This window comes from Myotis yumanensis, unplaced genomic scaffold, assembly GCF_028538775.1.
Source record: "Myotis yumanensis isolate MYYU_CA2020_CCGP unplaced genomic scaffold, mMyoYum1.0.hap1 SCAF_4, whole genome shotgun sequence".
NCBI classification, from domain to species: Eukaryota; Metazoa; Chordata; class Mammalia; order Chiroptera; family Vespertilionidae; genus Myotis; species Myotis yumanensis.
This window is the reverse complement of record NW_027223755.1, coordinates 110,503,020-110,646,257: the sequence shown is the minus strand read 5'-3', so window position 1 is coordinate 110,646,257 and position 143,238 is coordinate 110,503,020. Positions and strand designations below refer to the sequence as shown.

The 143,238-nt window shown below is 51.4% G+C and overlaps 1 protein-coding gene across 1 annotated transcript; it reads left to right on the top strand.

Moving 5' to 3' along the window:
• Window positions 1-51,047: 51,047 nt before the first annotated feature.
• Window positions 51,048-133,405, top strand: HS3ST2 (heparan sulfate-glucosamine 3-sulfotransferase 2). Its single transcript, XM_070411673.1, has 2 exons — window positions 51,048-51,800; window positions 132,038-133,405. Exons 1-2 carry the CDS (start codon window positions 51,340-51,342, stop codon window positions 132,654-132,656), a joined length of 1,080 nt encoding a protein of 359 aa, XP_070267774.1. The 5' UTR covers window positions 51,048-51,339; the 3' UTR covers window positions 132,657-133,405.
• The last annotated feature ends 9,833 nt before the right edge of the window (window positions 133,406-143,238 follow it).

Sequence of the window (143,238 nt, the reverse complement as noted above, 5' to 3'; positions counted from 1 at the left end):
CGGAGTTTTACTTCATTTGAGGTCGTGAAAATAGGTTACGAGTCCCTTCATCAGTGTGATGAAGGGACTCATACAAACTGAGCACTTGGGAAGCTCGTTAAGGCCTGGGGGCTGGGAAGGGGACGGGGGGGGGGGGGGGGGAGGACGGGGGGGGGGGCGGCTTGTATTAGTTTACTCTCATAGCAGGGAGAAAGCCATGAGGTGTTAAGTATGAACCAACATGTACTTGTCCCTAAGCTAGAGAGTGCGTATCCAAGGTTGGTGTGAACTCTGTTAATTATAACAGCAAGAGGAATGGCTGTGAGTTGATGCATTGGTGTTACCACCCCCTGGAGGAGGGGCTCTTGAAGCTAGAACCCGTTCCTTCAGCTGTCAGCCTGGAATGAGGGCGCAGGAGTAGCCACGCTCATGTCTGCGCACAGCTCCCCGGGCGTGCATAGAGCTGGGAGGTGAGAAGCAGACACTCACACTGCCCGGGCTCCTTCAGCAGCTCGTTTCTCTGCAGGTGAACGTGACAGATCAAAGTCTGTTCGTCAGCCCTAACTGGTTTGGCTCAGTGGATAGAGCGTCGGCCTGCGGACTCAAGGGTCCCAGGTTCAATTCCAGTCAAGGGCATGTACCTTGGCTGAGGGCACATCCCCAGTAGGGGGCGTGCAGGAAGCAGCTGATCGATGTTTCTCGCTCATCGATGTTTCTAACTCTCTATCCCTCTCCCTTCCTCTCTGTAAAAAATCAATAAAACATATTTTAAAAAAAAAGTCTGCTCGTCAAACCTGTCACAACTTCCACCTGAGGAGAGAGGCATCGGGCCATGGGAGGAGCAGCTAGGAAGCTGCCGTGTGTACTCGGAGGTTTGGTCATGGCGCCCCACCGGTGGGGCGGCTCATTCTTCTGAACGAAGCTGATTCTGCATGGCCCGCAAGCACTGGGCGGGAGTCTGCAGGGCTTGGGGGCCTGGCTCCCTGCGTTAAGGGAAAGCCCACGGAGAAGCCAAGGAAAAGGATGTGCAGTGTGCTGAGGCGGAAGAATAGAAGGAAGCAGCAGCCTGGGCCCAAGCCTCTGGCAGAGGCGCCATCGGGAAGGCATCCTCACCAGAGAAGTGGGAGTGTGATCGGCCGGGGGAACAGCGGGGGCTCCCACAGCGCAGGGAGGCGCTGAGCAGCTCGCATGTCAGGAAGGAGGGGGGCTGGCAGAAAGGCCTACTCCTCTTAGGCACTATTTACCTGTAAGGTCAGGACTCACGCTTGTCTCCAATGATGGTCCCTTCTCCCTCAGGGAGCACAGCCAAGGATGTGGGAGGAGCCAGCCCTCCCAGAGGCAGCACAGGGCCCGCCCGCTCCTGCCCCGGAGATGGAGCTGCAGCCTGTCTGGTCTCCATCCTTCAGGCTTCTCCACCTGGCAGGACGGTGCCTGTGTGCAGTCTGTGGGGGTGTTCAGTGGAGGAGGTGGAGAGCATCAGCTGAGGCCATGGGACTGGGCCTGCTGGGTGCTTACTTAGCACAGAGAGAGCGGTTCTGTGTGAGGCAAAGCAGACAACACAAGGAGGGGCCATGCGAAGGCAGGCAGTGGCTCCCGACCGGAACTCTGCCCGGCCCTGGCTGTGCCCACCAGCCCTGCACACGGCCCACCTCCACCAGCTCCCGGATTCTGGGAACAGAGTTCCATTTAGAAAAGCAAATGCCCCAGGGGAGTGAGCCACACGAGAATAAGGTTACACTTGTGCTGGGCACTCTCCTTAGCTGGTGTTCGTCTCTCCTAACTGCCCCTCGCATGCCCACTCTGTCCAAGTCCATTCACACCCACAGCAGCTGTGTTACACATGGAGGAGGTGACGGGAGTGGGAGCAGAGGGGAGAGAGCAGAGAAAGAAAGAGGTCAAAGGGAACAGACGTTTCCCGATCACAGTCAGGGCTGGGGTTTGAGAAGTGAGCGGTAAGAACGACGGTTTATGAAACTCGAGCATAATGTTTTCCAGGTCCTCGGGGCAAAGGCGTCGCAGAATTGGGAAGAGCGCCCTTCTCCCTGTGCCTGCCAGAGCCCAGTGCTCCCTGGGGTCTTGCGTTTCAGGCACTTTAGGGGGAGCCCGGGCAAGCAGAGCAGGCCTGGCAGCACGTTGCCAGAACCTTTATGAACTAGAGAGACCAGGGTGGAGAATGTAGCTGGACACCATGGTGACTCTGGAAGAATTCGTGTGGCCATGGCTGAGCCCAGGTCTGTGTAAAAGGAGACGGAGGCCCGATCAGGTACAGGGCTGAAGCCCATGGCCGTGAGTACAGGCTGAGCTGTTCCTTAGGAGTTCGGGGGTTGTTTTTTGTGGGCGTCCAGTCATTGAATCCTGCTGGCAGGGCTGGGGCACTTCCAGCCAGATGCCTCCCGCTCTCGATGGAGGGTTTCGTAGGCTATCCTTCCTGGGTTTACCTGGGTCACTGATTCTGCCATTCAAGGGACTATGAGCCTGTGATGTGATCCTGACCCCTCCTAGCAACAGCTGACAGTCCAGGGGCAGACACTTAACCCAAGCTAGACCAATCAGCTTCTCCTCTGGGAGTCTGGAGTTTTGTAAGGACAGAGATCAAAGTTCACACTGTGTCATGGTCCTGTTCTGAAGCAACAGGTCTCCCATGTGCACACAGTCAGCAAGGGCTTCTTAAAATGCAGACTCGGTCAGGGGAGTGCAGGGCCCGAGGCTCTGGTTCCAGCACGTGGCCTGTAAGGCCCTTGCTGTGGTTCCTGGACCGCATTCTGAGTAGCGAGGGCCTCCTTTTTCTGATAGAAAATTTTGATCATATACCCCAATAATTATACATTTATTTATTTCCAAACTATACAAATATGATAGTTACTATTATGTATATTCTAGAACATACAAAAATAGAAAAAATTAACGTGAGATAAAACTAAGTAGAAATAGAAATTTGAATATCTTTTCCTGTATCTCAGTGGATGGTTGGGTCCTCCCCCTCCCCCAAAGGCTTGTGCACACCGCTCTGGGGCCACCGCTCCGGAGGGAGGGTGCACAAACCCCCTCTGAGAGCCTTCGCGCTTTCCTGGCTGCTTCTTCCAGGGCTTTCCCTAGTGTGTTTCTGTTACTTGCAGCCAAAGGAACCTCAATGGACCTAATATTTGTGCCCCGCCCTAAATTCCTATGTTGAACTCTAATCCCAATGTGATGGCATTTGGAGGTCAAGGTCAGGCCTAAGAGGAGTGGGGAGGCTGCACTTGGGAAGGTGAGTTAAGAGGACTATGGAGCATGGAGTGGATCAGAGCGAGGGGCTTGGTGCTCAGGCCTGGACAGTAGGAGGGTGTCCAGGACTCTTTTCATGCTTCGTGCAACCCACAGGAACGGGCAGCAGCCACTAGCAAAGGCATCCGTCTCTTCTATAGCTAAACGATTAGAGCGGATCCCAGGCCAGCCCACCTCACGGTCAGGGAAGAGACGGGAAGACCCACGCTCTAATAGGATCCTCCAAAATAATGCCTGGGAGGAAGGTGAGTCAGTGTGGTACTGATTCCACAGGAGGTCGACTGCTCCAAAAATTTTTTTGAAATATAAAAAGCAAACAAGCATGCGAAGAGATGCTCAAATTCATTAGTAATGGGAGAAATTCAAATTAAAACAACAACAAGATATCACTTTACAACTACAGACTGGCGAGATGAGAAAGCTCCATTTTGCTGTTCTGGGTGGGGAGGGGCGGTGTTAGGAGCCTTCCCTCCTGGCGTGCAGACCAGCGCACGTGCTGTGAGCACCCGGGCGCCCCCAGGCAGCGGAGCATCTCCGCCCTCTCAGTGCAGCCTCACTATCAACGAGGCTGTAGGGTGTCGCGAAGACTGTGACAAACTGGGAACTGTGTTCGGCTCTACGTTCTGTGTTTAGAAGGCAGCTACCACTTAGCTCTGGACCATTAATACCATTAACCTAGGCCTAATGTTGCCAAAAATTCTAACTTTGCAAGAAAAGCTAAAAATGTTGGTTCTTATATGAAATGCCTTGATTTGTACTTTAATTTTATGTTTTTAATGATGGCGACTATTCTTCCAAATATAAAAGCATACGAGGACCAACATGTGCAGGGCCAAGAAGACACGTCGGTGAGGCAGGTGTGCCCTGCGGGACTCTTTGCACCCTTGATGTTTGTGCCTTCGCAGAGAGCATGCGCCCTGTGAGTGAGGAGAGGGAGGGCATGAGTCAGGCTCTACCTGGGACACAGATGCATTAAATCAGTACAACTTGGGAAGGATTTATTGAGAAAAACCGATTGCAAAGCTGTGGGTAAGAAGACGGGGAGCCTCAGGATAAGGTGGAACTTGGGGCTGGTGACAGTGGAGTTGTCACCACCTCTACCCCAGAAGGGGAGGGAGAGTTGTACAGGACAAACCTCTTTGAGAGTCACCTTCTGTTGAGGGACATGGCCAGCCCGGGATTACCTCTCTGAGAGACAACCAGAGAAATAAGTGTCCTGACCTCCTTCCCTCCTATCCCGGGGCCTCCCATTGAGCAAACCCAGCTGGCAGTGAGAGGACACACGCAGCCATGGACATGGTGCATTCCGCCCAGCCTCTGGGGCAGAGAGCAGGTGGAGGGCCGGGAGGAGGTCTGCAGGGACAGATGGACACATCTGGCACAGGCAATGGAAACAACAGATGTTTGAGGCTTTCTTTAAAACATTTTATTTTTATTGATTTCAGAGAGAAGAAGGGAGAGGGCTAGAGAGAGAGAAATATCAGTGATGAGAAAGAATCATTGATCAGCTGCTTCTTATGCGCCCCCTACTGGAGATTGAGCCTACAACCCGGGCATGTGCCCTGACCCGGAACTGAACCATGACCTCCTGATTCATAGGTTGATGTTCATAATTGGGGGGGAGGGGAGAGGAGGGGCTGCTTGAGGATTTCTAAGGCTTCTTGTGGTCAGGTCCAAACTCTCACAGTTGCTTTCCACACAGTCAAGTCACCATCCCACCCACGTTTCACCTGGGAGGAGAGGGTCTGGGAAAGAGGACTGCCGCCAGGGAGCTGGCCGCTGGGCAGCTCCGGCCCCGGGAGAGGACCCATCCTCTGCTAAGGGACAGAGAACTGCGAGTGCAGGAGGCTTGTCGGCAGCTCCACAAAGACGGATCTGAATCTACTTTGTTCCTTGATGTACCCAAAGCAACTCAAACAGTGCCTGGCATGCAGCCGATGCTCAGCAGATAACCTGCTGAATGAATGAGATGTTTGGGCAAAGGGACCCTCTGAGTATAGTCTCCATGGAGAGCCAGCCTGCAGCGTTTCTCAGCACGCTGGCCTCCCAGGACTGTTGAGGTGTCTGATCTTTTTAGGAACTGCTCTTGGAGGAACCCCAGCATCAGAAGGGCCTGAAGGGATAAACCACACCCCAGTATCACTCTGGGTTCCCTGGCTCAGAGAAAAGCCCCTTGCCCAGCTGCCTCCTTCTCCCCAGATGGAGATAACTCTGGGCATGAGTGGTTTGTGTCTTGGCAAGTCAACCAGCAGTTGGATTAGAGGACTAGGCACCAAGTGACTGGCTTGTGAGAGATGCTGCACGGAGGATTGGAGCAGGTGGCAGGGAAGGGGCTGAGCTGACTGAGGCAGGTCTCAGGCCTTGGTCCTGGAGAAGCCCTGAGCGAGGGAAAGAGATAGATCTTCTTCCTGAAGGTCCAGCTTGTCTGAGAGCTTAATCTTGTCTTGAGGATTGCCAAATCAAAACAAAGAAGTAGACGCTTGATCTCGTTCAGTGACCTAATATTCATTAAACCGTCCCATGCGCCGGGCACTGAGGACAGGGCAATGGGTAACACTGGCTTTCTTCCCCCTCGCCTGAGCGCACAGCTGAGAGTGTGCGCCAGAAGCACATGGAGTCGCCATCATGCAGATTGCGGGCCACGTGCCTGGGTATTGTGAATAGTAAGTCCAGAGCAGGGACTCGGAATCCGCATGTTTAAAAGCGAGCACTCGATGGCTTTGATGTGGTAGGGCCCAGCCACCTCTTCACAACCAACTGGTCTACCGGGAATCTTGCAGGTCGAGAAAGAGTTCCCAGTTCGGGAAACTAGCACCCTGCTTGCTCCCCCAGACTGGAATTCTGCCTCATCTTCAGGACACGAGGCTCTCAAATAGGCAGAACAAGGAGAAAAATCTCACATTGGCAAATGACCCTTGAAATTGCTTAGCACGGCGCCATGCTGGCGGCTGTTATGTGATCTTTTAGAAAGACCGGCCCGGCCAGTTTTCCTCCACTCCGGGTGGAAATCTCTGCTTCTTCAGTGGACAGCCAACGAGTGGCCGGCCTGGGGGTCCTGCTGTTTAAAAAGGCGCCAACCTTTAAATCCTCTCCACGGTGCCGCAATCTCTCTACGAGGCACACAGGGAACAGCAGACTCGAGGCCACATTTCAAGCTCACTCTGGGGTGAACACGTATCGAACGAAGTGGCAGAAAGAATTGCCTGTGCTACTTAAGTTATTTCTTTGTCTTACTTTTTTTTAAACCAAGGAGTTAGATATGCAGAAATTAAATGTGCATGTGATGTAACTGAACAGACATAACAGATGCCTGCCACGCATTTCCCCGTTTGGAGAAAGCTCAGCGTCCACGCCCACCACTCCCTCTGAAGACCCACAGGCTCTCACACCCAGCTCGTGCGCTGCACAACCTTCAGGTTCCTATTCACAAGGACTGCAGTGTGAATGGCACCCCCCACTTGGGCCGTAATTGCACCCAAAGGCATGCAGGCAACTCCAAGGATCTCCTCCCGGCCCTTGACTGGGTAGGCGGGGAGTGCACTTGTGTCAGTGCTTTCAAACAGTACAATAGTGAAAACGCAGGAAAATGAAACACCCAAGAGAATGTGAGTATTTGTATTTCCAATTACATGGAACATGCATTCCTCACCCGCAAGAGTGCCGATTTTATTATTCTGAGTTCCACTGAAATTGGCCCAAGCGCCTCCGGCACGTCTTGCCTAGTTCCACTTGTTACCACGGGATAATTGGTCTAAAACTGATTACTGGGTCACTAATTATGCCTCCTATTGACATGTATTTCAGCTTAGGGAAGCAATTAAAAAGTTCGCCCTAATTAATCAGGGGTAATTAACAGATCTTAAATTTTGTCAAGAGATTAATTATTAAGAAATCCAGAACAAATCAATGTGTACTCCAGGGCTCAGTCATTGGAGCGGGAGATTATGGGGGCTATTCATTCATTCAACAAATGTTTACTGAGCACCTACATGGTGCCAGGGACGCCCGTGTCTTTGCTGATGGGGCCTCCCACTGGACAGGGAGTGTCAGGCACATGACCAAGCACTTTTTCAGATGGCTGCAGAGAGCCTCTCTGAAGGCGAAGAATAGTGATCTTCCTGACCAGTCGTTTTGAGCACGTCTGATCTTCTGCATGTGGTGCTGAGAGCTCCCATGTTTATTTCATTAAGTCTGTGCAGTGACTATTGGACATAAAGGAATGCAGGCTTATACTTGTCTCCTGCAGATGCCGGTGCCACTGACTCCCCAGGGAGTGGCTCCACTCTCCTCCTCTGTGCAATGAGCTCGTAACGGCACCAGCCTCACAGCACTGTTTTAAGACGATGCCTGGAAGATATTTTAAATAGTTCTTGACACATGGTACGTGCTCAGTAGGTGTGAGCTGTTGATATCATTTCCTACCGTCTTCTTACAGACGCAGAGCCCCTCGCCCGCAGCAGGCCACGCTGTGCGGTGCAGGCAGGACTCCCTGTGGCCAGAATCAGCAGCAGTGGAATCCAGGATGGTGCCCAAGAAGGCAGGGGAGGTGGGCAAACTGTGAAAGTCCTGTGTCTCACCCAACATAGTTCGGTTTCCAGTAGGAAATGGATTTTGCGAAATAGAAAAAGTATCCTGGGTCCTTGGGGAAACGTGTGACATCTGTGATCAGATACTCCACAGGCAGCGGCTGGGCGGCCGGGTGATCTCCTCGCCAAACCTGCCTACGTCCTGATCAAACACATCGGGCACACACTGCTCACCGCCGGAGGCACCCTCTTCTTTGATGGATGTAGGAAATGATGTGATGACATATCATTCAAAAGTCTACAACTGCCTTTACAGCTTGGGAAGAGCCTTTGCCGCCCGGGGAAGAGCCCACCTGAGCATGAAGCCAACACAGGGGACGGAGAGAGTAAGTCCTGATGACATCACTGGGTCCCTGGACCTACCTGAGCCAGACGCACCGGCCCCTGGATCACCAGCTTTGTGAGCTAATCGTTTTTCCAAAAACATAGGTCATTTTGATGTGGGACTTTTTTTTACATGTAACCTGAGAATCCTGATTAGCATGGTGCTCACTGAGTATTCATCAAACGGATGAAAACATCAGAACTTTGCTAGAAGGAACTTTAAGAAATCTGGGTTTGTTCACGTTTTGTCACATCAAGAAGTTCAATGTGACACTCAGGGTAACATCTATTGGGCCTTGTATTTCCCTTTGCGGCTTTAGAAAGGAATTTTATGTTTGTTCAGAGTTGGGAAGCATAGGAAGTAAGACATGCCTGCAAAATATGTTTAGATATTGATTTTAGTGTGTTTCAGAGGTGATGCATGTTCACTCTAGAGAATACAGAAAAGCACAAAGAAGAAAATAAAATTATGGAACTAGTCATAAATAAATAGCATGGCATACCAGCTTTTCCTTTGCACTCATGTTTTTGAAATAAAATTGGGATTATACTCAAATACTCTTGCCGTCTGAGTTTATTTTCATTAAAATATATTTCGATGATTTCCCAAGCCAACAATTATTCTCCTATAGCAACACATTTGACCACAATCTGGGAAGAATTAAAAGTTACAGAAATGTGCAAAGCACAACCTACTAAATACCTACGCACCCACCATGTACAATGAACAACTGTTAATATTTTGTTATATTTGCTCTCAGTCATTTTTTTCTAAAGAAAAAGTATGTAACCAAATTCTCCCGACGGGAGCCCTTATTTATTTTTCACCGTGTGAAAGGCCTTCTGGAGAGTGTCCGTATGAACTATAGCGTGGGTGCCCCCACCCTCTCTCAGGGGGAAGCCTCAGAGCAGTGGAGCTGCTGGGTCGCTGGCCCTGCCCTTCCCGTGGGGTGAACGACAGTGCCCTGGCCTCCATCCCGCCAGCCCTGGACTGTGATAATCCCACCCTTTCCAACGATTCATTGGAGGAAGGTGACATTGGTTATTGTCTTAGTTTGGATGTCTTTGACTCCTGCTGAAGTGGAATATGCTTTTTATGTGTTCTGTCAATTTGCGATTTTTCTGTGTGAATGGCATGCTCGGGTCCTGTGTTCTTACTCTGTTTGAGTATTTATTTTTTCTGTTTCACTAAGGATACTTTCAGATACAGCAAATATATTCTGCTGTGCACCATTTGCCTTTCAACTGAATTTATGGTGGTTTTGGACATATGTAAGTTTTTACTTATTTTTTTATAATAAAATTAATCAGCCTTTTCCTTTATATTTTCTGCTTAGAAAATCCTTCCCCATCCAAAATTCTAAAATTATTTACCCAAAATATTTTCAAGTGCCTTTATGATTTTATTTTACATAAAACTTTTAAAACCACCTATAATTAATTTTTGTATATGATGTGAGGTAGAGATATTATGATTTTTATCTAAATGATCATCATGCCTCCTATGATCATTTATTGAACAAATCCCTCTAATGAAAAATGCCAATTTTGGTACATACTACATTGCCTTTTATATATTTACTAGAGGCCCAGTGCATGAAATTTGTGCACTCGGTGTGGGGTCCCTCAGCCTGGCCTGCATCCTCTCGCAGTTCAGGAGCCCTTGGAGGATGTCCGACTGCTGGTAGTCAGACATCCTTAGCATTGCTGTGGAGGCAGGAGAGGCTCCCACCACCACCTCTGTGCTGGCCATCTGTGAGCTCGGCTCAGGGCTTCTGGCTGAGTGGTGCTCCCCCTGTGGGAGTGCACTGACCACCAGGGGGCAGCTACTGGGTTGAGCGTCTGCCCTCTGGTGATCAGCACACGTCATAGTGACCAGTTGTTCTGCCGTTTGGTCGATTTGCATATTACCCTTTGATTATATAGGATATTAATTTCTAGAAAGTTTATTCTGTCTTTAAAATATAGTTTCCTATCTACTCTAATGTGTCCCCACTTGGTAAAAATGCTGGTTATTCTTATACTTTTGTTTCTCTAAATGAAGGATTGATTCCTCACCAGGTGAACGTGAAGCCAAACTGAGGTTTCTCAGTGTAATCCTACCCAGGGCTGCCCACAGGAGATTCTGACGTCAGTGAGCCTGGCGTGGGGTCTGGGCACCCTTAAAACATAGAGAGTGAAATCACACATGTACATACACATGTCAATATGTATTGTCTGTAAAGGGCTCTCTAGCGACAATGAGCCCCCTTTGCCCTCAGAGTGAGAACCACTGCTCCCGCTCCAAAGGAGCAGAAAGCATTGTGTACAGATATAGTAAAACCTTTTTACAGAATGCGTTTGGCAATTTCATCGCTAAGCAGCGCTCTCCCCTTCTCTCCCTCCAGCCTGCCTCCAGGTGCAGGTGCTCCCTTGGGGCCAGCGGGGTGTTCTGTGCAGTTGTCTGGGGGATTCAGTTCAGACTTGGGCTTTAAAGGCTCCTCGGGTCATGCTAACGCACCCTCGGAATTAGTAACCCCTGGTTAGCCTTGGCCACTAAGTCCCGCCTCCTTTCTCTCGGGCCTTTGTGTGGACTCTGCTCAGCCTCCAATGTTCTCTCTGCATTCCTGGCCTCTCTTCCGACCTCGCCCGGCACTAAATTCATTTCCAGGCCCCTGCTCAGGTGCTTTCTCGGGACGCTCGGACCCTTCTCCTGGGTCAGGCCGCCTGGTCTATACTCTGACCACTCAGGCTCCACCAGGAAGCGAGGAGCTCACTGCCTCTTTCCTGGGGTTCCCTGTGGAGAGAGAGGGTCTGACAGCCGCGTGCGCTGGCTGAATGGGCCGAGCCAGAGTCTTTCTAGGTGGAGTCCTGATTTCCCTCTCAGTCTAGCCCAGACTTTTGAAAATTGTGCCGTTTCCATTATGCAAAAAGGAGCAGCAACAAGAGCCGGAAGCAGAGTGAAGGGCCTCGGATGAGAGAGAAATTTAGGAGATACAGTCAAGGGCCCTTGATCAGACCTCCCTCCCGGGGATCCTCCTTGTGATAAATCACAGACCCAGAGGGCGACGCCCTGGCGTAACCAGGCCAGGCTGTCTGCTGGGTAGTGCTCTGCTCTGCTCTGCTCTGCTCTGTGCTGCTGGCTAATCCTCAGACCAGCTCCGCGGGCACCAGCTACCACTCTCTGTTGAGAGGAGGCACACGGAGGGGCAGCAGTTTGCCAGGATCATACTTGTCATTGGGGCAGAACCAGACTGTTCGATGGGAGAACTACAGGCCAAAGCAGCAGGCCAGGGCCTCTGGCACTGGAGCCCACGAGTCCTCCTGGGGCGGAACCCCTGCTGCAGCCCAGCCTCTGCTGCTGGTCCTGGTCCCAGCCCATCCCCCACCTGGGCTTCCCCGGCCGCTCCACTCCCAGCCTCCGCTCCACTCCCAGCATGCCCCAGTGCAACCCGCCTGAGTGGTGACATAACTCCCTTGAAAACTCCCCAGCAAAGGGAAAGGGGCCAATCAGATGTGAGTAATTCCTATCGTAAGCCCCTCAAAGCCAGGAGCCTTGCATGATGTGTCTCAGTGTAATGCACAGGCCTGGCACACAGCACATCATAAAGGCTAAAGGGGCCACTGGCTTTTCAGAACTAGGGGGGCCAAACACACACACATGTCCACACACAGGTGTCCACACTCTGGTTACACATCCTCCACGCACACATACCCACCCTCCACCCACAGAGACACTGCGCACACCCCCACTCCCCCACGCGTGTGCATGCACACACTCGGACTTTTCCTGTGGTGTGAGTTTGCATCTTCGATCTTTGTCTTCCTGTGACACGTTAGGTGTATAACTCCGTCACTCATTTTAATTACATCGCTGTGGGCTCTATTTGGCCTTTGGCTATTTTTAAGACCAAATTAGGAAATTTAAAAGCAGCCATTTTGCTTACTCATGAAACTTATCCCAGCGATTGCCTGGCGCTGGGAAAGGGACACAGACGTTGGGCTGGGGGACTGACTTTTCATGGGAGTGAGTCCCTTTGGCTCTGTTTGGATGTTTTAAACCCATGTATCTGTATTGTCTTTTCAAGGCCTAAAAATAGAGACATTTAGAAAAAGAAAAGAAAATGGCCACTTGCTTCCAAACAACACCGGCCTGGCTGAAAGCTCTCCACCTGGGTAGTTAGCGATGAAGGTTGAGGCCTGTCCTGGAGGGTCCACAGACCCCAGGGACACGGTGCTGCTGCCCCAAGTGGGAGGGCAGCCAGCACCGGCCACAGTCCTCGCTGGGCTCAGGCTGACCCTGGAGGAGCCCAGAGGGAGGTTTTCTCCGATGGCTGCCCTCCCAGGAGCCCCTCCGTGGGGGCTGTTCTCTTTGCTAAGTCCCTGACCCAGATCTGTACAGCTTAGGCCGGTACGCTCTGCAATCTACTCAGTAAGATGAAAATCTGTCCCTTCTTTTTCAGGCTTAAGTGGAATGATTAATTTGGAGGGTCTGGCGCGGCAGGGGGCTGGCTGCAGCCTTTGAGCTCAAAGTTCCTTTGCATCATGTCCTGTGATTTGAGAACCCTGGTCTCCAGTCCCCAGCCACGATGGCAGCTGTTTGGCGCAGGGGCGTCGGACCCAGGGAGGACGGGGCCTCCAAGGTGGATGAGGACTTCCAACCAGCTAATGAGAAAGCTGGGGCTTTCTTCTGAGTCCAAGGTAATCCTGGAGGGATTAACTCTTATCCAAGAACTTCTTAATGAGAGTTCACTTACCTCCAATTTTGGAGACTTTAAAGCTCCTGAAATTTAAAACTAATCAGCAAGCTGGTCTGCTCGGAATGCGAGGACTTCACACAATCAGTTCAAAGGAAAAGGGAGCAGCTCAGTAGCAGCCTGTGCCCGCAGAGAGGAAAGTATGAGCTGAAATTCAGCAAACGGCCTTGCTCTGTGTCCCTGCAAGAGGCACAGGGGTGCCAGGTCGAGTCTGAACTTGGGGTTGGGGGTTTGGCTCTGACTTGCAGATGTGTTTTGTTTAGTTCACAAAATAATTCTAAATTTTCAGAAATTTCTTGTGTAAATGTCGTTTGGGGCTTCTTTGTAAACTAAGAAGCTCTAGCAGGAACAGGCCTGTATTCCTGCATCAGTGACAGTCTCCTTGAGCTGCCTGGTGGCTGTGCCTTTGTGAGGGGCTGTGTGTGCGCATTTGCCACAGTCTCTACCTTTCCCTATCATCCTTCCAGCCGACAGCCAGCAGGAAACGGAGGGCCTCAGCCTGACAGCCCACGAGGACCTGGATCCCGCTGACACCCACCTGAGTTGGGAAGGTGACTCTGCCCCCAGTTGAGCCTTCTGATGAAACCAAGACCTGGCCAATGCCTTGATTGCAGTCTTGAAAGACCCTGAAGCATAAGACTCAGCTAAGCTGTGCCCAGACTCCTGAGCCACAGTAACTCTGAGATAGTAAACATGAGTTGTTTTAAACTGCTAAGTTTCTGGTAATGATATGTATCAACTAATGTACACTCCTCTTGGCTTGGAGTTCCAACATCTACATCCCTTCTCAATTTGATCTGATCTCTGCCTCTAGTAATATTACTCATGGAGTAAAACTGCCCAATGGTATAGATTCTCCCACATCTGGGTCATTTGCCAGCACTGATGTGGAGGAGGGGGAGAGTGTGACTACACTCAGTTCACACCTCTTTTGTGTCACTCACCAAATACATTGCACAGTGAAAGGTGTGTTTCTTGATGGTAGGGACTCTGTCTTGTTCGTCTTGACACCAGTGGTGCTAGATGTACTGAAATGTGTTCAGTAAATGGCTATTGAATGAGCGGGCATAGCTGAGTGGCTGAATTATCCATCAGGCACTTTTTCCCTCCAGGTTTATTCTTCCTGACTAGATCATCTTCTGTCCTTCAAAGGCGCCAGAGTTTAGAGAATTAGATTCCTTTTGGAATTCATCTCATTCCCCAATTTTTTGTTAATCTAACCAATGCAGCAATTAAGCATTTTAATAGCCAAATAAATGTGCCCATTTATGATTATTGCTGGGTCAAATTATATGCACAGTATTGTGATTTTTAATAGTTACTAGGAATATATTCACCTTCCTAAGATATTCACTTTCCTGAGCACCTGCTAAAGCTAGATAGTATTTTTCCTTGCCAATTTAATAGCTGGGAATGGTATCTTGTTTTTATTTGCATTTATTTGCTTATGAATGAGGTAGAGTATTTTTATTAACTGTTTCTATTTCTTTTATAAATCTACATTTCATGTCCATTAACCATGTTTCTATTGGAACAGTTGATTTTTATCTTACTGATTTGTAAGAGCTCTTTACATATTTGGTGTAAATGATTTACACCAGTTTTAAAATTTTGTTTGGAACACATTACAAAGTTTCTGTTTGGTGAAATTTACCAGTTCTTCATTTTATACTTTCTGTCTCTTACACATAAAAAATTATTTTTGAGCTTCAATATTTTATAATCATATTCCAATCTTTTCTGTGGGGAAGTGGTTGCTCTACATCAGACTTGTCACTAAGCTCCGCAGCTGCCGTACGGACTTTCTCTGTGTTAGTAATGTCTTGGTTAAGCATCAAGTGAGTAGATGCATCTAACATGTCAGACGACCCAACCTGAGAAAGAACTTGCCCTCAAAGAGCTGATGTCCTAGCAGGGCAGTGGGGGGAGGGGGGAGGAAGAGCAGGTGCGGTCACAAAGGTAATGGGGTGGGAAGAGCGTGCAGGACCATCTGGCCTTTCCTTTGAATGACAAGAGAGCCATTGTAGGGCTTGCGCAGCGGACATGCCCTGGCACATTTCAGTGGGATCTGATGGCTGCTGTGTTGAGAACAGATTGTAGGTAAACAAAAGTCGAGGCAGTGAGGTTAGTGGGAATCTGGTGGAAAGCTGTGAGATGATGGTGGTGTAGGCCAGGGAGACAGGAATGAAAGTCGGGCTGGGAGTGTATTCTGAAGCAGAGCTGATGGGATTTCCTGACGTAGCAGATGTGGGATATAAAAGGAGAGCAGTCCAAGTTGACATGGGCTGCCTTTAACTAGGAGAGGAAGGCTGTGGGGGGTGCGGAGGGGGAAGGTAAAGAGGTCAGTTTCAGACACTTGAAGGCTTATTATGCCTCTTGTAATACTCGACACTCAGTCACGGAGTGTGGCTTGAGGTGACGGGAGCTCAGGCATCTCAGAGGGAGCCAGGGAAATGCACAGAGCATGCGGCGGGCTGCACCCACAGGCCTCTTTTCTGAAAGTCCCCAGGAGGAAGCTGCGAAGGGTCCACGGCACCCCGCACTGACGTTGCGGGGTCTCAAGAGTCCGCCAGGTCTCCCGAGAGTCTTAAAGCCACACGATGTCTGTCCTCTCTGCATGGAGCCGGAGGGACGCCTTGCTACCAAGCCAGGATGTCACTGGCAGAGCAAGTGTAGACTGAGTGAGATTTGGGACAAATGACAAAGACAGAGTCGCAGGCCCAGGAACGAAGACTCAGATCCCAGTATGGAAATGGTGGTCTTCTCTTGGGGGCACTTCCAGTGCTCGCCCTCCTCTGGCCCTCAGCATGCCAGAGGTGACACAGCCCTGTCCCCATGAGGTTGGGCAGGGCCATGTGATTCGTTCTGAACAATGAGCTGGAATGAAAGTGACCACTTCTGGGCCAAAGCCTTTAATTGTCCCTGCCCCTCCGGCTCCCCCTGCGCGGTGACGAAGGAGGCCTGTGTTCCAGATGGTGCAGCCACAAGGTGTCAGGCCCTCCGTCACCAGGCCCCAACGTGACTCCGCAGAGCGGAGCCCCCGCTTGCCTTGCACACGTACAAGGAACTCGAGCTTGTGCAGAGCCACTGGCATTCCAGAGCGAATATGTCACCACAGCAGAAGCTCCACTCTCTCGACTCAAACAGCTCATAAAGACAGAAGCAAATTTCACCTTACTCTGTTTCCTCCCTCATCTCTTATCCTTTTAAGAAACATACGCCAAAACCGGTTTGGCTCAGTGGATAGAGCGTCGGCCTGCGGACTGAAAGGTCCCAGGTTTGATTCCGGTCAAGGGCATGTACCTGGGTTGCGGGCACATCCCTGGTAGGAGATGTGCAGGAGGCAGCTGATTGATGTCTCTCTCATCGATGTTTCTAACTCTCTATCTCTCTCCCTTCCTCTCTGTAAAAAATCAATAAAATATATTTAAAAAAAAAAAGAAACATAAAAACTGTCAACCCTCTTCTAATGCTCCTGATGATACAACAGTGTGTCAGGACCCCCTCCATCCCGAGACGCCCCCCGCCCCCATGACACTCAGCGCCGGTACCTCTGTTACAGCACTAACCACTCCTATGCAAATAAGCTGTGTGCCTCTGAGGCTCCCACTACTGTCAGTGCCAGAAGCCTCTTTCTCTCTAAGAATTGGAGGGGACGGAGGAAGGGTACAGACAGACGAAAGGCGGCTGCACTGGTCTCTCCCACCTACATCACAGTGTTTTTAGTTGACCGTAGGCACTAGAAACCTACTCTTGCTAGTTTAAGTGAAAAAGGAAATCTAGTGGAGGGATAGAGTAGTTCTTGGAATCCCAGGGAAAGAATTCAAGGGCCTGTGTGACCCAGGACGGCCCTGGGGTTCTCCCTCAGTGACAGGACTTTATCAACGTTCCCTCCACGGCTCTCCAGGGCTCCACACAGCTTCCCACTCCCCGACTGCAGCTGTCAGTTGGACTTGCCAGGAGAGAGAGTCCAATGGCCTGGCCTGGGTTAGTGTCTACCCCTGACCCCAACACCAATGACCAGGAGAAGTGCCAGGGAGTGGAAACACAAAGCTGTGGCCTTGCAATGTGAGTGACTCTCAGCGACAAGCGGCTAGAAAATGATCTCGCAGAAGCTCATGTCACATGGAATCTGGTCTGACCTCCTGGAAGAGCATGTAGCGCCTCACAGCTCTGCAGACTCTCTCAACGTGACGCTCCTGATAAACGCCAGCCACGCACATCCCCGGAGCCCGCCATCCAGGTCCCAACTCACCCTGAGCTTCTGCAGAAATACCTGGACACACATCTCTTTTTAGAGACCAGAATATGCCCAGAAGTTTGGGTCATCTTATTTGAACTTAGCAGGCTCTTCTGTGGCCCCCAACAACTTTCCTCCTTAATGTTTCTCATATGTTCATAGCAGCACAATTCACCATAGCTAAGGTTTGAAAACAGCCTAAGTGCCCACCAGCAGATGAGTGGATTAGAAAACTGTGGTACAACTACACAATGGAATACTACACTGCTGTAAAAAGGAAGGAACTCTTACCATTTGCGGCGGCATGGATGGACCTGGAGGGCATTAAGTGAATGTGGTTTTTATGTTCTCCACAAATTCCCTTCGCCTTATCCCATCTCCCTCCCTGTATTGGAGCAGGGAGCAGTCTCTACCCCCTTCGTCACAGGACTCTGCAGTGAAATGGAAATCAGAGAAGAGGGTGTCCTTTGGGGGTTTCTCCCCTCCCCCCCAACCAAAGTGCAAGTTTTAGGGAAAGGGGATCTAAGAACACAGAGTGCCATGGCTGGAAGAAATGGGAGGATTTATTCTAGTAGAATGAGGGTCTGCTGGACTGCGGAAGAAGGGGGTAGGGAGAGGAACAGAGAGGGGGCGAGAGAGAGGGAGTGGGGTGGGGGGAGCATCCTTTGGATCCCTGAGCAGCGGGGAGGGACCCACTTCTCAGCAGCACAGAGGAGAAAGCTGTGTGGTGTTTCTCAGGAGATGGACCACAGGACGCCTCACTAAGCCTCTCACCCTGCGAGCGTTACAAAGACCACAGAGGGAGCAGGCGAGAAGAAGCCACGCAGACAGCGTCTACGACAGGGAATGCACCCAGGGATGTGTAGACGATCACTGAGACTCAAACACAGCCACTCTCTGATGCAAAGACATGGATGTGGTGACCCTAGGAAGGACCAAGCTAACTTTCTGGAGATCAGAGGGACAGAGAGCATGCATGGTCAGATAATCAAGCTGAGCTGGAAAACAAAAGGAACAGTTATTGCACACCTGTCTGAAGTTTGAAATGTGTACCTATGACCAATGGGGAAAAACTGGCCTTAGGAGACGTGGAGGCAGTGGCCTGTGTTACGGTGAGTGGAGAGAACTTTCCGGCACTGAAGTCAGCATCGCTGGTCATTGAAAGGCAAGCGCTTACCTCTCTGTTTGGGTTACTCTACCCACTGTCCCTATTATGATAGTGGGAGGGGTTGAATATTGAAGTCTAAGTAAACTAAGCTAGAACCCTGGTAAGAGTATTGCCTTAGTGGAAGGGGATTGAGAAAATTGTGCTCATGATCCGCCCAGGGAAGTAAATTGAGGAATTTGTCGGTAACCAAGGCTCTGGGTTAGAAAATTACAAAGCAGACTCACTCATGGAAAACAGAAGTGCCAAATGTGCAACTCATGTTGATGTTGAAAATCAAATTACAGCCCAGTCATTGTGGCTCAATGGTTGAGCGTCGACCTACAAACCAGGAGGTCACAGTTCGATTCCTAGTCAGGGTACATGCTCAGATTGTAGGCTCCTACCCCATTGTGGGACATGCAAGAAGCAGCTGATCAATGATTCTCTCTCATTGATGATTCTCTCTTCCTCTCCCTCTCCCTTCCTTTCTCTGAAATAAATATAATAATAACTAGAGCCCCAGTGTGTGACATTTGTGCACTGGGGGAGGGGAGTCCCTCAGCCAGGCCTGCGCCCTCTCGCAGACTGGGACCCTTTGGGAGATGTCCGCCTGCTGACTTAGGCCTGCTCCCCAGTCCTTAGCACTGTCAATGAGGTGGAGGTGGAAGAGGCTCTAGCCACCACCTCTGCACTCAACAGCTGTGAGCCTGGCTTCTGGCTGAGCAGTGCTCTCCCTGTGGGAGCGCACTGACCACCAGGGGGCAGGTCCTGCATTGAGCATCTGACCCCTGGTGGTCAGTGTGTGTCATAGCGACTGATCGTTCCGCCATTTGGTTGATTTGCATATTAGCCTTTTATTATATAGAATAATAATAATAATAATATACGTGAAAATCACATTATACCACTGGTAAGTGCTGGATTTCTAAAGTGATAAAGTCACATTAAAATTTATTCTAGAGTGATAAGAGCCCCAGGGCTCTCTGAAGACATAAATATAAAACCACTCTGTAATACCATTACCATATCTCTAGGTTCCATGGGACTCCCCTGATATAAATAGCACCCACCAGGATTTATCATTAAAGAACTATAAACCATAGCAAGAATTGTCAGCCATGTGGAAGAGTCAGCAGACAACACACACAGTAAAATTAACTACCTCAAGGACTTTAAGTAGCAGGATGGCAATCTAAAAGACACTGTAAGTCCATTTAAAATTTTTATTAAGATAAAAGAAAAAAATAGCAATCATCCTAAAAGAACAAGTTACCATGAAAATGGTAACAAGCAGATTTGAAAAAGAATCAAACAGAATGTCTGCCAAAAAGCTATGTGGGCACAGAAAATAAAACCTCAATAAACGTGTTAGAGGATTAGACACTGCTAAAAAGAGAATTACTGAAGTATAAGATAAAGCTGAGAATATACCCAAAATAAAGGTCACAGAGAAGAGGATATGGGCAAGATGAATAAATGATATGGAGGACAGAATGTGCAGAGAGTTCTAGAAGGAAAGAATAGAGGTAATGGGAAACAGGCAATATTCAATGAGAATTTTCAGAATTTAGGAAGCATAGTGAGTTCTGAACATAAACATATATCTACATAGAAATCCAACATGTTAAAACTGAAAAAGAACAAAGAAAATATTAAAAACAATAAAATTATCTGCAAAGAAAAAGCAGATTGATAACCACAACAGAAACCCAGAACCATGGAATAGTCCCTTCAAACTCCTGAAGAGAACCCTGCCAATCTGTAGTTCTATACTTAATGCAAATATCAACAGTGAAAGACATCTCCAGACAGAAAAGATGGAGTGAATGTAATGCCCCAGGAATGTGTTTCAGTAAAAGGATAGTGACATGGAATGAAGAAGTAGGATGCCAGAGCATCAGTGAGCAAACAAACTGGTGACATCTGGGAGTAACTAAGAAAGCATCTCTCTTTAAAAAGTAGTAATTAGTATTGGTGAAGAGGGTAAAAGCCAGGTGGAAATAGAATAACCAGGTAACAAAATGAATCAAATGAAAGGGGGATGATGAGAATTAAAGCTTCCCAAGGCCTTTGTGTTGCTCTGCGGCAGAATAGAAACGGCGATCAACTGCAGAATCCAGGACGCATATTAAAATCTTAAGGGAAATGGCTAAGAGAATAGAAATAAAATGTGTAACCTCTGAAACAGCAGAAAGGAAAGAATGCCTGATTAAATCAGTATGAAAGTAGGACATATGAACTATAAAACATTTATAATATAAAATAAACTCACTAATATTGTCAACTGTAATTGAAAAATTAAAATTAAAAATATCTCAAAATAAGATGGTCAAAATAAATCCAAATGTACAATCGCAATCAGTGTAAATGGATTATTGTTACCAATGAACACACAGGGATTTTTGGACTGGGTAAAAAAAAAATGCATCTATATGCTATTTATTAGAGATATACCTAAAAGGCAATTTTTGAAAGTAATGGGATCAAAGAAGATATCCCAGGTAAATGCTAACCAAAAGGAGGCTGGTGCATCAATAATACCAGATAAAATATTGTTTAAAACATCAAAGCATAATTAGGGATAAAAATAACCATCCTATAGTTATTAAAGGAAAAATTCACTGGTAAAATATAAACACCAGAACCTATGTCCATCTAGCAAAACAGCTTTGAAACACATAAAGCAAACATGACAGAATTCCCAGAAGGACTGGACAAGTCCACAGTCATGGAGCGAGATCTTAATAAACATTTTTCAGAGAGTGATGCACAAAAGAATGAAAAATCAGCAAGGGGATTGAGGTTTTGAATGTCACATGAATGAGCGTGGCCTAAGGAACATGTCTAGGACATAGAACCTAAATACTAGAATATGTTCTTGTTAAGCCCTGCACTCGTGGAGTATTTATTAAAGATTTCCAAGGCTGTAAAGCAAGTCTCAAAAGGTACCAAAGAATCAATTCATGGAGACCACTTCCTTGACAACACAGTAAAATTGGAAAAGAAGGGCGAAGAGGCAGTCTTACCCTCTCTCCGCTCAAAAACTATCACACTTTGAACAATTCGTGTGTCAAAGAAGAAATCTGACGGCTACTAGAAACTATGAGACAATGAGCAATAATGAAAAACACTCCCTATTAAAATACGTGGGTGCTAGTATTAAAAACTCACACGGAAGCGTAAAGGTCCAGCTGAGCAGAAGCGGGAAACGCACACGGAAGCAGCAGTGAGCTCTTCCCGGCCAGCGGCGGGGCCACACTGTGCAGTCTCCCGGCACAAGCACCGGCCGGGCTGGAGGGGCCCACGCTGCTGCCCCGCAGTCCCCGGGGCTCCTGGGCATCTGGACAAGCGCAGTGCGCCCTCGGCCACCTCCCGGGTGGGGCCCCAGCAGTAGAGCCGTGAGGTCACCAAGGGTCCAAACAGCCTCCGAATGAAGGAAGGAAAGGAAAACATCAGCGTGAACTACACACAGCGAGTTAGGTGTCGGTATTTGTGAACATTGCGAACGTGTTGGTGGCCGGGGTCCTGGTATAAAATAAGAATGTAACAGACACCACCCTGGAGCAACCCCCATGATTGTCCCCAAAGAGACCGAGGTGAGCGAGTTCACTGTGGCGCTGGGTGTGACAGTGGAAACTGGAGCTGCCAGCTGTGGGGTGTCCGCGAGGCGCACCCTCCCGTGGTTCACAGCCTCCGCGGGGTCCCACGGGAATCGCCCCCCCCCCCGCCCTCCACACCCGCCTCCCCCCCCCCCCCCCCCCCCCCCCGGGAGGAAGGCCCGGAGGCAGCGGGTGTGTGCCCCGGGATGGTGCCTCTAGCCCTGCGGCATCTGTGCACACAAACCCGGCGCGAGGGGGAGAGGGAGCACCTGGACACTGGGTGCGGGGCGCACAGCCGCGGGGTCCACTGTCTGGCTGACAAGGCTCATGAGCAATTTCCCAATGGAAGTGTCCTCAACGCGAGGCGCGCCTTCAAGCAGCGCTCCCCGGCGGAGGCCCCAGCCAGCAGCTCGGCTGTCTGTCTGTCTGCAGGGAGCTTGCTGGCGGTTAGCGGGCCGGGGACAGAACGTGAGTGTGTGTCACACATTCCCACAAATCCACAGAGGTAAGTTCCCGCTTCAGTCCACGGGTGTGCACACGAGCACCCAGGCCTATAGAGGTAACGCACAGAGCAGGGGCTCTGGGGCCAGAATTGCTCCCGTCTGCTTGTCCCTCGGGCTCCTGGAGGGGGAGATGCACAGGCCTGGGGTGGGGCTCTGGCAGCCAGGCCCCCAGGAATGACCATTTCGCTTCCTGACGCCTGTGTATGAAACCGGACCCTGGATTGGGATCACAGGTTCTGGAAGCTTTACGTGTCTAATGAGTTTTCACTGATCTTAAGGGCTCGGCGGTCCTGTCTCAGCCACGACTCTGCCTGCATGCGGGACACGGTGGAATGAACTCTGATTCAGAAACACTGAAATGTCGCTTCTCCTACCCCACTTCCTTGTTTTATTTAGAAAAAGGTGGGAAAGCAGGCATTTGGAAAAAGGCTTCAGTGATGGCTGTTTCTCTCCTCGGCTTACAGGGCAGTGGCGCCAAACCTGGTGACTGGGTGGCCCGGAGGACAGAGGAGAGGGCCTCATGGGCGCCTCTCTAGGCCGGAGAGCTGCCCACGAGGTTCCGTCTAAACGGATTAAAGCAGGCAGCATGGTGGATGGCTGCAAATCCAGAAGGTGCGAGCGACTCACACATCACAACGAAATTGAATTAGCAGTGATATTTTTTGGCCCGAGGCTTTTTTTCTGGCTGTGGAAATAAAGGCGAACTTTGATCTATTCCACTCAGCACCTGAGGAAGACACCAGGCCAGAATATTGCCTCTAATCTTATAGGCTATTTCCAGACGGCTCCATGGCTCCTTGAGGCAGGCGCCGTGTGCATTCTGAATGGACATACCCTGCTTCTGGTACAGCAACCCCGGGAGAGGGGTCGGTGGGCTCAGAAGGGGCCCCTGGACTGTGGGAGGCAGCGCTGCCCCCCAGGCACGGCTTTTACTTGCTGTTCCTCCATGTGCGCACACCATGCCTAGCAGAAGTGAAACATGGAAGAGGTGGGGGAATGACAGGACAATACATTTAGAATTATACAAGACAGAACAAGCAAAAGTTGTCCTGTTCTTAAATAAAAAACAATTATTTTCCCAGGAAAAAAAATTAATGAAAGGAGACCTGACACTAGACACACTCTAAAAATGTATTTTACCTTTTGAAGATGAAGAAATTATGCAGCAAGCATCCAAGCAGGAAAATAATTATCTTCAAACACAAGCACAAAAGGAAAGGAATATATATTTTTAAAAGATCGGGTGGCCCAGAGCCGGCCCCTTCGGTAATTAGTGTCAGACAGACTCGGTGGGGCCTCTCTGACTTTGAGAAAAGAAGACGGGACCTTGATAGATCCGCACCGTGGTGGTGCTGAGGCGTGAGGACAACAGGAAAGCCTGTCAGGAGCCCAGCAGAGGGCACCGTGCTGCAAAGATCCCCACGCGAAAAGACCCTGGCGTGTGGACCTGTGAACCCTGCCCCGAGGGTCAGGGCTTTCTCCTCAGGCTTGTAAGCAAAGAGCTGTTGTGATTTGATGGATGTTAACACACACACTGATCTAGGGGATGTGAATGAGGAGGCTTGGCATGCACTGAGCAGGAAGTGGTGAAGGCGTGGACCGGCACGTGACGGTGGGGATTCGAGATCATTCTAGAACAGGGGTGGGCAAACTTTTTGACTCGCGGGCCACAATGGGTTCTTAAACTGGACCGGAGGGCCGGAACAAAAGCATGGATGGAGTGTTTGTGTGAACTAATATAAATTCAAAGTGAACATCATTACATAAAAGGGTACGGTCTTTTTTTTTTTTTTTAGTTTTATTCATTTCAAACGGGCCGGATCCGGCCCTCGGGCCATAGTTTGCCCACGGCTGTTCTAGGGCGATGCTGAAGAGAACTTGCTGAGAGATTTCATTAGGGGTGGGGTGGAGAAGGTGAGGGTTCAGAGAATTCCAGGTTTCCACTGGAAACCAGGAAGATGGCTGTAATTTGCCGAAATGAGAAACACTGGTGAGGCACCAATTTGGATTGAAGATCAATGCACTGACTTTGAACCTGTTACATTTGAAGGACTGAGACTTCCAAATAGCGTCACCAAGGAAGCACTTGGCTATGCATGTCCGGACCCATGTTCGCAGCCCCATTCCTCTCTATCCACTACACCATTCTCTCCGAGCTTTCCATTGACCCCCTGGAACTCCTATATTGTGATCAATGAACCCCCAACATCCTCAGCCGCCTCTGCCCCACCCCACCTGCTCCTCCCTTGGTCTTCTCATTCCAGCAACTGGCCTGTCCACACTGAATTCGTGACCCCCACACCCCTCACACCTGCTTCCTCCGAAGCACCTCCGACCTGCCAGCGGCTGAAGTCCAAACCTTGCTTGACGTTATCATCGACTCCTCTTTTTGTCAACATCCCACATCCTACGCTCTGGGAAATCCAGTGGCTTTCCATATGACTCAGAATAGAAACCAGAGCTCTTACAACATCCCATCAAGTCCTACAGGATCTGGACCCTCTGATACTATCTCTTGCTCTTCTCTCTTTCACTCACTTTGTTGCAACCACATTGGCCTCCTTGCTGTTGCCTGGGACTGAACACATCACCACAGGGCCTTTGCACTGGCTCTTCCTTCTGTCTGCAACACCCTTCCTCCCTTCCCCACTTAGCCACGCGGTCCCCTCATTCCCTTCTCGTCCTTCAAATGTCCCCTCATAGGTGAGGCATGCCCTGGTTTGATATAAAGCAGCATCCTTTCCCTTCTTATCACCACTTGGCATACTCTCTATATTTATTTGTTTACTTATTTATTGGTGTTTTTCTCCACTAGAATACAAGTCCCATGAGACCATTATCTTTGTTTTGTTTACTACTGTACCTCCACAGTGCCCAGCCCATGGGAGATGCCCAATCAATATTGTTGCTATATATTGTTGCTAGTGACTAGGAATTGAGTAATCTGAGATTTAGTCTCAATTATAACCTCAAGCAACTTCCCTGAGATTAATATTTCTTAGCTGGGAGGTGCAGATAGTAATATCTGCCCTGCCTAGGGCATGAGGCTGTTGTGAAGATGGCTTAGATGTTAGACAGAAAGATCTAGACATTTTTACAGGCCATAGCCCCATGGCCAAGAATGCATAGCAGAATGTATGGAACTCAACAAAGGGAAGGTTGGTCATTTCTTATGTAATCACTCGGGAAGAAAAGAGAGTGAGGACCCTAAAGAAACTAGTGTGTTCTCACAGGGAATTCTATGATGAGTTCTGATCTTAAAGTGATTGGTCCATAACAGATGCAAAGACAAGCACAAACCCAAAGATGAATGCAAAAGAGTGGAGAACAGGGACAAGAGTGGTTTTATGGCTGCTGAGACTGAAAAAAAAAAAAAAAGAGCTAAGGTTCGCAAAAAAGCTAAGGACGAGCAAAATTGATTTGGGGACACATTCGAAGCAAGAAGATAAATGACAGGATTGTGCCAACAGATGACAGATTAAAAGCAGAACTCAGATCTTAGTTTGCTTGCAACACCCAAAATGGTCTTCAGATTTGAAATAATAAATCCTTAAAAATGAAATCTAAAGAGCCCCTGAGGTAGGGAAAGAGGCCAAGAATATTGTTTCATTAATTGACATTGAGCCCCCAGACCCAATGTAATAGTCAATCTAATCCCCCACTTCATTTCAGGGGTCTTTTTATACTCTCCCCAAGTTTGGCAACTGGGTTACCCATCTGGTTCTGGGCGTATTCCCACCTAGTTCACAGCTCGGTCTGATAACAGAGATGACTAAGGAGCCATTTCATGTGTGTTGAAGAGTCTCTTCTTATCCATGACCAGACCCGAAGGGCCCTGAGCAGGTCAGCACCCATGTGCCTGGTTGTGTGTGTATTTGTGCACAAGTGTATTTCCTTACCAGGGGGTCGAGGAGTGTGACTCCCATGACAGTGAACTAGGCTTTATTGTTACCGGCATCTTGTCCACCAGAGGCAGGGGAGTTTGCGGAGCATAAGGGCTATTGCTCCCCTGCTACTCATAAGTACAAGCTAGACATACTTTTGGTTTTCTAGCTTCCTATTAATACTCCAAGAACTTTACCTATTTTCTCCCTGATCGGCTGACCTTGACTGTTGTACTCTGCTGGCCACTGAGTTTCCATGTGGTCATCTGACCATTGGGATCCAACTCTGTTCCAATGTGTACCCCGTTTCCCAGTTCATAGGAATGGGCTCCCATTTTGACTTCCCTTCTTTGCTCTTATTCTCACTCCAACGGGGGGCGGGGGAGGGTGCGGGACCTGCCACCCATGAGGACACTTCCCAGACACTGCTCTCTGTCCCCCTGGGCTTCTGAGCACGGCTCCTCTGGGGCCTTCACTCTTCACAGCAGCCACCGTGCCAACCACGACCATGGAGGGTCATCACCCTTGGGCACTGGGCCCTGCGACTGAACCTGGCAGCCAGCCCCTCCCCTTTCCCTTCCATTCTGTTTCTACAAGGAGACTCTACTGTAGGTCCTGGTCTGTTTGACTGTCTCCTCCATTTCGCTGTGAATTCTGTCCTTCATGTAACAGTTTTAAAATGTATGGAAAAGGGATTCCCAAACAACTGCCAATGAGAAGTAATTGACTCCTTGAGGGGCAGAAACTGAGCCTCATCCATCTTTGTAACCTGGGACAACAAGCAGCCATAAATGTTATGGGAGAAAATCCAGAGATTAGAAAGACTCTAGTCTCTATTTCCAAAAAAGGCAAATTCCAAGATGCCAAAGAGAGTTAAATGCAAACCCTAAACGAATCCTTACAGTTCTGCTCTGTGAGGACTTGGAAAAGAAAGACATGGTCACCAAGCTTGTATGAAGCTGACCTGGTTTCCCGTTCTGAGGGGGTTCGTGTCAGGGGTGCCACACAGAATTTGTGAATCTGAAATCTTTTAAAACTACATAATGTATTAAAAGTGTTTTTGAATTGTGGTAAGATATATATAATAGAACATTTACAATTTTAACCATCTAAGTGTGTATCTTAGTGGCATTAAGTATACTCTTATTGCTATGCAATCAACATTTCCATCCCTCCATCTCTAGAACTTTTCACCTTTTCACATGGAAACTCTCCCCAGTAGGCAGTAGCTCCCGCAGCCCCTGGCGACCGCCTTTCCACTCGCTATGATGTGTGACTACTCCAGCACCTCGTATGGAAGGGACCGTTCAGCATATCTCTGTTTGTGTCTTGCTTATTTTGCTAATGTTCTCAAGGTTCATCCATGTTGTAGCCTGTGCCAGGATTCCTTCCTTATTAAGGCTGAATAATAGTGTACTTGAATTTTAACAAGACCAACTTTCTCCCAATGTCTTGTGGGTAAGTGGCAGGAACGTGGATAGGAAGGAGGGGATGCTGAAGCATCACTGAGTCCCTGCCGCCTGCGGGGGAGCTGTCCGGGGAAGTCCCACACTCGCCTCGCCAGACTGCCCTGGACAGCATTTCTAACAATGACTTCAGTGAGGACACGGGAGGGCTGCCAAGCTGTGTGAATGACACAAAAGTGGGCACAGCAGCTCTTCTGTTGAATGATGAATATGGAATCAAACCCTCTAGTCTACTAGGAAGATATATGGAAACCGAGGAGATGAGAGTTAAGAGCAGTAAGTGTAGTGGGCTAAAATTAGGTTAAAGTGCACGCGTGCGTGTATAGCATGCCCCCCTTCCCCCCTCCTCCCCCCTGCAGCAGAAGAGGATGGAATAAAACCGGTCTAAGAGCAACATGGCCAAGAGTTGTGGGTTTTAATTGACCACAAGCTCAGTCTGAGTCAACAGTGGGATGTGGTTGCCAAAGAAGCAACTAATGGGATCGGAGCTGCACTAATAGAAGCAGTGCCCGCACGAGGCAGGAAGTGGCCGCCCTGCTGGGCAGCCGCACCTGGAACGCTGAGCTCAGCTGGTGCCCAGTGTACGAGGGAGTCAGAACCGGGCGTTGGCAGAGGACAAACAGCCTGGGAAACACGTCGTGTGAGGAGCAGGAAACAACCAGGGGACGGAGCAGGCAGGAGAGAAGACTTTGCAGGGGACACAGGAGGCGACTTGAAAGTCTGGCAGGCGGGCTCTGAGTGGCATTAGGAAAGGGGACGGTCAGTCATGGGTGGAAGTCAAGGGAGGGTGCGTTCTACCTGGAAAAAGAAACCACCAGCAAATGGGAGGGGCGGTCTCTGGAGTGACTGCCTCACCACTGGAGACCATTAATCGGGCTGTTTCAGAAAAGCGGTTCTTAGGGGCATAGAGACCTTGGTCGTGGCCACCACTGGGAGGCACCAGGTTGCTGGCTTCTAGGGGGTGAGACCAGGGATGCTTCTAAGGGTCCTACAGCGAAGGCACAGGACGGCGCCCAGAACAAAGATCTGTCCTGCCCACGTGTTCATCGTGCTGAGTCTGAGGAACCTGCTTTAGAAGAAATCGCCACCACCGTGTTTTGGCGCAGAGGCCCACGCCCCCAGCTGGATCGGCCGCAGCGTTTGTCTTTCTAGGTCACGTGCCACATTTAAGAACCCTGCGATTCCACACACAGACCTGGCGTACTGGCCTTCCTGCCTCCAAACCCTGCGTTCCACAAGCCACCTTCCCGCACACAGCAATGTCTGCAACTGAGCAGCTGGTGTGGGTTTGGGATCAACCAGAGCTCCTCACAGTCCCCCCTCATTCCCTGTGAGGCCCCCACAGGCTTGTGAATTTGCGACTCCCTGTGCCCTCAGTCCAGGGGTTCTCAACTGTCTTTGCATTCAGGTTACCTGGGGAGCTTCACGCAAGCCCCGGCCAATAGCCCAGAGCCTCTGGGCGGCCCGGCTCGCAGACGATTCCAAGGTGAGGGAAGGTCAAGAACCGCAGCCTCCTCCTGGAACGGCAGTGGGGGGAAGTTCTGAGACAAAGAAACTCATGGCCAGTAGACAGAGCTTTTGTTTGTTGTTTTTTGTTTTATAATTTTTAATGAAACATTTTAGCAAACTGTTTCCTAAATTGGAATTAAATTTAGTATAAAAATACAATCACCTCATTTTCTTTATTCTTCAGTTTGCTTTTTTTTGCTTTTTTTATTATTGTTGACTGTCTTACAGATGTCTTTCATTCCCCCCTTTACCCCCCTCCACCCAGCCCCTACCTATCCCCCTAGGTCAGTAGAGAGAACTTTTAAAAATATTTTATTGATTGATTTGAGGGAGAGAGAGAAGGGGGGAGAGAGAGAGAGAAAGAGAGAGAGAGAGAGAGAGAGAGAGAGAGAACGTAACTTGCTGTCCCACTCACTTACTAATGCAGTCACTGGTTGATTCCTGTATGTGCCCTGACCAGGGATTGAACCCGCAACCTTGACATATAGGGGTGATTCTCTAACCAACTGAGCTGTTCTCTTGGCACCTGAACTTCTTTTTTTAAAAATTTTTTTAAAATATATTTTTTACAGAAAGGAAGGGAGAGGGATAGAGAGCCAGAAACATCGATGAGAGAGAAACATTGATCAGCTGCCTCCTGCACACCCCCCACTGGGGATGTGCCCGCAACCCAGGTACATGCCCTTGACCGGAATCAAACCTGGGACCTTTCAGTCCGCAGGCCGACGCTCCATCCACTGAGCCAAACCGGTTACGGCGGCACCTGAACTTCTAATAGTCAAAGAATTTGAACAACCGACTGGGCTGCTTCAGAAGTGAGCTCCATGTTTCTGGAGGTAACAGGGCAAGAGCATTTTCAAGAAGAAATCCCTACTTTGAAATACGGGAAGGGGGAGATGAAGACCTCCGGGGTCTCCCTGAGCACACGGCCCGGGTTCTGTTCTGGGCCATTAGAACCCGGACAAGTCAGGTGAGGGTTGCACAGGTGCCGAGAGAGAGCTCCGCAGACAGCGCGGCCCGCTCCTGGGGAAGCCACGACTCAGCCTCAGGTCCTTCACACACCTGTGTGCGCCTCTGACACACACCGAACTAGAGACACAAGCAGCATGGCAACGGGGGTGGGATGTGTTAGCACACACGAGGATGAGGTTGGACTGAAAGTGCAAGGTTCTCTGAGTCAGCCTAACGCAGAGGCCTACAGCATTCAAGGAAAGAACTGTTTTCTAGGTCCTAGCACTTTGTCTGACACACTTGACATGTGATGTTTGCTTAAATAACCTCTCGGAAAGCAGCTGAGATGCTTGTGTGCGAGTTCTTAGCTTTGCAGCAGACACTGGTGCTGCCTGCTGTGAGCGAACCAGCAGGGTAAGAAGGTTTTGAAACAGGCCTGCTTAATAAAGTACGATACGTTGATGCAATGACTTATTATTAGAAACTATTATACGGGTTAAAATGTATTGGCATGTGAAAATATCCACAATGTAGAGCTCTGAGAACATTAGGCTATAGAACAGGATTGCAAGGTCTGATTCAACTTATTTTTTACTAGCATATATTTATATTAATACTTACAAAATCTGGGGGAAATAGAACCTCAATTAACTTAAGAAGGATCATGAACTTAAATATAGAATGTAAAACTATAAAACTTTTAGAAAGAAACGTAAGAGAAAACCTTTAGGGTCTTGGACTTCAGGCCTGTGTGCTGGGGCCGTGGGCCGTGTGCACAGGCTGTAGAAGGGAACACTGAGGAATGTGACTTGCTCAAATGAAAACATCTGTTTTGCAAAAGAACTGTTAAAGGAATGAAAGGCAAGCTGCAGACTGGGGGAAGATATCTGCAAACCACGCGTCCAACAAAGGACTAGTATCTAGAAGACATAAAGACTCTCAAGACTCAACAGTGGGAAAAAAAGACATGAAGAGACTGTCCCCCAGAAGAACATGTAGATGGAAAACAAGCACATTAAAAGATGGTCAGCATTATTAGCTACCAGGGACACACGTCAAAAACACAAGAAGGAATCAGCACACTCCTCTCGGAATGGCTAAAATAAACAACAGTGCCAACACCAAATACTGGGGAGCACGCAGAGAAACCGGGTCCCTCGCACACTGGAACATGATACAGCTACTCTGGAAAACGGTTTGGCAATTTCTTATAAACTAAACATGCAATTTCATTTGATCCAGCTATTCAGCTCTTGGCCATTTATCCCAGAGAAATAAAACTTATGTCCACATAAAACCTGCACGAATCTTCACAGCAGATATGTTTGTAACAGGCAAAAATGCCCTTCAATGGGCGAATGACTAAAGAAACTATGGTACACACACACTATGAAATACTACTTAGAAATAAAAGGCATGAACGGTACAGCAACAAGTGGGTGCATCTCTAGGGAATTGTGCTGAGTAAAAAAGTCAATCTCAGAAGATTGCCTGCTGTCTGAATCCATTTGTATAACATTTGAGAAAAGACACAGTTTTAGAAGTGAGGGGCTGAGGAAGCGGGGGTGCACTTTTGAAAGGGCAACATGAAGAACCCTGTAGGGATGGGTTTGCTGTACATGTTGACTGTGCTGGTGGATACACAAACATGAGATAATGTTGTGTGGCACTAAACACATACACACACACACACACACACACACCAGTACAAGTAAAACTGGGCAAATCGGAACCAGGTCAGTGGGTTGTATCAACGTCAACCCCTCACTGTGATGTTGTGCTACAGTTTTTTGAGAGGCTACCATTGGGGGAACTGGGTATTTGGATCTCTCGTTAGTTCTTACACCTGCATGTGAATCCACAATTATCTCAAAATTGAAAGTTTAATTTAAAAAAGAGAAATATGCATTGGCATGTAAAGATGTCCACAACATAGAATTTCATAGGAAAATTAGGTTACAAAACAAAATACAGATACAATTTATGTTGATCCTTTTGTGTATTTATATTAATAGATATAACATCTGGAATATATGTTGAAGTGATCACGAGTTCTTTGGGGGTAAGGACTATGAGTAACTTTATTTCTCTTTTATTTCTGTGTGTGTTCCACCTTTTTCTAACTGAACACATGAATTAGTGGGGTGAACATAAGCAAACATATTTAAAAAGAGAATACAAGCTGATGCGTCATTCAGAAAAGTGCTGAGGTGTCTGGAGAAGGAGGAGGTGGGGCACAGCCAGTGGCAGCAGCAAGGCTGCCAGGTCCCTCCGGCTGGGGGGCCCCTGCTGCTGCCCAGAGCCCATCAGCATCATGGGTAATGGACTCTGGGTGTCCCCACTCCCCCTGCTACCACTTGCTTCCAGAAGTTCAAGGTGGCTGCAACCATTACCGCAAGAGAGAGCAAAGGGGGGGGGGGGGGGTGTAGAGGGGAGGGGGGAGGGGGGAGGGGAGAGAGAGTGTGTTCCTGTGTCCTTTGCTCCTGACTCAGCACCTAGGCCAGGTGCACAGGCACATGCTGTCATTTTAAGGACCTGGAGCAAGGACACAAATGGAGGCCCACATACTATGCATAGGCAAGCTATCAACCAGACCTACAAACTATTAAACAGAATAGATTCTATTATCCAACCCTGACATACAGCTTCAGAGCATCCTGGAAGGCTGAGTTCAGATTTAGACTCTGACTCTGGAGTCCTTCACTTGAAGATGATGGTTTTGTTGTCGGAGAAAAGCGTGGGCGGTCTTCCCCGCTGTGAGTGGGAGTGGCGTTCCTGGGGTGCTGCTGGAATAAGCATCCCCGGAGGCCTCCATGGGAGGGTGAGGTATGGTAGGAAGCTTTGTTTCTATGAACTTACACCCCCGTGTTTCCAAGTCCCATTTTCCTCGGTCCAGTCACAGGAGACGGGCAGCTGGGGTCTCAGTGGAGCTAGAAGCAAAGCCCGAGTCCAGAGTTTTCTCCCGGTGTTGGAGCCGGTCCAGGTCAGCATCAGGATGGCTGCAGCCCCTTAGTGCCTTGTGTGCGGGGCCCATGCAAGGGGAGTGTGTCCCCAACAATAAAGTCCCCAGAACAACGGAGGAATCAAGAGAGCGAACTCCTTTGTTTAGGGGCTTAAGTAATTCCAAATGTCCCGTCCTTGCAGTGGCCACACCCATTCTGGCCAATGACTTGTTCCCAGGTGTGATTGACAGCAAGCACCTTCGCTACTCCCACCAACTTTACTGGGCATGCACCTTTCTTCCCTTTGCTCCTTGCCGGCTATTAATAACTAAGTGAATCACAATGGTGTCATTATGGGGCAGCCAGCCCTGGTCTATAGCTCGCCCCCCTTCTCTCTCCACTCCTGGCTCACCTCCACTTCAAGCTGCCTCACACACAAGCATGGGAACATCCAGGCTCCACCCCCATGCTGGAACCATCCATTTCTGGCCACCCCTTGGGCCTCAGGGTGTGTGCGCTGGTGGCACAGTCCAGTCTCAGGAGACAGGCCTGGGGAGAGCTGGGTGGCCTGGAAAGGATGTGAGGCTCTTTGCCAGGTGTTTCAGGACCAGGATGCCTGGAATGTGATGTTCTGCAGGGCTCACAGGTAGGCACATATCTTTGGTCCCGTGGACTCCTCACTCCACGAGAAGGGACACAGCCAGAGCATGGGTCTCCCTGGCTGCACGGGAATGCAGGAAAGTGAGATCTGACACTGTCATCCTCTGAGTGGAGGACGGGTTTTGCCTGCCACCAAGCTCACAGCATGACCACAGGGAAGGTGCTCAGAGCTGGGGAGCCTCAGAGAAGAAAAAGTGCCCACCAAGATGCTTTAGCTCCTGGATGCTCTCCATGGTCAACCTGGTGGTCACAGAGGATGCTGCCACTGATGGTGGAGATGGCGAGGAGGTGATGACGGAGGCTGGTATTCACTGAGCATTCACTCCTGTCAGGCACTAAGCCATCTTCATGTACATTATTTGGTTTGAGCCTCACAACTCTAGGCTGTAGCCACCTCCAACAGAGATAGGAAAACTGAAGTGCTAAGATAGCCTGGTCAGTCACTGGGCAGCAAGTAAGCGTGCTGGGCTGCAGGGCCCACAAGCCTTCCCACTGCCCTGACGTCCTCTGGAGAGTCCACCGCAGGGGTGATTTTGAGCCTAAAAATCAAAACGTGTGTGAGCAAACATTGGCCTTGATTACAGAAACCCCGAATAACGCCCTCTATGGACGTCTGATCCTGAATGAGGGTACCGACTAGGAGGGGGTTACTGCACGAGTGTCCCCTGGGCCAGCTCTCAGGCTGAGTTCAAGTGCATTCTGGCTCAGATGCCCTTTCCTCTGGCCAGCCTTCTTTGGGACCGAGGATTCCCAGCGGTCAAAGTTCTGGAGACAGGACTATGAACCCTCAGGAAGAGCGAGCAGACTGGAGGGGCACGTGCTGTCCTGGTGGTGGAGCCGAGGCGGCTGACTTTTGTCTCTCCTGTCTGTCCCCGCCCAGGTGAAAGGCTGGGGTGGCGTGGTTTGGGGACCATGTGAAGAAGAGGCTGTCAGTTCTGCAGGTGGCTGTAAGAGAAGACGGGACTCTGCTTATCGTGTTTGGGGCAGATGAGATTCCGGGCTGAGTGGTGCAGAGCGGTAAGATCTGGGCTCTGGGTGCTGGGGGGAGCTTGCTGTTTCAGGAGCGCTCCTGGGCAAGTCTCCGCACGCTTTGGAACTACAGCTTTCCAGTCGGAACCCAGTCCTACCGAATCAAGTCTCTCAGGGGGGTTACTGGTCAACAGAAGGTTGGCCTGGTTCAAAGGGAGAAAGATCCAAAGCCATGTCTGGGCTCACTTTTGGAGAGGAGGCAGGTGTGGGTCACTGAGCTAAAAGCAAGCACGGGGCTCGCTCAGTGTCACCCGGGCAGGGGTTGGGAGGGAGGCACCAAGGCCCTGTCAGGTGTCACAGCACAACTCACGGAGGACGCTGTGCTTCGACCACATGGCCCCATCCTCCCGGTGGCCCCGGACTCCCAGCCTTGCTCCGCGTCCTGTGCACCCCCTCCCCCACTCAGCTCCAGGCAGGGAGCAGGTCCCACACCCGCTCCAGCAGGCAGCCCGGCTGAAGAATGCCATCGAAGCCTGTTCTTTATTTGTGTGTGCTGTGAAGGTTATCTTTAATTTTGGGAAATGATACTGGTTTTTTACTTTTAGTAAAGATCAAGATCACCTTAAAATATCGATTTAAAAATATCTATTTAAGAATAAAAGGTGAGATCATATAAAGACATTATATAGAAATAATTATCTTGTTGGTATCTGGGTGTGCAGAAATTATGCAGGTGCCACGTAAATGAAGGAAATTTTGTAGAAACTGCCCTAGAATATTCTTCTCATAGGAATCCGAGCATGGTAGAAAGGGTGCAGAAAAGTGAGGAGTACTATCCCCAGCTTTTCCCTTCCCCTTTTATTCTTTCACCTTATACTTAGAAGGGGGTGGGTGTTACACATCACCTCCTTCACTGCGTTAACTGCTGGGAGTGAGCTGTGGTCCTTGCATTAGGCAGGAGTTGGGTGGGTGGGAGGCTGAGAGGGCAGAGGGAGGGGTTAGGGCAGAGGCAATCGCTGATGAAGGCGAAGAAGCCCTTCCCAGGTCTGCGGTGAAGCATCACTGTGGGAGCGAGGAGGTGCTAGGAAGCTGCGCAAATTGCAACCCTGTTACTGGGATGGAGGAGACGGGAGCAGAGGCTGAGGTGGAGAGGAACAGCGGGAAGGAGGAGAGACCCGCCAGGGGTGCGAGCGCCACTGCAAGTGGGAGACTGTGCGGAGTCTGGCCGTCCTTGGTTTGCAGGCCCAGAGAACGCAGCAGCCCGCCCGCCTCATGTGCCTGCTGCCGCATCTCCATCCACAGATGGAGTAATAAAAAGGCTAAAAATGGAAACCAGAGCTGGTGTGAAGCTTTGTCCTGGCAGTTTGTCACAGAACAGTCAAGAATCCCTCACCAGTAAGTGTGATTGTCAAGGTCAGCTGTGACCTCCCTCCTAGTCAGTCTAACAGACACTCGGCTGGCTGGGTTGCAGCTCGGCCAGCCGGAGGCCAGTCACTTGGGATATGAAGTTGGCCACCGCCACTTGCGATCAGCGGGCGGCAGCAATGGTTTGGCGTCCCGTGGGCTGCGGGAGGCTGTTCATTCCAGCTTGGGTCATTAACCTACGTAAGTAATCAGCTTAAATGCAGTGCTGGTGAGCAACAGTTCTTGACCCTGGCTGCACACGACAACCACCAGGGAGCTTTAAAAAAATAATACCGGGCCTAGAGCTCACCCAGGACCCACTGGTGAGGCTCGGATAGCAACAGTTCTGTAAAAGCACCCAGGTGATTCCAACGCACAGCCGGGGCTGGAACCACTGGGCGAGATCAATAGGGGCCGAGTTCGGACACACGTGAGTGCCGATTTGTTCCTTCTCTAACCTGTGACCCCCTCTTAGCACGCTCTGATTTGGGGTGGGGGTTGGAATTAAGAGAGCAAGAGGCTATAATCTATTCAAACAAAACCCATTTGGTACAGTTTTAAGATTGCTTCCAATTTCATATTTTAAAAAAATGCTGTAACACGCCAGTCACCACATGCACACACCTGGGTGCACACCCAAAATCTGTCTTCTCAGGTAAGTTTTTACCCAGAGTAAAAAGGTACCAGTACTTTCTAAAGTCTGTAATACACTCTATTGTCTTTTGCCGAATTGTCTTTTAGAATATTATTTCCAATTGACATTATTCAACAGTATTCTACTTTGCACTTCTTTAGCGATCAATTTTCCCATTTTTATCCTAGTCATTTGTACTTCCTCTTTTCTGAAACAGCTCTGCACATGCTTTCACCACTTTTCCATTTGGAGTTCATTTTTTCTTACTGATTTTTAAAGACCCTTTTTATATGAAGGGTATTAAATGCTGTGTGTCATGTACATTCATTGCCAATATTTTTCTTCCTGTCATTTGCTTTTAATTTTTTTGAGATGTTTTTGATTTACAAGTGTAAGCTGTTTATGTAGCCAAAATGTACCAGGTTTATCCTTTATGCATCTTCCACTGCTTTTATGTTTAAAAGTTCTTTTTCATCTCAAAATGTCCTTATAATTATCTTACACCTAATTTCTAACATTAAATGCTTTCATTCATCTGGAATTCATGTTGGCAAACCAACTGCCTCAACTCTAACACCCAAATGCCAGCTCCATCACGCACTGAACACGAGTGTGTGAGCTTTCTTGTGTGCCCTATTGATCAATGCGTGTTTTGTCTTGAGCTGATACTACACTGTTTCAAGTTCTTTAACTTACTTATTGTTTATTTCAAGATCTCACAAAAGTACATCATTCTCATTTTTATTTTTAAAGGCATTTTGTTTATTCTTTCTGAAACTTACTTGAATATTTTGGAAAAGTCTTATAAAGTTATTCCAAAATTAATGCATGTTATGACAATATTGTTTGCAAATATTAACAAATAGATCTATGGAACCAAAGAGAGTACAAAGATGAGAAAAGTAGTATTTTAACCTGTGAGAAAGGAGAGGACAATTTCTTATTCAATGGAAAAACATTAGAATGCTGCCTCCGACTATATAACAAAGTAAATTCCTGGAAAACTGGCAAAGTCCAGTTTGAACAGTTGATTTACAGAGAAAGGCCCCTAAATGGCCAAGAAACATGAAAAGATTCTTACTCTCGGTGATGATCAGGACAATGCAAATACAAACAATCAGGTAACATTTTTTCCTGCCATGTGATGGGCAAATTATTTTTTAAATATAATTCCTTAATATGTAGGGTTACAAGATTGGGGCAATTGCTGGGAAGCCTGGGTTAACATAGCCATGTGGGAGGAAATTGGGGAAGGTCTGTTAAAATGTGAAACACCACACCTGTGGCCTGTGAACCACCCAGAGAAACCCCAGGACTCACACCCAGCAAGATAAGTGTCAGCAGGGCTCTATCCACCACCAACAGACGGACATGCGCCTCTTCTGGTTGGCAGATAACCCCAACCTCGATCCTGCAAATGATCCCGGACCCCATCTGCCAGTCCCTTTAACCTTTTCCCTTTTAACCCCATACTGTCCCGGGACCCAGCAATAAAGAGCTAATGAGTTAAGGACTGGCACAGAGTAAGTTCTAGGGTTCCCCTGCCCCTTCAGCCCCGAGCCCACAGCCCGTTCTAGCTGGTTGTGGACATCTGACTGTGATCCCTGTGTTAGATGTTCATCAAAGTATTGTTGTAAGAACAACAGACTGGGGACAACTTGAGGCAGAGACTGCTCACTGCCTGCCAATGTCCACTTTCTCCTTCACCAACAGAACCTATCAGCATCACTGTCCCCCTGCAGCCAGGTGTGGCTGTGTGAGTGTGTATCCCAGCTTCCCTTGTGGCCAGGTGTGGCTGTGTGAGTGCATGTCCCAGCTTCCCTTGCAGCCAGGTGTGGCGTGTGAGTGCATGTCCCAGCTTCCCCTGCGGCCAGGTGTGGCTGTGTGAGTGCGTGTCCCAGCTTCCCCTGCGGCCAGGTGTGACTGTGTGAGTGCGTGTCCCAGCTTCCCCTGCGGCCAGGTGTGACTGTGTGAGTGCGTGTCCCAGCTTCCCCTGCAGCCAGGTGTGGCTGTGTGAGTGCGTGTCCCAGCTTCCCTTGCGGCCAGGTATGGCTGTGTGAGTATATACTAGCCAGTGAAAGCTGAGCAGAGCTTAGTGGGACTTCTGGGAAATCATCTTAAGAGGGTCCTCAAGCAGTCTCCCAGACTGAGGATGTGATTGTGGGGACTGCAGCACACCTTCAACAGAAGGGGGAACACATCCAAGTTCCCCGAGGGCTGGAAGCCTGGGTGCCTGAAAGCTTCCTGGAGGCTTCATGCAGACCCAGGCCTCCTGTTCTGGACTTCTCTTAAATGGGAAGCAGATTGATATCCTATTCAAACTGCTGTAGCTTTGTGTCTCTCGGTGAGATGCAGCCAAGTTTAATCCTAACGATGCGAAGCTAACTGCCTATTAACGGGGAAATGGCTAATTCAACCATGATACATAAAACATATATGAATTGGAAACAAATGGAGATGTTATACATATGTGATGAAATACTCTGCAGACTGAGTTAAATATACAGGCATTACAAGATATAGAGCAACCTAAGTGCCCATCAATAGATGATTGGATAAAGAAGATATGGCACATGCGCACCATGGAATATTACTCACCATAAACAGAGTGAAATCTTGCCATTTGTGACAACATCGATAGACCTGGAGGGTATTATGAAGTAAAACAAATCAGACAAAGAAAGACAAATACCATCTGATTTCACTTACATGTTGAATCTAAAGAACAAAATAAACAAAACAGATACAGACCCAAAAAGAGAGAACAGACTGATGGTTGTCAGAAGGGAGGGAGCCTGGGTGCTGAATGAAAAAGGTTAAGGAACTGAGAGGTGCACATTGGTGGTTACAAAATATTCATGGGGATGTAGAGTACAGCATCGGAATATAGTCAATAATATTGTAATGACTATGTATAGTGCCAAATGGGTACTAGAGTTACCGGTGGGATCCTTTCATAAGTTATATAAATGTCTAGCCTCTATGATGTACACCTGAAACTAATATAACATTTAATTACAATTGTAATGAAAAAGAAAAAAGAGAAAAAATCTATAGGCCTTAACATGCTGAATGAAAAAACGAGTACTAGAACATTACTATTTATGTGCATTGCTCCCCAGAGCAATAAAGTGTGCTGGTTTTCTTTACATTTCTATACACAAAGGTATAGAAACAAGACTGGAAGCATGCTCCTCTGACTGTGGTAATGTTAGTAGCTTTGGGGGATCAGACAATAATTGTGGATGGTTGGTCAAAGGGCACCTTATCTTTGGCTGCACTATGCCACACTTTTATAAAAGGAATGATTCATGAGACTTGGATGGTACAAATTCCCACCTACCCACCAGCTGACTTTCTTTTGTTGCTAATCCTCACCTGAGAATATTTTTCCATTGATTTTTAGAGAGAGTGGAAGGGAGGAGGAGAAACACACAGAGAGAACCATCAATGTGAGAGAGACACATTGATTGGTTGCCCTCGACCGGAATCGAACCCCGGACCTTTCAGTCCTTGGGCTGACGCTCTATACACTGAGCCAACCAGCTAGGGCCCAGCTACCTGCCCACTGCTGCAGCCCACAGGGTCCGCCTGGGAGAACTGTCAGGGCTAAAGATGTGGACCTGGAGGGGCAGCCACCGAGCACTTTGTCAGAAAAGTTTGAGGTTCTTTCAGAGCCCCTCTGTCACGGACTGTTTCCTATGACACCACTGTGTCTGAGGGAAGGAGCAATGGTATTAATCTACGAGGACAAATAAAGTGAGAGGACACAGCAGCAAAGAGAGATTACCATAAGAAGTGGAAGCAGGATGTGGCCCAGCAGTGGCCGAACCCCTGAAATAGGAAATGCCGCCTGCCCCCCAAGAATCTTAAAATGGCTCAGGACTTGGAGCGTCAGGTGCTGGGATGAGGTTCAGGAGGGAAGAGGTACAAGGCTGAGCAGCTGGACTCCTAGGCATTCCTTGCCAAACACACAAGGAAATTGTGCTTCACACTCTCCAGAGGTTCTCAACCTGTGGGTCGCGACCCCTTTGGCGGTCGAACGACCCTTTCACAGGGGTCGCCTAAGACCATCCTGCATATCTGACATTTACATTACGATTCATAACAGTAGCAACATTACAGTTATGAAGTAGCAACGAAAATAATTTTATGGTTGGGTCACAACATGAGGAACTGTATTTAAAGGGCCAGAAGGTTGAGAACCACTGCTTTAGAGACTGATTCTACAGACAAATGGACTAAGACACGCTCCCGACAAGGAAGGGAAGGCGTATTGGTGTGAACCAAGGGGAACAAGCTTAAAATCACCCTCTTATAAAGGGTGGGGCAAAAGTAGGCTTATAAATGTGGGTACACAAAACACAGTTTATTCTATTATTTATTAATTATTATATTACTTTCCACACGAGCAACTGTAAACCAACTTTTGCCCACCCCTGTATAGTAAGGATGTGCTCATGGGCCCCATTCCAGAGTCTTCTCATTCTTTTTCATGTTTGAATGAGGCCAGTTCCAAGACTGCTAGTTGCTTAGCATAGTTTGGGGACAGGGTGGAGAGCAAAGATTTGGACAGTTGGCAGTTTTATTTTGGGTTTATTGTCTCAAAAGAATTTTTACGAGGTTGACAAGTCTTTAGCCCCAGGGGTGGATCATCTCTCTAAGTGAGATTAGAAGCCACAGAAGGCTTTAAACAGAAGGACCCCTTTAAGGGTTGACTTTAGCTCACAGCGGTTCTCAACCTGTGGGTCGAGACCCCTTTGGTGGTTGAACGACCCTTTCACAGGGGTCGCCTAAGACCATCCTGCATATCAGATATTTACATTACGATTCATAACAGTAACAACATTACAGGTATGAAGTAGCAACGAAAATAATTTTATGGTTGGGTCACAACATGAAGAACTGTATTTAAAGGGCCAGAAGGTTGAGAACCACTGCTTTAGGAAGACCTGTTGGGACTGTATCAATCAGTGTCTACTCAGGAAATCAGATCCACTCTAGGTATTTCAAACAGAAATACTTTAATACAGGGGATTAGTTCCAAAAGTGATGGAAGAGTGGGAGGAGCCAAAAGGGAAGGATGCAGCTGCTTAGCAAGTAGTACTGTGGGAACTACCCCTTAGGCTGCAGACACCGAAGGGGAGACGATGATACCAGAGCCCATGACTGTTATATCACTGTGACTGCTGGAGCATCTGCTACTGCTACTGCTGCCTTAGGAACCACAGCCACATCCACCTTGCAGGAAGCCCAAGGTCCCACTCCCACTAACACTGCAGGATCCTGTCTGACCCTGTGCATGTTGTGCTACTGAGGCTACAGAAATGCCCACTTCAACTCCATGCTACACGAACAAGTAATTTGAAATCTACACTTAGCCAACACTGCAGGTGCTGCTAATGCCATGTGAGCTAATTCTAGGGGCAGAACATGGTCTCTCCCTTCCATTGTTTGCCAATGTCCTGCCAGGGCCTCCCATTGGCAAAACTAATTAAAAAGCAGCTGGCAAAACCAAAATGGCTAGCCAGGGGTGCTGGGAATGTCATTTTCAGGTTCCCAGCACCTTACAATCCATAGAGGAGCATGGAAGAGAGGGAAGAGAAATGAGAAGGGGGAAAAGACTGGGAGTGGCTATTGGAAGAATTAGGTGAGAAAGGAGGGCGGCTGGGACTAGGATGATAGCAATGGAGGTGGTGAGAGGCAGTCAAATTGTGTATATATTTTGAGGTGAGAATCAACAGGACTTGCTCACAGATCAGACATGGAGAGAGAGAGAGAGAGAGAGAGAAAGAGAGAGAGAGAGAAAGGGAGGGGAGGGGAGGGAAGGCCAACTCTGGACTGTTCTTGGCCTGAGCAAATAAAAGATTAAGTTCCTATGTACTTAGATGACTAAGACCATGATAAAATCAGGTCTTAAGGAAGCAGCAAGTTCAGTTGTGGACATGTTTAGTTTGAGATGCCTATGAGACATCAGGTGGAGATGCTGAGTAGACAGTTCAGGGAAAGAGAGATATAAATTTGAGATGTAGTCATATGTAAGTGGTATATAAAGCCATGGGACTTATGATGTCACTATGGTAGACAAATAAGAGATGATGTCCAAGGACAATCCCCATGATACTCCAAGATAAAGGTCATGGAGGCAAAAAGAAACCATCAAAGGAGGTTTAGAGGAAGCAGAGGGGTGAGAACAATAGAAGAACGTGGCATCTTGAAACCCCAGTGAACAAAACCTTTTAAGAAGAGTGTCAATTGTGTCAAATGCTGCTTATAGGTCAAGTTCAATGAGGACCATGAATTGACTTGAGTTTAGCATTATGGACTAATTGGTGACCTTGAGAAGAATGGTTTTAGAGGCGAGGTGGGAGCATAAGTGTGATTGGAATGGGCTCCAAGATGAGTGGAGAGGAGAATTTGGAGACCCTGATGAGTAGAGATCCAATGCCTACTCCCATGCTGCTGAACTGTATATTTATCCCTATATATTTATCCAGTAAGCAAATGTCGGACACCCAAGCTGTTGAGGAGTTGAACTTTGTATGCTGATGGGAAGGACCCAGTGCAGAGGGGTAAAACTGGATGCAGCAGAAAAAGGGAAGGACTGCTGGAGTCATGTCCTTGAGAAGACAAGAGAGGACTGGATCTAGTGCACAAGTGAAGGGGTTGGCCTTATCTAAAATCAAGTCATTAACAGGAGAGAAAATCAAGCATGTGAACATAGCTATAGGCAGGTGGGTGGAGGTGGTGGTAAAAGTTCTCTTCCATTTGCTTCTATTTACCAGTGAAGTAGGAAGCAGGGTCATCAGCTGATGAGAATAGGAGAGGAGATGTTAGAGTCTGAGAAGAGGAGAGAAGGAACTAAATACTTACATAGGAGAATGGGACCATGACGGGCGAGGATGGTGATTGCAAGGACGTGTCAAGGGTCCACTTGAGATGAGAAATGATGAGTTTTGAGTGATTCTGGTCATCATGCTTGTGCATTTGCTGTGTTCAGCAGTGTGGGTGTCGGCATTGGGCACTGGCTGGGCAGAAAATTGATTTTAAGCAAGAAATACAGCACAGTGAGAGTGTTAAGGGAGTTGATGATATAAACAACAAAAAATGAGTATCAAGTTTCTCCATGGAGTTTAGACCGAGTGAAGAAGGGAGAGGGGACAGGAAGGCAGTGCTCAATAAACAGAGATTCGCCCCTTTAAGATAAGTTGCACTAGATCCTCATGACTAAAACTCTCGTCCTCTGGGTAAATGGGGCATTTGAGGGTCTTCCCTATGTATTTATCCAATAAGCAAGTGTTGGACACTTGTCGTGAGCTACGTCCAGAAGGGACACTTGGTTACTTCCCTAGAATCATTTAAAATATCAGGGAGACAAGCTGGGAACAAAGCCGGAGCGGTCCTAGGTGATTATGGAGAACAGAGAGTGATTTTATTTTATTGTCAATAAAATTTTCAAGTAGGATGAAAGATGCCTATCTAGTTGAAAAGTATGTATCTGTATCAATCAAAATGGCTTAAATCCAAAAGATAATTTATTGATGGATGTCATTTAAAAGTTTGCAGCATAACAATGGCTAATGCTTATTGAGGGCATACTGTTAGCCAGGCTCTGGTGACGTGCACTGCATTTGTTATCTTGTTTAATCCCAGGAGCAGAGCCAGAATTGGAGGCATCTGCTTCCAGAAAATGCACTTCTAACCACTGTGGTCTTGAAGAGGTAGCTTCAGGCAAAGCTGGGTCCAGGGACTCGAACGTTATTCCCAAGACTCAGTCTCCCACTCTCACTCTGCTCACCCTGTGTTGCATGAATTTCCATGCCTGCAGGTCCCCTCCATTCATGACAGCTCCGGCTTAAACGATCCTTATATTTAGCATTTCCAGAGAAAGTCGTTTTCCTCTTCTGAAAGTACCAGATCCACATCAGTCTGTTTATAATGTTAGAAAATAAGATTCACAATATTGTTAAGTAAAAAAACCTCACACTTTACAAAACAGGTATGGGCTGACCCATAAATAAACAAATACATTTATAATTGGAAGGATATAAATAAAACACTAATAATAGTTATTTCTGAGTGTTATGATTTGGGGGACTATATTTTATTTTTGCTTCTCAGTATTTTCATTTGTTTTTACATTAAGAATATATTATCTGTATAATAGAACTATTGAAGGTAAACAAAAACTCAATAGAAGCAAACAAATGTGTCTCTATATTGTTCTCTGCAGCCAGGCCCTTTCCCACTCATCCCATCCTATGCCGCTAAGTTCTGTGTCTCAGGAAATTGATAAATTGGGGTGGCAGCACCACCAGTGACAGTCTTATCTGCTTCCATTTGGTTAAGGACGAGAAGAGGAGGAGGAGTGTCCCAGGCCAGCTCTGCCATATATATATATATTAATCCTCACTTGAGGATTTTTTAAAAATATATTTTATTGATTTTTTACAAAGAGGAAGGGAGAGAGATAGAGAGTTAGAAATATCGATGAGAGAGAAACATCGATTAGCTGCCTCCTGCACATCTCCTACTGGGGATGTGCCCGCAACCCAGGTACATGCCCTTGACCGTAATCGAACCCGGGACCTTTCAGTCCGCAGGCCGACGCTCTATCCACTGAGCCAAACTGGTTTCAGCAGCTGAGAATATTTTTCCATTGATTTTTAAGAGAGAGTGGAAGGGAGAGGGAAAGACAGAGAGAAACACCAATGTGAGAGAGACACATCGGTTGATTGCCTCCCGCATGACCCGGACCAGGGCCGGGAACCTGCATCCTAGGTACATGCCCTTGACCGGAATTGAGTCCGCAAACTGATGCTCTATCCACTGAGCCAAACTGGCTAGGGCTCTGCCATATTATTGAACATGGAAACAGGCTCAGTATCTTCCCTGACATTACAAACACTTTGGATCCATTTTGAAATGGAATATTAGTTCTTCCTGGGAAGTCCTTACGAGGTAGCATTTAGTGGTGCGTCAGGAAGGAGAGAAGACAAATAAACCAAGGGGGTCCCAACTGAATATGCAGCCCAAACCCCAAGTACCAGGCTGCTTTGGAAGTAGCTGTTAGTCCCTGCCTCTAAGGAGTTTCCGTCTCATTAGGAAAGCAGGGCGTAAGGCAGGGCGGGCAGAAGATAGTGTGGATTAAATGATGCAGGAGGGAGGCGGGCTCCACAGGGCTGGCCCCAGGGGAGACCATGGCGAGAGCTGGTTGTCAGCCGCCCCATTCTCCAGGCTGCAGCGCATATGAGAACATGGAAAACCCACCCTGCTTTGGACTGCTTCCTAACTTCTCTAGTATAGATCGGGATGACCCCCATCCCACTGGCATGTGGAGAGGATTAAACTGGGTGATGTATCTAAACCCTTAGCCTAGTACCTGCAGCTGAGAAAATGCCCAATAAATGGTGCCTATAATTATTATGAGTATGTTCACGAATAGCAGAAGTAACCCAACATGAAGATGACAAAAGATTTGGAATCTTACAAAGTACTTAAAATCAACCATGGCTTCTAATCTTGTAGATCCGGTTCCCTTCTGCAGCAGTATCTGGTTTCTTGAACCTTTGCCCTGTGATTCTATCCAGGGTACGGAGTGTGCTGGTATGTAAAATCTCACCCTCACTCCCAACCTCCTTCCTAAATGTAGAATATGCATTCGCATCCTCCTGGCTCGATGGGAACTTGGCACCTCACACAACCTGCAGACCGCATGGCTCCAATTCACAGTCCTTCGCTTCAGAAGAACCACCCTCTTTGGAACATTTTCTCACATTTTACGAAACTCAGCTCGAGAGAGGAAAACGTGAAACTTATATTGGACTGAAACTGAATAATAAGGCTTGATTGGTCCAAAGACTTTAGGAAAAGAAAATGTCCTTGTTTTATAATTTTCAAATTCGAGGTCTGAAATGCAGGGATCGGCGTGAGAAGGGAGATGCCTGAGTGATAACGCTGATGTGAAGGAGGCCAAGGCGTCTCAGCGAGGGAGGAGGAGAGCTTTCTGTGCTGCCTCTGCGACACCCAGCTCCCCAGCTCCCCGACCTGTGAGCTCTCCCCCTTGTGCTTTTTCGGCGTGAGCTATTCTCAACTCTTCCTTTTGCTTACAGTAGCCAGAGTCCGTTTCTGTTGCTTGCAGCTCAGTAACCCTTACTGATTCCTAAATACAGGGGTTGGGGGTGGGGAGGCAGTTATGAGTGAGAAGAAAATGAATAAGGAACAAAGAGCAGCAGAGAAGATGCAGAAAGCAGCTAGAGCCTAGGGCTGCTTCACATTTTGAAGGGTTCCAGTCCTCCAAACGCACCCTTCAAAACAAGGCTCCACCCCCCGCCTCCAGCATCTTCCATGAAAATGGTCCCTGTGCCTTGTTGCTGATGTGGCTGCTGTGCTGGTGTTGGTCAGGACTCTTTCAATTGCAAGTAACAGAAAGATAACTAATCAGTTGAAGCAAAAAAGCCCAGGGACCACGCTGCTGGCGTGGCTAGACAGAGTTCACAGGAGCTGTCCGAGCCACCACCGTTCAGGCCCGTTTCCCCTCCTGATGGCGGAGGTGGCCCTGGAAGCTCCAGGCTCGTATTGTCCTAGCTCATCATCTCAGAAGAAAAGGAGTTTCTCTCTTCCAACAAAAGTCCTGTGGTTGGTGCTCACTGGAGATCTGAGTTGCTTTCAATAAAGTACGATTAGAAAATTATAGTTGTTCGGGCTCGGTCATATGCCTGCCCTTGAACTAGGATCAACCCACACAAACCACACAGGAAAAGCATGAGAGAAAACCTTTTCTCCAAGGACATGAGGGCTACTGGTTGCTCTCCGTAACTTTTCTTCAGTTCTTTCTGGATGACCAGACACCCAAAGGCTAGCCAGGCACCGAGCACGCAGTGAAGACTACATTCCAAAGGGCCTCTTGAGGCTACAAAGCCTTGGGACAGTGCTCTCACCAACGGAATGTAAGTGGCAGTAATGGGTGCAACGTCCAGGAAATGTCCTCAGAGGGATCTGTCATGTCCTTCTTTGTCTTTTCATCCTTGCCTTTGTCCGGAATGTGGTCATGATGGATAAGGAATGTGGAGGTGAGTAAGGTGCCCTGGACCAGCCGGCCATGTCAGATGGAGGAGACACGTGGTGGAGCCTAGGTCCCCACCACTGTGGAACCACCAGCCCTGACTCACCTGCACCCTCTTCCAGGTGACAGGAACAGGAACAGGAGTGTCTCTGACAAACCATAACCCAACATAATCCTCCTCAATCCCTCCAAAGGCAACTCACGGTGCTGCTATGAAAGGGGGAGAAGTGCTGAGCAGGCATGTCCCCTGTCTCACTCCCTGAAACACTACCTAAGTCATGGTCGGTCCTCTGGGTGGACTTTGAAGCGGCAAAGCTGCCTGGCTCCGGTGTATCTGAATAACCAAGAACTTCAGAACGTGTGCATTCAAAGGTAAAACTAAGCTTAAAGTGGAGCCAAGCACAGTTATGAGAAGGAACTACACCCATGTTTTCCCCACTAAGAATAAAACGCTTGTCAGAGTGGGTTAACCTACATTTAACCGTGTCACTTTAAGAATGGAGGTTCACAATGTGAAAGCGCATATTAGAACCCCTTTCAACATATTTGTGTTGACATTTTTTTTAACAACTTTAGTGAGGAATTAAATTGTAATCAAACACAGATATGACATGATGCCAATAGAAGGGTTGTCTTGAATAACAGAACCATAGAATTACACATCAGAACCCAAAGAGGTTTTTGAAGTTAATCTTGACTCCCCATTTTACAGGTGAGAAAACTGAGGCTCGGAGAGGTCAACCAACTTGCTCCAGGTGCACCTGGAATCAAGGGTGAAGCTGTCTGGATTCAATCTTCCTACTTCCTCTTTTTGAATAAATGAAAGCTATATCATGATTCAAGATTCAAGTAGACATTTTTTTTTTAAATGGAAGCAGTGAGCTGATGAGACCAGATACAATGCAATCAGGTCAAATGTGTAAGGACCTACATGTTCGGTCCACAAAAGCCCACTGTACAAGCACAGTGTGCAGCCGATGTGCCTTAATCAGCAGCACTTGTAAGAAACACTTAGAGATGTGAGTCAACTGCAAGCTTGAGGTGTCAGCAGTGTGATGGGGTGACAAGAAGAGATAAAGCAGCCATAGGCGGCATCGCTAGGAACAGTTTACAGAAGACGGGTCTGAGTCCTGTTGAACCTTTCAATGTACACCCGATTCCTCCTTCAGTCCCAGGTGTCAAGAGTTTAGAATGATCTAGACCTGTGGTCGGCAAACTGCGGCTCTCGAGCCACATGCGGTTCTTTGGCCCCTTGAGTGTGGCTCTTCCTAAGCCTTAGGAGTACCCTAATTAAGTTAATAACAATGTACCTACCTATATAGTTTAAGTTTAAGAAATTTGGCCCTCAAAAGAAATTTCAATTGTTGTACTGTTGATATTTGGCTCTGTTGACCAATGAGTTTGCCGACCACTGATCTAGACAAATTAGTTCAGCTCTAGGATGGAATTACATGAGGAATGGTCAAAGGAAGTTAGGGAACTGCAAAGCACTGTAACATAGAACTTGAATCTTGGAGTCAGACTGCCTGGGCTTAATCCCCGCTCTGTCAGTTACTGAGGATGTGTTCATTAAGCCTTGATCTCACTGTCTGTAAGTGAGGAATGGCACCCTCTCCCTTTGGAGAGAAAGGAGGTAATGCATGTCATGTGGTTTGCACATTGCTGGCACACAGCAAGCACTCCACAAACGTTGGCCACTGTGGGGATGCAGGAAGCACAGTGATGTGGGTAACGACCTAATAGGCTGTGGTGAATATTAAATGAGTTAACACATGCCGAGGGCTCGAAACAAACCTGGCAGCAATTATTATCTGCAATAGAGGGACTGACCTAAGGCTTCCATGGATGGGCCTGGTTTAGGGGCAAAATATACCCTGACAGGCTATGGTCCAGAGAGCCTGATGAGAAGGATGCTCAGGAGTGTGTGTGTGTGTGTGTGTGTGTGTGTGTGTGTGTGGAGGGGGAGGGAGTTAGGGTGGTCACTCAGACATTCTATGGGGTACTCACTTGACCACCTGGGAAGGGTGGCTTGGCCTTGTCATGCACTGACATCTTAGCTGCTTTCTGGGCCATGGTCTTGCACTCAAGTTCGCTCTGGTCATGGCCACTGAGGATTGCCTGGGGGCAGTCACAGGAATCATTCCAAGTGGAGCTGCTCCTAAGTCCTCCCCCCGCTCTTCTCCCCCTCTCCTCCTCCCTGGGTCCCTGAGCGAGGAAGCCCATAGTGCCCTGGACCTTAGGGACCCTCTGGGAGCCCGGACAGCGCCCCGGAGCAGTCCGCCGCTAGGGGGCGGCCGCTAAGAGCCAACCCGCCCGCGCGGAGTCCGCTCCTTTGGGGTTCGCGCACCCCCACGCCCAGCGAGAGGTGGAGTGACAGTGGGGTGGGGGCGCACGCTCCATGGGTGTGAGACAGCCAGTCGCCGGGTGTGAGTCAGCGCGTGGGGGGAGGGGGCGAAGGCGCTCCCTGAATAGTCGCGGAATCACACTCCCGCGCCGCGCCTCCACGCATCCCGTCTAGAGCCTGTGTCCCCGTCTCGCGCGTGTCCCCATCCTGCGTGTGTTCCCGCGAACGGCACGGTGTCTGAGTGCAAGCTCTGAGTCTGTCTGGTGAGGTGGGGGGAGGGAGGGAGCGCAGTGTCCCTGTGGGTGTGTCTATGCCCAGGTGAGGGGGTTTCTCCCTGCCCACTCCACGTGGGTGTGGGGGTGTGTCCCGGTGTGTCCCTGTACGTGCGCGCGGGTCCCCGCGGTGGGACCGCTCAGCGGGGCAGAGCGCCTGCGTCCGTGCCCGGCGTGTCTGGGTCCGGATGCTGGCGCCATCTCGACCCAGGCTCCCACCCGGCGTCGGGAGGCCAGCGCGTGGGGTGTCCAGCTCCTGACCGAGCGAAGGCCTCCACCCCCTCCCGCCACCCCTCACGCCAGCCAGGGCGCCCTAGGGCGCGGCCTGCGTGGGCCGGGCCGGGTGTGTGTCCGGGGCGGGATGCAGGATGGGGCGGGCCAGGTCCCCGGGCGGGGCGCGGGCTCGGGGGACCGCGCGGCTGACGTCAGGCGGCTCCTTAAATAGAGCCGGCAGCGCCGCGCTCGCCTTTCCCGAGGAGCCGGAGCGCGGCCGCGCGAGCGCCCCCGAGCGGCCGCCGCCACCGCACAGCCGCGCCGCCGCCGGGTCGGGGATGGGGCTGCGGGAGCCCGGTGCGCTCCCCACCCTTCGCGTCGAAGGGCCGAGCAGCGCCCGGAGCCCCGCCGCCTAGGACGGGGCGATGTGGGAGGCGCTGCCGCCGGCGCCCCCAGGAGCGACCACCCCCGGGCCCCCGGGCACGGGGCGCGCCCCGCCGGCAGCGCCGGGAAAGGACGGCCGCCCCGCGTCTGACCCGCGTGGCCCCGGCGGCGCCGCCCGTGCCCTCTAGGCGGCCGCGGGGCCCCGGGAGCTCGCCGCCAGCGCCCCCTCGGAAGCCATGCCCCCCGGCGCGCGCCCAGGGAGCCATGGCCTTTAGGGTCCCGGGCCGCGCGGGGCCACCTCAGCCGCGGAGGGCGCGCCGGCTGCTCTTCGCCTTCACGCTCTCGCTCTCCTGCACTTACCTGTGCTACAGCCTCCTGTGCTGCTGCGACGACCTGGGCCGGAGTCGCCTCCTCCGCGCGCCACGCTGCCCCCGCGGCCCCCGCGCGGACGTCCCGAAAGTTGTCCCGGAGCCCCGCCCCTGCGACCCCCCGGGGCCGCCGCCCGGCGCGCCCGCCGCGCTCGCCCCGCGCCCCGCGGCCGCCAACCTCTCGGGCTCCCCGAAGCCGGGCACCAAGCGGCTGCCCCAGGCCCTGATTGTGGGCGTGAAGAAGGGCGGCACGCGCGCCGTGCTGGAGTTCATCCGCGTGCACCCGGACGTGCGGGCCTTGGGCACCGAGCCCCACTTCTTCGACAGGAACTACGGGCGCGGGCTGGACTGGTACAGGTAAGGGGGCCGCCCCGCGCGCGCTGCTCCCCACCCGGCTTCATGCTCGGAGCCACCCTGCGTTTTCTCTCCCCGTCACCGGCTGGTCGTGTGGGCTCAGGCTGACACGCGGGGTGTTACCCAGGACTTCGGATTCTTTGGACACGCGGTTTCTTGAATGGCAAAGGCTGTTGTCACTGCAGAGAAGGGAGGGCTCTAGCCGATTCAGGGCGGGCATCGGGCCAACTCCCTGCCCAGCCTTTGGGATGGAGCCTGGTGCCCAGGGAAGGGCAGGGAGGACGCCTCCACAGCCCTCCCCCGGCCTCCGCAGGTCTTTCCCAGCTCTGAAGGGCCCGGAGAAGGATGGAAAGTAGAACAGGAGGACCTTGGCGACAGGGCTCTGTGCTTGGGGAGGTCCCCACAGTTCCAGCCAGATGAGCGAGGGCACCCAGAGGTGCCGGAGGAGGGTTCCCTTCTGCAGGCTCACATCCAGCCCCAGGTTAGCTGGGCTGAGACCCCGTCCCTCTGACCCCGAGTTCCCGGTCGTAGACAGGGAAAGGATGCCTGGATTTGAGGCTTGGCTCTCGCTTAGCTTGAGCAAATTCCTAAAACACTTTGAGCCTCGGTGTCCTCATCCATCACACAGCACAGAAGCAGCCTGTGCCCTGGCTGGCTCCAGGCCTTCCTACTGCTTTATCGTGCCAACTGGGCGACGCTTCTGGACCAGCCGCCAAGATGGGGAGTTTGGGATACTGTGAGCACTCAGATGAAGATTGGCCAGGGTTGTAGGAGCAGCCAGTCCACTCCTCCACTGGCTGCAGTGCTGAGGGTGAGAGTCACCCAGGTTGGTGGGTCTGGGGGCAGCCTGAAGCTTCTAGAAGGTGGCAGCTGCCACTGTTCAATGTCCATTTACCTCCCAAGCCCTGTATGGTGCTGAGGTGTAGGCCTGGCCCATGTGTTGGCTGATCGGGGTGTCCTGGGGAAGACATAATGTATAGGTTCCCCATAACACATGGCTCCCAGACTTCTCCACATTCCCCTGACCCCCTGTAGACTTTCTAGAAAAGTCTTCCTAGGATTGGAACTGGGGAGGGTAACTGCACAGTAGCTGAGGCTAATTTTTAAAATTTGTATAAAAATAAACCCATTAGGAATTAGAAAGTCCTAAGTATATTGGGCAAAGGACAACTTTATTAGAAGGACCCCACTAGGCTCATAATAGGGGCCCTGGATTTGCAAGAAGCGGGGCAAGGGGCTGACATCCATCTTTGCTGGTTAGCCTTCAATGGGCATGGTTGTGGGAGCAAGGGTGGCACACGTGCCATGCTCGGGAGACAGGCAGGCATGTAGTCTGTCTTTCTCCGGGAGAGCCCAGTGGGATCGCTGGCCTGGGGTGGCCCAACGCTGTTATGTTGGCTCAGTGGAATAGGGTGGCCCAGAAAGGCTGGTCCGGTGCTTTCCAAGCCGTGACCCACAGGTACCCATCTGGGCATCTGAGGTGAGCAGGGACAGAGCCGGAGCCCGGCCCCAGGCAGGGGATGCCAGTGCTTGCACCCGCAGAGCCCTGTGTGGGTCAGTCATGGCCACACTCTGCTGCACAGCAGGGTTTCCTCGGGGGGAAAGGCTGGAGATCATTATGAAGCCCTTTGCCGATGTGAAGTGCTTTGTATGTGCAAAAATCACAACATTCTGGGCATCTGGCCTTTAGATATTGTGTCCTCCAACAAACACCCGTGCCCTGCACAGTCTCTGGCCTCTTCCCGCTCCCCCCAACGCTGCGCCTCAGGCTTCCTTCCCAGGCCCGTGTCTTTCAGGGATGGCTGCTTTTTATTTTTAACCTTGGCATGTGTGATTCTAAGCCAGCTTAGCTGTGAACCTTCGAGATGGGAGCCGTGCCTTTTTTTTTTTTTTCATATAGCACATTTGGATTCTGCTAAAATTCTCAGCTGAGTCTTGGTAGGTTTTATTTAACATCAAGCACGCTGACAGCTCCACATCTCAGGGTCTGACTTACCCTCCCTTCTCCCTTCATATTTCTAAAAGAACAATTAGCCTGGGGGGTCTGCTTGTGAATTGCCATCTATGCTCAGGTAATAACATTTGGATGCTGTTTCCGTTTGGATGCTGTTTCCATAATTTCCAGAGCATTTCTGTCTGTGTGTTTTACCCTTTATTATCACTCAAGTAATAACCATTAATTGAGGAAATGAAGGGGATTTCTGAAGTCCCTGAAAGCCCACGGTCCCACTTGATTCCTGAATTCCACAAGTTGAACGGCAGGGGACATGATGCTCCTGCCGGCCGGCTGCCCCGACTGCTTCACAGATGTGAGAACTGGAACCGCGGGAGGAGCATGTGGAACAGGGTCCCAGGCAAACGGATGCAAGTTAGGACCAGCACGTGTGCATTCCAGCAGGTGCTCTAACCACGCTCCACATGGCTGGCCACCAGGAAGCCAGGGGCCACTGGCAGACTTGCCCCGTGTGCCTTTGTGCCCTCTGTGGTGGACTGTTTCCCAAAAGTGGAGTTGCAGAGCTCCTGGCAGTGGGTCTCATGTGACTTGTCCCTGCTAAGTCCCTGGGGATAAGTTCCTGGGGCCGGAGCCCAGATTGGATGGACAACGGGAAAATTAATAGCTTTACCCTCAACCCAAAGGAGAGACTTTTTGCTGTGGGCAGACAAAGGTAAACCAGGAGGTGACACGAAGTGCCTGAAGGTGGGTGACAGTTAGAGGGGACACCATTGGCAGAGACCAGAAGACAATGTGCACCTTCCTTGATCCCAGCCCGAGCTCTCCCTTGGGAACCAGCCCAGGTCAGGCCACCCAAGCAGAGCCCCACCCTCCACAGTGGTACCTCCCTTTAGGTATTTCCTGAGGTCCCCTCAGGGAAGCTCTCACCTCCTCTATCCTTCTTGCCTGGTTCCCTTCTTTCAGTTTCCTTCCCAGGGAGGCAGCTGGGCCTGCAGGGTCGGGTCGGCTAGCTGCCTGCCTGATGGGCACAGTGAAACCACCCTGAGGAGGGACCGGGCCAGCACCTGCCAGAGGCTAGAGGTAGTCACCTGGATGCTGGGATTGGAGGCAGAGTGCACTGGGCGGAGGAGGGCACCTGGTAACTCTCACAGGGGCTGTTTTGAAGAGTGAATGAAATACGATGTGACAGTGCCTGGAACTCTGTGGTCCATGGAGATAAGGCAGAAGGTTACCACTGCTGGCACGATTACCTGACCCTTGCACTCCCCACACTGGGATCACCTCAGTACTATTAGCATCAAAAGGGTGGATTTCTGCTGAGCTGCTGTCACCAGATGGGGCTGAGGAGTTACCTAATGGCTGGGAAAGTAGTTCCATGAGACAAGCAAGGGTCCTGGCCTTAAATTTTCCTTTCAGTTCTGCTTCAATTTTATTTTCATTTTTGCTCCCTCCCTTCGATAAAAAGTCACCTCACATTTCTAGTTGCCAGTTTGCTCCCCTTTAAAATGGGAATGCTGCCTGCCCTGCCTCACGGTCTTGTAAGAATCCGTAAGACAGCCCATGTGATAACGCTCCCCCGGTCTAAGGTCATGCTCCGGGTGCTCATTCGCCAGGGCTGGGAGTGAGGCTACAGTCAGGCTCTTCATCTTTTTTTTTTTTTTTCAATTGATTTCAGAGAGAGAAAGGGAGCGACAGAGAAAGATAGAAACATCAATGATGAGAGAGAATCATTGATTGGCTGCCTCCTGCACACCCCCTGCTGGGGATCGAGCCATGACCAGGAATCAAACCATGACCTTCTGGTTCATGGGTTGATGCTCAACCACTGAGCCACACCAGCCAGGCCAGGGTCTTCATCTTTTATAAAGAGATACGAGCTGTGCCTCATCCAGTAGGTTTTGGCGTCTTGGGGAGGCTGAGTTTTGTTGGCTTTCGGCGATGGGTGGGGAGCATTGTGAAGAGGAGGTGGGCCTTCTCTAACACACTGAAGTGCCGGCAAGAGCAGGGTGATCTGTGATCATTGACTCTGTGCTCCGGTGTCTGCATCTTGATAGATGAGCCCGTTCTGTAAATTTTAGACTCCAATCCACTGCGTATTTATTTGTTCATTGTGGATGGTGGTCTGGGACCGTGTGAGACAAGGAAGACACAGTATTTGCCCCAGAGGCAACGTTTACATAAGAAAGAGAGTAAAAACACAGAATAAGGTCTATTGCTTTATCCAGCTCACTGCAGTCAAGAAATTAATCTTTAGGGACAAAATTTAGGAAGGAATAAAACCAAAGGCAGAGGCCAGGGAAACAGTTAATACAGAAGAATCTTTAACAAAGTGATCAAGACACAGTACACACTTATCCACGCTTGTTGAGTGTGCACAGATGCCTGGGAGGGCACACTCACACACACACGACACACACTTATCCACGCTAGTTGAGTGTGCACAGATGCCTGGGAGGGCACACCCACACACACATGACACACACTCATCCATTCTGTTGAGTGTGCACAGATGCTTGGGAGGGCACACTCACACACACACGACACACACTCATCCATTCTGTTGAGTGTGCACAGATGCCTGGGAGGGCACACCTGCACACACCATTACATGTCTGTGTAGACTCATCTCCGTAAGGAGTTGCACAGCCTCGGTCCAGGAGGAGGTCGCACACACTGATTAAATGAAACCGCCGAGTCCATAAATCCCCACTCGCCTGGCAGCTCCTGTCGCGGGAGGACGCTGGCGATACTACAGTCCCTCCACCGCCCAGCTCTGGCCGGGCCCTGGAGGGTGTTGAGAGGGGCGAGCAGGACTGGCTTTTTTTAAAATATATTTTATTGATTTTTTACAGAGAGGAAGGGAGAGGGATAGAGAGTTAGAAACATCGATGAGAGAGAAACATCGATCAGTGCCCCCTGCACACTCCCCACTGGGTGTGTGCCCGCAACAAAGGTACATGCCCTTGACCGGAATCGAACCTGGGACCCTTGAGTCTGCAGGCCAATGCTCTATCCACTGAGCCAAACCGGTTGGGGCAGGACTGGCCTTTTGAAGAGCTGGCTTTGCTCCCCGGAGCACAGAGGGACAGTGGAAGAAGTTGCAATGAAAAATTTTAAAAAGCACGGCTTTCCCCAAAGCCCTCGGTGAAGGCTGTTAGCTTAAAATGCGAAAATACCACTTACCATGGATTCTAAAAAGCATGTCCCTTCAGATTTAACGTCTGGCATTAGGATCTACCTACGATGGGCGGGGTCTCAGCCTTGGTGAGGTACCAGCTTCCGGAGGGTGGGAACCGCTCCCCAGAGCCCAGCTGGCCTGGAGACCGGTGATGCCTGGTGGAGCAGGGACCCCCTCCTTGCTGGTCTCTGAAACCAGCAGGGCCGCTTCTGGCCAAGGAGTGGGCCCTTTTTGGTGCTGATTGTCACCATGCCATCTCCCCGAAGGCGTCCATCTTGAAGTGAGGGAGCGGGCAGGCTGATACCCACCAGCAGGTGAGACGCGTGCAGGCATGTTCCTCACGGCTGCTGGCCGTCCAGCTGCCTGCAGGCCCCTCCGGGTCCTCCCGGTGTGCGGTCACTGTGTGCTCGCTGGTGCTCCCTGCACAGCATGCGGGCGGCAGGATCATCCCTCCCGGTGAGACCCCACATATCATTCCCGAGTGGCCGAGTGGGGGGGCGGGGAGCACAGGGCTCTCTGTTGGGGGTCCCCTGAGGACCTGAGGGGCAGGGGGGTAAGCGTGGGCTGAGTGGGGCTGGAAGGGTCTGAAAGTTCGCCCAGCCGGCCTACCACTGGGACTCACTGTCCTCCAGGGCTCACTCCCCTGGGCGGGCTATGCATTGAGTTGTCAAACGCCCACCATGGCAGGCTCAGCGCCAGGCGGCTGCCACGGCTCTGCCGCTGTGTTCTCCTCAGGGCGGCGGCAGTGATGGGCTGAGTGCTTTGTAGTCCCAGGCAGCTTGGCGAGGTGGGAAAAAGCCACCAGCGAGTGGAAATAACAGCATTTCAGAGGTCATTGCTGCCTGTCAGCTCACAGCTGGGCGGCAGGGGGAGGCTGGATGCTCCTCCGGGGAACAGGCGCGAGGGGCGGTGGGTGTCCTGGCGCTGTCCCCTGTCCTTCTGGGGTTTCTTCTCCTCTGAAGTCAGAGGCGCTAACCGTGGCTCCGCCTCCGCGGCTCCCGGAGTAAGAGAACTGGGGTCTGTTCCGGGAGAGGCCAGCTCTGGGCTCTGGGCGTGGCATCGCTCCCCTGCCCCTGACAGTGGGTTTTCCAGGCTTCAGATGTCCTGGTACTGCCTTCCTGATCCCTGCCCACCTGACACGTCCTCTGTTATTATTCTCTAACTATTGTTGGGTAAGTTAACACATTGAAAAATTATAATTTTTCCATAAAGGACTGGATCATTTTCCCTTCAGTGTATATACTTTAGAATAGAAACTATGTTCTCATAGTGCAAGCTTCAAAAGTGACCGAGGAGAAGCTGATGACACTGCCCTCGTTCCCGCCTGTGTCCGCCACGCGCTCCCTTTCCCGGGCTCTTCGGGGTCCGTTTTTGTGTTCCCTCCAGGGGTGCGCTGTGCCTTCGTAAGCCCAACACACATCATACAAATATAGTTAAAATGCATATTTTTAAAAGCAACTTCATTTGAAAACCACCCTAAATGGAAAGCCAGCGTTACTTGCCATGATTAGAAAGTAATCGTAAAAATAAATAGATTGAAAACAAACAGTGCTCTTGGATTTTGCTGCCTGAGGGGCTGAGAGGCCTCAGGCCTGCCCGTCTTTGTTTAAAAGAGGATATTTCGGAAGGACCAGTTAGAGCGCTTAAAGAAACACTAATATTAATGCCAGGCGGTCCCCCGTGGAATCAGAAGGCTTGAAAGTGAAGGGGAAAAGATGAGGCATTTTCCCCCAGGAGATTCGGCGATGGGAAGCAGGTCTTCGTTGAACCTAAAATTCCCGGGATGGGGCGCAGGCCAGCCCCCGGGGAGCCTGCTGGAGTCTGCAGAAGCCCAGCTCAGTGAACCCACCGCTGCTCCTAGCTGGCAGTTGCTTTGATGTGTTACTGATGGGAAGAGACCAGCCTAACGGAAACGCCGCACAGATATGAGCGTTAAGAAGAGCACCTGGGCCCTGGCCGGAGAGGCTCGGTTGGTTGAGCATGGACCCCGGCACCGAAGGGTTGCCGGCTCAGTTCCCAGCCAGGGCACGTGCCCAGGTTGAGGGTTCAGGCCCCGCCGTGCTTACCATGGATGGAGGCAACCCATCCATGTTTCTCTTTGACATTGATGTTCCTCTCTCTCTCTTTTATTTTTTCAAAAAAAAAATCAAGAAACATTTTTAGAAATGTACTTTGACTTGCAGCATTGCGAGAGAGTCGGCCTTTGGGAGAGCGGGGCTCCCTGCAGAAGCAGCATGGCCGGTGCAGGCGGGCTCTTCGCTGCTCTCCGGTGGAAAAGCAGCAGGGTCCCCGGCCTGTACCTCCCCAGGTCAGAGGTCGGCAAACTCATTAGTCAGCAGAGCCAAATATCAACAGTACAACGATTGGAATTTCTTTTGAGAGCCAAATTTTTTAAACTTAAACTATATAGGTAGGTACATTGTTATTAACTTAATTAGGGTACTCCTAAGCTGGCCTTTGCTAAAAATGTCCTCAATCTGATTGAGGCACGTTCGCTGAGGTCGACCCCTTCCAACTCTCTCATCCACACTCGTCTTGTATACTCGTTTCGTCTATCTCCTTTCGTTCATCCTCTCTGTATGTCCAAACCATCTCAACATACCTTTCTCAATCCTCGACACTACATCTTCTTTCACTCCACAACGTTCCCTAAAACTAACTTAATAAACTTTACTTAAAGTTTTAAGTCAACTTCACACTGTACGTGCACGCCTGCATGTGGTATTTTGTGGAAGAGCCACACCCAAGGGGCCAAAGAGCCGCATGTGGCTCACGAGTCACGGTTTGCCAACCACTGCCCTAGGTTGTCACGTGCCCACAGGCGTCAGTGTTGCAAAAGTCAGACAGCAAGTCAAGGGAAAGGGGCTCATGCCTTTTTAAAAAAATTATGAGGCTCATAAAAAAGAATGGCATCTCACCATTTGAGACAACATGGGTGGGCCTAGAGGATATGATGCTGAGTGAAGTAAGTCAGACAGAGAAAGACAGATACCATGTGATTTCACGTATATGTGGAATCTAATGAACAAAATAAACTGACGAACAAAATAGAAGCAGAGGCCTGGAAGCATGAACAGACTGATGGTTGCCAGAGGGGAAGGGGGTGGGGGGTGAAAAACAGAGAGAGATTAAGAAGTACAACTGGCAGTTACAGAATGGTCACAGGGATGTAAAGTACAGCATAGGGAATATAGTCCATGGTGTTGTAATAACTATGTGTGTGCCATTTGACTACTGGAAATAGATAAATAACTAACCACTGTGCTACATGCCTGAAGCTAATATAAAATAATATTGAATGTCAACTGTAATTGAAAGATACAGTAGTTGAATCAGGATTTAGAGTTACAGAACATAACAAAAGCGTGAGGCCCACGCGGGACAGGGCGTCTTTAAAAGCCAGGCTGCCACGCTCCGCTCCGCACACCTGGCACGAGGCTGAGAGCGGGGTCACTTGGCTCTCTCCACAGTGTCATCTCAGCGAAGGAAGAGGGGAGGCAGTGCTGTTTCTCTGGACACAGAAAGGAGCTCCACTTGAGAAAGTTGCCCAGACTCCCCATGTGTTCAACGGGAGCAACTCAGGGCGTCTGAGCACAGCTCCCCAAGCTTGCCTCTCGCCGGGCAGGTGGCCATCTGCGCAGAAGGGAAGGCCCTGCAAGCTCGGGGTGCCCTGGCCTCGGCTCGCTGCTGGGTGCGGGAGCCCCAGGCCCCCCTCGGCTCCCGCCTGTGGAGGGAGGGAGAGCAGAGGCATGGATGAGATGCACTCTGATTCAAGCTTGGGCTCTTGAATCAGATGAAGAGTGGAGACCTCAGTTCCACCTCCTGCCCAGTGTGTCCACCAGCCCATGGCTTCTCTGTGCCTCAGTCCCCGTGCACACGGGACGGTCATACTCCCTGCCCTGTGGGGCTGCTGTGGGGAGGACAGGGCTCAGAAATGTCTGGCATGTGGAAGGTGTCCAGTGCACGTCAGCTGTCGTCATTGGTCATTGATGTTTGCCAGCGGACTTTTACTGAGCTCAGTGCCGAGGACCTAGAGATGAATAGGACGCAGACCCTCCACTGGGCTCTTCGTTGTTTGATGGGGTCATCACATGTTCATGGAAGTTTTTACGTAAGTCAGATGGTGGCAGGTATCATCATAGAGATACAAGCAGAGCTATCGCATGAAGAGGAGACAGAATCCACCTGCAGGGTCTTGGGAACACATCCTGGAGGAGGTGGCGCGTTACGGGTCCCCGTGGGCATAGCGGAGGACTTCTGCAGGGGGCGGGTGGTCTTGTAAGGATGTTTTTCCTAAATATATTCATCCCATGATTTCACCTTTGCTTACAATCAAATCATAAAATAAAGTTGGTTCAGATTACTTGAGTTCTGCATGCATTTATTGACCCCCTGCTGTGTGCCAGGCACCGAGCCAAACCCTGGAAAAATAAAGATGAGAAAGAAGAGATCTTCTTTAAAGAGCTGAAGGGGCAGAGAAGTCCAATGGCAAGACTTTCTGAGAGAACACTCCTGGCATGTGGGGTCACCCGCCCGGGGCAGGTCGGAGAGGCTGTGGGGGAGCTGAGGCCTCAGCTCTAGGGGGGTGCATTGCTGCCGCCTGGATCTAGGGCTTCTCATCTTGTGGCTCCAGCTCACATGTTACCTCAGACCCTTCCTGAGCCGCCCTGCGCTGCTCCCCTGCCAGCAGCACCTTGTTTTATTTACTTCGTCCTTCTTGTTGCAATCTCAGACGATCCTGTGTGTGTGTTTTTTTCTGACTCTCTCCCACTGGACTCAAAAGTCCCTGAGAGCAGGGATCTTGTCTGCCGTGTTCATGCCTGTATCCCCAGAGCCAGAACTGTGCCTGGCAAACAGCAGGTGCTCAATCTACAGCTGTTGAATGTATACAGTTAGGTTTAGGGGTAAGTAGGAATCGGTGAGTCTGCTCCAGGCCGCACGCTGGCCCCAGCGCTTTTGTAGGCTTTCACACGTGGGTCTCGAGAGACTGGGGGAGAGAAGGCAGGATTCAGATGCTGTGACCCAGCCCTCGTCTCCACAGGTATTTATTGAGCACCTACTCTGCGCTGGGTACTGTCATGGTCCCTGGGGAGAGAGCAGTGAGGAACAAACCCCTGCCCCACGGTGCTCACCACGGTGGGAGCAGAGGTCAGGAGATGGACAAGTACGTCACATCCATGGCACACGGGGCCGGCGGTGCTGTGGGGAGCCTGAGGGGAGCGGAGGCAGGAGGGTGCAGATCTAGACGGGATGGTCGGAAAGGACTCACTGAGAAGGGGCTACGCAGCCAAGACCTTACATGTCCCAAGGCTCTCGGGCTGCACTGGAGCGGGTGGAGGCAGGGCATCTGGTCAGGAGGCTTTTGCGGTGGCCACGGTGGGGGCGAGGTGGGCAGCCGCAGGACTGCCGATGGGTGCCTGGGACAAAGGCGGCGGTGAGGACGACCTCTACCAAGGGCTTGATATCTTTCCAGCCCTTACAGGTGACAGGCCGGCGTTTGAATCCTACATACTTGCCCATTCGGCCCCTGGCATGACTGGCAGGCATCTGTCTGAAGGTGCCCTTGAGCGAACAGGAGGGAGGAGGCCCGGCCTGCAATGACTAAGAGGCGGCAGGGCCACCGCAGACAGGTGGCAGGTGGCACAGTCCCTCTTCCCAGGGCTCGCCGAGGCCTTTTGTCAGGCACTGCCCTCAGGTCACCTCTTGAGGTCCTTGGAAGGTTGAGTTAGCTTTGTCGCCAACCAGAGAAAGGGGTGTGTCACTCAGCGTCTTGTTCTTGTTCTTGTTCTTGTCACTCAGCTCCTCGACACGCACGGCAAGGTGCTGCCGTGATGACGTTGCTCGATGTCGGGGATTTGTGTGTGTGGTTTCCTTCAAACAGAATTGAGCGCCGTCATGGTCTCCTGCGAGCTGACTGGGACCGGAGCCTCGCGATTTCCCCAGAGCTGCCGAGCGTGGGGGAGCGCACTCCGCTTCGGCAGCCTCCGTGCACCGTGCACCGTGCTGCTGCTTTGGTGGTTGTGATGAAGATAGGGAACCATCTCCCAGCGCTCATTCTGCTCGAGCGGGACGGCGGGATGGCGTAAAGTGGAGGTCGCCTTTCCCAGGATCAATTGCATTTCAGAAGTGGTTGGTAAGCCCTCCCCAGCTTATGGCCACTTCTGGCTGAAATACTGTGGAACCTGAATTATTAATTCCGTGAAAAATGGGTGAAGTCATTGCAGAGCTCTGTGGTGGCAAACTTGTACCTTAAGCTCCTTTCTTGTATTCTTTCCAGCGTAAATGTCTCTGCGAGCCAGACGCTCTTGGGCCTCGTGGCCACTCTCTCTCTGCCAGTCATTTCTCCGGGAGGGAAAGGACCCGACTTCATTCCATTGTTCTCCCTGCCAAGGACGAAGAGGAGGAAATGGGCATAAGTGACTGCGGGAGGTACTTATGTCAGAGCCGTTTTTATAGGTACTCGGATCTGGGCCCGATTCAGATGACAGCTGTGCAAACAAGGCTGTCCCTACACCACGAGGCTCTGAGCCCGCGCGCCCGTTCAGGTGGCAGATGCCCGGGGGAGCGTGCAGGAGGACGGGCAGCCCTGAGCTGCTCTGGGCACGGCACTGCGAGCTGGGCACAGTGACCAGCTGCAGAGCTGGCCCAGGGAGAGGCAGCTTGGAACAGTGATGGCATCGCAGATGCCACATCCCCAGGGACTCTGGCTGCGGGATGATAATGGGGGCGGGGGTGTCCCATTCAGAGAGAGCGCTGGTCCCACTGGAGGGGAAGACAGCCAGTCAATCCCAGCAGACTTTTTGCCATCCCTGTGTTGCCAGGTCTTCTAGGCGTTATTGTGGGTGTTTTATTTAAGAAAAAAGCTCGAAATATGGCAATTTAAAAAGTGTGAATTGTCAGTTTATAATTGTATCTGACTGATTCACGACTTTTATAGAACACGGGGACCCAACAGGACATGTTTGTGGGCCGATGTTACCTGTCGGCTGTTCTTTATGACCCTGCGAGGCTGGGCCTTGGAAACAGCCCTTACTGCGTTCTCACCAGCCTCCGGCGCTTAGAGCTGCGCGGTGAGCATGTCGCCTTTCTAAGCTCGGCTTTCTTAAAATCCTTGTGAGACGAGGATTTTAAGCGCTCTCACCTCCTAAGGTTGTGGTGACTCAGCGTCATAAGTACATGTTGGGTCTTATTCCTGGGCTGTGCGTGGAGGGGGTATGACCCTCACTACGCTGATAGTATGCCTGGAACGAGAGGCCTGACATGGACCTTGGTCAAGGTGAGGAGAGTGGGGTCTTCTCAGGCCATAGGGAGGGGAAGAACCTGGAGCCAGGATGACCCGTGGTTGGAGAAACACATTTGGTTATAGAACTGGCCCCCAGGGCGGGAGCCCAAAATCCCTGCTGCTCCTCATTGTCACTCATGTTCGTGCCCACAGAGTCCCTGGGGATGTGGTGTCTGTGATGCCATCACTGCTCCAAGCTGCCCTCCCCCGGCCGCTCTGCAGCTGGTCACTGTGCCCAGCTCGCAGTGCCGGCCCAGAGCAGCGCACGGCGCCCACCCTCCAGCAGGCTGCTTTTGGCGTCGGTCGTTGATAAGGTCATTGATAGGGCAGAGGTGCTCAGAGGTGTGCGGCTTAGAGACGAACTTGCCTGCATGGACGTGAGCACCTCTTTGAGTCGGTGGTTTGGTGTGGACAGAAGTCCAGCCTGGACAGTGGCGTCTTGCTAACAAGGAGAGGCTAAGGGCTGGGCCGGGAAGATCAGCCTGGAGGAGCTTCTGTTCCACCTTGACCAGCAGTTGGCACCTGCAGGGTGACCGGAGAACCTTGGGATGGCGGGGCCAAGGAGGCTAGAGGGAGAGAAGAAGGCAGCCGCCCCTCAGGAGGACGAATTGTGTCAGAGGTGACAGAGTTCCCTTAGCGCCAGCCACGCGTGGGTGTGACGGTGGCTCCCTGGGACCGGGGCCCCTGACGCGTGGAGCTTTGGTGGGAGAGCTGGGTGATCACGTGGCCTTGGTCTTGCCTCACGCGGTCTGTCTAAGACTCCTCCCCCGTCACCGTGTCATCACAGTTCCACCTACAATCTGACACGTCGTTCCTCAACCTTCAGCCGTTCCGGTGCCATCCTCACGGTTTAGTTTTGGCTGCATCTGGAAATACTTCATATCCTTTACGTGGTACTGATGACCACCCATACCTTTTGACTTAACTTATTTACTTAAATGTGAAACTTGGTATCCCCATCCTAAATGAGAACCCCCCATTGTTGGAAATAGAATAGTCATAGGAACCAAACAGCACAATGAAGTCCCAGCCTCAGCTGCTGCCTGTGGCATGTTCTGCCTGAGGCAGCCCCGTTTTTCCCGTTAAAGACAGAGAATCAAAGCTGTGAGAGGGTGTTAACAGCATCTCAGCACCTAAGACTGTCTCCGTGATGTAATCACAGCTTCGGATGGAATGAGGAAGGAAAGGCAGTTATTTCCCAATGACGTGGCCCTGTGGCAGTTAGAGTCATGTCTGTGTGCCGCCTCAATGTGTTTCTAACCACTAGTGCTTCACGCCCCGCGCTTTGGGAAATGCCGACCCAACCATGTAGAGCAGTGGTTCTCAACCTTCTGGCCCTTTAAATACAGTTCCTCATGTTGTGACCCAACCATAAAATTATTTTCGTTGCTACTTCATAACTGTAATGTTGCTACTGTTATGAATAGTAATGTAAATATCTGATATGCAGGATGGTCTTAGGCGACCCCTATGAAAGAGTCGTTTGGCCGCCAAAGGGGTCGCGACCCACAGGTTGAGAACCGCTGATCTAGATCCTTCTCGCTTTGATGTCACTGGGTTATTTTTTTTTTAATTTTTTTTTTTATTGATTTTTTACAGAGAGGAAGGGAGAGGGATAGAGAGTTAGAAACATCGATGAGAGAGAACCATCGACCAGCTGCCTCCTGCACACCTCCTACTGGGGATGTGCCTGCAACCAAGGTACATGCCCTTGACCAAAATCGAACCTGGGACCTTTCAGTCCGCAGGCCAATGCTCTATCCACTGAGCCAAACTGGTTTGGGTCACTGGGTTATTTTGTCATACTGGGGTGTCATGGTCCAGCAGCAACGTGGGGGACCGGCTGACACTCCAAAGTCCGGGTGGTTTGCAGAGCTGTGGTTGCAATTTAATTGCAAATCAGCGGGGCATCCTGGGGGAAGCGAATGCCTCGGGAGGAGCTGCAGGCGCAGACCCAGCAGGGTGGTATTTTCAGGTCTTTTTCCAGGATCAGTTTCATGTAACTTTGGACTCTGGGTTTGATAAGCTGCAGTATGTGCTCTTGAAGATATTACCTGAGGCCTAACCCAAAGTTTCCTTACAATTCCAACTTAAGTGACCCAGGCAAACCTTTACTTACTGTTTCTTTAAAAAACTGTGAAGGTTGGATAGCAAAAGCATTGTGCTGAGTGAAACAAGGGTTGCGCTGTAGGCTGCCATTTATATGACACTCGAGAACAGAGAAGGCTAAAGGATAGAGAACAACCCATGAGTCCCTGTTTTTTTTGGGGGGGGTGGTGGTGCTGTGACCATCAAGAGGCAGGTGAGGGAATTGGAGGCCATGGAATATTCTGTACCCTGACTGTGTGGTAGTCACATGACTCTACACATGTTACAATTCATAGAGCTGAGCACCAGTAAAAAGTCTGTCTTACTGTAAGATACTTTATAAAATGAAAAGTAAAATTTTATATTAAAAACATCCATGTGCCCTGGCCAGTGTGGCTCAGTTGGTTGGAGAGTCCTCCTGTGCACTGAAAGGTCATGGGTTTGATTCCCAGTCAGGGCATAAATCTAGGTTGCAGGTTTGATCCCCAGTTGGGGTACATAGGGGAGGCAAAGGATCCATCTCTCTCTCTCTCTCTCTCTCTCTCTTTCTCTCTCTCTCCTCCTCCTCCTCCTCCTTTCCCCTCTCTCTAAAATCACTTAACATGTTCTTGTGTGAGGATTACAAAATAGTAATAAAAATGAAAACATCCATGATTATACAACTCACCTACTGAAAGGCATCATACACCCCTCAATAGTGATTCCTAATCGTCAAAGAAACCCAGCTCCCCAGTTTTTCTAGTTCACCAACCTCCCTACCTTCCATCCCAGTGATGAGTTAGAATCAAGGATAGTAGTGGCCTTTAAATCTTCCCTGTCACACGCCCACACTCGGGACTGACACTGTGGTCTGAAGCGAAGGTCCAGAAGATTCCATTTAGGTCTGGGCCACCGTGGCCAGCAGACACCCGGCAGGTACTTCACAGAATCCTGACAGCATGTCTGTTCTGGTTACAACCAGCCCAAAGATTGAGCTCGAGGCATCACCCTGTCCACCCACCCTCCACCCTGAGCCAACTCAGCAGGGACAAAAAGCTCCTGGAATGTACCCTGTCCAGCCAGAGCCGGGAGGAGCCACCCCAGACGGGAGGCCCACACTCTCCTCTTCCCAGCCCTTGGTAAGGACCCCGTGGTCCCACCTCCCCCATGCCACAGACTCCACTGCAGCCACTGCTAAGGGTGGCCTCCCACATGTCCCCCCTTCCCGTGGCATCTGACATCGGGCACAGAGACCACGTGAACGGCACAGCAGTCATTGCAGCCTGGCCTGGTGCTGGCACTTGATGCCACGGCGCCCTGCGACCTCCCACAGACCCCGGGTTTTACCGAGTTAGGCTGAGTGGGTTTCTTTTCCTTGGGTGACTATATCACTACTTGGTCGGTTGGGCGGACGTCACCTGGGCTGGAGGCAAAAATATGAGTGTTACCCACCCGTGGGTGATAATGGAACTCACAGAAGCGGCTGCAGTAACTCAGGAGCCTGTGTAGCTGAAGAGGGAGGTCACAGGTAGGGCGTGACCAGGAAGTAATTTGACACAGTGATGGGGACGCAGTGATGGGAAGGTGGAGGGGGCAGTGCGGGTCGTAAAGCTCAGTAGAGCAGGAGTGTGTGCACAGGCGGTTCAAGGGCCACCCTCCGACGCCCCTTCCTCTGTGCCAGCTTCGGGAGAGCTGGATTATGTTGTCTGGTGCTACCACTTCCCGGCGACTGGTCTGCTTGGTTATTCATAGTAACCGATTTCAAAAGTGATGATCATGCCACTTATCAAGACGTCTGGCACTTGTTATGGTCACCATTGTCCCCAACATATAAATACTTGTACTTTTTCTGATTATAATTTATCTATAAGTAAATAAGTAAGCAAATAAGTAAATAAAGGTATATCCACATGGTGCCAGCAGCTTGGCAGCTAAAGCAATATACATATATACTGAATTGAAAAGTTCTGAAGGCTATCGCTCAGTTAAAAATAACAAGGTGAAGAACGCATACTATCTTATGTGAAGAAGGTGGAAAGGAACAATATACACTGAGTGGCCAGATTATTATGACCACCTGACGTTTGTAGACAAAGTAGCTATAATTTCGCGCTGAAGTTGCTAGAGGGTCAGACCATTATAAATAGGGAAGCAGGTTGTTTACCACGACAGTAGAAGTGGTTTTTTTCTGAAGATATGGGTAAACAACATGATTTAACAGCCTTTGAACGTGGGATGATTGTTGGCTCTCGGAGCCATGGAGCGAGTATCAGCAAAACAGCCGAAGGCCTGTTCGAACACCTTTGCTGTCTGCAGTTACCAAGATAAAACGTCTCCAATTCGCACAGGAAAACAAGGATTGGACAGTCAAGCATTGGAAAAAAGTCATGTGGTCCGATGAATGTTTCCAGTTGCATCATGCAGATGGCAGAGTGAGAATTTGGCGGAAACAACATGAAAGCATGCACCCCACATGCATGAGTACAACCCTTCAAGCTGGTGGGGGCAGTGTTATGGTTTGGGGCATGTTTTCCTGGCATGATTTGGGCCCTTTAATTCGTGTGGAACAATGTCTGAATAGCACAACATACCTAAGTATCGTTGCTGATCAAGTTCATCCTATCATGTTGATGGCGTATCCCAATGGAGATGGCTTCTTCCAACAAGACAATGCACCATGCCACGGTGCTCGTATTGTGCAGGAGTGGTTTCAAGAACATGAGGTGTTGCTTAGGTGGCCCCCAGCATCACCAGATCTCAATCCAATGAAGCATTTGTGGGATGAAGTTAAAAGAGCCATCAGGCAGCTGGTTCCACAACCATCAGATCTCACAGAACTGGACAGTGCTATTCATCAAGCATGGTGTCCGATTCCTGGCATCACCTTTCAACATCTCGTGGAGTCAATGCCAAGAAGAATCACCGCAGTATTGAAGGCAAAAGGTGGCCCAACGAAGTACTGATGGGGTGGTCATAAGAATCTGGCCACTCAGTGTATATCCCAACATTGACATTTATGCATAAGTTAGTTCTGAGAGGACACAGAGGCGACTAACAGCAGCAGTTCCTGGGGAGCCGGGTGCACAGCACGGGAAGGGGGGCTCCTCCCGCCTGCTGGGTATTGGAGAATGTCAGTATCTTCTTTGAAAACTAAAATGAGAATTGTACATTGTGGGAAAGTAGGAAATTGCTAAAAGAATTAGAAAGTTACCCAAAATTGTACTTCTGGTTGTAACTGCTGTTAGAATTTTCTTTGCACCATTTGAGACAAATCATGTGTATATTTTATATACCACTTTACATATAGACACATGCATATATATATATATTATGTTTTAGTCATTGTCTTATAACTTGCAATACATTTAACAGCATGGCATGGCTGTCTTGCTGTGACAGTAAGTGTGGATCTACGGAATCATTTTAAGCGCTTACATAGCACTTAGCTCTATAGCCATACCAGTATCTATTTAACCAAATCTCCTAGCGATGGAAGTTAGGATTGTCCCCACATTTTATGATTAAACAATAAAAATGACAGCAGCAAGCATTCTGTCTGTTTCCAGGCTCAGGAGAAATCTCTTGCAGAAGAATTGTGGGTTTGAGAAGAAGCCCGCTTACACACAGACACACCCCCACCCACCCACCCAACAGACACCGCCTTTCAATGCGGTGGCCAGCTAGTCGGTCCTCACAGTCTGACGCATGAAAATGGCCTCCTTTTAATCGGGAAACTTTGGCTGCTTTTAAACATGTTTATTGCCCATTAGCGTTTATTTTCTGAAATGTTGGTTACTGTTTTTCCTGCTGGAGATTTTCATTTTTCTTTTGAAAAGGGGATGCTTAATGCTTGAGGCTCTTAGTTGGGTTGCCTCTTACTGTCATCATCTCAGACATGTTGCTGGTAGGCGAACAGACTTTGGCTGGCTTTTAGCTTCTCATCTAGTCTGATAAGCACCTCTCCGTAAAGGAGTTCACATTTTTTGTGTGTTCTGATTATCAAGATATTTGGATATTTTTCTTTCATTTATTTTGTTCATTCCCTCCTCTCCTGACTCTGTTATTGAATTAGCGGGGAATTCTTCTTTCTTTTTCTTTATTGAAGGAACATTTATAAAACTTTCAGGTGTGCCACAGAACCTGTCGTCGGTACCTCCACGCCGTGCCACCGCCGAGGCCCAGCTTCCGTGGCGCTATGCGGCTGACCACTGCTAGCTGTCTGCCCTCCCCTTCCCTCTGCCAACCGCCCATCTGTTGGCAGCCTCTGTGAGCTCTTCTGTTCATTGTTGAAAATATTCCACATATAAGTGACATCATACAGTATTTGTCCTTATTTTACTTAGCATAATACCTCGAGGCCCGTCCGTGTTGTCGCAAATGGCAGGATTTCTCATGATTTGAGCCATTATTCTCAGGGCCGAATAATATTCCATTGTACACACCATGTCATGGCTATTGTGGTCTCACGGTTATTACCTCTTGTAAAAAGTCTTGGAATTGCTGGCGTGAGTTAAACGCATCTGCAGTTCCCAGTGCCAGCACAAACCTCTCCTATTTTTGTCATTAACAGGACCAGGGAGGTGGGTAGGGAAGCTGAAGCCGGCATTATAACCGTCTTTTACGTCCTGGAACTGCTGGGTTTATTTGCGGCGTTTCTCACCAGGAGCTGGATCTAAATTCTTGGTCTCCTGCTTATGGACAGCCTCTTTCTCCTCTTTCCGCCCTCACACCATTGAGCCTTCAGTGCCCCTCTGTCTCGCCGAGGGGGACAGGGTGGCCTCACCTGCCCAGAGTTCTGGAGGGCCCCTCTCCCCTGCACAACACACACGGCTCCTTATCCTCCTTATCGGGAAGAGCGGGGAGTGGACGCTCTTCACCTGCCATGGGTCTGAGTTTGGATCTTCCTGAAACCGGAGACGGAGCTCAAGGAGTTTGTTCAGGAGGTGATCCCTGAAGGCAGGGGAGCTGGAGTGGCAGAGGGCCACAGGGGAGGGAGGTCGAGTCTGAGAGCTGCCTGGCCCTGTGGGGGCCGGGGCCCAGTCCCCGGGGAGTCTCGCTAGGGAATACTAGGGAACCCTTAGAAGTGCCTCAGCGTTGTCCCTGCAGCAGGCTCGCCGGCTGGGAGTTTTTCCAAAGGTGCTTTCGTCCTGGGGCCTCTGGCTGGCCTGTGTGGGAGAAAGGCCGCACCTCGGCCAGGGGAAAAGCCCTGGACAGCCTCAGAGAGGGTGCTGCGGGTTCACAGGACCCACCACCAGGGAGCGGCGGGCACAAGCGTATCTGACAGAACGCAGCAGCGCCTCTTGCTCAGGAGCTCGAAAAGAAGCCCGGCTCTCAGACTAGAAGGGCTCCCCGGCCCAGGACCTCAGCACCCCAAGGACCTACTTTGCTGCTCAGTACTGACCGCTCAGCAATGACCTTTAAGCCCAGTGTTCAGGCTGGACTTGGTCTGGACAGAAGATCGGATTCTCCTCTGACCTTGGTCTCTTGCTAAAGGCGCCTGCCTCTCCGGCCTTCGATGCTCTGCCTGCTCCCAAGCAGGCTTCCTCCTCCAGGAAGGGCGCTGTGCGGCATCCCAGGCTGCCAGCCCCCTGTGGGCAGGCGGCGTGATCCGGATGGTGGGAAGGCCGGGCCTTCACACTAACACCGCCTGGCTCCCTGAGGGGGTGAGTGACAGGCAGAGCTCTGCCCTCCAGGAAGGAGCTGCTGGTGCAGAGCCCTTAGCTCTGGGTCAGGGATCCATGTTCCGGGTCCAGGAAGTGCATCACTTGCTTGGGTAAATGACACGTGTCTCCTGCTGTTCCCATTTGTAGGATCCGAGCGTTTGACTGGACTTGTGTATTCTGAGTGGATCTTAGAGAAAAATATAAAGTAAGTGCAAGAATATGGCCAGAATTTGGGGGGTTGCCTGTGAGGGCCTGAACTTGGAGACAGTGGGCTTCCAGGTCTGCTGTCTGCCTCTAGCATCTCTGAGCAACACTGCATGGAGCTGCCGGGACGCGGCGCCTGCTCCCTGGCGGTGTCCACGGCGGGGTCCCGCGCTGCCCGCCTGTGGAACGAGTCCCCGCAGACCCACCGAGCACCCCCTCAGATGCAGGGGCTCAAGGAGGCATTTTCGGCAGCTGGCGGGGGGTTCTCTCTCCTCCCGCAGCCGCAAAATGAGTCCTGAAAAATCATGAAGCCCCCGTCGCCTCCTTGGCTGCGCCTACGCCCTTGTTCCATTCAGTCCGGGTGGGGCGTAGTGAACAGTGCGGGCCAGCGCCTTGATGGGGAGGAAGGCGCTGGAAAGAGCTGTCGATTAGGTGTCCTCAGCGGCTGACACCCGAAGCCGCATTTAGGAAAGGGCAGGGGGCACAGAAAGGGCAAGAATGTGGTTGAGGGGAGGCTGCTCAGAGGACAGTGGTGGCAGAGGCAGGGGCCTCCGAAAGTCTCTTCTCCTCCTGTCGGCTGGCCGGGTGGGTGGACGAGTGTCTGCCCTGCCCGGCGCCCCGGTCCCATCGAGAGCCCAGGGACGCTGCTGCTTCCCGGGAAAGCCTGCCTGGGTCTCCTGACCCCAGGACTCGGGCAAACGGTGCCGCCTCCCATGTGCCCACGTGGCCCAGCGCTGCCCTGCCACGAACACCCACCCACTGTTCCCTGCACAGCCGCCGGCTCCGCCACCCCGTGGGGCTCCCTCATGATGACCACCGCGCCGCCTTGTGATGCTGAGCGACCTCAGTACCTGCCGTTGCTGTGACATGACGCACGCGCCTGCCTCTGGCCATTCCTCTGTGCCTAGGAATGTGCGGGCACCATGACACAGAGCACTGTTTGCTGAGTGAACAAGTGATGTCTGTGTGACTGGACAGGGCAGGGCTCAGCACAGCCCCAGGCAGCCAGCGAAGCATGAGGCCCGGCCACTCCCCGCTGCAGGGGAGGGAGGGAGTGCCCGCCTCCCTGGGCAGCTGGCAGGAGCTGCTGAAGGAACAGGAGTCTCCGCATGGAAGAGGAGTGCGACCATATCCCTCTCTGCCTGCAGCTGTGCAGTAGCTGCCGTTCTGAACGCCTGCCCGTCACATTGATAACTTAATGCCTCCCAGCAGCACTCCTCACGCTGTGTTTTTCTTGGCACAAAAGCTGCAGGACTGGGCCCTCTGTGAGTTCAGTGACATTTCCTCTCCGTGCCAGTTTTCTCTGACTCAGGGCAGCACGTTCTGTGCTTTTTGGAAGATGACACACGGTTTTCCCCCTTCACCCAAAGGTTCTGACACGCCCTCCAGTGGCTGGAGCTCCTCTTGTTGGTGCTTCTCACTTCATGTTGCGTGTACATGTCCCTGAGAACGTGATGGAAGCTGGGCTCCCACCCCCCGCAGACTGACAGATATGTACATACGTACATACCACATTTTTCAGCCGCTCCTCTTCCTATGATGGAACTGACTGCCTGCAGTTACTGCCGTTTAAATACCATCTTCGCCAAACCGGTTTGGCTCAGTGGTTAGAGCATCAGCCTGTGGACTGAGGGGTCCCAGGTTCGATTCGGGTCAAGGGCATGTACCTTGGTTGCGGGCACATCCCCAGTGGGAGGTGTGCAGGAGGCAGCTGGTCGATGTTTCTCTCTCATCAATGTTTCTGACTCTCTATCCCTCTCCCTTCCTCTCTGTAAAAAATCAATAAAAAATATATTAAAAAAAATAAATACCTTCTTCACAAAGAGCTATGTCTTTTACCTCAGCTTCTTAATGCAAAGGGAATGGTCACTTTTGCGGGGGAGAGGGGACAGCAACCCTCAAAGTTGTGCAAATAAGACAAAGAGTAGCCTTTAACTTTACTCAAAAGTCCGTTTCCACCCTGGCCGGGTAGTTCAACTGGTTGCAGCATCATCCCAGTGCACCAAGGTTATGGGTTCGATCTCTGTCAGGGCGTGTACAAGAATCAACCAATGAATGCATCAATAAGTGGAACAACAAATCATGTTTCTCTCTCTCCCAAATCAGTCAGTTGTTTCTCCTTCTTCTTCTTCTTCTTCTTCTTCTTCTTCTTCTTCTTCTTCTCCTCCTCCTCCTCCTCCTCCTCCTCCTCCTCCTCCTCCTCCTCCTTCTCCTCCTCCTTCTGCTTCTCCTTCTCCTCCTCCTTCTCCTTCTCCTTCCTCCTTCTCCTTCTCCCTCTCCTTCCTCCTCCTCCTCCTCCTCCTCCTCCTCCTCCTCCTCCTCCTCCTCCCCCACATTGGAGGATTTTTTTCCATTGATTTTAGAGAGAGTAGAAGGGAGGGCCAGGGGGAAAGAGGAGAGAGAGTGAAACAGAGGTGAGAGACCCACATCAATTGGTTGCCCTCGCACGCGCCCCAACCCGGACAGGGAATTGATCAGAATTGAACCCACGACCCTTCAGTTCGAGGGCCAACACTCTAACCACTGAAACAAGCCGGCCAGGGCAAGTCCGTTTCTGTGCTAACACTGGCGCCAAGAGGAAGCTGAGGTGGCGGTGCCGTGCACACGGGGTCTTTGACAGCAGAGGTATGGGGGCGCTCTGCCCCGGGAGGGGGCCGGTGCCCAAGGGCCCAGATTTCCTCCTCACGTGGACTTCACGCCACCTCATTTCCTCTGCACTCCCCTCAGGAGGGCACCTGCAGCCCAGTCTGCGTAGATTCCAGAGACGTCACTTGCTTTTGCAAGTGCCCAAAGGAGCTCACAAAATAAGAATTCTTCGATGTGTCAGGGTGCACGGGGAGGCAGCAGCCATGTCATCCAGCTGCCTAGAGTATGAACTCACCACTTCCTCCACGCCCTGCCTCACGCCCTAGGAGAAAGGTCCTTGTCTAGAATTCATCAATATATTACCTTCTTCCCACAAAACACAAGAACCTTGGTATACGAACCTCTTCAGCAACCCCCATCTCCTCTGTTTTTGTCTAGGATTTTACTTACAGCTTGTTTTTACTAACCCATACCCTATTATTATTGCTTCCTTTTTAGAAAATTGTCAACATCTCTGTAGATTTACCTGGAGGTTTCTTTTTTTAAATATTTTTATTGATTTCAGAGAGGAAGGGAGAGAGATAGAAACATCAGTGATGAGAGAGAATCAGCAATTGCCTGCCTCCTGCATGCCCCCTATTGGGGATTGAGCCCGAAACCCGGGCATGTGCCTTGCCCAGGAACTGAACCGTGACCTCCTGGTTCAAAGGTTGACACTCAACCACTGAGCCACACCAGTGGGCGATCTGGAGTTCCTTTTCCCTCGTGACCTCTGACACTCCCTCCCTCCTCCGAGTCCCATTGCCATCCACTGAAGTATGGCCTTCAGTATTTTCTCCACGGGGACATGCTGTATCTTTTTTTTCTGAAACTGTCCCTATTTTGCCTTCAGTCTTGATTATTAGTTATCTCGCATGGAACTCTAGGTTGCGGGCACTTACATAGTGGGAACCCTTGTAACAGTCCCACGTCCGTGCAGGGACTCCCGACAGCACTCACCTGACCTCAGGCCACACCGTCAGCCCTTCTGGGGCAGGATAGCTTTGTGGGAAGCCTGCAGTGAGCTGAGTGTCTGTGGGCTCTGGGGCATCATCTGTCAGGGCTGCCTTCATTGCTGGCAGTCTGGATTTCACTTCCTTCTTTGTGAACTGTGTGTTATGCATTGTAATATTTTATCTCGCGTCTCTATTGACAGGAAAACGTATGTTGGCTCAGGCTACTTTGCTCAGGGCCTCATGGTGGCTCTTTAATTAGGGGTCCATTTGCTTAACAACACAATAAACAACTTAGTAGGATACTGAAGGGAAGTCTTAGAGCAAATTCAACTTTTGGTACAGCTCCAGTCTTTTCAAATTGAGTTTTCTTCTCATTAACAAAAGACGCTATTGTCTGATGGCATTTCTGCATGGACACACTTGAGTTGGCCCTTCAGGTTGGTGTCTGCAATGGGCTCAGAGCCCAGTCTGCACTTGCAAATATATTATTATTGGCTTTAGACAGTCCTGTCCCCAGCACATCTCATTTCAAACCCCTTCTGTCTTCCCCCTTTAGTGCCTCCCATGCTATATGCTTGGCCTTATTTTGTGCCCTCATGTAAGTGTGGTGAGATCCTGGACCATGTCCCATCCATGGTTTTAGTATCACTATGGTGCGAAGCACATAGTAGGCAGTTAAAAAAAATAACTATATGCTTTCTATGAGCTCATTTGTAGATATTAATATTAAAACAATTTGAGATATCTTTTCACACCTATTATACCAGCAGAATTGAGAAAAATGCCCCATGTCGGAGTGGGCAAGAGGACATAAGAATTCCTGTGCACTGCTGTTGGGAAGGCAGATGGACACAATTCTGAAGAGCAGTCTGACACTACTGTCCAATCACACATGTCACACTCAGACCCAATGACATTCTCACAGGGCTCCATAGAAAGACATGCAGAGAGCGATGCGGCGAGTGGTGGCGGTGGCGGGGAGTTAGCCCAGTCTTGGTGCCCGTCCCTGGGAAAGTGAAAGGTGGGGACACAGCATGGGGTCCTGTGTGCACTTAGAATCAGCACATAGATGAACACAGAGCAACATGGACAGACCTTAAAAGTACAGTGTGAGTAAAAGGGCAAGAAAGGGAAGGAGACATTCAGCACAGCACCATTCACGTAAATTTTTAAAAACCCACATGCAAAACAATATACATTTTGCAAGAACAGACTCAAGAAAAAAGAGGCATGTCAAACATATGATAATGGACGGCCTATGGGAGACGGGTATGAGAAGAGTGGATGCAATAATTAATAAATGCACAGAAAGGGGCCATGCACAGACCAATGATGATAAACCACAGGGCATGGAGTATGATTAACTCTCAATGCATGGTGTTTAAAAAAATAATCAGAAAGAACCATTTGCCCAGTTGGGAGTCTCATTTTCTCTGTGACTTCCTGCCAGTCCATGTGGTATGTAGAATCCTGTCATTGTTATTTTAATATTGTCCTTCCTTCCTGCTCGCAGAGAAGCTCTTTGATCGCAGGAGTTGGATCTTATCTGCTGTTACATGGCTGCAGCAAGATGTAGTTGAAAGACAACGAGTTTGGGGTTCAGATGAGCCTCGTGCTGATTCTGTGACCTTGGGCAAGGTCGTGTCATCTTTGTGAACCTCAATTTCCTCTTGGAAAACCAGGGTGAAAAGACCTCTGAGGACCGTTACAAGGACTGAGTATTTGTGACATGCTGTCCCCCGTGTGGTGCCTACAGGAGCTGTTTAACCTCTCCTCAGATGGTAGGAGTTCTCTCCAGAAATTATCTGATCCTCACCACAGACCAGAACAAAAGAAGTTGGCTTTAGGTCTGGCTAAAACAGGGCTTCCAAACAGAAATTTTTTAAGCACCAGGATTGCCTCTGAGCATAGTTGTGCAATATCTTCCTTTGAGTGCCATCAGGGAGGAATTCTCGGTGTTCACACCCGCCTCCACCATCCCACTCCCCAGCCCCATGTGTCTGCTTTCAGCCTTGAGGAGTCTGTGACTTCTCACTCTCCTTCCTGCCGCTGGTCTTGGGAGCAGCCCTGTGTGTTCGCGCTGACTCCTTTCTCCTTTGGTGCGCTGGCTGAGAGAGCCCTAACTCACATGGGGCCGGGGGATTTCCCGCGCCTGTTGCAGCAGGGGAGACCCTGACACTGGCCCGTGGACCGTGGCGGCTTTGTGAGGCCTTGGAACTGATGTCAGTCATCTCACAGCAGGTTACACAGGCTGTAAAAGCACCCAGCTGCTTCCCAGGGTCTTGCATTTAACCTGAGACGTCTCTGAAAGCCTTCAGACTTTGAACACTTTGGAAAATGCCCTGACTCTCTGTGATTTGGGGGTGTTTGTACACTGTGCGCCTTGTTTTTCTCTTCTAGGAAACAGGAACAATGGCGAGCTTAAAAGCCAGAAGGACGAGAAGCAGGCCGTGTGCCCTGAGTTGCAGGTGGGACAGATAGTCCCACTTTGTGGCAGTGATCATGCCGATCCAGGTCATTTCAGCAAACGCATACTTCTCTAAAAGAATCTGTCCCTGCCTCTTTAAAATAATATAGCCACCCAGAGACTAAGAGTATAAATTGAGGGGGGGGGGGGACTTTTACTAAAACGCTTGCCTTATGGCAGCGTTGCAGCTCACCTTCTCTATGTGGGGGAGTTCTCACTCTGATTCAGGCAGACTGAATAGGCTGGGTTGTGCTGCAGTAACAAACAGCCCCAGCGTCAATGGCCTGCACAGCAGAGGTTTGTTTATGGTTTATGCTACGTGTCCTCCAGGTGTGGGACCTCTGCTCATGGTGGACTTGCAGGGACCCAGCTCATGGAAGCTTCACCTCAACATGGGCTTCAAGGTCACCCCAGAAGTGGGAGGGGTACGTGGTGCATGTGTGCTCTGGCTCTTAATGTTTCTGCCTGGGAGCATCTTCAGGCACTAACAGGGCCATTATGCTCCCTCTTTTGGGTCTGCTTCCTCTGAGCTATCTCGACCCTCAGGTTCTGGCAGGCCCAGGCATCATGTCAGCACAGCACCCAATCCTCAAAACAGAGTCCCCTTGAGTAGTTTCCATACACATCCTGGGAGCCTCCCGCATTGCCATCCTGGAGTGATTTGCTGACCATGGCTAAGGCAACACAGTGCATTATCATCAGCTTAATGGAGCTTGTCCCCAGTCCTGGGGCTCGGTGTAGGAGTAGCCTTGCTCCCGTAACATAAAATGCAGGATGCCTAGTTAAATTTAAAGTTCAGATATTACAGGGGACATACTTACACTAAAACATATTCATTGTGTATCTGAAATTCAAATTTGACTGGCTATCCTGTATTTTTATTTGCTAAAAATGGCAGCTCTATATGGGCACCCCTCCCCAAACCACATACAAGGACAGGTGGTTCCTCCAACCCAAAATCAGATGCTGTCTTATCAGAACAAGAGACAATGTCTACTGGGTGGTGTAAACCACAGTTGTTCACGACAACGACTGAGGGGCTGGATGGTGTGATCTCCCTGAGGTGTATGTGTGGGATCTGGACCTCAAAGAATACCTCCCAGAAGCACAAACCTTACCAGTTAGCCATTGCTGTGTAACAAATGCCCCAAAACTGAGCCACTTGAACCAGTAATGTATTACTTCTCACGGCCCCACGGGGTGACGGGCTTACCCAGCATCGCTCATGCAGTTGAGGTCGAATACCAGCTGTGGCTGTAAGCATCTGAGCGGTCTACTGACGAACGTCCAGGACGGCTCCTGTGGCTGGCGGTCAGCTGTGAGCTCAGGTGGGTTGTCAAGCAGAGTGACGACACGTGGCTTCTCCACGCGGCTTGGGCTTCTTAAGGAGCTGGGTGCTGAGAAGAAGCATCTCTAGAGCAGGTGTTCTAGAAGATCCCAGCAGAAGTTGCAGGATTTCAGAAGTCCCAGGACATCACTTCCACTGTGTTCTGTTGGTCAAGCAGTCACTGAGGCCAGCCTGGACCCAAGGGCAGGGGAATGAGACCCCGTCTCTCATGAGAGGAGCAGCATGTGTGTACAGGAGGGAAGGAACGGGCGGGGTCACAGTGGAGATTACCAACCACATGTACTTTATGTGCATTATGTAATTTACCCTCACATTCACTATTGGGTAGCAACTGATGCAGCCCCATTTTGTAGCTAGGAAACCAAAGTCTTAATAAAGTCAGGGGACTTGCTTGAAATCAAACAGCCAGGCAAGAAAGCACTAGAACTCAGGACTTCTGGTTCCAAGCTAGTATTTTTCTCTCCACTGCAGCCCCACTGCCCTCTTTGGATTTGAGGCTAGAGATGCAGCTCCCTCCTCCTGCCGAGGAAGCTCCCCAATATAATCCGTGTTCTCCTGTCCCGTGGGCGTGTCCACCCCCTGCTTGTTGCATCTGGGTCTCCTCTAGCATTATTTTTGATAAAAGGTAAAGAACTTCTCAGTCTAAGGTAATTTTAAAGCAGTTATGGTGCTGATGGCTGGGATAGTTTGAATCATTATTCCAGAAATATCCCCTCCCCTCTCCCTTTCATTGTGGTGCGGTATGCTCCCTTACCCCCTCAGTGCTGAGTGTGGTCATGTGACATATTTTGCCCAAAAGGGATATTAGCTGTTGTGACGTGATCAAAGGTTGTAAATGTGCTGTGTCGTTGGGCTTGCTCTGCAGTCACCATAAGAACATGCCCCAGGGAACCAGCTGGCCCTGGAAGAATGGGATGCACGTGGAGGAGCCCGGGACCCAGCCCGCAGCTCAGACCCACACCCAGATGAGCCTGGCCCAGCTCAGCCTGGACAGAGGTTCTCCACTGAAAGTGAGTTGCTCGCCAGGGAACACGGAGGTAGTTCTTGTCACAACTAGGAGGAGGGCGCCGTGGGCAGCTGGTCGGTAGAGGTCAGGGGTGCTGCTGAGCATCCAACGTGCACAAAACGGCCACCATGACAAAGAATGATCCGGCCCCCAATGTCAGCAGGCTGAGGCCGAGCACCCTGAGCGGGACTAACGCACGTCCAGCCCCGTAGAGGCGCGAGCAGCAGCAACTGACTGTGATTGGAAACCTGAGTTTGGGGCAGGTTTTCAATGAGTGCTATTGGTAATGGCAAAGGCGAGAACCATGTTTTGTGAGGCAAGCTCATGAGTGGTCTTCCCAGGTGGACTTTGCCATCTCCTTGCCGGCTCTGGGCCCCAGTCACGTCCTCTGGCAATGTGTGGCCCAACTGATCAGCTCAGACCCTATCTCTTCGACCCCCTGGGGAAGGAGAGCACCCCCTTCGGCCTCAAAGATTCTTCCTTCACGCATCCTGTCATCCTCTTTCTTGACTCCTGAAGCCCTCAGTGACCATCTGCCTCCCAGGCCTGCCCCCCCGCCACCCCCCGATCACATTCTGTTTGTCTAAGGCAGTGGTTCTCAACCTTCTGGCCCTTTAAATACAGTTCCTCATGTTGTGACCCAACCATAAAATTATTTTCGTTGCTACTTCATAACTGTAATGTTGCTACTGTTATGAATCGTCATGTAAATATCTGATATGCAGGATGGTCTTAGGCGACCCCTGTGAAAGGGTCGTTTGACTGCCAAAGGGGTCGAGATCCACAGGTTGAGAACCACTGGTTGAAAGGATTTCTCCAGCTCGTCACTAACCTTTGTTTCTCCCGGAAGCCTTTTCCGGTGTCCCCTCTGGCGGGCCTCCCCACCCCTGATGCCTGTAAGTCCTCGACAGTGACTCATGTCCTCAAGGAAAGGAATTCATTCTTTTCTCGTTAAGGAAAGACAAAAGGTGTTCCTTTTATAAAATTATAAGATTTATAAAATCTCTTAAGATATTTTTACATAGTCTTGGTTTCCAAACTGAGAGAAGGATCAGGTTCTGACTGTTCTGCACAAAATAAATTATAGAAACGGTTTTCACTTACTGAACATACGATCTCATTTTATACCCTTAGCTGTTTCACTCACTTTGAGGGACTGTTCGGAAATTGAGATAAATTTGCATATAGTGAAGTAGACAAGTCTGATCCATTTTTACATCTGTGTACACCTGCGTAACCACCAGCCAGATCAAGAACATTGCATCACCTCAGCCAGGCCCCTGGTGCCTCTTCCCAGCAGTCACTACCCACAGAGGTCATCTTCTTCTGTCTTCCATCACCAAAGGTTAATTTTGCCTGTTCTCACACTTCACAGTGTATCATAGTATTTACTCATTTTTTTCTGTCTTTTCATCCACATAATGTTTTCAAACTCATCTACATTGTTGGGTGTGCATCATTTACAGGATTCATTTTGTTTGTTTGTTTTTAAAAACAATTTTCCCCCTGGCTGGTGTGGCTCCATTGGCCGAACATCATTCCATGTACCAAGAGGTGGCGGTTCCATTCCTGGTCAGGCACATCCAGTAGGGGGCGTGTAGGAGGCAGCCAAACGTTTCTCTCATCAACGTTTCTCTCCCTCTACCTTCCTCCCTCTCTCAAGGGATAAAAACATGAATAAAAACATGTTAAATTTTTTTCAATTACAGTTGTATGCATAGTGGTTAGACATTGTGTAACTTAGGTAGTGTTCCCCCTATAAGTCCAGTACCCACCTGGCACCGTACATGGTTATTACAATATTATTGACTGTAGTCCCTATGCTGTACTTTACAGCCCCATGACTGTTTTGTAATTACCAATTTATACTTCTTAACCCCTTCAACTTTTTTTTTAATCCTCATCTGAGAACATGCTTAGAGAGAGGAAGGGAGAGAGAGAGAGAAACATCAATGTGAGAGAGAAACATCAATCGGTTGCCTTTCCTACATGCCCCAACCAGGATTCAAATCTGCAACCCAGGTAAGTGTCCTGACTGGGAACCGAGCCAGCAATCCTTTGATGCACAGACGGCCCACTTCATCTTTTTCACCCATTTCCCCAACCCCACTCCCATCCAGCAACATCGGTTGTTCTCTGTGTCTATGAGTTTGTTTTGTTTTTGTTTCTAATATGTTTCTCACATATTAGTGAGAGCATGTTACTTGTCTTTCTCTGTCTGACTTATTTCACTTAGCTCAATGACCTCAATGTGTATTCATGCTGTTGCAAATGGTAAGATTTCATTCTTTGTCCTGGCCTGGTAATATTCCATTGCATATACTAGTAGGCACCTCATCTTTTTTACCCACTTGTCTATCGGGCACTTAGGTAGCTTCCACGTCTTGGCTAGTGTATAATTTGGAGGCTTTTAAATGGCTTTTCCATAGGGAAGAGGAAGGATTTGGTACAGTGTCTACCACTCCTCTTTCAGGGGTCCAGGAGTGGATGAGGGGGACTTAGGGCTTCCGGCGAAGATGGGCATCTAAGTCTTTCCCCATCCCCACACTGCCAGGACAGTGATCAGCACAATAGGAGGGAAATAGCTTCACCTGTTCGGTAGAAACCTCAAGGAATCCTGCGAGACGGTACCGATGAGGCCGGTCTGAAGGCGCCGTGGAGGGCAGCGGCACTTTCCCCAGGGAAGAGGGCCGTGGGCAGGCAGAGATCCCTGATGCAGAAGCCAGCGTGGTGGCTGGGCTTCCCACACTGGGAGGCTGCCATGAGCAGAAACGCGCCTCCTCCCTGCGCTGGCAGCCAAAGCAAATACAAATCTCCGGGGATGGGGCGTCCTCAAGGCTGGCTGTCTGGCCGGGCAAGAAGCCTGGCACACGTATTGGCCTGAGCAGGTTGGCTCGTCTGTAGTCGATTTGATGATCTGTTCTTCCCTGGAAAAACACCCATTTCATCCAACTTTTCAGTTTATAGGCAGGGACACAAGTGATCCATATGGCCTCCTGCCCCCCGACCCGGGCCAAGGATCAAACCTGAAACCCAGTTACGCTCCCTTGAATCCAACCTACAACCCTTCAGTGTGCTGACCAACACTCTAACCATCAAGCCACACTGGCCAGGGCTCACAATTGTATTTTGAATCAGCTGATGGTTGGCTGGAGTATCAGTTCAATGGTGTGGAATGTGATTCTCGAACTTTCTGAGACTTGAGCTGCTGAGAGTACCTTCCTGCTGCTGCACAGAGGCCTGTGCCCGCAGGCTTCAGGGATCTTCCGTGGAGGGGGATCCTCTCTGGTGCACAGAGGGGAAGGCAGAGGCAGCCTGAATGTTTCCCTTCGTAGGTCGAGTTCTTTAACATTGGGACATCACTGGGAGACATGTCTAGGTTTTACTGTCTTTATCAATATTTTTCTGATTACGATTTTCTCTCTTTTGAAACATAGAGTTGGTTTGTCATTGATTCAGAATACTTCTTCTCATCTTGAATATTGGTTTTGGCATCCTATTCACGGATATAAATTTTCTATGTTCTACATCCCACTTCCTGTCTCTAATGCCTGCCACCTCTCACCATTCCCCCTGTCCTCTTCCTCTGATCCTGGGGAACCGTCTCTAGCCTGTGCTCATCGTCACTCAGCCGCTCCTCTGCGCTGCTCACTTAGCCATAGGGCACCAACTGCCCTTCTCAATGGCTCACTTCGTTGCCTCCACACCGCACTCGTTTCCGTCTTTTCCCTTTGTCCCACCTATTTTTGTTTCATGGAGTCTGCATTTCTTTAATTTTATTGAAAGTACAAAGCAAATGCCGATGGGATTTACTTCTATTTCCTGCAGAAAATCATTGTCAAAGCACTCCTTTGTCCTCTGCCCATTTTAGGACATAGGCAGCCTCATAGGCTTCCTGTTTTTAAATTACTTTTCATTGCTGAGAGCTACATCCAGGACGGCATGTCCTCCCGAGTAGAGGGCATTGGGGTCCTCTGGCAATCTCCCTCCACATAGGTCCTGGGCTGATTCTGCAGGTTCGGGACTGAGCTGGGGGACAGAGAAGGAAGGTGAGGCCACAGGCCACATGTGACAAGGCCGCATGGCAGGTTCCAAACATCCCTGGTGTCCAGACACCTCAAAACCAGGGTTTTTTGTGAGGCTCAGGACTCTGATGTACAAATGACATTAAAAACAAACAAACAAACTGGCTTAAACAAAAGAGAAGTTATCTCACCCAACTGAGAAAGTTCAGGGGTCATTCTGTCTTCCGGAATGGCGGGGTTCAGGTGTCATTCTACCTTCAGGATGGCGGGGTTCAGGGGTCATTCTGTCTTTGAAAAGGCAGGGTTCAGGTGTCATTCTGCCTTCGGGATGGCAGGGTTCAGGGTATAATGCAACTCCCCCCCCCCCCCCCCCTGCCCCCGCCCTCAGCTCCATGTGCTGGCCTCATCCTCAGGCTCTTCATGGTGGGGTGATGCCTCTCACACCTCGGTCCTCATAGCCTCACAGTCCACGTTCACCATGAGGGATGTTTTATTCTCTGCCGGCCTCCCAGGAAGAGCTCAGGCGTAGATCGTTGTCTGATCAGATCACATGCTCACCTTTGAGTCCTTGTCGCCTCCTGGAGTGGGGCATTCTCCCGGGTTCAGCAGGGCCGCCTGCCCGCTTCTCAAGCAGGGACTGGACTCTGCCCATGCACATTCTGAAAAGAACTATTGGGGTGCTCTTACTCTAAGGGTGAGTGGACGGCAGGGGCACAAACAACAGACGTGCATTATAGACGCTCAGTTCCCTCTGTGAGACCACTCCCTCCGCAGCGTGGCCAGTGCAGACTGGCCTCGCAGGCTGCGGCGTGCATTCGCCGTCAGGCCACACCATGTCAGGGGCCAGTCCCACCATGGCCGTACCTGTGTGTGCCTGCCGCAGTCCTCTGCAGATGGAGTGCCAGCTGGGTGCCTTTTGCTGCTGCACGAAGGTGCCTAATAGGCTGGGTCAAGTGGCCGGCCTCCACAGAGGCTCCCCGGCGGCTCTTTCCGCGGGCTGCGGGCTCTTTCCCCTCACTGCCAGTTTCTTTGGCTTATTTTTGCATGTTTCAGTATGTAAATCCTCAATCTTGTGTCATGTTCCAGAAATAGAAACCTTGCTGCCAATATAGGATTATTCTTCTCCCCGGCCCCCAGGTCTGGTCTCGAAACATAGGCCCGCACTGCGGAAGCTGCTTCCCCCCACCTCCTGGGGGCCGAGCGTTAGTGGCGGGGAAGACAGGTGGGAAGTCCATCCTGGGGCAGGTCAGCTGGGCTCTGGAAGAGAATAAAATCATTTCCATAGATGCTACATAATCTCAGTAGCAACCCTTTACTCGATGCTAGCATCTAACACAGCATATGCCCTGGGGTTTTTACATGCACTGTGTCATTTAATCTTTACAACAACCCCAGAGGCATATATAAACATCTCCCCGAAATAAGGAAAGTGAGGCTCAGAGAGGCTAAATAACACCTGCTTGTTTAAAAAAATATATATTTGCCCTAGCCCATTGCTCAGTGGTTAGAGCCGTGGCGCCCAGACCGAAAGGTCACAGGTTCAATTCCCAGCCCAGGTCAGGCCTTGTGCTAGAGGCAACCAATTGATGTGTCTCTCTCACATAATGTTCCTCTCTCTTTCTCTCTCTCTCTCTCTCTTCTCCTCCTCTTCCCTCCCTCTCTCCTTCCCTCCCTCCCACTCTCTCAATGGAAAAATATCCTTGGAGGAGGATTTTTTTAAGAAGTATATTCAGTTAGGTCTCAAATCCATAACTTGATGTGAGATTTCCTGATGCTAAGTGTGTTGACAAAAATAATATTAACTTTAATGACTCGTGCAAATGTGGCTGAGGGTGTGATACAGGTTCAGACCAGCTGGGTTCAGGTTGGGCCCTGGGGGCAAACTACCTTTGGGACCTGGTGCCTTTATTTGCTCTTCTGCGAAGTAACAATCCCGCCCCCCGTCGATGGCCCCTTGGCAGTGGCCTGCAGGCTCAGCGAATGCTCCCCCTTGCCCTGTCGCTTCCTTGCTTGTTACCCTTGCTTCCCGCGTCAGTGTTCACTCTCACCGAGAAGACAGGAACTGGGGACACGTATCTCGTCCAAGGACAGTTTCTTTCCTCGGGCCTCGATGATCCCCTCGCAGGAAGCCGGGCGGGTGCTTCAGTGCGTCTCCAGGAGGGTTCGCGATGACGCTGAGGCAGAAGCCGTGGACAGCGTGCTGAGGTCATTTCCTTTCCACCCGGGTCAGACGGAGGGGACATGTGTTGGAGGAAAATTCACCTACAACTTTAGCCAAGCGCCAAACTCTCCCAGGAACAAACAGAACAGGTTTAACTCTGGGCGAAACCCCGGCTCTCCGGTTGCTGGAGGACGTCTCCATGCCCCGCTAATGATAGCCCGGACGTCAATAATGGAATGTGAGAGACAAGCTTCTAATCAATTTTTTTTTCTGCTGGTTTAGATTAAAGCACGGAAAATGCCCAAATGCTCCATCTGCTTCCTCTAAGGTTTCTGGTAGGCTAGAGCCCAATTATGTCTGCCTTATCCATTTTTAATAATCTTCTTACGACATGCAAACGCAGGGAGGGTGCGATTATACCCGCGTCAGCTTCTGTTTTAGAGCTTCCATCTCATCCATAATTAATAAGCCACTCGGCCGCTGAGGGGAGATGAAGGAGAGACAGGAGGGATCGAGGCAGGCCGGCTGCCCCTCTGCCGCTCACCATCCACTCGGCCAGCCTGTCCTGCAGCCCGCCGCGCGGGGGGCACCGTCCGGGCACTGCAGGGCTCCGCTTTGGCCTCTCGGCCGCTCTGGACGATCTGGGAAGAGGCATAAACACACCAGACCAGCAGACTCAGCTACCGAGACACCCAAGATGGTTTCTGCTCTTGCGTTGTCCGGTGCAGACAATGCCCTGCTGTGTTACCACCAAGGTCGTTGTAGGAGGCCTCGGAACCAGCTTCTTCGTCTGAGAGGGAGCGAGCAGTCAGCTGTGAGCAGACGGGGTGGTTGGAGCATTGAGCTCAGTCAGACAGCCTGGCTTCCAGCCCCGGCTGTGCTCTGTGTGGCCCTGGACAGGTCCCTTCACCTCTCTGCGCCCGCGTCAGCACAGAACCGAGGGCACACCCGCCTCCCTGGGCTCCTGGGGAGAACCGTACCGACTCACCTTGGGATGGCCAAGCGCTGCATCAGTGTAACAGAGAACACGCAGTGTCGCTGAGCAGAGCTATGAGGAGACCACTGTCCTTGTTTTCTGCTCCTGCCCCACCCACTCCTCCCGGCTCCGCGTCCCCCGGGCGCTGGAGAGACCGCTTCACACTAGAGACTCGGTGACGTAGGCTGCCACACAGGACACGTCATGGCTCTTGCTCACACACGGGGCAACTGCCGCTAATCATTCTCAGCGCAAGTCTTCTGGGGACTCACACATGTGCAGGAGCCTTGATGACGGATCCAGTAAGTTTTGTCGTCATTTGCTGAAAGTGTAATTGCATCGACAGTTTACTGCTCGTTCTCATGTTTGATGCTATGGCTGCCAGACCTCCCTCCATCTTCCTGGGCGGCCTCAGGAATCCACGCAACCCCCACCCCACCCCTCACCCCCGCCCTAAAGCGTCCTGGTTGGGCTGAGGGTCCTCCCTGCCAGGTGGGCTCTGACCATCTCAGGAGGTCCCCCCTCTCCTGCAGCCTCCCCACGGCCGGCCTGGAGGCAGAAGCCCCGCCATCTGTAACCTGTAACCTGTCACTGAATGGGACCGCAAACACCCACCTCTGGCAGGAGCTGAGCACTGCCCGATGGCCGGGGCCGGGGGGGGGGGGGGGGGGGTGCCAGAAAAAGAGCTGTATTTCTGAGGAGCGAGGGTCACCGTCCCCTGCTTGGGTCTTGGGGCCTTTCTTGGGGAAGGTGGTGGTTGACCCGAGACTGACGGGGAGGCAGGAGTGGGCACGTGGCGGGAGTGGGCGCGGGAGCGGGAGAGCACGGATTGCCCAGCTCCCCAGCCTGGGTGCCCGCCCCGCGCACGCCCAGCACCCCCTGCCCAAAGCCTCTGCACCCACTCGTCCTGCTGGACTTTCTGCCCCAGGAGGCCACCTGGCTGGTCCCTGCTTCACTCAAATCCCTGCCTCAGTGTGAGTGAGACACTCCCCCCCCACCCCCCACCCCCGCACCTTCCGGAACTTCCCATCCTACTCTGTGCTGCAGTTTCTTCACAGCGACTCTCACTGTCTCATGTGCCATGCACTTCGGGGAGGGTCTCTCCCGGGCTCGGCGGGACTCGCTGAGTTCCCGGCTCCCAGGACCACTCTGACCCGTGGCGGGTTCCAGTGTCTGCGGGAGGAGCCCGGGAACCAGCCACGTCTCGTTTGGCTTCAGGTCTGAAGCTGCTTTTCTGCCTCCAGAACCCGGCGCTCTCTGGTCCCTCGGGGACTCTCGGCTTCACCCTGGTCTCTGCTTGGGGCCGGGGTGGCTGCCCCAGCCACGGCCTGAACAGAGCTGGGCTGCTGGCTGCTGGTGCAGCAGGTGTTGATGCCCTGTGCCTGTGGGGCCTGGAGAGGGCTGTGCCCTGGGAGGTCTGTGGGGAGGCAAGGTGACAGCGGGGGCGGGGGCGGGTAGGTAGGTGGGGCGTTGAGAGTTAGAGGAGCTGCAGTCCCCAGGCCAGCCCCTCGTGGTCTCTTGTAGACAAGCCTCCGCCATCACCTGAATACTAATTAAGTTTTAATCCGGAGTTGGGAGGGAGCCGCCCTGCAGGAGCCATGCGTCAATGGAACTTACAAAATACAGACCTCTTACCGTGGCCTCTACCACTGGCCACTGCCACCCTCCGCAGCCTGGTCCCCGGCCCCTGCTCACCGCTCTGCAGCCAGGGCCCCTCTGTCTCCTGACCCGGGAGCCTCTTCCTACCTCAGGAGTGGTCCCCAGGGTGCTCTCCGGCCCGGCTGTCTCCCTGTCACCCTTCAAGCCTGAGCCCAGCGTATCCCATTGGAGACTCTCCTGCTGACAATAGACTCCCCCGACCTGTTTAACTCCCCCCGGGACATATTTTGCCTCCTTGTGTAACTTGTATTGCTTGTCTTCCTGCCCCTCCCGCCGGGGGATGTGAGCTTTGTGAGCGAGGTCCGTTTACCGCTGTGGCCTTGGCGCCTAGCGGAGCACCCTGCACGTCACAGGTATTCAGTGAACATTTGTAGAACGAATAGAGGAAGGGACGCACCAACAGGCACGGAAGCATTGGGGATCTAAAGGCCCGGTGTGGTGTGTCTCATGCCTGAGGCAGAATCAGCAGCAGAGGTTGCTCACTGGTAGACTGTGGAGCGAGGTGGAACCTGTGGTTTGTTGAAGGGATCTCAGTGGCCTCCCAGCGTGTTTTAAAGGCAAACTAACAGGCCCTGTTATTCTTGCAATCCCAGCTGGTTAGCATCAGTTGTCTTAAACTCTTCCCATATCACAGCTTCTGTTACCTGCCTGGCTCCTGCAGCGCCGGCTCACCTTCCCTGGGCTGTGGGTCATTCAGACTCGGAACACAGACCCCTGTGGCTTCTGCTGTTGCCCCCAGGAAGCTGGCCGAGAGCCAGTCTTCTCGCGTAGCTGTGAGGGCCCCAGGCTCCGAGGCGAGCAGGGTGGGCCGATGTTTTCCATCTTTATAGAGAGGCTGAGCGAGGCTGACAACCGGGAGGAAGGAAAATGGGTGAAAGGGAGAGATTTGGGACATCTCCTGTGGGGCTGTGGGAGGCAGCCCACGAGGGCAGCAGCCACGTCTGTTTGGTCCAGAGCTGGGAGCTGGGCACCAGCTCTGCTTGGAAAGTTCCAGATGCTAAGGAAACACTGGAGTTAACTTGTTAAGTGGCCGGGCTAACATGGCTGTTCGCTTCTGAATTTGCAGCGTCCCCTTAGTTAGGGTTTACCACCTTCCCCATCATCCTGAGAGAAGAGTGGAGAAGACAGATGATGATTTGTGTCCTGTGTGCCTTTAAGACGCAGTAGGGCAAGTGGCATCGTGTGCAGGTGGCCCAAGTGTACGCATGTCCTTAAGCGGCTCTAACAAATTACCTCAAACTCAGTGGCTTAAAACAGTAAGAGTTTGTTCTCTCACATGTCTGGAGGCCAGCAGTTAAAAATCAGCAGCACTGGGCTGAACCGGTGTGGCAGGGCCACGCTCCCTCTGCACCGTCTGCCTGGCCTCTTCCGGTTTGTGTGGCTGCCGGCATATCTTGGCTTCTGGCCACATCACTCTCGTCTTCAAGGCCAGCTTCTGCAAGCCCGTCGCTGCTCTGTCTTCACATGGCCTCTCCTCTGTGTGTGCCAGAGCTCTCCGCCACCTGTTAGCTAGGCGTGTGCTTGCATGAGGGACTAGTGTCCGTTTAAGCCCCTTCCGGCCACTTGGCCCCACAAATGGATGCCAGGCAGCAGTCCACGGAGTAGCTTAGCTAAATGCCCAGCACCAGGGCAGCCTTAATGTATGGGACACACATTCTCTTAGTAATAAGCGGGGTGAAAATTGAAGTCTCAGGTAACATATCAACTTAAAAACTAAAAGGATAGAGGGACTGTCAGAGTCGTCCGGTCCACACGGTGCCTGCAGCCGAGGGCACGCATCACGGTCAGCAGGTCCTCTCTCTACTCGTGGAGCTGGTGCTGTGACAATGAGCTGCTGACCCTCGCTGGCTGTCCTAAGTATCAGCCGGTTACAAATAGCAGGAACCTATTCAAATCAGGCGAAGAGGGGACCTCTCACACGGCTACAGGATCTTTCCCGGAACCCAGTGTGGGAACCGCACGGCCACATGAAGAACTAGCCAGGAACCAAGGCAGCGGTTCTGATCTTGGTTCCAGGTTCCGGGAGAGATGGTCTGACTGCCGTAGTCAGAACCCAGTCCACAGCTGGCCCAGTTCAGTCCAGTCCAGTCGTGGCTGCAGGGCCACTCCTGTGGTGAAGGGCTGCTCGTGGAAGGAGGTGCAGACCCGGCAGACAGACCTGTGTATCTGTTCTAGCTACTGAACACGTACAGATCACATGTTGCTACTTCTGGGAGCATGGCCCTCAAGACCCTGTGATTAATAAATAAACACAAGTGCTGCTTTTTAAAAAGGCATAATAGATGTCTTGATAGGTAAATCAAGGAAAAACGAAAACTCGAATGTACAATATTAGAGAAACAAATACATATATATATATATATATACACACACATACATATATATATTGCATTTATTAAAAGGTAAAACCTCATTTAAACAGATGGGTTTTTAAGGGGGGAAACTTGATTCAAGAAGGTGCAGAAAAACTGAAAATATGCTAACAATTTTACATGCATTTGAAAATAATGTCCAAAAGAATCTGCAAGACCAAAAAGATTTTGTGTGTGAGTTTAATCAAATACTCAAGGACCTAGGTTATTTATGCTGTTCAGACATATAAAAATGTGAGCAAATTGGATTGCTCTGATACCAAACTTTGAATACTGATGCATAAACCCTGAATGATACAGGAGTAAATAGTGTTCAGCTAAATCAGCAAAAAGAAATACACGGCTCGAGAATGTGGGGGGGGGGGGGGGAGCGGTGAATCCAAGGCGGTGTCTTCCAAGAACACTAGGGACGGCTTCTTACTCGGACGCCCATGATGCACCGGGAGCACCGGAGTGGCTCGGAAGGAGGGAACGGTGCACAGTGGACGGGATGGCTGTGAAATGAGGCATTAATGGAAGTCGGTGGTCATTTATGAAGACAAAGTAACTTCGGACTAGAAGTTACCTGTTTTATGTATCTGACTGGCGCCCTATATTGTGTTTAAGCAGCATTTAAATGTAAAGCCTAGAACAGCACCATGACTGCAGTTACTTAGTATTGTTCTGGAAGGTATAGCCAATGTAATAGACAAGGAAGAAGGCAACATAGTCACAAATCCTGAAAAGAAGTGACCTTTTTCTTTTTCACAATTAGCGGATGATGGTATTATCTGCCCATAGAACCCAAGCGCATCAACCAACAGTCTATTAAAACCAGTAAGAGTTTGGCAGAGGGGAAAATACACACACACACACACACACACACACACACTCACACAGATGCACTCACACGCACGCACACACTCACACACGCACACCAATTCAACAATATTGTGTGTGTTGGGGAAGCAGGGTTGTTTACAATGGAAATAAAAATATTAAATAAATGCACAGAAAATATATGAGGAAAACGACAAAACTTTACTAGATAATGTAAGCAAAAGTGGAGGGCATGGCATGTATCTGGATGTCAGTTATTCTCAAATTAATTAATTGATTAATTGATTATTTTTAATCCTCACCTGAGGATATGTTTCCATTGATCTTAGAGAGGAAGGGAGAGGGAGAGGGAGAGGGAGAGAGAGAAGCATTGGCTGGTTGCCTCCTGCACGCACCCTGACCGAGGACTGAACCCCAAATCCGGGTATGTGCCCTGACTGGGAATCAAACCCGCAACCCTTTGGTGCACCGACGATGTTCCAACCAACTGAGCCACAGGGCTAATTTATTCTTTTATTCAAACAAAGGGAAACATATTCCTGGAGATCGGTGAAAATACTGAAAAAATTCTGAACATGGAGATAAGTTTATAATAGTTAAAACTATAGTGCTACTATGAAAAGCACCGGTGGATAGAATACATGATTTAATATGATAAAGTGGGATTTGAATCTGTGGGACAGACTTACTCAAAAACGGTGTTGGGACAACGGGCTCGCTATTTGGAAAACACTCTCCTCTCACACACATCAAAATGTCTCATCGTGGCTACAAATTTCAATGTTAACAATACAGTGGTGCCAGGACGTGTATGTGGCGTGCCTGGTCGCAGGTCGCAGACTGCCGTCATGTCTGTCATGAGGAAACCCTTTTTGCTGAGGCGTACCTGGGTGACTTCTTGGTTTATGATCAACACATTTAGAGGCTCCAGAGAAGACCGCCCCACACACATCTCTGGGGCTCGTCAGCAAGCAGGTGAGGTGCCCTCACAGGAAGACAGCACGCACCTGTTAAAACTTTGGCCTTAAAGAGACATGCATTCTCTAAGGAAAAGTTGCAAGTTTTCCAAACCCCAGCTCCTCACGGCTGCTTAAACTGACAGCTCCCCTCCCAGCCCCTCAGGATGACCTGCAGGAAAGGCCTCTGGGTGACGCTGAGTGCGCCTGGTTCACAGATGGCTCCCGTTTAAAGTGTGAAAACGTGTGCTCCGAGGAGCTGAAAACCCCAGTCACCACACTCTGTTCCCTGGAATAGCGCCCCCACAAGGCTCCCGCCGCCAGGCTGCAGGCGGGCAGCCTGCCCTGCCGCTTGCCGGCGGGGAGGGTCGGGGCCGTGCACTTTTCCTTTGATGCGAGTCAGACCCAGGAGAGGGCCTTCCTGGCACCGAGGAGCCAAGGGCCATGAGGACCTGACTGTTGATCGTGATGCTTTCAGAGAAAATCTCCATCAAAAGGGGGAAATGTTAACATCGATACCCGAGGCCGGGTAGGGAGGGCCTGTAGGAGGAGCGCTGGTGCCCTGTGTCAGGTGCAAGGCCCTGTAGGAAGAGCTCTTGTGGTTGTAACAGCCCCCCCTCCTCCGCTCGCCTCTGTATTAGAACTGCTCTCCTTGGTGTCCCTGGGGAATTGCACCTGACTCACCCTGGTTGCACATACCAGATTGCAAACTTTTTTTTCCCCCAAATAAGTCCTTTTTGCTGGGGAAAAAAATACAGTAGTGCCTTTATTCATAATGATACATTCCAAGACCCTCAGTGAATGCCTGTGACCACAGACAGCACCACACCCTATATACGCTATGTTTTTTCCTATACACTTGTACCTATGATAGAGTTTAACTAAAAATTAGGCTCAGTAAGAGATTAACAACTACTAATGAAATACAACAGTTATAACAACACTGCAATGAAGTTATGTGGGTAGTTCATGAAGTAAAGTCAGGATGACTTGGACACAAGCACTGGGATACCTGGACAGTGGATCTGATGACCGAGATGGCTAAGGAGCGACTAACACTGGACAAAGGGATGTCACGTCCTGACCAGGACAGAGCAGGACTACGTGTGATTTCATCACGCTGCTCAGAATGCTGTGCAATTTAAAAAGGAAGGAATTGCTTATTTCTGGAATTTTCTATGCAATAGTTTCAGACCATGGTTGACCACAGGTAACTGACACTATGGGAAGCAAAACCGTGGTAAGGCCGGGGCATCTGGGAAAAAACTTCCAAGAATGACACCCATGACAGAAGGACTGAGAAACTGGGCTCCATAATTTTATAAAATCACTTTTACTCTAAAAAAAATATAAAGATAAAGCAGAATGGGTAGTGGTATACTCAACCCATATTCAAGAGTGAACTACCCTTAACCTGTACAGATTGATAACATATACGCAAGAAAGAGACAAATATCCTAATAGCAAATTGGGCAGTGAGCACAAATAAGCAATGTGTATGTCTGTCTACAAATGAAAGAAAAATGCTCGCATTTGTAGTCACACAAAAAAGACAAAGTAACAGCATCTTGTCACTTGTGCAGTGGGAGCGGGAAGTACCCCCTGTGGGCTGTTGTGAATGTCAGTTCTGGAAGGAAAGGCCTGGACTCAATCACACACGAAAATTCCGCTTTTAGAAAACAGTTCCAGGGAAATAGCAGAGTAGATGCATGATGTTTAATGACTTTTGTTTAAATATTTTAAAAGGCCAACAAATCTCCAGTGTAGGAGGTTGGCGTGGAATACTATACAACTGTGTAAGAGAGGAAGTACATGGACGTAGGCTGTTAACATGGGGGATCACCATTGTGCAGCAACGTGCTTTAAAACGTTACAGAACAGCACGTTCTTTTAGCGGGATTCTATCTCCTGTTTTGAAACCACTGTGTGTGCACAAAATCCTACAGATAGAACCATAAACGGTCTGGGAGAATAGCCCACACGCTGCTAAGGGTGCTCATCTCTGTGCGGGGCTGTACAGGGTCTCGGTTCCCCTCTTTCCATGTCCGGTGTGTTGTTTCCACACAGTCAGGCAGATAGTGGGGTGTCCGGAAGTCTCTCCGAGTCCGCAGCAACTAAGCTTCAGATCCGTTTCTGAGCCGAGGCCCTGCCCAGGGCTGTGGTTCATCTAAAGGGGCACCCATCCCCCACTATGCCCCCCCACCCCGCCCCACAGTTCCCGGGTTGATCTGTTTCTTTTCGGAGTGAGCTTTGCTGCCACAGCACCCTGAGGTCCCCCAGGTGGGGGTGCCGGCCAATGCCAGTCCTTCGTGTCCCTTGCAGACTTAGTCAGCGTCTAGTGCTTTACCTAATTGAATAAAGCCCATCGTTTCATTTTTAAAACACACGGGCCCATTAGCGTCAGTAATTAGACATTAGCAAATATGAAGATGGCCCATTAATGAAGCAGCAGTTTTAGGAGCTCACGGGGAGAGTCCGGGGGGTCTCATGCACAGGTGCTGCCCTGGAGGATTTCAGTGGACCTGTTACATCATCGCAGCCGCCAGGGTGGCCTGTGCCCGGCAGGGACTAAGCAGCGAGACCTGCGGCTGGGACTTGCCTTGTCAGACGGACAGAAGGAAGCCCGGCGAAGCCAGACGAGGGGTCTATGAAACTAGCCCTTCGGGCCAGGCCGACTTTGCCTTCGGTGAGGCCGCCCTCCTCGGCCCCGTGGACAAGCCTTTGAGCACCAGGTCTTCCATCTCACGGGGAGGCCGTGCCGTGTTGCAGAAATGCGGCTCGCACGCCCCCCCGCTGAGGATTCAAACCCAGCTCTGCCACTTTCCAGCTCTAACCATGGGCGCGTTACTGCCAAGTATTTGGCCCACCCAAGACTCAGTTTCCTGGTTCAAGATCATAGAGTAGGTCTGAGGTGAAACCCCCAGTCTCCGGCCTCCTCCTCAGTCAGGCCAGGGCGCAGCCGGAGGCCTTGCATGCATCGTGGGCCAGCGGAGGCGGAAGAAATTCCTGGAGTCCCAGCCTCATTCGGGCCGCTGGCCCCTTGAGGGAACTGGGTAAACACAGCGAACCGACCAGCATATTGGACACCTGCGATGGTGCTTACACACTCTCACGTGAAGCTTATAGGGTGGGCACAGTTATTCACATCCTTGAGCGTACAGTGAGGAGACTGAGACGTTCGGGGAGCTTAAAAACTTGCCCAGGCTGGCAGAGGACGTGGCTCAGGTAGAATTTGAATCCAGGCCTTTTGACTGCAGAGCACAGTTTACACCCCTGGGTCCTGTCCTGTGCCCACCCTCCAGGTGTTTACATGCCCAAAGCAGCATTTCTCTGACAATTTGGGGGGGTCTGTGGGCCACTGCCGAAGCCCGTGGGGTGCCCAGTGCTCGGGGCTGGCAGGAACACTGAGGATGGGGTGTATCTGCAATCCGACCACTTGTGCTTGCTGCCGGCAAGCCGCCGCCATCCCTTTCATGGTGACTGTCCACAGTCTGCCCTCTCCCCTCCTCCACAGCCCTGAGACCTGCTGGACCCCACTGGCCAGGTCACTTTTCTGCCTCCTGTTTCACTCAGAGGGAACACGGACCCCATCCGAGACCTCCGTCCCACACCCCTGCCTCTCCTACTTTGTCTCTCTGACCTCTCCGGCTGCTCCCCAGCTCCTGCCCATTCCACAACCCAGCCTCCTGGAGTCCCTGTGCACAGCAGCACCGTCCCCTGGCGTGCTCGCTCCTCTGAGAGCCCTGTGCCTGCTCCCTCGCTTTTTTCAAGTCTCTGCTCCAACATCCCTTCTGGGTAACGCCTCCCCTGACCCCCCTTTGTAAGATGCTAGCCTCCCTCACCCCCAGCCTCCCATCCCTGCTTCGTTGTTCTCCTTAGCATGTGTTTAACATGCTGCGTAGTTCATTCATCTTGTTTATTGTCCATCTCTCCGTAGCAACATGATTTCCATAAAGGCAAGGATTTTTGTCTCTTCTTCAGTCCACCCCTGGGCCCTGGAACAGTGCCTAGCACGTAGTAAACATTTGATGAATGAATGAACCTGGTCCAATATCCTTCTACCCGCAGGGCCCTGGTATTGGAGGCAAAGTCCCAGGAAAGCTGGCAAGTGGACTCGTTCGGGAGCAGTCAGGGCCAGTAACATTTCCTGGGCTGGAAGTCTGTGTGGCTCAGACTGCGATGTTGGCAGCGACGAGGACTCACTTCCAGGGCCAGGGTGGCTTCCTGGGAGGGGCAGACAGGCCTGGAGCAGTCCTGTGGGAGCCAGAGGCGAGCAGGCGAGAGTTGGGTGCAGGGGGGGCTCCAGATGGCGGCTGTGCTTCCCAGCAGTCTGTTTAGTTGATGGCAGCGAGGTCTGTGCCTGAGGGGCGGAGAGCATAGCAGACACGCAGAGCGCTGCCAGCGTGGCCTGTAGATCTCTGCCCAGACGCGGCCCGTCCTCTGCTCTGTCACCTGAGCATTAGGATGTCAAGTGCAGCCCTGGAGATAAACCGAGGGAAAGGCGGCTTAATCCGCCCGTCACTTCTCTCATCGACCGCAGAGGTGATTGCTCCAGACTTATTTTCCAGAAGATAAGTTCCCCCTTACACACATCCTGATTTTATTGTCATTTACCTCGACTTTTAGCTCCTGCACCAAATATAGCAAATGCTGCTCTTGGGCAATATTTGGCCCAGAGAAGTTTTGTTTGGCTCACATGGTATTTGAGGGAAAAAATTAAAAACATACCACAAAGTTGAATTCCTGGCTTGTCTTAGAAAGCGGGGGAGTTGGGCAGCAGCGGACCCGTGTTCCTGCTGGCTGGAGAGAAGCGGTCGCTCTGTAGGTGAACTGAGGGCCCCACCCCCTACCCAGCTCTTCCCGCCGTTTCCTGCCAGACCGGACCCATGGCAGTGTCTGAACTGACTACTCCAGCTTCCGGCACTGGGTCTGGGCTGCTCTGCTGAGGTGCAGGAGGGGGCAGCTCTTGACTCCAGAACAGAAGATTCTCCCAAAATTCATCCCAAGAATCTGAAATAGAGATGGATTAAGCCATCTCCACCCTGCCTGGAGCTCTTGTGCTTATAAGAGGCAAAATGAGAAGGAGCTATTTATATGATTTCCAGACGTGTGGCCACGTCCACGGTGTGCTCTCGAGGAAGAAGGCTGGTGCCAAACCCTTCCCCCTCTGCACACACGCGACCGTGCACGTTTCCTAAGCTCTCCGTGCCTCAGTTTCCTCATCTGCCAAGCGGTGACACCTATAGTTCCCACCCTTCTGGGTTGGAGTTGAGAATTACAATGTTCACGGAAGGCACTCCCGGGCGGCGAGAGGTGGTCGGCGTGTTTGCTGGAATAGGGACCCCGCCCTGTCACGCAGAAGCTTGAACTTGGAGTCTTCAGAGAAGATTCCCAGGCCTGGCCCCTCCGCCCTGAGCGAGACACAACACTCCTCTGCCCTGGGCTTCCAGCGCCCGAGGACATGGAGTCCGCCGCGTGGGTTACTACATGGAGCGGGTGGAGGCAAATGACACCGAGCGTGTTCCAAGCAAAGCCCGGCAGAGTAGACACTTAAATGCCAGCAGATCTCCTCTCACTTTCGAGGCAAGTTTCTCGGACTGTTTTCCCTCAACTTCTACTTACATCTGACTAACACTTTGGGCGACAGACAACCTAGCCCGAGCAGAGGGAGCGGTGGGGGGTGGCTTTTGTTCCTGGTACAGGGAACTTTGAAGCCTAACCACTCCCTTTGTTCTTTAGCTTCTGTAAATGACCATTCAGGGTACTCTGTACGGGGTGTCTGGCCTCTGGCTGGATCACACACGTCTACTCCGGCAGTCTCTGACAACACAATCCACGTGCTCCCGTTGGCTTTTGTTGTGTAACCAACCGCTCCAAAACTTTGTGTCTCAAAACAACAGCATTTGCCCTAACCGGTTTGGCTCAGTGGATAGAGCGTCGGCCTGCGGACTGAAGGGTCCCAGGTTCGATTCCGGTCAAGGGAATGTACCTTGGCTACAGGCACATCCCCAGTAGGGGGTGTGCAGGAGGCAGCTGATCGATGTTTCTCACCCATCGATGTTTCTAACTCTCTATCCCTCTCCCTTCCTCTCTGTAAAAAATCAATAAAATATATTTTAAAAAAACAACAACAACAGCATTTACTAAACCCAACTGCTCTGCAGGTTGGCAGTTTGGCCTGAGCTCACCTGGGCAGTTCTTCTGGTCTGGGCCGGGCTCACCTGAACTTGGCTGGACTCACTCGTGCATCTGTGGCCAACTAGTGGGTCAGCCAGTGCAGACTAGCGTCTGGTGGCTTTGGTGGCTTGGTCCAGGATGCTCGAGATGATGGGGCCCCACGTGCCCTAGTGTAGCCGGGGATCCTCCAACAGGTGAGCCTGGGCACGCTTAGCGGTCGCGACGGAAGATAGGCCTTGGTGCGTGAGGACTTTTCAAGTGTCTGCATGTGTCACATTTGCTACCGTCCTATTGGTCAAAGTAAGTGATGTGGCCAAGTTTGGGTCCTTGTGGGAGGGTTTCACCAAAGGGGGCTGATGCAGGGAGGGGAGTTTCTGTAGCCAGTTTTCACGGATCGACCCCACCATGACCAGTCGGCCTACTGCTCCCTCGGCTTGAACTGAGTGAAAACCCGGGGGGTGAGTGCTCTGCCCCACATCCCGTCTTCAAGTTCTCGGGCTCACCGGGAATTTGCTCCTTGGCGACTGCACCAGCCAGCGCTCCTGGGGGCCCGCACGCTGCTTCCCCAGCCTGGTCCACGGTGACGCCCATCCCTGCCCCTCCAGCCCAGGCTTCCCGCGTGGCCCGACATGGCCAGAGTCACTTGGGCAGTGGGCCCATGTGTCTGGGAGTCTGTGCCTCTCAAATACCAAAGTCTGCCAAGGCCATATGCTGTCTGGGAAAAGGCATTGTTCACTGGGAACATCATTGCTCAGAACCGACAGAGGCAGCTGCCGGGGCAGGAACCTGTCACAGTCGGGACCCGCGCTGGGACCTGTGTACCTGCAGGCCCAGGCAGCGGAACCGGCGGGACCCACCTCCGAGCTCCTGGTTCTCCTCAGTTCTCTGGACCCCACATCCCTCAGCCACTAGCACCAAAGGGGGCAGTGTTCTGAGTGCCCAAGACCCTCCGGAGAGGGTCAGCAGGGTTTACACCCCCAGGCACATTGCCAGGGTATGGACAATCTGGGGCCTGCCCAATCTTTCTCGAAACCCCGTGGGGAGGCAGCGTGGGTGAGTCTCCGTGTCTGTTTCCCCCGGGGCTGGGATGATGTGGGGGCAGGACTCCTAACTGCAGCTGGAATGGGGCGGGGGGCGGGGGCATACCAAGAACAGGAAAGGCCCGGAGGCCAGGGCTGCAGAAGCATGCCAAGGGGCCCTCAGCACAGCAGCCAACGCGACAGCACTCACCATGTGCCAGGCACTTGCTGAGCATGTGCCTGCTCGGTGGGTATTGTTGGCATTGCTACTTTGAAGAAGGGGAGACTGAGGCACCGGGCACTGTGCTGGCTCAGCCAGGACTTCATTCGGTGAGGGCGTGGGGGGACAATAATACACCCTCCTTTCCCAAGCTCAGAACCGATTGAGCAGAATCAGACAAATGGCAATCAGAGTGAGCTCTGTCACCGGGAAGGGCTTCGGGGTGTAGTCAGAAGAGCCCCTAATGGGCCTGAGTTAGACTCGCCCACCTGGTAGCAGCACAGCTCGGCCGCGTGGCAGTGAGGCCAGAGGAAGGGAGAAGAAAGACCTTTGTTTGGGGGGCCCTGCCTCCAGCAGGGCTCAGGAAGTGGGCTGCCCACAGCCTGGTTGGCCACTTCCCCCAAACTTGCCAGCTCGCTAAGTCCACACGGGGAGGGACTGCGGGGCAGGGAGGGGCCAGGGGTGCTGGTCCAGCCAGGGCCTTTCCACCTGTCACAGGCGGGCAGGGGAATGGAGGTCCTTCTCACACGCCAGGTGACTCCGTGACGGGGAGCGCACTTCCCTTTGTGCGGGGCTGGGAGCTTCTCACGTGGACAGAGGAGAGGACCTGAGCACCCTAGGGCCATGGCGGGCCCTGAGGAGGGTCAGGCCAGCGTCAGCTTGCATTTCATGCCAGACCCTCCCAACCCCAAAGCGCCAGGCAGGCAGAGCGCCCTGGCGAGTTCTGGGAGCTGCCATCGCACGCAGCAGGTTTAGCACTGCCGGGAGCCAGGCCTGGGGCGGGCGTGTGGACGTGAAGGCGGTGCCGAGGGTCAGGGCCCTAAGGGCCGTCAACCAGGCAGCCGGCGGCAGCGAGGAGCAGGGCGAGTGTTGTCTGGTGTGAAGAATAGCTTCTCAGAGGAGGGGACGCTGGCGCTGACTTCTGAAAGGAGCGGGCGTTCTCGGGCACAGCGCTGGGACGGGACAGGGCTGGGCAGGGCCTGGCTGTGGGGAGCTGTGCGGGGCCTGATCCTCCGGCGTTTCTGCTGTAAGAGACGGCGAGTGCCCTCCTGAGCGCATTGTTGAAGGTTTTGTAGAATTTGTTGTATGTGTTACAATTTCTTAAATTCTGTCCTTCTTGTAGCCCCTTCGTGATTTTTTGGATTTCATGTAGAAAGTAAAATTTAGAAAGTAAAATGTTATCACTTTGGTAAATGGAAAACTGGTATCTCTTGTCAAAGAAATGGAACAAAAACAAATGAAGCGATTCAGTTCTGATTGGACGCTGCTGCTGCCGCCGATGGCTCAGGGCCTGAGACCTGCTCTCTCTTGTCAAAACTGTTAGAGACTTTGTCCTTGACTAAGCAGGAGCGATGGGGGGGAGGGGGGGCCTTTCTGGCCTGCGGATCAGTTAGTTGAAGCTGAGCCCCAGGACCACCCAATCACCCCCTCCTGTGCGGGACCCATAAGCCGAGTGGATTCCTGAAGGAGAGTAAGCATGACTTAATCCGAACAACAGGGAGAAGACATTATGGAGAATGTTAAAAGTTGGTGCGTGGTGCAGAGACATAAAACAAGAAGGGAAGAGGAGGAGAGCCGGGTAGGGACTGCGATTAAATACGATTAAATACGTTGGTCAGGGATGTCTCCCTGAGAAGCCGCGCTTGCGCACAGACTTAGAGGAGGGATGGGAGGCGGGGAGATGTGACGGGAGAGCTCTGCTCCCACCCGGAGCGAGCAGCAGTGCAAAGGCCCTGCGGAGGGAATGTGCCGGGCAAGTTCAACCGCCAAATAGCCAGTGAGGCTGGAGTGGAGTGAGGGAGAGAGAAAATGATTGGAGGTGAAGTCAGAGGAATAAGGGGGAGCAGACGGTCTGCTGGCATTTGCCCAGCGTGTTAGGAGGGAAGTGAAAACTTTAGTCATCCATGGTGTGCTTCATTTTCACGAGATGAGCACCAGCCTCCACCAGCCTGTGCCAGGATCGGCTATGCAGATGGTCTGGGCTCTGGCTACACTCGACTCGACATTAGTACAATGTCGTCAGCACCTGGCGTCTGTGTCTCGGCAGCCCCACACTCAGCCTCTGCGCTCTGAGGCGTGTGGCCGTGGGAAACCCCATGCTTCGGTGGCAGAAGATGAAAGCGGGGTGGGGGGGCGAGGAAGAGACTCCAGACCCAGGCATCGTGGGAGCAGTCGGAGGTTGCGTCGTTACCTCCAGATTAACTTACACTCCAGCTGGCAGTGAGGGAGGGCAAGGCCTGTGTGCAGCCGCATTAGCGCTGCCGAGAACTCAGCCTTGAGCTCTGACGAGCTCTTTATTTCTGACTTCACTTTTAAAAAGCAGGGACTGGCTACTTTCTGGGCTTCCCACAGGAGCCCCCAAGAGTTGCAGCGTCTCATCGGCCAGCTCAGGAGCCCCCGTGCCTGCGGCCCGCAGAGTGGGCTGTGGTGCCAGGAGCTGTTCCGCTCTGCCGGCTCCTGTGCTGCCCGGGGGACGGGATGGCGCTCCTCTGTGAAGTGGGTTCTTGCAGGGCCTGCGTGTCCTGGGCCAAGCCCTCGGGAGGATGCAGGCAGACGGTGGGCGGAGTGGGTGGGGTGGGCACCCTCTGCTGTGCTGGTGACCCAGTTGGGAGCACCGCCCCCCAGGGATGAGCTGTGAGCTGCTTTAAACTTCTGCCAACTGGATGGCCTGGGTCACGTGGGGCAGTTCCCTCCCCTGTGGAAAGTCAGGCAGAGGCCGTTCCCATCGAGACGTCTGCCTCGTGTCCTTTAGCCCATACACCCTCCGCCCTGAGCCAGTGTGTCTAGGGAGCTGGCCCCATCCTACATGACATTGACCGTGTCTAAGGTGTGGGGAGGGGAGGAGAGGCGCTCAGAGCTCACGGGCTGAGTTCGCGGCAGCGCTAATGCGGCTGCACACAGGCCTTGCCCTCCCTCACTGCCAGCTGGAGTATAAGTTAATCTGGAGGTAGCGACGCAAACTCCGAATGCTCCCACGATGCCTGGGTCTGGAGTCTCTTCCTCGCCACCCCCCGCCGCCCCCCGCTTTCATCTTCTGCCACCAAAGCATGGGATTTCCCGTGGCCACGCACCTCGGACAGGGCTCGGGGCCCTGGCCTGGGAGGGAGACCGTGGTTGCCAACCCTGTGCTAGGCGGGTCCAGGTGAGAGAACAAGGAGCCACCCAGCCCCACCAAGCTCCATGCGGCCTAGGGCCCAGCCTGTGGGCTATCTAGGGACAGTCTGCCGCCTGGGGATCAGTGAGTAATCGAATGACCGAGGGAGGGCTCCGATTGGCTGAGTCTCCTGTCTCCATTTGTCTATGTCCAGTAAAGGTGTGGGGAATAGCTTGAATGTCAGAGAGACCAGACCACCTGTCGCTTTTGCCTACCCATCATCCATTGCCCTCTCTAGCTGGTACCTGCCCTTGGTTTTCCTTTGGGGAACCACCTTTGTGCCATGTGGTCTTGGTTGGGAGTTATAAGGCAGCAGCCTATCCACTGAGGTGGACACAGGACTTACGCTGGCCAGTCAGGGAATTCCTTCCCTTAACTATTGTGATGTGTTCAGGGATGGCATGTGACTCAAAATGAGCCAATCAGCATTTCGCTGAGATGCTATGTGGACTCGGCTAGAAGTCAGTCCCTTTTCCTACGGGAGCTCAAGTTGGCTGTGCCAATGGCCGTCACCCAGGCACACTCAGCGGGGCTGCCACGTGCAGGCTGGGAGCTGCTCTTGGTCCTGCCTCTCGCCTGTCTCTACCGCTTCCTCTGCCCCCCTCTCCCCTGAGGCCAGTCCCCCCCCACCCCCCCATACCCCCACCCCCCACACCCCCACAACCCCCCACCCCCCCCACCCCCCGCCATGCTCCAGCGAGGGCAGCAGGACGCACATCCCGCCGTGTGGGAATGGTGAGGACCAGGGAAAGCATGCTGAGAGGAAGGAGAGCGCGCAGGACGCTGATGGGAGTAGAAGAACTGTGACTTCTGGGGCAGAGGCTGACGTCTCACCAATGGCGAGGCTGGGATTCCCGGGGCCGTGGGAAGCTGGAGAGGACGCTTCAGAGCATCTCAGAAGTGGTGCCAGCGGTTCTTTGCTTAATGTAACTGTTTGCAAGATCCTCAGGTTCTCGGCATGTGACTGGCCAGCGCCGCGCACACGGCTGGGCACCGGCAGCCAGGAGGCAGGCGTCAGGGGACACGTTTGAGTGGGTCCTCGTCGTGTTTCTGTAGCTATTGACATTGTTTAAAACCTCTTGCCAAACTTTTAACATTGAGAAATTTCCCATGAAAATCTTATTTCTGACTTCACTTCTTTTAAAAAGCAGCATCTGTGAGATTTCCAAAGAGCGTGTGGGGGGGCAGCGAGGGGAGGCGACCTTTGCTGCGCTCAGGTCCTCAGACCACGGTACCACCGCTGCCAGCCAGCGGCTCCCCGTGGGGACGTGCAGACCGCGGGTACCGCTGGCAGAGGGTTCTCATCGGAGAGCAGATGCTGGCCCCCAAGCCCCTGCCCGTGTGTGCTTCCCGCTCTGCGTCGCAAGACGAGAGGAGACAGGACAGCGCGGGCTCGTTCCCAGCCCAGGTGCTGGCCCAGCAGCTGCCCCGCCGCCCAAGGGCCCACCTCTGAGCGTGAGCCCGGAAATGGAGCGGCCGGAGAAGCGGTGCAATGGCGAGAACTGACGGAATGCGAGCAACTTGGCCAGGACAACAGAGTCTAAAACAGAGGCATTTGGAAAGCTGTTACCTGGAGGCCAGTTCCTAGAACCGCCCCCCGCCCCCCCCCCCCCCGCGCTGTGGAAGGTGGATGGGAAGTTCAAGGAGACACGGTGAGCATGACCAGAACGTGCCGTGAGCTGTCTTGGGACGGCATTGGAGGGGCTGGCGCAACCACTGCACTGGTTGGGGGAGGGTGTATTTTTGTTTTGCTTTTTGGCTTGACAATAACATATTAGCGCTGGCTGAGCTGCACACTGCCTTCTGGTGTGATTTGAAGTTAGCAATTAATCACACCCTCCTCACTTCCTAGTTCCAAAAACTAAAAAAGGGAGATGCGGTGGAAATGAACATGTCATTTCTACCTGCACTCCTGGCCAGACCAAGAGCCGGCGTTCTACCAGCGACCACCATCTGACACTGACCTGGGGCCAGCCCGCAGGAGGTTGGGGTGCCCAGCCAGCCACCGAGAGGATCTGCGCCTGCCTTAGCCGCGGTCCGGGCTAGTGGACAGAAGCCCGCGGTGGCGTCCAGAGCTGACTGTAGAAGCAGGAGGGCTGGCCCTGCCCTGGTGGGAGAGGGGCTCCATTTCTAGGCAACTGGAGACAGAGGAGGAGAAGACATGAGGGTGAAGAAAGCGGCTGAGCCGCGCTTGACCCAGATGTGCCCACATCAACGTCCTTTCTGACCGCTCGCAGAGCTCCCCGGGGACTGGGCTAAAGGCCCCCGCGATTGATGTCACTGTTATTTAGCCGTCGTACCAACCCTGTGAGGTGTGACGAGTATTGTCTCCATTTACAAATAAAAAACTGGCTAAGGACACACTGGTAAGAGGTTAAGCTGAGCTTCAAACCCAGGCTCATCTACCTCCAAATGGGAGATCCCCACGCAGCGGGCACTGGGCTCCACACGGAGGGTACGGGGCTCCGCACACAGAGGGCACGGGGCTCCCCACACGGAGGACACGGGGCTCCCCACACGGAGGACACGGGGCTCCCCACGGAGAACACAGGGCTCCCCACGGAGGGCACGGGGCTCCCCACGGAGGACACGGGGCTCCCCACACGGAGGGCACGGGGCTCCCCACACGGAGGGAACGGGGCTCCCCACACGGAGGACACGGGGCTCCCCATATGGAGGGAACAGGGCTCCCCACATGGAGGGCACGGGGCTCCCCATATGGAGGGAACAGGGCTCCCCACACGGAGGGCACAGGGCTCCCCACACAGAGGGAACAGGGCTCCCCACACGGAGGGCACGGGGCTCCCCACACGGAGGGAACAGGGCTCCCCACACGGAGGACACGGGGCTCCCCACATTGAGGGCACGGGGCTCCCCACACGGAGGACACGGGGCTCCCCACACGGAGGACACGGGGCTCCCCATATGGAGGGCCGGCAGGCAGAAGCCTCACTCACTCAGGGACTTTGGCAGGAGCTCTGTGGCCCTGACACAGGGCATCGTAACAAGGGGCCCACAGCATCGCTCCCCCACGCAGGCTCGGGCACTGGAGCCGCCTTAAGCCGCTGCTGCCTGGGTGGCCTGGGTAACGGGCAGTTCTCTCCCCCGTGGAAGTCAGGCCAAAGTCCCATCCCGCTGAGACCCCTACCTCGGTTCCTGCAGCCCCATCCTCCGCCCGCCCTGCGCCAGTGTGCTCACTCCTATACGTGACCACCCCTGTGTTCGTCTCTTTAAGGGCCCGTGAGAGGGGGCCTGGGAGAGGAAAGCTGCTCACCCTCGTTCTCCTAAGCCTCCAGTCGGGACAGTCCCCCAGACGCCAGCTCAACCTGGAGGTGCTCCTTTTCTAGGGGAGCCTTCCCTAGAGGAGCAGCGCCTACTCGCCATGCGTGTCAGAGAGAAATGAGGACTGGGGACAGCACGGCGGCCGGGTCAGCCCTCTGGTCCTTGGTGGCCAAAGGCTGGGAGTCAGAGGCTCCGATGGACAGTCCTGGCCCAGCCTGGCTGTCTCCGAGGGCCAGGTCATCGGAAACCCCCTCCCTCCTCTGGCTCGTGTGGGAGCAGGGCTTCCTCACACCCCAAGACCGAGAGCCACGTGTGCCTGGCTGAGAGGAGAGCAGTGTCTGCTAAGCAGAGGAGCCTGGAGGCGCATCCGCTTCCCCCTCAAAACCTTCCCAGGCCGCGTGGACTCCGCTCTGCAGCTCCAGTTAGCGGCACGATCACACCCAGAGCCGCCGCTTGTGAACAGAGATCCAAGTCTCCCAGCAAAACACAGCCAAGTCCCAGATGCGTTAGAGCCGTAAACAAACGGAAGTTCCGCTTCCCCTTTCCCTCCGATGCCAACGGGCAGAAAGCCTTTCTAGGGGAGCGCACTGGGGAAGGGGTGCTGGGAGCTAAGAATGCGTTTGCATTACTCCTGGGGCTCAGAGTTCGGATGGCCCAGCATTGGAGGCCCATGTTCGGCCCAAACTCTGATAAAGGGGTTCCCCGCCCAGGCCCAGGGCCGCCTCCCGCCTTGTGCAAAAGAGACGCGGTTGCTGCTCGGAGTCACCCGCTGCTGGGAGACGGCCTGGCAGCCCAGGCGGAGAGGACTGCACCGTTTCCCTTGGCTGGGCCCACGAGGGCTTCCAATGCAGCCTGAGCGCTATGTGTGCACTGCCCTCAGAGCCACCTGTTGGTCCCGGCTTTCAAAACACAAGACAAAGTCACGGCCTGAGGAGACCCAGGCTCCCGCTCGGTGCGCAGAGCACATGTTAGAGGTGATTCCCCTTTGAATTATGAGTCACAAACCTCGCCTGAGCCCCCAGCATCTCTGAGTGAATGTCTGTGCCTGGCTGTGTCCTCCCTCTCACCCGCCCTGGGTCCCCGGACCCGGGGAGTAGGTGCTGCTCCCTCAGCTCCTCCCTGGCTCCTGGGTGGACGCTGGCTCACACCTGGGTGTGCATATTTCACCCTCACAGAAGCCCCGTGCGAGGTTGTGTTCGAGGTTCTGCAGAGAAACGAACCCGTAGGCCATGCGGAGAAGCGCCTGCGAGAGGAGACTGGCGGGAGCAGTTGGCTTGTGTGGTCACCGAGGCCCAGGGGTCTCACGGTCCAAGGTCCACAAGCTGGGATGGGGGAGAGCAGAGGCAGGGGGAGCCAGAGACAGGGGGAGCCGGAGGCAGGGGGAGCCAGAGGCAGGGGGAGGGGAGGGGAGGGGAGGTATGGGGGAGCCTGAGGCAGGGGGAGGGGAGGTATGGGGGAGCCGGAGGCAGGGGGAGCCGGAGGCAGGGGGAGCCAGAGGCAGGGGGAGGGGAGGTATAGGGGAGCCGGAGGCAGGGGGAGGGGAGGTATGGGGGAGCCGGAGGTGGAACTCAGTCCAAGTCTGAGGCCTGAGAACCAGGGGAGCCAATGGTGCAAGTTCCAGGAGCCCTGGCACCAGGGCCGGAAAAGATGGACGTCCAGCTCAAGAAAAGAGCGAGCTCACCCTTCTTTTGCCTGTTTGCTCCCTGGGGGCCTCAGTGGATGGGATGATGCCTCCAAGGGGGTGAGGAATCCTCTTTACTCCGTCAACCCGCCCACCTGCTCCTCCCTCCCAGAAGCACCATCACAGACACACCCCGGAGTGATGTTTCACCAGCCGCCGCATCCCTCACCCAGCCAGCTTAACACAAAATTATCCATTGCACCTGGCTGGTGGCTCCGTCGAGTGCCGTCCCATACACCAAAGGGTTGCAGGTTTCTCTCTCTCTCTCTCTCTCTCTCTCTCTCTCTCTCTCTCTCTCTTCCTCTCTCTCTCGGATAAAGTTAGCCATTGCAGAAATAGTTCACTTTCTCCAAGGTGTGCGTGTGGAAACTGACTCAGAGAGTAGGGTGACCTGCTCAGCGTGCGCCCCCTCCCCCTGGAGCCCGGGCCTGAGAGCTCCCTGCCCTGGGACAGTTCTTGTGGGTTGTGCTTCACACACCCAGCCGGCCTTCACCACAGCTGAGAGGGGGTAAGCCCTGAGATTCGGGGAATTGCTTGCAACCCTTTTTTCTGGGAAATACTGAACTTTTGACAAAAAGATTTCTCTTTTCAAAACATTGTAATTAAATGTATTAGGGTGGCATTGGTTAATAATATTCTATCGGTTTCAAGTGTCCGTTTCTATGAGACATGATCGGAGTCTTGCATGGACTGCCCAGAACCCAAAGCCCAATCTTCTCCCACCGCCACATGTCTGACCCTTTACCTTTCTTACCTCCCAGCCCCTCCCCGCTGGCAACCACCACAGTGTGGTTAGTGTCTGTGAGTTTTTGTTTGTTTCCCTTGTTTGTTCACTTGTTGCCTTCAATTTCATATCCCACATATGAGTGAAGTCATATCGTCCCCAGCTTTTTCTGTCTGACTTACTTGGCTTAGCATGTTATTCTCAAGATCCATCCATTTTGTCTCAAATGGTAGTAATTTCATCTTTTTTAGGGCTGAGTAGTATTCCATTTGTATTTACCAGAAAAATTCGAAAAAATTTATTCAAAAAGACATATGCACCCCTATGTGCACTGCAGCATTATTCGCAGTGGCTAAGACATGGGAACCACCAAAGTGACCTTGGACAGGTGACTGGGCAGAGAAGATGTGGTACAAGAATATTTCTTCACAAATATAGATAAAACAGACCACAGAGCCGCCTTTGGAACAATGGCTGTTCTTAGGTTTGGTTTCAAGACAGAGCAGTGCAGTAGCGGCTCCCTTCCCAGCCCACGTTCTCAGAGAATAAGGAAACACCGCTCCCCTCCCCCCACCCATGACCCCGTCAATCAGGAGGGGAGGAGCCCTGCGCCACCTCTGCGTGCGTAGAGCTAAATAACAATGACTTCCCTCCCCCTGAAAAAATATTGACACGAGAGATCCCGCTACATAAGCACAGTAACAAGTGGGCTGGGGTTTTCTAAAGGAGTTTCATTAAAGGAGCATTGCTGCATTTTTTTTAATCATTGAAATTTTTTTACCATAATGGGATCATACATTTAAACACTTTTCCACACGTTTTCCTTTTGGGGATATTTAATAAGCAACCTGTAAGCCTGCCACGGAGGGCGGTGTGAGCGCACTCTGCAGCTCTTCCTTCTGGTCGTCACAGGGTTGGGCCACACACAGCCTTCTGCAGCGAGTGACCTCTCTCCGCCCCTTCACGGAGACACCGTCTCCCCTTTGCTTCTTCCAATGAAAAGCACGTCTTTGTTGTGTTAACAGTTTTCTGAGGCCTCGGGGAGCATGAGACACTGTGCAAAGCACATTTCACTCTCATCCTTACCCTCACCCCTAATTGTTACAATTGTGTGAATACGCACCATAATTGGTCCCATCTAACAGATGAGAAAACTGAGGTTTCGGGTGGTGAGATAACTTACCCCTGACTTCTCAGTTAACGGGATCAATTAGAATCAGAAGCCAGGGCCGGCCGACTCCAGAACTTGTGGGTTCAACCACTAAGTCATTGTGCCTTGGTAACTCAGAGAGCTGTCTGACTGGCCTGAGGCCTGAGGCAGGCCTCCAGTGCGCTGAGTAAAGTGAGACTTTGCTGGTCAATTCCCCAGGCATCTAGGATCCTGCCAGTGGCCCGGATGGTAGAAGACATGGCCTGTAGAGGGCCGGGCCTGCTGACAGTTGAGGTAATCCGCATGGAGATTGCTGATGAGGATTCTGGCTAATTAGTTGTGGAATTTTTAAAAACGAGCAGCTGTGCTGGGTAATGCATTTTACTTCCCACGCCCTGGGAGAAGCTGTGTGCTTACCATCCTGGCTGAACACCAGCAGCGTGTTGTACAAGACGCGGCTCTCCTGGTTGTGTCCCAGCAAGGGCCACTGCGTTCGCTCCAGCCCCAGGCAGGCAGCTCTGAGCTCCGTCGTCATCACGGGGCTCAGCAGCGCCTACTGTGCGCCAGCCCGCACTGGCCAGGTCCACGCTTCATCTCATGCTTCCCACGTTCTGAAAGCACGTGTGTTGTCTCCCTTGAACGCAGAAACGGAGGCTCAGAAACAGGGTAGTGACTTCCCCGAAGCTACACTGGTGACAACACAGGCTTCAAACTTAGATGTGTCAGGCCCCAAAGCCTGTGTTTTTCCCTCTCCGCACCCTCATTTAGACAAAAAATGCACCTGACAAACGAAGTCCGGGGATCTAATGTGCTGTTTAAGGCCTTGTTGATTTTTGTCCGGAAGATCTAGCCAGTGAAGTCAGTGGGTGTTAAAGTCCCCTGCTATGATTGTATTGCTGGCCATCTCTCCCTTACAGTCCTCCAGAAGTTTGTGTTCTTTATATATTTAGGTGCTCCTGTATTGGGTGCATATATGTTTACCAGGGTTATGTCCTCTTGTTGGACCGACCCCTTTAGTATTATGTAGTGACCTGCATTGTCTCGTGATGGCCTTTGCTTTGAAGTCTATTTTGTCAGATATGAGTATTGCTACCCCAGCTTTTTTTCTTTTCCATTTGCCTGAAAAAATTTTCCGTCCCTTCACTCTCACCCTGTGTGAGTCTTTTGTTCTGAGGTGGGTCTTGTAGACAGCATATATCTGGGCGATACCCTAAGAGGATATACAGAAGGCCAAGAGACATATGAAAACATGCTTAGTCACTAATCATACAAGAGATGCAAATCAAAACAACAATGAGGTACCATCACACACCTGTCAGAATGGCTATGGAGGATGCAGAGAAAAAGGAACCCTTGTGCACTGCTGGTGGGATGCAGACTGTGCAGCCACTTGGAAGACAGTAGGGAGTTTCCTCAAAACATTAAAAAGGGAACTGCCATTCAACCCAGTGACCTCACTTCTATGAGTATAACCTAAGAAATCAGAAACACCCATCAGAAAGGATATATACACCCCTATGTTCATAGCAGTGTTACTTACAATAGCTAAGATCTGGAAACAGCCCAAGTGCCCATCAGTAGATGAATGGACTAAAAAACAGTGGTACATCTACACGATGGAATACTATGCAGCTGTAAAAAGGGATGTTTTACCCCTTGAGATGGCATGGAGAGACCTGGAGAGCATCATGCTAAGTGAAATAGTCAGGCAGAGAAAGACAAGTATCACACGATCTCACTCATATGTGGAATCTAATGAACAAAATGAACTGACAAACAAAATAGAGACATGGAAGCGTGCAATAGACTGTTGAATCTCAGAGAGAAGTGGGGAGATGCGGTAAAAGGTTAACCAAAGAATTTATATACCTGTACTAGTATACATAACCCATGGACACAGACAATAGTGCTACAAAGGCCTGAGGAGGGGGCGAGGCAGGGAGGAGGGGGTCAATGGGGAAAAACGGGGGCTGGGGGAGACACCTCTGATTCTTTCAACAATAAAGACAATTTTAAAATAAGTAAATAAAAGGAGTCCAGGGACACCAAAAGGCTCTGCAGTGGACAGCGAGCTTCCCCCGCCGCCCCGGCTCCTGTGCTAGGCTCACCCCGGGTCCTTCCGCGTGTCCACGGAGTTCTGTGTGTCCCCCTGTTTCTTCTCTGAAAGATACAGGTTGTTTGGCTGCAGGGGCCCTGGATCTGCACTGAGGTTTCCTATTGGGATGCGTAAGTGCCTTAGCAGCAAAGCGGGAAGGGCTTTGCGGGCTACCGGGAAGCCCAGGCTGCTCCACACCTGCAGGAAAAGCCACCACGCGCGCAGGGGGCAGCGTGGGCTTGCAGGTGTGCGTACACGCAACAGAGTTTATTCTTATATTAGAATCTGTTAGTTATTGTGTTACTTTCCACAGGCACAACTGTGACCCACTTTTGCCCTGTATTGTAGGGAGAGCGAGGAGATACTACAATAGCAGGGGCAGCTTCCCTTTGCCGTCGAGCACAGGCACACTTGCACCCACACGGAGACCAGTCAGTGTGCTGCAGAGTATTCTCTGCCTGCAGAGTATTTTCTGTTCACACTTTAAGTGAATAATACTCTGTGGAGCATCCTTTTACTATATATATATACATATATATATATATATATATAAAACTTTCTGCAAATATCCTAACATTTTGACACGATAAACTGAAACTTATTAGCAACGCATGCATTGTATGAGTGTGTGTGCCCTGTGCCATGGAGAGTGTGTGCCTGTGCCATGGAGGGTGTGTGCCCTGTGCCATGGAGGGCGTGTGCCCTGTGCCATGGAGGGTGTGTGCCCTGTGCCATGGAGAACAAGACTGATGGCCTCGTGAGAGGCCAGAATGGTCTCTTATTGGGTTTATTTTGTGTTTCTTTGAAATGTAGTGAATGTGGACGTGTTGACAATTTTATATCTTCTTTCAGGAATTATGTCTTTTCTTCAGTTTTCTATTGGTGTGTTTTTCTTATTGATTTGTAAATCTTTACTTATTAAAGATATTAAATAGGCTATTGTATATGGAACCGAGCTGTGGGGTTTTAGCATTTTACTTCCCAAACTTTCAAATGTTTGTGTGGTCACATGTGAGTCTTTGCTCCCCTCCTTTGGCATCATGGTCACAAAACCTCCCAGTTCTCAAGAGTGCACACACCTGTCCTCACACCTCAATCTCTACCTCGCTGTGTTCTCAACACTGAAAGGCATCTTTTCAGCTGCATTGATCCTGGCGTGGGTGGGACTGAGGAGCCGGCTCCATTCCTCCCAGCTGACTCGCTGATTGCCCAATAATGTCCCCATACCCATAGTCTCCCAGCTGATTGAAATGCCACCTTTATTATGTGTGTATTGATAGTTGTGCTTTTTTCTGGTTTCATATTCTGTTTTATTAATCCACTTGCCTATTCCTGTTTAAACTACTACATTGCACTTTCTTGCCCAGGACTCTTCCTTCTAACACAATCTTATCTTTAATTTATACATCCCAAAGAAACTTTATCATTGTAATGTCAAATTCAATTTTCAAATCCTCGTGGGATTGAACTGGAATTACATTTGATTTATAGATTAATTCAAGGAGAATGGATGTCTTTCTAATATTATGACACTTTCCATCCCCCATTTATTAAAGTTTTAATTGAACTGTCCATAAATTATAGAACAACGTTAAATATTAATCGTGTTCGCAAGCATCTTTGTCTGGGTGAACTTGAACGAGACTCCACCCGGAGGTGACCGCTCAGGCGCTGCAGCCAAACCAGCCGCTTCCGTCCTGGCTCCTGGCAGGTCTTTGGGCTTCTGGGCCGCTGGGCCTCTGGGCCACTGGGCGGGTTACTTTTGTGCCAAAACTCCTCCATGGAGGGTGAGACAAGCACAATCACCTGCCTGGTGCCAGCTGCGGCCATGAGGCTCCCACGGGCTCTGAAGGTTGCTGCTTTAATTAGCACTGGATGGTGAACTGACGGGAGCCTTTTCGGAATCTGTGGAGAATGATCGTTTTTCCTGTGCTGAACGATCTATGGAATACTATAGATACTATAGTTTGAGAAACTATAGTATCTGTTCTGTGCTGAACGATGATCCTGTATTGGATGCGATGAAGTGGGTTTCAGTGGGACCTGCAGCTTTTCATGCACTGCGCTTTGGTGGATGTCACTCGTAGTCTTGACGGGTCAGTTTCCTTGTGAGGAATCGCCCCGTGCCGGCTGGAGGCGGATACGCCTGCCCGCCCTGGCCCGCCCTGGCCCGCGTCTGCAGGTGTCCTGCCCCCTGGCTCCTGGCTGCCAGGAGCAGCCGTGGCAGCCCTGCGATCTAGCTGCTCTTTCTGGAGACCTCGGCCACTAGCTTCTGCCTGCACCTCTCTCCCCGCCGGGTCCCTGGCGCTGCAGCTCCAGGGCTGCAGGAACATTCCGCGGCAGGAATCCACTTTCTTCTCATTAGTGTCACCCCTGCTCCCCGCAGCCCAGGAATCAGCGTTCCAAGGCCAACACGCTTCATGTGTCACCTCCCTTCTCCCAAAACACGCCTCCATGTGGCGCCTGCCACCGCGCTTCACACTTTCTCTCGGTACTTTGAGCACTTTTTGTCCGTCGATTGAGGGCTGGCCCCCGTGGGAGTGCAGTGAACACCGCCAGCCCTGTCCTGGGAAGCCTGCCTCCACTGGCCCTGTCGGTCCCCGCGCTCACTGTGTCCCATGGAGGGTCTCTCGCTTGCCCTCTGCTTCTCCGAGTGCAGGGTGCGGCACCTCCAGGCCTGTAAACACAGATGTGACTGGTTTTATGTTAGAATGAGAAATTTTTATTGATGGCGCTTGGCCTATTTCCAATCATTTTTAATATTAACACAATCAGCCCCACTTTTTCTACAGTTTTTTACTATTTTTTTCATACTTTCTTTTCCCTGTCTCTCTTGTTACATGAGCTGCAATTTTTGTGCTTTTTTGTTTTCCAGTGTTTTGGAAGGTACGTGTCGTGCTTTTAATTCTTAATGTGATGTTTCTCTGGTAGAGGAAATGCGTCCCTTTTGGCAAAAAATCTCATGGACTTCCCTCTGCCCCTTCCCTCCCTTGTTTCTCAGCTGCCGACCTGTCTTTGTTAAGTCAGTCTGGGAGTCTGGATTTAATTGATCAAATTATTGATTTTTTCAACTTCATTGAGGTGCAAATTATCAGTTTTTTATCCTCTTTTTACAGGAAAGTTTCGATGTGAGAACTAAGTGTATGAGGTATCAGACTCGGCTTCCTCCGATCCGTCACTACCCTGTTACGCATAGCGAGCTCCTTTCTGAGCCCTGCCGCCCTCTCTCCGTCCTCGCGTTTACTTTGCAGGGACGCTGTGCGAGTGCTTGCGAGCTGTGGCGTGGCCTGTAATGCTTTGCTTTTATTTTCACAAGCAAGTCAGCTAAGTGCTAAATATCAGAAGTCACAAACTCCTCTCCAAAACTCTACGGATAATCTGCATTTTTTTCTAGCATTTAGTTATGCTACAAAGTCCTCATCTGGCGTGTATTTGTAGAAAATAATATTTTGTTTGTTTTATCCATCCTGGTACCTATATAATAGAACATTTTACAGAACTTCTGCATTTCATGTATAATAGACAATGTTTGCCTGGTGCGTGTTGGTAGAGATAGACGATGGGTGGACAGATGGGTAGGTGGATGGGTTCGAGGATGTGGGTTTTATTTTGTTCAGACTAAGCTGGCTTCTTTATCTCTGGAAATTTCTTTTTAATGAAATCTTTGCCAATAACTCTATCCAATTGGTCTCAGGTTTCTTCTTCAATAACACTGCACACTGCACGCTGCCTGTGGCCACTCTGTCCTCCACATCACCTTCTCTGCCCTCAGTCAATCTCAGAGACTTTCACGTGAGAAGCTCAAGATCAGGCTCCGGTTTTTCTGATTGTTATTTTCTACATCACGGGCTCCTCTCTGCACTGCCCTCAGGGTAGTCTGCTGACGCACTTACAGATTCTCTGCAGCAGCGTCCGACCTCATCCACACCTGCTGTGTCTCCTCCTGTTGTCGGTGCACCTGTTGTCTGCTCGGCCCCTGAGCTGCTGCTCATTGGCCCCTCTGTTGTTTCTCTGTTGCTTTATCTGCTCTCTTCCTCCTTCACCCCAAGTTGTAAGTGTGTGTTTATTTATTTGCTCATGGTGTCCTCTCCCATAGAGAGGCTCTATGAGGGCGAGTGCTCATCTACTCTATTTAGAGACACGACTTCAGCCCTGGCACAGTGACTGGCAAGCAGTGGGTGGTCAGTCAGTGTTGGCTGGATGCATGCCTGTCCACGTGCTCTGGCTTGGATTCCCTTCGGCTGCACCCACACTGTTTGGAGCCAGAGGTTCCCAAACTTTCATCACCGAAGTATCGCCTTTTTACCACATTCACGTGCCATAGGCACCATTATATACTAGACATTTGTCTTTAGAGCAGGTCACATCCTAAGCAACAAAACCTGCAAATAAAGGTGATGTCCTCGTTCCAGTTTCTAAAATGCATCCAAATGAACACGTAGCTGGAAAACGTGTGAATTTCATCCACGAGTCACTGCACAGCACACGCGCCACGGGGCCGCACCTGGGAGACGGTTCAGAAGAGCTGGGGCGGCGGCGTCTCCCGGAGGAGCCCCGGTCCGCCAGTGTAAGGCTCCGGCTCCTCCCCCGTCAGTCCTTTGGGAGCCGAGTCATGCCTTTTGGGCCACCCTGAGGGGATGGCAGTGACAAGGACTGAAGATGGCAGAGTCAGCAAGGAAGACACCATTCCTCCTGATGGGGTGCGGAGACTACCAGGCGAGAGCCACTGGCATGAACAGATATGCAAGACAAGTACAGATTGTGCTTAGAGCTATGGGAACTCACCCGCGGGGCTTAGAGAGTGACATTCGAGTGGTGACATTTGAAGAGACTGAGGATGAGAGGGACTGAGCTGTGGGAAGAGTCTGGGGAAAGATTTCAGGCAGAGACGGGCAAAGGCCTGAAGACAAAAAGGACAGGGCTGGAGGGCTCAAGAGTGTCCACTCATCTTGCCGGAGTCCTGGATGCCTTCCAGGGCTGAAACACAGAGCTGGGCCATCCCACGTCACAGCCCCGACAGGAGTCCAGGTGTGCAGGGGTAGTGGGCCTTGGACCTGAAGAAATATTGTTACTCAACAGCCATGCATGCAGCCTTGGCGGCCTGGGTGGTGTGTGAGCAGCTGACTTCCCAGTGTTTTGCCCAGCAGCGCTGCCCACTGCTCTCCTTGCTCCCTGCATGGTCAGCCGCCCCTGCTAACCCTTTGCACCCATGGAGTGTAACATATCCTGATGCACTTGCACCTGTGGGAGACACAAGGAAAGGACTCCTGTCTGTGGCTAATTTCTCCCAGGAGGCAACAGCTGCACTTGGGTCACCTCCCACTAGGGGGCACTTACTCAGAGCTGCTTCCCAGGGCATGGGTGGCAGGCAGATGCGATAAACTGAGGAGGAATGTGAGGAGAGGAAGTGGAGCCTTTGAGCTTTATTTCAAGAACTTTGCAAAGAAAAGGAGGCATATAGGGCTGTAGCACAAGAGGGTGAAAGGACCTCAACTGCACAGCATGCTAACTGTCGTCAATGACACTATATTATACCAGAGGCCCGGTGCACAAAATCCGTGCACTCAGGGGGGTCCCTCAGCCTGGCCTTTGCCCTCTTGCAGTCTGGGAGCCCTTGGGGGATGTCATGGGGAGCGGGCCTAAGCCATCAGTCGGACATCCTTAGCACTGCTGCAGAGGCAGGAGAGGCTCCTGTCACCACCGCTGCACTCACCAGCCATGAGCCTGGCTTCTGGCTGAGCAGTGCTCTGCCTGTGGGAGCGCACTGACCACCAGGGGGCAGCTCCTGTGTTGAGTGTCTGCCGCCTGGTGACCTGTCATTCTGCCATTGGGTCGGTTTACATATTAGCCTTTTATTATATAGGCTATTTGAAAGTTCTGATCACAAGGGAAAAAATGTAACTGTGTAGTGATGGATGTTACCTCCACTTATAATGGTGATTATTTTGCAATATATCCAAATATCAAATCACGCTACATACCTGAAACTACGGTTATATGTCAATTCTTAGTAAATAGGTAAATAAACTAAAAAGAGAAACTAAATTACGTTGAGAAAGGGGAACCCATGAGTGGCTGGTACGGTGCTTACTGCTCGCCTGGGACTCACAGGTTTGCCAGCTCGGATCGCAGGCAGCCAGTGGAGTCTGCATGAGCGTCATCCATGCGTGCAGTGAGGAAGCTGCTACGGAAGCTACAAGCCAGGGAATGGAGAAGCTGGACTCAAATCTGGCTTTTCTGAGTTCAAATCATCCACAATTCCACTGCCCCAAGGCCTCGCTTCTCTAGGTGTGGTCCATGGACCAGCAGATCAGCCTCCGGGTGAGCTTGTGAGGCGGGCAGAACCTGCGTTTCAAACAGCCCAGGCCTTGGAGTGCTGTCCAGTGTGAAGGGTGACACACTGCGGGGCCGCTCCGAGGAAGCAAGGCAGGCTTACGTGTGTGGCGGGGGGGGGGGGGGGGGGGGGGGGTGGGGGGGGAGGCGGGGAGTGAGCCTGTTACCCCCAGAAGATGTCCTGTAGGTCCCACGTCAGGCCGGGGTGGCTGCAGGGGGTGCCTGAGAAACGGAGGCCCAGTTGCCTGGAAATTTATTAGCTGTACGTGCAGCAGCAAAAACCACTCGCTCCACACCCACGGCCGCCTCTCCTACCTCCCCTCTGAGCCCAGCTTTCTGAGAAAGGAGCTGTGTCCATCTCCCACACCGTGGCCTCCCACCCACACCGCAGCCCCCGAGACGTGGTTCGTCCCCCTCACTCCACACAGTGTTCCCATGCAGCCTGTCTTCTCCCCAATGTCAGTGGAGACTTCTAAACATGGTTTTTCATCAGCTCGTGTTTTTAAACTATAAAGGATACATGCTCATGGCGCGGGGGGGGGGGGGGGGGGGGGGCTGGGGGGCGGGAATCTATTGAGTGCAGGTGGAATTCAGCCCCACTCCGCCCTGCAGTCCACCAGGCCCCCGAGGCCACCCCCAGCGGTGAGCACGGGTGCAGTGCGCTGTGCCTCTGGTGAGAGGGGTTTGTGCACGTCGGGACTAGCACGTGTGTATGTATTTTGTAGGCAATTGGCACTCACGGAACCCGCTGTTATGCAACTTGCTTTCTTCACTAATTACTGCATCTAGGGTTCCTTTCTGTGTCAATGTCTGTAGGTCCACCTCCTTTTTAACAGGAACAAAGTAATCTGTCTGGCCTCACGATAGTTTATTTAACCAAAGGAACAGACACGTGGGTTATTTCTGGTCTCTTTCCGCTACAAACATTGTTTCAGTAGTCAGGTTAAAGTCAGCTGCTTTAACTGATAGGAGGAATTTATAATCTGATAGATAGAGCACCTGAATTAATTTGAAAAATAATCGTATTATTTTAAATCTTAGAGCACATATACTTATGTAAATAGGGGGTTAGGTTTTTCTTAAGTTTCCTTTCCAAGGCCTGTGCAAAGCGATTGAGGAGGTGACTCAGCTGTGAATCCAGCAAACAGAACGGATAAGCAGGGTCAGACCGACCCACCAGGCATCAAAACATCATCTCATCCACATCATCTCATCCATATCATCTCCTCCCCTGGTGACTAGAGGACAATAGCTGACGTCTGCGGACCCCCAGGGCTGCGTGTGCCTGCACGCTGTTCCCAGCCTCACCCCAGCCCCTTCCCCTCTATAACCCTGTCCCCTGCACCTGCTGGGAGACAGGATTTGATGCTTGTAAGTGCCCTGTCTTCGTGGCTGACTGGCCTTCTCAATAAGCGCCTTATGTGATTCAACCCCGCCTTCATTATTGGACACAGCGACAGGCAGCCCAAGCCCGCTGGGGTCTCCCGGTAACATAACAAACTCCCAGAGAAAAGTGTATTTCTTGCTCACCATAGTTCAGGGGGTGTTTCCTGGCTGTTGGTGGTCTTCCATGCCCCTTCTGCTTTTTGTACCTGCCCACTTCCAGGGCCACAGAGGCCCCTGCATTCAGCTAGTGCCGTGGTCTTCAACCAGTGGCCACAAGAATCTTTAAAACCTGCAATACCTGACTATCTAGTTGGGGGCCCTGACCTCTTTCCCCTTAGATTGTCAAGTAAAAACATGACAACAGCCAACACAACAGTAGCTGTTTGGTATGAATGAATCAAAATTATACCTATTTTTTTTTGTCAGGTCAGCAAAAAAAATATTTTGTGTATGCCACAGAATGTGAGTAGTTTGTATGTGCCATGAGGTGGGAAAGGTTGAAAATCGCTGAGCTAGTGGACAGAAAAGATAGTGAAGATGGCACACCTGCTTTGTGAGCAACTTGGCCTGGAGGTAACAGGACTGTACTACCCACTGTCCATGGCACCAGCCAGCCACATCACCTCACCTGGATGCAGGGGTTGCTGGGAAATGTAGTCCTTGGCTACACCTCCCCATCTCTGCCACAAATGCTGCCTCACACTCAGTCTTTATGTGCCTGTACAAATAGATGTCCTGAAATGGAATTGCTGGGTTAAAGGGTACATGCATTTTACATTTGGGTAGATAATATCGAATTTCCCTCCTCAAGACTGCGTTGAGTTATGCTGCTACCAATATTGAAGAGTGAGTTCTACACACTCCTGCCAGCAATAACTGTTACAATACAGGGTGTCCCAATCAAGTATACACACTTTCACAGCTGAGAGCTCAATTTTGAAAATGAAATGTATTTCAATATACACAGCCTTTATCATTATTCAATGTGTGTGTATACATTTTTGGGACACCCTATATTTCAAAATATATTTTCCATTATTATAGGTGAATAATATTCATGGTGGGTTTTAATTTGCATTTCTTTGGTTTTAAGAGAGATGGAGTGCCTTTCATATGTTTATTCCCACTCACAGCTCTTTTTCTATTAATCTTCTCGGCATATGTTCCTAGTCCACCGGCTGTTTCTCCTTTTCTTACTGATTTGCAAGAACTTTGAAAAAATATATTTGAAATTACCCTTTGTTTCTCAGATACTTTTCCAGCTAGCCATTTTCTTTTATTTTCCTTACCATCCCAGAGACTCATGTTTGCTCTGTAATCTAACGGTTCAGTCTTTTTCTCCGTGATTTTGTCTCCTGCTTGGAAAGGCTGCCCTTGTCCCAGGACTGATTTCACATTCTCCCGTTACCTTCTACTGCGACAGTCACACTCGAATCCAGATTTTGCGACTTGCTGTGCTGCTTTGGGACTGGCTGTCGTTCTGCATGTCCCAGTTCCCAGAGCCCACAGTAGGGCCTGGGGACGGTGCCGGCCTCACTGAGTCAGCGTGAGACTGAGCAGGGTGGGTCGTGGCAGAGCCGAGCACAGCCGCTGCACAGATGTAGCTGTAGCTTGTTTCTGTCCGGGGCGCCAATGCCGTGCCTCAGCCAGCGTGGGCTGCTGTAACAAAAACGCCACAGACTGAGTGGCTTGAACGAGACCAGCTTATTTCTCACAGTCTGGAGGCTGCCAGTCCAAGACCAAAGTGCCGGCCGATTGGGTCCCTGGCGAGGCTGTCTTCCTGGTTTGCAGCCGGCTGCCTTCCTGCTGCACCTTCACATGGCAGAAGGGAGAGCTCATCGCTCTCATGTCTCTTCTTAGAAGGGCACGAAGCCCATTCCTGAGGGTTCCACCAGCATGGCTCCCCCAAATACCACCACCTGGGGGCTAGGGCAAGGACGTGATGTGCAGGAACACGAGCATTCGTCCATAGCGACCGTAGGAGTGGCTGATAGATGCTGTGTGCCCACTCTTTAAAGATATACACCATGATGATGCAATATACTACACCTTGCAAAACGACTGCCACATCAAGTTAATCAACATATTCATCACCTCACAGAGTTACCACTGTAAAGATCTAGTCTCTCAGCACCTTTCGAGTATATAGTACAGTATTCTTAATGACAGCCACTTGTACCGTACATCAGACCCCAGATATAAGATTCCTCATCTCATAACAGAGTTTGGACCCTTTGACCAGCATCTCCCCCTTTTCCCAACGCCTCAGCCCCTGGCGGCCACCATTCCACTCTCTAGCTCTGAGTGCGACACATGGATGCCACCTCTAAGTGAGATCATGTCGTATGTGTCTTCCTGGCCTGTCCGTGCAGTTAGCTGTGCCATGTCTCTGCTTACTGAGCAAGTAAGCTGACCCTTACAGCAAACTCAGGTCTCTCGGATCTACGTCCCTTGCTCACCCTGGCCCTGAGTGGCCCACTACTCCCGCCGTCTCTGTGTGCCTCCGTCATGCAGGGAGGATCCCTTTCTAGTCTCTGTCTGTCACCGGACCGGCTCCGGACAAAGCCCACCGCACAGGCAGGGGAGGAGGCAGTGGGCGCTCCAGGAGGGAACCAGCGAGCCGGGCCTGGTTCGCACAGGCAGGCCTGGGGCCACTCTGTCTTCTCACCATCACCCCCAGGGGCGTGCCGGGGGCTGGACAAACTGGCTGGACACCGCAGGGAGGGGACTCTGCCCTCACACCCCCATCAGCTCCCCTCACACGACAGGGCTGAGCAGCCTGGCCAGGTGGGGAGACCAAACGACCGGGACGCAGGCAGCTGGGCGGGTGCCCGCTGTTTCCGGGTGTTCTCTGGGAAAGCCAGCTCCCAGCTCGGGGTCCTGGGCGCCTGCCCGCACGGGGTGCAGCTCACCCTACTGCCAGAGGACGGGCCCCCACCCTGTCACCCTGTGGGAGCTGAGCACCACTGCTGCTCACACTGGAAAGGGGCCCACCCCCCGAGGTTCACATGCCGTTGACTCCCTGAGGACAGCCTACACCGGTTTATCTTTCCATCCTCAGCAAATGCGTGTTCAGTGAGCGCATACCAGGCACAGACAGGCCCTGTCAGCATGGGGGCGGGACAGTCATGATCCCCGGCCTCTGTGACCTGTACTCCAGGGCGACAATAGATGCAGGTAATGTGTGAACCAGGAGAGAGTCTGCAGTGGCACCGTGGAATCACAGGGGTGACAAATGCCTAACTCTTCCGGGAAGGGGGTCGATCGTTAAGATGCAGTCAGGAAAGGCTTCCTGGTGGAGGTGATAATGAGCTAAAAGCTGAGAGAAGTTTTGCCTAACAGGCTACAAAGGGCTCCACCCAAAACACACAATAGGTCAAAAGTCTCTTAGCATGAAAAATGCAGAATTGGGGAATTCTGAATAGTCCAGTGTGGCCAGAGCCCGGGCAGCCATGGGCCAGAGTAAGGAGACCCACATAAGTCCCGGTTAGGCCTTTCCTGTGAGCAGGAAAGGGTTATGGCTGCCGCTCAAGCTGGGACCTGGTGTTTTGCTCTGGGTCAGGGAAGTGTAAGGATGTGGGGGCTGAGGAGGACAGAGGGGCTGCACCCGCCTCAGCATGTGGGGGTGAGCAGGGTTGGTTTTCAGAACCAGTTTCTTGCAATAAAGCCTTTCCCTCCTCTCCTGCTCCTAATTGCCCCCCTGGAGACTGCTTACCCAGTTAGGAGCTAATGAGTCACTAAAGAGCTCCCAGGCAGCCAGGTCTTCCTGAACACATCCGCGGGGCGTGCAGATTTAGCAGAAAATAGGATCTTCCCGAGAATCCTGCGATCATGCTCAGGTGAGCCCACCCCGCAGGCTCCCAGGAGACCTGCCCGAGCCGGCCCCGGGCTCACAGGTGCGCAGGGCGTCCCTTGTGCGGAGGGGTGGCCACGGGAGCTGTCTCTGCCCCACTGGGTGGGTCAGAACCATCATTTCCAAGCTGACAAGGACGTAGTAGGGTGTTTTCTTTTGTTGGTGGGGCTGCAGGAAGCCTGTGATTCTCCCTCAGGAAGAAGATGGGCCGCGGGCTGTGGCATGGGGACGGGCACACGTCTCTCCTGGCACACACCATGTGCTGCTGCTTCTTTGTGCCAGACGAAGGCCTTGCCTTTGTGTTTTCCCTTCAACAGGTGTTTACTGCAGCCCTACTAAGTGCCCATCGTCTCCTTGGTGCTGAGAACACAGCCGTGTCTAAGACAGACCAACCCTATTCTCTTGGAGCTCTTCGTCTACGGCCAGGGCGGGCTGGGCAGAGAGAGACATGCAAACGGTATTTGATAGACAGTAAAGGCTACCATCGTGTTCCTGCGAGTGCACCTTACACGGCTGCACTTCCCAAGCTTCTCTGATCCTAAGAATCATGGGGGCACCGGGGGGAAGAGGGGTTAAAAATGGAGGGTCCTGGACTGCACCCCAAAGCCATTGGGCCAGAATGTACAGGGAAGGGGCCTGGGACCCTATTTCTCCAGGGCAGGCCAGGGTGATGCTCAGACAACTGTTTTAAAGGCTGAGTGGCTAAGGGAGCACTCAGTGTGCAACCCCGGTTCTTAGCTCCCTGGCCACTCGGAGCATCTGGGGAGCTTTAAAGCTGCAGGTGCTCAGGCCTCGTGTCCAGCCCGGAGGTTCTGATTTAATGAGTCTGGCGTGGGCGCCGGCACTTGCATATCTTCGAAGCCCTCCAGGTGGACCCAGTGTGCAGCTTGACTGGCCCACCACCGCCCTCCCAGCCACACGGCAGAGCGACCACAGCCCTGTCCTGAACACGAGGGGGAGCCTTGGCCAAAGGACGTGTGCAGACAGCAAGGCAGAGATGGCACAAGGCCTGTTCTTTGACATCTACTTGGCCTTATATTTGGAGCGTGGACTCCCCTCTGTGAGCCTGAGCACCGTGGCCACGGTGAGATCTGAGCAATGGCACCCTGACGCCCTCCCGGGACTGTCTGCTGAGTCCTTCCTCCGCCCAAAGTCAGAATGCCAAGAAGAGGCTGGGCGCCGTAAACGCCGCTAATCTCTGAGGACTCAGATGACCTCTCAGTGCCTTTGACACCGGGTCTCTGATCAATTGGTTGAGCGCCTATGATATGCCCGGTATTACGCTAGGAGGGCAAAAATGAGTAAGAAACACGCCCAGTCGCTGAGGATCTGTTGCTATAAATGGATGCGTAGCTAATAGGTTCCACACAGTGGGACGGGTCCTCGAAGCTGGAGGCACAGAGGACCATGACACTACACAGAAGGGCTCACAGAGCATGTGACTTCCAGTTTAGACTTGCAAAGGTGAGTCAAGGTTCCCCACAGTGAGGGAGGCGAGAAAGATGATCCTGAGGCTGAGAGGATAGAAACAAAAGCCTCAGCAAGTGCAAACCACATGGAAGAGCGAGACTTTGTGTTCAGCGTGGCGTGGGCATTGGCTGCCAGGAAATAGCTAGAGATTAATTCTGGAGAGGTAGGCACTGGCCTCGAGACCAAGTCGGAGAACTCGGACTTTATCCAAAAGAAGAATTGATAGCTGACAAGATTGCATTTGCTTTAGAAAGATCTCTCTGGTGGACACGGAAAACGGATGGATAAAAGGGAGGGGAGGGTGAAAGCATGGAGGTCAGAGAGAAAGCTCTTGTCGGAGGAGGAGATGACAAGAGCCTGAGGGGAGACCTGAAAAAATTGGGGGAGGGAAAGCCTGTGAGAATGAGAGCGATGTGAGGAGGAGTCAAGAGTGAGTAGGTTTCTCTGCTCTCCAAGTGGATTTATGGTGATGTCATCTGTAGAAACCGGCAAAGGAGAGACGTGAGCTGGGGAGGAAAATGGCAAGTTTGGTTGCCGAGGCAGGGTACCCAGTCCACAGACAGCTGGGCATCCCAGCCCAGGGCATGGGGAGGCTGGAGCTGCTGCTGCAGACACACGAGTCGGCATCTCGCCGGCGGGGGTGGGAGGCCTGGGAAGGAATGAGCTCCTCCAGGAAGATCACATGCAAGGCGAGCGGTGGGAACACCCGTGTGGGCAGGTCCAGAATGGCCTGTGAGTGTGGAGAACTGGAAAAGGGAGTGAGGGCTTCAGTGCATAACTGGATTGGACTGGTTGTTGGTTTCATTGTAATCCCAACAATATTGATGGAGCCCTTACTTGTGTCATGGACTATGGTAGACCCTGGGGACATAAATGTAGGGAAGGTGCACCCTGGCCTCGTGGAGTTTATGTTCCAGTGGGGTGAGCATAGCTCCCACAGGGAGGAAGCTGGGTAAGTTAGGTTCTTGGGTTGCAAGCAACAGCTACAACAGGGACTAACTTAAAGTAGCAAATACCTTTTTGGAAGGAGGTGTCATAACTCAGAGAATGCAGACGAAAGTGCAAGATCCAGGGCCAGAACCAAGATCGCTGCAGGGATTTGCTAAGAGAAGCTGATGCGGCGGCTTTTCCAGGCCCCTATACCTGGTGGGAAGGTTCAAACCAAACATTTCAGTCTTGATGGACCATTGTTAGTCTTTATGACACAACTTCATTCATGCACCCACCCTTGGCCCATCAAGATTTTATCCAAAGCAGGAGTGGTGGTTCCTCAAATAAAAGTCAGGGGCTCATATCAGACATAGAGAAATCGTTGCTGAGCAGGTTAAAATAACAGGTAGGAGGTAAGCCCAAAGGATGAGTGTCAGACCATCACAGTAATTTTTGCAAAACTACATAGAAAATAAAGGCGGTGGAAGCTTAAGACGTTACAGCGCGAGAGAAAAATTCAGCTGTGTGCTAGCAGCTGGAAGCAAGTAAGCAAAATTTAAACAATGACATGAAGAGGAAAAATGAGCCTTAAGGAAAAGTGTGCTCCCCGGCCCACATGTGCACGAGCAGGGAGACGCACACCCAGGCTCTGCGCGCTCCCCTCCCACAGGCTCAGCGCTCTGTGCCAGGGCCGCACAGACATACCACGTGAGGGTGTCTCCGGGGGAGAGGGAACATGTGAAGCGGACAGGTTGGCCCATGGCACGACGCCGTGCGGTGCTGTTTGCAGTCTGGTGTCTGTTTTCCCTTCGTGTTTGTGAGGGAGGGAGACACTGCAGCTGACAGGCCATTAGGAACTAGACACACGGAGCTTCGCTTCAGTTCAAAACCAGGGGGTGGCGGGATGCTCTGAAGACCCCTGGGACGGGTCAGAATTTCCCAAGGGCAACAGTGCTCATGGCGAAGTCCATCGCCCATTAGTCACATAAGCTGGGGAAATGCTGTGTCCCCACCTCTTCTCGGGAATTCTTCAGTGTTTTCAAGGGAAATCTGTTTCATGGCTTGTCAAGTCGACTTATTTGTGTTTGGGGGATTGCCTTTATATCAATACCCCACATGGAGTTGGAAAGTCCTTAAGTTTAAATGTACTCTCACATTCAGGTAATTCTGCCTACTCTTATCTTAAAGGCCAACATGTAATTACAGTGTATTCCAGGGCCATAATGTAACATAGCCAGGTGTATAAGAAAAGCTGGCCAGAAGATTCTATTCAAGTGTATGTGACTGTTAGCTAGTAACGATAGCCGATTAAGAAGTGGCCTTCTCGGTGTTAATAAATACTATGAAGACTTTCAGCTTACGCGGTTCATTATAAACACTGGGCCTGGAAGCAAAATATCAGTTGTATCTGCCTGTCTGTTGCGCAATGACTCTGAGAGTCCCCGGGGCTAGCAGGCAGGCTTGCAGGGCAGGCAGCAGAGGAAGAGACCTGAGAGTGCCGGTGGACAGGGAGCTCCTGCCTGCCTCTCCTCGGAGACCAGCCGGAGGGTGCAGGATCGGTATGGGCAATAGTTTCAGGATAGAGGAGAGGAAAGTTGAAGGTATGACGGCTTATGTCTTCCTGGTGCAGTGGGTGACTGGTTGTGTGTTAAGGGTGGGTGCTTATGGTGAGGATTTGGAACACCTACTCTGAAGAACAACAATGGGGCTGTAAAAACAAATTTACCAAATTACTGAGCAGTGCTGAGGCTCCAGTGAAGATGGAATTAGTAACCATAGGAAGGATCCAGGTGCTAGGGTCAGCAGTTTTCTCTCCTGCTGTTTGGCAACCCAGAGACAGAATCAGAGATGATGAAAGGCTGGGAGGATGCCTTATTAGGGACTGGAAGAGCAAGTGGTACAGGAAATTGATGATGACGAGGATGATGATGAGGAGGATGAAGAAGAAGAGGAAGAAGAAACTGAAATGATTGTTCATTGGGTCCAGAGAAGGTATGCAAGAAAGTGAAATCAAGAAGATCATAGATGAATTTGAAGATCGGGTATAATGAGTTTGATACTGTGGTAAATGCATAAAGAAATAAGGTTGCAGTCCATTCGTTTCCTTGGCGTTTCTTGGTGAGTAGCTATATCATCCCATGGTCTGCCTTTGTCTTCACATTGCCTTCTTCTCTGTGTGTCTCTTCTCCCCCTTCTGTTGTCTTATAAGCATATTCCTCATCGGACTTTGGGCCCACCCAAACCCAGGATGATCTCATCTCACGATCCTCAGCTTACATCTGCAAAGACTTTTTCCAAATAAGGTCCCATTCATAGGTTCTGAGCGGATACACCTTTCAGAGGGTCATCATTCAACCCACTACATTTTCCTAGAGTGGAATGTCAGAGTGAACCATTTCAGAATTAGGGCAATTCCAATGACAAGACCCAGGGAATGGCCAGGAGTAAGAAATGCTAAAAGAGAAGAAAAAATGGAGATATTTAGTCAAAGGACTCTGAAGTCAGGTCATTAAGTAGGGATGCTGATGGGGTCTGGGACGAAGAGGACTAGGAACCAGGAGTCTATATTCCAGAGGAATGAAGATGAGTGCTTTGGGGGTTGGTCAGTCATAGTGTTAGGAGTGAGAACCCTCTGTTGGAACCATCTGAGGAGCTTTAAAAATATACAACCCTGGATAGCATTAACCAGGGGTCCCAGATGGGCCCAGGCATCTGTATGTTTTTTAATCCCTTGGTGGTCTAATGTGTAGTCAGCATTAGAAAAGCTAGTTTAAGGTTAACACATGACATCCAGACAGAAGTCACGATACGGAGCCAGGGATGTCCCCTCGATCAAGGTCTGAAAGAGACACAGCTGCGGAGGAGGTCCATCACCATCTCCGAGACCCTCAGGCAGGGCCAGGAGAGTAAAGTAGGGCCACGAGAGGTGTGGCCCAGCTTCTGGAGGCCCCACTGGCCAGGGCTTCTGCGCTGCTTCAGGCTCCTCCCAGGGAGGGAATTCAGCAGGAAAAGGCATCAGAACGCTTTCTCTCTTCTCTTTTCAAAACAGAAAGTGCTAAGAATTTCTGTTTTGTTCTCAGTTAATTTAGTGATGAGGGACACTTTTATTTTACTTACTTATTTATTTCAATTACAGTTGATATTCAATATTATTTTATACAAGAGGCCTGGTGCATGAAATTCATGCACTGGGGGGTGGGGGGTTGTCCCTCAGCCCAGCCTGCACCCTCTCCAATCTGGAACCCCTTGGGCCTAAACTGGCAGTCGGACATCCCTCTCACAATCTGGGACTGCTGGCTCCCAACTGCTCACCTGCCTGCCTGATTGCTCCTAACCGCTTCTGCCTGCCAGCCTGATCACCGTCTAACCACTCCCCTGCTAGCCTGATCAATGCCTAACTGCCCCCCTGCCGACCCGGTCACTCCCAACTTGCCTCTCCTGCTGGCCTGGTCGCCCCTAACTGCCCTGCCGGCCTGGTCGCCCCCAACTGCCCTCCCCTGCTGGGCCAATCACCCCCAACTGCCCTCCCTTGCTGGCCTGGTCACCCCAACTGCCCTCTCCTGCTGGCCTGGTTGCCTCCAATTGCCCTCCCCTGCCAGCCTGGTTGTCCCTAACTGCCCTCCCCTGCCAGCCTAGTCACCCCTAACTGCCCTGCAGGCCCGATCTCCCCCAACTGCCCTCCCTTGCCAGCCTGATCACCCCAACTGCCCTCTCCTGCCAGCCTGGTTGCCCCTAACTGACATCCCCTGCAGGCCTGATCCCCCCAACTGCCCTCCCTCCTCTGCAGGCCCGGTTGTCCCCAACTGCCCTCCCCTGCTGGCCCAGTAACCGCTAATTGCCTTCCCCTGCCAGCCTGGTCACCCCTAACTGCCCTTCCCTGCAGTCCTGGTCCCCCCAACTGCCCTCCCCTGCCAGCCCAGTCACCCCTAACTGCTCTCCCCTGCAGGCCTGGTCACCCCTTACTGCCCTCCCCTGCCAGCCATCTTGTGACCACATGGGGGCGGCCATCTTGTGCAAGAGTGTGATGGTCAATTTGCATATCATCTCTTTATTATATAGGATTAGTTTCAGGTGTGCAGCATAGTGGTTAGAACTCATTTCTAAAATACTTGCTATATTTACAAAACCAGCCTTTTCCCCAAAACAGATTTTCTAACATATTTAGAGAAGTCTCTTTTGCCAGAACAATATTCGGTGCCTTCCTATGTATCTTTTGTTTGTTTGTTTGTTTGTTTGTTCTTTTCTCTTTTTTTATTGCTTAAAGTATCACAAAGGGTATTACATAATGTCTCCTTTTTTCCCCCACCCTTGACAATCTCCTGGCCTCCTTTTTTTTTTATTATTTTGTAATCCTTTCCAAGGATATTTTTCCATTGGGTTTTTTGTTTTGTTTTTAGGGAGAGTGGAAGAGAGAGGGAAATACAGAGAGAAGCAGCGATGTGAGAGAGACACGTCAATTGGTTGCCTCCTGCACGAGCTGACCAGGGCCCAGCAGGGGAGGAGCCTGCAGCTGAGGTACATGCCCTTGACTGGAATGGAACCCGCAACCCTTTGGGCCACAGGCCGATGCTCTATCCAATGAGCCAAACCGGCCAGGGTTCCTCTGTAACTTTTGAATATGTAATAACCACATTAACAATTTCAAGCAGTGTACAAGGTTATACAATAAAAGTCACTCTCTTTCATCCCTGACCCCTCCCTGCCTCTCCCCAGAATCCACTGCGTTTGTCAGTTTCCCTGGATGAAGGTGCCTGTTTTCATTTAGTGCTGTATCCTGGAAATCACTCTGCATTCGTACACATAGCTCTGCCTACTCTACTAACTGGCTGTTCCATCTCTTATTTAACCCATGCTGATGGACGCCTCCTGTCTTAAAGCAAACTGGTTAAAGACTAAAAAAATCAACAAGCGATAAAGTGAGAGCAGGTGAGCCTCAGAGGCCACAGAGGAGAGAGGTGCCCCAATAGGGAGCTGGGAGCAGGGAAATGACCCGCACCCCCACCCCATCCCCGCCCCGCAGCCTGTCTGACCTGCTGCTCTGCCCGCAGGAGCCTCATGCCCCGCACGCTGGAGAGCCAGATCACGCTGGAGAAGACACCCAGCTACTTCGTCACCCAGGAGGCCCCTCGGCGGATCTTCAACATGTCGCGGGACACCAAGCTGATCGTGGTGGTGCGCAACCCGGTGACCCGCGCCATCTCCGACTACACCCAGACGCTGTCCAAGAAGCCCGACATCCCCACCTTCGAGGGCCTGTCCTTCCGGAACCGCACGCTGGGCCTGGTGGACATGTCCTGGAACGCCATCCGCATCGGCCTGTACGCGCTGCACCTGGAGGGCTGGCTGCGCTACTTCCCCCGCGCGCAGATCCACTTCGTGAGCGGCGAGCGGCTCATCACCGACCCCGCGGGCGAGATGGGGCGGGTGCAGGACTTCCTGGGCATCCGCAGGTTCCTCACCGACAAGCACTTCTACTTCAACAAGACCAAGGGCTTCCCCTGCCTGAGAAGGACGGAGGCCAGCCTCCTGCCGCGGTGTCTGGGCAAGTCCAAGGGCAGGGCTCACGTGCAGATCGACCCCGAGGTCATAGACCAGCTGCGGGAGTTTTATAGACCTCACAACATTAAGTTCTATGAGACGGTCGGGCAGGACTTCCGGTGGGAATAGGCCTCCGACAGGCCAGGCCTCTGTGGGTCTGTGCCACGGGTTTGTTCTGGGGGCCTGTGACCCCCTCCCCCAGCAGAGCCGGGCTCCAGCGCCTTCCCCAGCTGGGACTCCATCATCCTGGAACCAGGGAGCCCAGTCCGGGCGAAGGGTCGGGGGCCCTGCCGCTAGCTCTCCCCGGTCTGCCCAGGCCACACTGACCTGCTTCTGGCACGTCCAGCCAATTCTGAATCCGAATCATTGCCCTCCGGCCCGTAGGCTGCCTCGGGAAGCTGCTTTAGGAAGCGTGGATCTTCCCGTTCTGCTCGCTGTTCCCCGTGGTGATGGCTCTGTTGCTGTGAGCACAGCGGTCTGTCCTTGTCACTGTCCCCCCCAGAGTGAGCTTGCTAATTCCGCGTGTCATGTATTTCCCTCTGAGCTTTCCTCTCCCTGGCTGGCGGCATGGGGCACCGTCCTCGTCCTCCCGCCCTTAGCAGCTCATCAAGAGACACAGAGTGGACGCGCCCCCTGGCCACTGCGAGGAGACGGACCCTCTGATGAGGGAATAAACCGGAGCTTTCTAAGGCTGAGGCCTCAGCCCTGCTCGAAGGTGGCAGTCTTCGAAGAACGCTTGGTGACTCTCCCTGCTCCCTGTGGACAAAAGCACATAATTCTGCTGTTACGGGTACTTGCCTCACGCGAGCTTTCGTGTTCAGCATGCAACAGAACATGCTTGTCCATGTGAAATAAACACGGCTCCCTTGTGTCCTGAACACTGGCTCTTCTCTGGGTAGGAGCACAACTCATTCATTCAGGGCCGCCCTCCAGGCAGGGCGGGCTGGTCAGGGGCGGGCTGGGAGGGAGGGAGCGGTGCAGGAGGAGACAGGAAAGGAAGTCCTTGCTGGCGGAGCTGGGGCAGAAACGTCACTCAGGTCTGCAGGGCCATGTTGCTGAAGCAGAAGTCTGGCTGTACCGCTCTGCTGAAGCTGTGCATCTCAAGTGCCAAACTAGGGGCCCAGGGGCGGAGAGGACACCAGACATGCATTTGCTAGGCCAGCGTGATATTTGAAATAATTTCTAACATTTAAAAGTTGGGAGGGTTCATGTAAAAATACGGGTGTCGGATTTATTTTTAATGGAAGCTTGGCTACACAGAGCCTGCACTCCAGCGCACAGCAAAGGGCTGCTCCCGGCCTTCCAGTTCCCACCTGGCCCTCCCCACAGATTTAATCCTCTGCCTGGCCCCCGGCATGGGTATCAGCCCAGCTTTGGGTGACCTCAGAATAAAGTTCAAGTGGTGCCAAGGTGACCCCAGGTGACAGTTTCTGGGTCCTCTCCTGCTTCTCCTCCCTTACCCTCTGCTCCACCGCACAGACCTACAGGCCTTTTCTTGACTCTGTCATGCTGTTGGCTGGACTGTCCCCCCCCTGCCCCATGTCTCCAGCTACTGGAAACCCCATGCTCCCATCAGACTTCACGCGTGTCCCTCGCTGGATATTTGTGGGACCCACCCCAACCCAGCTGAGTTCTCTGCCCGCTGTTTGGTGTTCACTTGGTAGTTTGTACACATCTCAGTTACAGCTTCTATCAGGTGAGATCATCATTGTTTGTTCACATGACTGTCTTGAGGGTACAGCTGGTCACTGGCTGAGTCGTAGTAGGCACAGCAAATGTTTGATGGGTGAATGTGTGAGCGGGTTTGATGGGTGAATGTGTGAGCGGGTTTGATGGGTGAATGTGTGAGCGGGTGGATGGATGTGGGGGCCTGGAGGCATGGACGGGGTGCCCCAAGGAACTGCACTTTGGGACACTTCCCAGAGGGCTCCATTGTGCCCACAGGCTCCGGGAAAGTGCTGGACCCCCAGGGCACTTCGCTTTGTCTGCTCCACCCAGCATGTGGAGTCCCTGTAAAGGAGGCTGGCTTCAAAGACTGTAGGACACAGAAGACATCAGTTCTGTGTCTCAGCCCCTCTTCCTGCCCCATGCATATTACAGGAGGTAAATAACTGAGACCAGGTACCCAGAAGCCAGTCCTGGGAGCTTGACCCCTCTGTGCATCCCCGCAGGCGCGGCGAAGGGACAGCAAGGCCAGTGCAAGCCACTGTCTCCCGAGGCTGGGGCCCTGGACCTCCAGTGGCCTGAAGGATGGGCTGTACGTGGACATTAATGAGTTGTCATCACATTCCTCCTTCAAAGGTATTGGTGTCCCGTGATCCTGGTCCACATGGCGGCCAAAGCTGTAGCCAAAGGAAGACAGAATGGCATTGGGACACAAGAAAACCCCCAGGAAGAGCTGGTGAGATTTGCCTGTTTATCCGGATTGGGGAGAATCCCGTCCGAATGGATGAACATTCCGAGCTTGTGTGCACACAGGCAGCCTCATTCCTTTGCATTCCAAGCATTCCCAGACCACCCAGGCTAAGCAGCCTCCTTCATTAATGAGTAGGTCAGAGTCTACGGTAATTAGCACAGGGATCATTGTATGCAAATGAAAGATGCTCAAGTACCTTGGAAATCCTAGTTTAAATCAGTGATACCAGGTGTACATGAATCTGCTCAGCAAAATCTGATTCTTATTCCAATACAAATGTACCCTTTCGCCCAGGCCTCCCCAGGGCAAACTTGCACAAGGTCCAACTATTCGTGTGTCCGTGTGTGCGTGCATGTGTGTGTGCGTGCATGCATGCAGTGAGAAGTGTGTTTCTCTCTCACTGCCAGTCCAGGATGCATGGTGCTTCCACAGTAGCAGAGATGCTGGCTCCCTCCACCCCAGTGCTCAGCTCTCTGCCTTGCACTCAGCAGGAGGGAGCACAGAAATGATGGCGACCACCCAGAGGAGAGCCAGAGCGCCTGCGACTCAGAGCTGCGATAGCGAGGCGTCTGCGCCAAGACTTCTGTGTGCCCTGAAGGAAGGCAGGCAGGGGCAAGCTGCAGGAGGCCTGATTAGAGGCAGGACATCCCATGTGCTTGGGTGGTGGGCATGTTTGACCCCCTCTGGTGGGTCCTGAGTTGGAGGCAGATACATAACAATAGGAGCGCTGACGTCATTGACCACGTCCTGACCATTCGGGCCAGCTGCTGCAGAGGCTGCCGGTCAGCCCCATGGTCAGATTCGGTCTCACTGTTGTCCATCCCAACATCCAGTCTCTTCAGAGCAAGTGGGCTCGGGCAGAGCCAGCCTCTTCCACCTGAGCTGGCAGCATCCTTGCTTCTCACGGCTTCTTTGTGTTGTGAACGTGCCTCCTAGGTTTGTGCAAGGGTGTGGGTTTCCTTTTGCTCACATTCCCCTTGGGTAGAACTCAGTTACTTGGTTGCGTTAGTTGCAAGGGAAGCTGGGATGCATGGCTGCGTCAGTCCTCGTCCCTGCTCCTGGACCAACGAGGAGGAGAGCCACATCCACTTCCTCTATAATGTGACAGCCAAAACCATGGTGAGGGGCACCGGGAAGGGAGCTGGGACTTTGCTGGAGGAAGTGACAGGGGACCGTGTCTGACGATGAGTAGGAGTTCCTCTTCAGGAGAAGCCTGGCATATGCCAGTCTGAAATGCCCTGGGCATGGTTTCTCTAGGTGGGGTTAACTGGGAGCAAGGGTTAAGGGCACTGGGCTAAATTCTGGTAACTGGGCCCATCTACACCACACCCAGTTTTACCCAGATTCAGAGGGTACCTCACACCTGCCTGCCTGGTACTGCAGACAGAAAAGCAGACTCACTCTCCAGGGTAAGGTGAGCCCCAGTCCACGCAGACACCCCGAGAGTCTCTCTCTTCACCCCACTCGCAGCTCACAGACCGTAGAGCTGAGGCGCCAAGTCAGGTGGATGAGCAGGTGCCCGTGGGCTCCTCACCCTGTGACAGTGAGCCTGGCTCTTGCTGAACTTGGCCTCCTGATAAATAAGGAGAACATACTGCTTTTATTGTTTAAAAAAAGAAAGCATATATTCCTCCACCCCCAAAACAAGCTTAGAACAAATTTTATTCCATTTTTCCAGTGAGAAATGAAATCTGAATGTGCTATTTAGGGACTGTACCCCTAACTGCTTTTTACTGATAACAGTGCCTTAAACAAATTAGGGATTTGTTGTCCCAAGTGAAAGGTCACTTAGAGAACCGCTGAGCGGGACAGTGCAGGCCTGTACAATGGTAGCACCATTGTCATGCTGTCAGGGACTCGGGCTCCTTTTGTCTTTCTGACACATCATCCTTAGTCCCTGGCTCTCATCCTCATGGCCCGGGATGGATGCTGGTGCTCCAGCCACCACATCTATGTTTCAGTCAGAAGGAAGAGGGGAAGAAAGGAGACAGGCAAATATTCTTCTTGACAAAGTCAACCCATTTGAGGAGATTTTCCACAAATTCTACCCGGTCCTTTACACTCCCATCGCATGGACCACCTCTACCTGAGAGGCCAGAAAAATAGTCTCTTAGCTGAACACACTGTCTCCCTGACAACCCAGGACTTCGATGCTGAGGAAAAGGAGAGAGTCTCTGTTACAACGAAGCTCCAACAGTTGGAAAAAGCAGTCTCTTAGATGACCAATACGTCGCACTCGGTCTTCCAAATGGCTCAGATGCCTCCCACCTGGGAGACCCCAGCTTGTCCCCTGCCCCTTCCACTTGACTTCACAACAAGTGCCCACAGCGTCAGGTCCTCCCTGTGCACCTGTGCATGTGGGCACTGCCAAGCTACCCCAGTGGGACGGCCCTGAGCAGAGTCAGGCACCTTCGGAATCCTGACCGCTCTCTCCAGAGGCTGCACAGCCAGCTCTCAGGAGTCGGGGGAGCCAGCTCTGCACACCCCGAGTCACCTCCCACCTCCCTGCTCCCAGAGCAGCACATGTCCGAGAGCCTGAGTCAGAGGCCTGGGGCTGGAATGGACCTGCACTCGGGGCCTGGGACCCAGAGCTGTGCACACCTCCACAGCGCGTCAGGCTCATCTCACCTGCTGATGTGGAGGGTCGTGCTCTGAGCATTTAATTCACCTAAAGGCAATTATATTCTGTTAGAGAAAGGAGAGAGGTGGCCCAAACCATGTGAGTAGTTTTACCTGACACCTTGCCCCAGGGATATGTACCCCAGGAATGCATACCCCATGACACGGCACCACGGACCTTTTGTCCCCTCCATCCCTGCTGCTCGTCGCAGTGTGAGCATTTTGCTTCAAAGATTGTGATCCTAATGTTGATTATCACTTATTGTACACACTCCACGGCCTCTACATGCAAGCCAATCCTTCCTCGGGGCCCAGCTGGGTAAGTAAACAAATCAGTAGCAACGGCAGGTGAAGGGAGCGTGTTGGATCCAGGCGATTTCTCAGGCGATTCTGCCTTTCTCATGGGGCCTGTTGACTTTACAGCCCAGTCTCTGAGTGAGAGGCAAGTCCACTTTCTTTGCCCCCCATCATGTGGCATCATGTGGAAAGTGACCAGAGAAAGGAAGGGGTGGGTGTAAGGGCTTCCAGCGGCCTCTTAATTCCTGAGTCATCCTTGGCCTACGTGCTTCTGTGGGCACCTGGTCGAAGCCCCCTCCCTCAGAGTGCTCTCTGGAAATTCATGTGTGACTGGCTTTTCTTTTACTCCCCTGTGGAGCCTGTGTGGCTGACAGGTGTCTGGCTGATCCACATCTGGCCAGAACATAATTGACCACATGTGACTACCTGGATCTTGGCTGCCCGACTCTGGCCTTGTGGGAACGGCCGACGCAGACCCTCAGTGTGGAACTGGTCTGAGGAGTATCAGTCTGATGGAACATGGCCGTCTTACAGTGGGGCTGGCATCTTGCCCCCTGCTGCTGGGTCTGCAGCCCTGCTCTTGGGCTTCTGTTCCTCTTTAGGCCTGGAACAAAGGGTGTATTTGTAGCTCAGCCCCAGCTGCTCCTCAGCCCCAGCTGCTCCTCAGCCTCTGGCCTTCCTTCCATGCTGGGCATTTGGCTCCCTAGAGCCCAGTGTGGACTCCACAGTTCTGTCTACCCCGATGAACCCAGTTTTCATGGGGTCAGTTCTAGTTTCCTCAGAGTGGCTTTAAAGTCATCTCATGCCACCATCAGAGTCCAGAACCCTCCACCCAGAGGCTGCGGCTGGGCAGCAGTGGGCAGAGGCAGGGTGAGGGTCTCTGGGTGACACAGCCACAGTGATAAACTGGCAAAGGCAAAGTATTCAGGAGACAAAAGTATTGACACAGGACTCGTCTTTCCCCTGACTCTCAGGAATGATTACATGACTTTACATCACGTTCCCGTGGTAATAACTAGAATTTTCATTCCCATTTTGCAGAGGGAAGAAATTGAAACCCAGAGGTTATTTTAAAAAATTCACTTGTCAACAGTAACAATGCCAGGACTCAAATCAATAACTTCTAACTCCAAATCCCTTGTATTCATAAGGAAGAGACTAAAATTTAAGTTCTTTTGGGAAGAATTTGACATCAATGAAGGTGGTTAGGCCTGGAAATGAAGAACAGAGATGCATGTCTTTTAGTCCCAGGTATTAATATCTGAGAAATGGAGATGATAATAAGAAATTGAGCATAAACCCTATTCTTTTGTTTGTGGCAAAGAGAGGGGTGAGGATTTGGCCCTAGCACGTCTCAGAAATTACACTGACATTAGGAGAGCAGATCAACATAAAACTTCAGAGCAGAGTTAAATCTTCAAGACGGAGATAGATGTTGTGGAGAAATGTCTGTGACAAATGTTTCCAGGTCACTGAGCTCAGACGCAGCTCTGGGTTTCTCAAGAGGCGGGCGTGGAGGAAAGTGAGTGAGTGGTGCGCCCCTGTGACCCGAGGATGTGAGTGACTCAGAGAGAGAGCCCGTTTCTCAGGAGGCTCTTTCCTAAGACCTGACACTCAACATGATGTCTCCTTGATCATTATGTCCCCAGGAAATCCTGGGGTCTTGTTGTGAACTAATCTGACAGCTCTCCACCATGCTGGCCTCCCAGTGCCCTGGCCCCGGTCCCAGCACATGAGGGCAGCTGACCTTTCTGGTCGTTGGTTGGGAAGGGGTGGAGTCGCCATTCAGCAACAGTCACTTTACATCTCACCTAAGATGACCTTCCAGTGGCTTGTCTGCATCCAACGCGTACACGGTGAACTCACATCACACGGAACAAGGACTGCATTCGTGTTCAATTTCTTCCCCTTCTCTGTCACCAAATCCAACAGGCGGCCTACACCAACTTCCCAAATTAGTGCTGAGTCTGCTCCCAACAGTCCTCCATGGTTCAAAGTAAAGTACTGTAGAGACTGTTCTTTAATACAGAGCCTTTATAAAGACTCAAATATAAGATACTATTTTTTCTGAGGGATTTTTTCTTGCGGGGGGTGAGCTGTCAGATCTTATAAATGCATATTTGGAGACAACTTTTCAATTTTGAGCCCAATTGCTCAGCCATTAACCTTTTGGAAAAATTTGGCAGCAAAATGGCCCCCAGGTAACTGAGTGCATGAACCCTTTGAGTAGGATAACTTAATGTTTCCCATTTGGAGGGTAAGGTTTTTCCCCAAAATACAGGTTTTCTTTCTGGCATAATTCACATTTAGCTCATTCTACCCGGCAGCATTTAGCCAGCAGGTTTGGCTGCTTCGTGTTGTCTCCTGGAACCAATGACTACAACCTTGACATCCAGTGGATAAGAGAATCCTGGTGTACCTGTCTGCTGTGGCGAAAGAACACGTTCCACTTCATCTAAAACAGCATCATATTGTTGAAAGGCACAGTCTCACGTTATGCCATTTAAAAAAAATAAAACTTACTTTTCTACCCACTCTGATTCTTGCAGGGAATCTAGAAAAATGAGAAGGAGAGAGAGAGAATTAAAAGCCTTAGATCAATATGATTAAGATCATATTACTAGAGCCGTGAATGATTTATATATATGAAATCCAAGCCAATAACATATCAAGGATCTTAGGTTACTTGCTCCAACCTCTCTCTATTGAGTGAAATAGAGTCAGGCCATGATCAATGGTCAGATAAGTGAACCAAAGTTGCTGTCCTCACGGAGAGCATGAGAACGAGAGACCCTAATGTTTGCAAAGATTTGATGTGACATCGAGATTTCAGGGACTATTAACTGGACCGTGTTGCCCAAACTTTAGACATTTGAGCATCATCTTTATAATTTTGGTCATATCCACATACCACCTGTGCTATTATTACCTTACTCTTTCCTTTTCATCAACCCCTTCCTATTTCTTTTGAATGGAAACCTTATATTTCTACTAGCGGCCCAGTGCACAGATTCGTGCACCCGTGGAGTCCCTTGGCCTGGCCAGCAATCGAGGCCGATGGGGGCCGTCTTGCCCAGTCCCGATTGGGGCTGATTGGGCCAGCCAGCTGTGGGGAGAGACCACAGGAGGTTGGCTGTGAGAGCACACTGACCACCAGGGGGCAGCTCCTGCATTGAGCATCTGCCCCCTGGTGGCCGGTGTATCTCATAGCAACTGGTCGACTCATCATTTAGGCTTTTATATATATAGATCATACATGGAAAACTAGTCTCACTAACGCTGATTAATTAAAATACAGACACCTAACTATTCCTATGAGAGGGTGTCTTTGCCCCATTCCTTTGGTTTCCAAGAGAACAATCCAAAATTCTTGTCTACCATCTCTCCTCTTCCTAGATGTGGCAAGGATTTATCTGGTTGGTGAGTGCAGTCATTGGTCCACATTTGGCTGGAGCTTATTTATCAAAATTAGCTCCTGATTGGCTGGAGCTAATTTATCAAAAATTCTAGTTTTTGTCTCTTTCTCTTCCCCTCTCAACCCAAACTGGAGTCAGGCAGTGATAGAGGTAAAAGAGTTTGTTCCTCAGACTCACACATTCCCTCAGGTGGGCTGCCCACGATGCCAGGCATGGAACAAGGTGGGGAGGGCATCAGTATGGCCCCTTGACACAATCAAAGCCAGGCCTCACCCTAGACCAGGGGTCCTCAAACTTTTTAAACAGGGGGCCAGTTCACTGTCCCTCAGACCGTTGGAGGGCCGGACTATAGTTTAAAAAAAACTATGAACAAATTCCTATGTACACTGCACATATCTTATTTTGAAGTAAAAAAACAAAACGGGAACAAATACAATATTTGTATTTGCATGTGGCCCGCGGGCCGTAGTTTGAGGACCCCTGCCCTAGACTTTATCATGATAAGAAGGCCAATGCACTCTCCCATCTTCCTGTACTTTTGTCTTTTTCTCAGTTGGTTCAGAATTCAGAGGGAAAGAATAATAGTACTTTATTGGGTCCTTCAAATCCTAACAAATATGAAAAAAATAATTTAATCATCAATATGTTACCTAAAATCCTCTCAGTACCAACAATGAGACATTCCTCCCATCTTGAAATAGTGGATAATGATTTGGGAAGTTGTAGAAATTTATCTTTTTTCTAGCTGGAATAGATTATATTTTGAGTTCACCCTGATGGATTCTATCTAAAGAGTTCATGATAATATTTTGTGATATTGGGGCAGTAAAAACTGAGACCAAAATCTAAAGCATTCCGGGGACCAAATGTTTTCTCCAGGAGCAGCATGGTATTCGGATTTCAAAACCAGTACCGCGGGGCATCCACAATGGCAGCAGGCGGGGGTCGCACTCGCCTCCTCCCAGGTCCAAAGGACCTACAGCTGACTTACAGAACAATCACCGGAATAACCAACTGAAGGCGAGCTGAACAGAAGCTTACAACCAAGGATTTACAGGAGAAGCCACGTTGAAGCTGTGAGGAGGGGCAGGGAGTGAACAGGACTGGCCCCACAACCACATGGGGCGGCTGAGGATCCAGAGGGATCTCTCAGCTGCAAAGGTTCCCCCTGAGGAGGGTGAAGGCTCCCAACCCTGGCGCATCCCGGACCGTGTGCCAAGCCATGCAGAGGCACCTCTGCCGCGAGCGCCTGATGACAGGGCACTGAGAGGAGAGGCAGGGCTCTGGCAGCTTTGGGAGAAAACTGCTTTGCCAGCAGGAACACCTCTCCTGCCAGGCTGGCTCCCCTGGAAACGTTCCCTACTCACCAGGTAACCAACGCCGAAGAAAACTACAAAAGTGTAAGTTTTTCTATGTCCCTTTTGTCTGAGACAAAGAGCTTGAACCAGGACCCACAGGATCTCTGACCTGTTTTGTGAAACCCAGGGATGGACAAGAAGGTCCCCCTCTGTGAACATGCCCAAGGAGAGAGAGATGATGGGGACGGGGTGGGGTGGAGGAGAAGAGGGGGGAGAGACTGAGAGAAGATTCAGAAATTTAAAGAAAGGTTGTGTGAGAGGGTTCTTCTTAGATTTAAGGCGAGAAAGGTGAAAAAGTACTTGGTAATAATTCCTATTTCATGTTTTCTTGAGATTTGAAAACACATTACCTTTTATTTAAAAACAAACAAACAGAAATTAAGAAATACCATCTTTAGCCAAAAGGCTATAGGGTAGGTTAACAGGACAGGCTTGGGTTTAGACAACCCAGCTCTCATCTGCCTGTGCGTTTGTGCGTGGTGAGCTGGACCTCTCTGCCTGGCTTCTCATCTGCACGGAGAGCTGTAATGACAGGTCCAGGGGCACAATCTTCTCGAGAAGATGACTGTGATGATAGACGCCAAATGTTTGGCAAAGCAGTCACT

What these genes read in the sequence shown, in the direction of transcription:
- HS3ST2 (XM_070411673.1), top strand. Translation starts at nt 51,340, where the DNA reads ATGGCCTTTAGGGTCCCGGGCCGCGCGGGGCCACCTCAGCCGCGGAGG. An exon ending in CGCGGGCTGGACTGGTACAG is followed by an intron (nt 51,801 to 132,037) that starts GTAAGGGGGCCG and finishes CTCTGCCCGCAG; the next exon opens with GAGCCTCATGCCCCGCACGC.